Source organism: Aythya marila (assembly GCF_965140915.1).
Source record: "Aythya marila genome assembly, chromosome: 22".
NCBI classification, from domain to species: domain Eukaryota; kingdom Metazoa; phylum Chordata; class Aves; order Anseriformes; family Anatidae; genus Aythya; species Aythya marila.
In genome coordinates, this window is record NC_139063.1 from 4,595,086 (window position 1) to 4,705,953 (window position 110,868).

At 49.4% G+C, this 110,868-nt stretch overlaps 4 protein-coding genes across 7 annotated transcripts in view; all 4 read right to left on the minus strand.

Moving 5' to 3' along the window:
* TMEM200B (transmembrane protein 200B) overlaps nt 1-6,008 on the minus strand; it is an 8,191-nt gene extending 2,183 nt beyond the window's left edge. The window contains exon 1 of the mRNA XM_082777384.1: nt 5,852-6,008. The gene's annotated coding sequence lies outside the window, so the exon portion shown is untranslated. The remainder of the gene's footprint in view (nt 1-5,851) is intronic.
* Nucleotides 6,009-22,095: 16,087 nt separating this feature from the next.
* Nucleotides 22,096-72,100, minus strand: LOC309886433 (lethal(3)malignant brain tumor-like protein 4). 2 transcript variants are annotated; one of them, XM_082777294.1, is made up of 21 exons: nt 71,966-72,041; nt 58,703-58,856; nt 55,778-55,886; nt 55,064-55,235; nt 53,590-53,647; nt 52,355-52,443; nt 50,989-51,093; nt 50,198-50,333; nt 49,613-49,704; nt 48,502-48,653; nt 46,852-46,928; nt 45,306-45,391; nt 41,162-41,272; nt 39,857-39,971; nt 39,642-39,741; nt 38,666-38,845; nt 37,155-37,286; nt 36,692-36,753; nt 33,906-34,072; nt 29,442-29,504; nt 22,096-26,075 (listed from the first exon to the last, which is right to left on the minus strand). In XM_082777294.1, the coding sequence occupies exons 2-21, from the start codon at nt 58,833-58,835 to the stop codon at nt 25,947-25,949; spliced, it is 2,268 nt and encodes a 755-aa protein (XP_082633420.1). In that variant the 5' UTR covers nt 58,836-58,856; nt 71,966-72,041; the 3' UTR covers nt 22,096-25,946. The 2 variants fall into 2 exon arrangements, with proteins under 2 accessions (XP_082633420.1, XP_082633421.1); XM_082777295.1 differs by lacking the exon at nt 58,703-58,856 and having other exon boundaries at nt 71,966-72,100.
* Nucleotides 72,101-77,755: 5,655 nt separating this feature from the next.
* On the minus strand, nt 77,756-91,231 carry SRSF4 (serine and arginine rich splicing factor 4). 3 transcript variants are annotated; one of them, XM_082777488.1, is made up of 6 exons: nt 91,072-91,231; nt 83,712-83,854; nt 82,724-82,836; nt 80,763-80,977; nt 79,352-79,435; nt 77,756-79,194 (listed from the first exon to the last, which is right to left on the minus strand). In XM_082777488.1, exons 1-6 carry the CDS (start codon nt 91,176-91,178, stop codon nt 78,399-78,401), a joined length of 1,458 nt encoding a protein of 485 aa, XP_082633614.1. In that variant the 5' UTR covers nt 91,179-91,231; the 3' UTR covers nt 77,756-78,398. The 3 variants fall into 3 exon arrangements, with proteins under 3 accessions (XP_082633614.1, XP_082633615.1, XP_082633616.1); XM_082777489.1 differs by lacking the exon at nt 91,072-91,231 and adding an exon at nt 84,168-85,190; XM_082777490.1 differs by lacking the exons at nt 83,712-83,854; nt 91,072-91,231 and adding an exon at nt 83,158-83,313.
* Nucleotides 91,232-93,634: 2,403 nt separating this feature from the next.
* MECR (mitochondrial trans-2-enoyl-CoA reductase) lies at nt 93,635-101,738 on the minus strand. Its single transcript, XM_082777275.1, has 10 exons — nt 101,446-101,738; nt 98,572-98,669; nt 98,367-98,498; nt 96,742-96,885; nt 96,551-96,653; nt 96,091-96,193; nt 95,607-95,680; nt 95,085-95,145; nt 94,521-94,593; nt 93,635-94,407 (listed from the first exon to the last, which is right to left on the minus strand). The coding sequence occupies exons 1-10, from the start codon at nt 101,574-101,576 to the stop codon at nt 94,244-94,246; spliced, it is 1,083 nt and encodes a 360-aa protein (XP_082633401.1). The 5' UTR covers nt 101,577-101,738; the 3' UTR covers nt 93,635-94,243.
* Nucleotides 101,739-110,868: the final 9,130 nt, after the last annotated feature.

Below are 110,868 nucleotides of genomic sequence, written 5' to 3' on the forward strand. Positions count from 1 at the left end.
GCTTGCTGCCAAAGTGACCCCAAAACAACAAGGGGACACAAACGTGCCCTGGCCATGCAGGTGCCCCGGCCCCACAGCGAGCACCCCGGCCCCGCAGACCCCACACCCCAGATTTGTGCTCGGCCAGAGCCTTGTGGCACGCAGCCGGTGCGATTTGGGGGCTGCAACAGGAGCCAAGCACCGCATAGGGCTGGGGGCAACCCAGCCTAATTAAACCCAACCTAATTAAATCTCGGAGAGGTTCACCTGCCTCTTCTGGGGGCTGCCAGGAGAGCTCCTGGGCAGGATTTACGCTGCAAGGGTTCGGGCTCTTTGCTGGGATGGGAAGGCTGGGTGCTGGGGGGAGCCAAGGGACGCTGCGGGACAGGGGTCACCGCGCCTCTGAATCAGCCGCAGCAGCACAGGGAGGCTCCGGGCACCGCAGCAGCTCCAGCACAACCATGAAAGCAGCCCGACGGCACCGCGAGGGAAAGCCAGAAAGTAAAACTGATTGGGAACGCAAGGGCAGGGGGTCAGGGAGGGGAGGTGACCAGGCTCATTTACTTCCCGAGATGAATGAAGAGGCGAGAGCCAGCAAACAGCATCACCGGCAGGAGGAAAATAAAATACTGAGGTTTTTTTCCCAGTCTTAATCATCTTAAGGTGTTATTAGCATCCCATGGAAGGGAATTAAAGATATGAGTTTCAGGATGACAGCGTGTTCCTGGCACAAGGCTGTCAAGCTGTGACAATTCAAATGAGGGAGATTTAAAAAAAAAAAACACACAGCCCCAAACAAAAAGAGCCCAAACCCCAGCTCACTGCTGTGAGATTTTAAATGTTTCTCTGACACAAGCTGATAATCCTGCATCGCAAGGCAGAAAAGACAATAAACACTGCTACACCAATACAGTGGTCACCCCAAATGGTAAAATGAGGTTTTAAATGTTTTATTCCCAGGGGAAACAAGCAGGCACTCAAACACCTCCAAAGGTGTTCGTCCACCTCGAGCACCCTGGCTTAGGGTCCCCAGCTTTCTCCAAGTCCCATCCTAAATTCGACCTCTCAAATGTTACATGTCAAATGCTAAATGCCTTGCTGGTAACTTAGGGCTCAAAAAAATGAAAAAACAAAACAAAACAAACAAAACCCTAAAATTCCAGAGCTGTGCAAAGGTTCTGGGGAGGAAGGATAAAGGCACAACCCCCCCGGGTGCCCGGCCCCTGCCCTGGACCTGCCACGAGCACGCAGCCAGCTCCTATTTCTGGCAGCGAGCCCCGGCCGTGCCTCTTTACACCAAATTCCTTCGTTATCTCCTGCACCCCTCCCGAGCCCCATCCCTGGGGGTGACCCCCCCATGGGAAGCCCCCTGCAGCCCGCTGGAGCCCTCTGCCCCCTCCCCAGGTGCCGGAGGTGTTGCTGGCCCCGCCGCTGCCCCCTTATCTCCCCGCTGCCCGATAGCTGCCTGCTTGCAGACGTTGCAGCATTTAATTGCTCGTTGCTGGAGATGGTTGTTCCCAGAGTTCAAAACCATTATTTTTATTAATAGAATCCCCAAGGTTATATAAGCTCTTTAGGGGGGAAAAAAAAAATATAATAAAAAAAAAAAAATCCAGCGTTGGCATCAAATTCAGAAGCTCGCAGACACCGACACTCCCACCCCGGGGTTAATTTGCTGTGGCACCGCACGGGGCTGGGGCTGGGGGCAGTGACGAGGGTCCTGGTGGCACTGCCAGGGTGGGGGGACAGCCCCGTCCCTCCGTGGGGACAGCTGGTGGCCTCGCTCCCTGCCGGCCTCCTCCCTCCTTAAGGCCTGAGCTGAGCCGTGGTTTGGGAAGGGTTCCCACCCCGGGGGAGCAGCGGTACAGAAATGTAAATGTCATTAGTGTTATGGGGCGAGCTGACGGCTCGGCTGCCGTGCTGCCAGGTTCGGGGCTAAGCTCCCAATCCCCGCAATAAGCCCGGCATTAAAATAAACGCAAATATTTCTCTAATCCCCCCCACCATGAAGGCACATTGCTGGCTCCACCCTCCTCCCCCCAATCCCTCCTTCGCAGGCAGACGTCCCGAAAATGTGATGCTAAATCCCAAAGTGTCTGAGGGCAAACCTGGGGTACTGTCCCTCCGGCTGGGGTGCCTGGGATGCTCTGCCCTATGAGCATGTGTTGGCTGTGCTAATTTGCAGCATGCTGCGGTCCATAAAAAGGCAGATTTGGCCTCAAAACCTCCCTCTGGACAAAGGATGAGGGCCTGGTGCCATGCAGAACCAGCCCGGGGCTGTGCCAAAGGGGACGGCAGCCCCGTAGAGATGCAGCAGGATGAGGGCTGCACAAGCCTTTCTCCACACGTGGCTCGCAAAGCTTCTCCAAAACATCCCCCCCAGCTCCTCGAAACGCACCGGGGAGCCAGGCCGATGAGGAAGGCAGGATCCGTGCCTTCGTGGAGAGCTCTGCTGCTGTCTGTTGTAGGCTGGGAGACCGAAGGGTCTGCGTGCTCCGGCTGAGCAGCAGCTTCCAGCAGCGCTGACACAGCCCCAGTGTCCCCCGCGGGCACGGAGAGGGAAGGAAGCAGCCCAGGCTGGAGCAAAAGCTTGGGAAATCACTGACAAACAGCAAACACCTCCTTTTTCCATTTCTTTTTTTGGAAATATTGTGACTTTAAAGCTGCTCGCTCAATTTTTGGAAGGAGGCGAGGTTGCAATCCATCACCCAAGTGCCCAGAAAAGCGCCAGCGTGTTTAAAGCCGCGGTGATGGGTGAGACCCAAGAGCCCCGGCGGCACGGCTCAGCCTCTCCGCATGGCCACGTGCTAAAATAAAACCAGGTTCAGATCGCTTCCAGCTCCTGAGATCCCGATGCCCCTCGAAGCTGAGCTCCCCCCCGTGCCGCACAGGGGGCCCCGGGCCGCTGAGACCCGTGGGTGCGAGGACGCGCCGAGCTGCGCCAGCCCGCCCCGGCTTCCCCACCCACGGCGAAGGTGAGAGCGTGGTAATTACAGTCTGCACCGAGCTGCGCCGGTTAAAAATAACTCCGTAACCTCCAACGCCGCCCCAGCACGGGGCTCTCGCGGAGCAGCGCCCCGACACCAGCTCCCCTCTCCCATCCTTGCCTCCCCTCGTGGCAGGAGGCAGGATGGGGCCCGCGGTGCCACGGAGCTGCCTCAGTCCCTGGATGCGTGCACGGCTCGTGAGCACCGCGTGCAGCCTTCACCCCAGTGCTGTGCTCTCCTCAAGCAATGCTTGGTGGTGCCCAGGAGTTTGCAGGATCCGGCCCAGAGCTCTGCTGGCTTCTCACTTGCAGCTGACTTCTCCCCAGCAAGGGGACCCCCAGCTCGCTGCCTCCAAATTTCCAGCCGGCTTTTTCCCCTCTTTGGCCCAGCAATCTCAGCGTGAAGAACTCGCCCCCAGCCTGGCTGCAGCCTGCAGTCCCGTCCCTCCTCCTTTCCTCTGTTCTCAGTCCACTTCAAATTCCCCCTTTGGCTACACATTAAAGGTGTCCAGACAGAAGGAAAAAAAAGATGAAGAGCAGCAAAAAAAAGATGACGAGGGTGTCTCAGCGGAGGAAAGCCCTGTTTAACATCCCAGCCCTCACTGGCAGCTCTCAGCCCAATGGGGCAAAGCCTCCTCCAGGCTTGGTCCCTGCAGGTAAATCCCCGCATCGAGCCCGCAGCACAGGCGCGCTCCCAGCACAGGGACAAAAAGCAGCTCTCCAGCTCCAGCTTTTGTTGGGGACACCCGTTAATCAATCGTAATTAATTAAGCTCCCTCGCAGAAGCTTTCAGGCAGGCACAGTAACTCTGAGATTATCACGGCTCGGGAGGGATCATCACAGCTCCAGTCCCGGGCTGGGGGTCTCGTGCCGGCTTTTAACCAAGTTTTGGAAACGTTTCCACCGCAGCCTTTGCTGCAGAGCAGCAGACCCCGGGTGTGACCTGTCCATGGCCCCAAGGTGACAACGGCTCACCAGACTGAAACATCCCCGTTTTCCTTCTGCACCCCTGTCTCCCCAGGCTAAAGGACGGGGTGCACAGGGTGCACCGAGCGCTCGCAGGCGGAGATGTCCCCAACACGCCTGGCTGGGCAGGACACTTGCTGGCGTCCTCACCAGGAGGTGACCGATGTCACTCAGAAATGAGATGCAGGGCATTGGGCTGGGGGTGCTGCAGAGTTTTGGGGACACAGCTCGGCCCCTTTGCTCCCTGCCCCATGCTCAATAATCCCCAACCAAAGGGGTCCCCAAGGGCGCGTGGCCCCGTTCCCCTTGGCTTCTCCCAAGGCCCCCCTGCTCCCGAAACGGGGCCATCCGCTAAATTCCTCCCTGCCCCTCAGGCAAAGAAAGTGTGTGGAAACATCCAACTGATTGCTAATTACGAGAGCTTGCCTTACCCAGATTTGCTCTGCTAATTAGACTAATCTCCACGGCTGGGAGACGAGCTGCAGTCACCCGTGGCGAGGAGATCACGCAACTTGGACGGCCACTTAACTCGTACCAGGCCCCTGGAAGGGGGCTGCAGTTCCCGGCCCTTTCTGACGGGCCATTGTTTAATGAGACAATAGAAACGCAGGCGAGTTTTGTGTCTCTCCTCCAAGCCCATTCTGAAATCAGGACATCTGCATTGCTCAACTTTTTGATATGAACCAGATGCAAATAATTAATAAATCCAAATTCAAGATAATGCAGGCATCTAAATTTAAACTGAGAACGGATTTCTAATGTCAGCTTTTTGCTTCCTTGAAGGGGGAGGAGGCGTGGGGAGCTCAGAGGGATTTCCTGGGAGAATTCCTGCCTCGGGAAGCCGAGCAGGGTGGCAGAGCACGGGAAGAAGGCTGCAGCCAAGCACCTTGCAAAAATCATCACAGCCGAGAGAGAAGGAAGGAGGGAAAAACCCCCTCGGCTGGGATTTCCAGGGAATTGGAACCAAACTCTTTCTGAATTTGGCACCTTCCCTTCTGCGCCTCTGAAAATCCCTGCCAGGGTGGAGGAAGGGAAGGGACGGGGGGCTGCCAAGTGCTCCACGCTCGCAGGCACAGACCCAGCTCCCCAGCGGCTCCAGGCAGGCGCGCTCCATCTCCCCCCCGACCCAGGGACCCCGCTCCTCGCTGCGTGCAAGCAGGGCTGGCGGAGAGAAGTTCCCCGAAGCGTTCCCAGCTGGGATCCTCTTGTCTCCAGCAGTCTAAACCTCACGCCTCCCCTGCTCTGTGCCCTGCTTTACCTTGCTTTGCCCTGCAGCCCCATCCCCAAATTCACGAGCAGGAATCAAAACCCACCTGGGAGCGACACAGGACAGACGCGGGTCCCCCCTCCGAGCGGGCTCAGCCACCGGTGCCAAAAGGCCCTCCCGATCCCCAGCTCGGGGAGCTACTGGGATAATTTCCACCCACTTCTCTCTAGAGTGTCTAAATCAAATCCTGCGCGGGGATTAGCTCCGTGACCAGCCCTCACGTAAACCCTCTGCGAGGAGACTCGGGGAACTGCAAAAAAAAGTGCTGGGGTTTGGGTCCTACAGCCGGCACTCCTGCCTGGCTCCTGGGTGTGCAAGGGTGCGTGGCCGGGTGCGTGCTTGCACGTGAGCGTGAGCATGTGTGTGAGCATGTGAGTGTGTGTGTGTGTGTGTGTGTGTGTGCGTGTGCTTGCTCTTGCTCCAAGCACCCTGGTCCCCTCGTGTCAGCGTTCCCACGCGTGTCCGTGCCCACCCGTGGGTGCCGGTGCCCGGGGAGGGGGACGCGTGTCCGTCTGTCCGCCCCCTGTCCGTGCGTCCGTGCGCCCCGCGCCCCCTCCGTGTCCGTACCCCCGGCTCCCCCCGTTCCCCCCCGTTCCCCCTCGGCTCCCCCCGACCCCCGGCCCCGCTCCCCGCCGCCCCCAGCCCGCACTCACCCGCGGCCGCCGAGCCCTGCGCCTGCCGCCGGGACCGGGACCGGGACCGGGACCAGGACCGGGACCGGGACCGGGGCCGGGGCCGGGGCCGGTCCCCCGGGGGCGGCGGGCGCTGGGGGCCGCCGCCGCGGCCGGGGCCATGGAGGGGCGGCGGAGCGGCTCGGCTCGGCTCGGCTCGGAGCGGGGCGGCGGCGGGACCCGCCCGGCCCCGGGTCCCCTCCCCGCCCTCCGCCCGCCCCGGCCCCGGCCCCGGCCCCGCGGGGAGGCGGAGCGCGGGGCCCGGAGCATCGCCGGGGAGGGACGGAGGAAGGGATGGAGGGATGGAGGTTACGGGGAGGGGGTTGTTTGGGGGCAGCATCCTTAGCCCCCGGCCGCCCGGCCACCGAGAAGTTGGCCCCGCTCCGTGGAGCGCTGCTGCGGCACCCGGGGGGCTCCTGCCCAGCCCCTGCTCGGGGAGCGCACGGCGGTCCCCTGGGGGTCTCCCACCCGCCCCCCTCCTGCATCCCCCCTCCCGCAGCGGGGACCCTCGGCCCGGCAGCCCCGTGCGCGGGATGGGACCCGCTGAGACCCGAGCGAGGCGCTGGGAGCCTGGCCGTGGGCGAGCCCTGGGGAAGGAGATGGAGACCCTGCTCCTGCCCCTAACCCCTGACCCTGCTCCTGCCCCTGCCCCTGCTCCTGTCCGCAGGGCAGGGATGTGCCCTCATCCCATTGTGCCCAGCCAGGCCAGGGCAGCTGCACTGGGAGCGGGTCTGCAGCAGCAGGAGCCTTTACTTCACCCTTTACTTGCTCCCTCCCAGTCGTACAGCTCCAGGCGAGTGTATCAGCTGGAATAAAAGCATTATCCTAAGTTCACTTTTCAGCCACGCTGCTTGAAGGCAGCCCCCGCAGATGCTGTTTAAGCAGGTTCCTGAGTGCTCTCCCCTCTTGGGCAGGCACAAAGAGGAGAGGCTCTGAAAGCAGCCAGGTTTCAGCATCCCACTTTGATTCTCTTCCCCTGAATGTGCCAGGGACGTGCTCAGCCCCTCTGTCAGTCCCAAGGACTGTGGCACTGCATGAGCTGCATCGTAGTGGCATCCCACTGCCCCCAGCAGCCAGCAGCACGTTGTGATGCCCAAAAAAACCAGCCCAGCCTTACTCCATGTGCTCACACACCAGCACACATGGTGTGTCCATCGGTGGACATTCGGCCTCATTAAAGCCCTCTGCCACGCATCTTTTGCAGACAGGCTCGTTATCAGGCTTTAATTAAAAATGTGCCAGGCTTTTCCTCATCACAGTTGTGGCAAATCTAAGAGCATCAAACCAGACCCCTGCTTTCCCCAGACAGCCACAAAACACAGCTCCACTGTTCCCATCGTGATGGGAGCCACAGCATCCCATGGCCTGTAAGCAAATGCAGATTGCAGGCACCTGGCTTTATTGCAGGGACCATTGCTGGGGAAGGTTTTTAGGGCCAAAGCTCAGGTGTGGGGCTCAGGCTGTTCCTCACCCATCTCCGGCAGGGAAGCATCACCCCGTGGCCTGGCCATGAGCCCAAATCCCCACTGCTGGGTTTTGTAGCGGAGATGCTGCACCAGGACGTCTTCCCCAGCCCCCCCTGCGAGGCTCAATTAAAGCAGCGCTGCGGAAACTTTGCAGCTTCTGGAGCTGGGAAGGGACTGGGGCTGCAGGTTTGTGGGGGCAGCCATCCCACTGAGCTGCACAGACACCTCACTCATCCACTGTCCCGCTATCCCAGCTTCCCGGTGAGGAATTATGGCCTGATGTTGGATTTGCTCACTGCTCAGTGACATTCATCTCCCTTTGCCACCACTGGAAACCATCTGGGCTCTCCCCAGCCCAGGAGAAATTAATGCTTTTGAGCAACGTTTGATCTCTGTTCCTGGGCTGTGCCTGTGCCAGGCGGAGCCAGGGATAGGAGCGGTGTGAGCTCAGAAGCAGTTTCCCAGTTCCAGGCCACCCAGCGACACCCCAAGTGTCGGTAACGCCACCAGCACCAGCGAAGGTGCTGGAGGCGGGCGCAGGGGATGTGGGGAGGTGGGTGCTGCCGTTGTCCTGTCGCCTCCCACTTCTTCTTGCAGAAAGTGGGAAAACACCCGGAGGAGCAGAGAGAAGAGGAGAAAATAGCCCAATGGGGGCAAGGAGGCACCAGGAATAGAGAGGGGTGGCCTCGGGGGGGTGGTTCTGGAGCAGAGCTCTCTGTAGGACAGGAGATGTGCGGGACCCAGGGCTTGGAGCGCTGCTCCTGATGCTCTGGGAGAAGGCAGGCAGCGCTCGCCCTGCTGCAGGCACTGGATGGGGAGGAACCACAGAAGGCAATATAAAAAAGAATCTACATCACTGCCTCTTTTCTGAGAGAGGGAAAAAAAAAAGAAAAAAAAAAAAAAAGATCTCATGGTAATTGAGCACCTCCCTCCTGATTTGGGGGAAGGAGGAGAATCAGAATGTGCCTTTTTTCAGGCTCTGCTGGTTGCTGCTCCTGGCAGAGCCTCCCCCGCTCCCTGCTGCCTCGTTTGGGGACCGGGTCCGGGCACAGGAACCATGTGGACGGGGGAAGGAGAAGGAGACAGCGACTGATCACAGCCAGGATCTTAGATCAGAGAGAAGGAATGTTGTTGTGGAGAGGCTGAGCGCTGGGTGGGATGACTCATGCTGGAGAACATACAGCTGTTGGAGCGGGACTTGGCACCGCGCGCTGAGGCTGCGGAGCCTTCCCCGACAGAGAGGAGGGGAGGAGAGGAGCCCCCGCCCCGCATCCCTCTCTGACCCTCTGCTGGAGGTGAAGGGGAGGCCACCGCTGCCTGCCAGAATTGGGCCACAGCCCGGCTCTGCCCAGCCCCAGCACCGGTCTCAAGGCAGAGCCCGGGGCTGGAGCCATGAGGACACACCAGGCATGAAGGAGGCATCCCTCCCCCTTCCCTGTCAGTGGGGAAACTGAGGCACAGAGCAGGGACCTGATGGATTCCCCGCAGGCCAGCTGAAGAGGTTATAAAGGCTCGTGGTGGCTGTTGCTCGCTGCTGTACCCCTGGGCTGTGTCTGCGCCCGCCTCGCTCCAGGAAGAGGAAGAAAGTTTCGTGGCTGGGAGCAGTCTCTGGAGGAGAAGCCGGACAGCCCTCTGCTCCTGGGCCAGGAGATGGCATCTGTGGGGTGCAAGAATCTCAATCTGCCTGGTGCCCAGGAACCTGCAGAGCTCCCGGTGGTGATGCTGACAGCGGCTTCCCAGACGGGCACGGGGTTGCTGCAGGGGAATTGGGGAAGCAATTCTCTCCGCATCCACCAAAGTCCATGGACGCACATTACCGTGGAGGAGATTTGGGGAAGGCATCAGGAGAACCACCAAGGCAGGGGGATGAGCCAGTGTCTCCCCAAAGTCCCTCCCAGACATATTTTTGGCACACGCCTGGAAATAACCCGTGCGCCACATCCCCAGTGCACAGGGACAAAAAACTTCAGAGTCAGCTTCAGAGGTGGCCCCATTTTGGCAGGGAGGGAAGTGGCTGTAAACACAAACAGGCCGTGATTAATCGTGCTCTGCTCCCGGTAGATGTGGAGTCATTACCTTCACGTCCCTGGAAAAGTAATTATCTCCAGTTTGTCAATGAGAACTTGGAGAAACCTGAAGCTCTGGGAATGCCGTCCGGTTCCACATACAAGATAACCTGCATATTTTTGTAGGTTAATAAAAGGTAACCAAATTTACAAAATGAGTAGATTTAATACATTGCCAAAGCTTTAAGGGTAAACGACTTATCTTCCTGGGGATTTATAATCCTGTTTTGCAGACTTTGCCTTATGCTGTATTTTATTCTCACGTCCAGCGGTACTAGCGCAGGAGACAAGGTGGAGAGCACGACATTCCTGCTCTGATTTATGGGCTCCCTCCTCCACTGCCATGTAAAGCAATCCTTCCCCACAAGACCAAGCCCACGGGTCGCAGAGCTCCATCCTGCTCACAATTTCGGGAATTATTCCTTCCTCCAGATAACCAAACAGAAACCTCTTCCAGTCGAGGGGAACATCGGGGCAGTAACTTGGGGCCAAAAGGCGAAGTTTTGTGCAACAAGAGGGCCACAAAAACACAGCCATGCGAGCACGCCTGGCAGAAAATATTTCTGAAGGAGAACATTTACATTCCTGGAGTCCCAGCGTGGGGGGACCAGGGGGCTCAGAAGCACCTCAACATTTCGCTCCCAGCTCCGGCACTGCAGCGTCAGCACGAGCTAGGGAAGGAAATCTGCACCGGGGCTGTTCCTAATTGCACCCGGTGCCTGCGGAAGGCAGGACTCGCACTGCACATCATCCCCCTGCAGAAGGAAGCAGGAAAAGGAGAGTGCCAGCACTCACTCCTGGTGTGAACGTGCCCGGGGGGGTCAGCACCCTGGTTTGGAGCAGCCAGCGATGCTCAGGAGAGGGGGCTTTGCTCCGGAGGCACGCATCCGCCTGTCGCTTCGGATGCTTGCTCACACCAGGGATCAAGAGACAGCTCGTGATGGAGGAGAAATTATCTAGAAAGAATTATCCCAAAACGCACCAAGTGCCTTCCCATCCCAAAGGGCTCGGCAGAGCGGCTGGAGGTTTCTCAGAAATGCCGTCAAACTTCTCAGCACGAACTCGTCAGTGTTTTTGGTTTGGCATTTAGGTTCTGCTCTAAATTGCCCAGCATTAGTGCTTGCTAATGTTGAAGTAACAAAAATAAAAGCCGAAGTGAAGTGCTTCAGCTAAAGCTGGGATGGAATATTTCACAGAAACGCAATATTTGGAGATTGCCTTTTCATTTCGAAATGAGCCATAACAGTTCCAGCTCCACACGGCCCTTGTGGGAAGACAAATCTCATTTCCATCCACCTCTTCCTCCTTCCTCAGGCACCGCGGGGGCCAGCCTCGATCCCTGCTTCGTGGGCAGCTGCTGGAGGTGGAGGACGTGGCAATGCCTTGGGCGATGCTGCTGCAGGAGCCCTGGACGTGACAGCACTTGGCCTGGGCAGAGCATGTTAGTGAAGGATGCTGCCCTGAGTCCCGGCCATCCCACAGACCCGTCCTGGCTGGGACGTGCCCAGGAGACCCCCAAATGATCCAGTGCAATGGCCACAGCCTTCTCTATGTTTTGGCTAGTTATTGTGGGTAGGTTGGAGTAGGAGGCCCCAAGCTGTATCCCAGCACTAACAATACCTTTATCTCGCCCCAGCAGCCACATCTCAGCATCTTCCAAGCACCACTACATCTACCCACCCCCCTGCCTCAAGTAACAGCCCAGGGCACAGGCAGGGAGCTGAGGCCCCAGGAAGGAGCAGGACTTGGGTAACTTCACATGGAAAAGGAGCTGAGCTGACCCCGAGCCTCAGACACGAAGCTGTCGTGATTTGGGATATCTGGATTCAGGCTCATCCTCAGCAGACCGCACCCCACAGCCCCGTCCCTGTGCTGAGTGAGAAGACCGAGAGGAAGAGGAGAGGGGACGTTTGCTGGCATCCTTCCCTGCTGCAAAGGTCGGGCGGTGAGGATGGAAATCCGGCACTCCAGCTGCTTCCAGGACATTATTTGGGCTCCAGCATCTCACTGAGCTTGACCTCGGCAGAAGAAGCCGGGCAGGGACAGGAGCAGAGCAACCCGAGCTATTAAAGCTAATGGGTGGGAAGTGGCCATGAATAAATCAGCAGCAACTTAGCAGCTATCAAAGCCTGAAATCCTCCAGGACAGAGGGTGAAGCAGCGGCGATTTCAAGATGTTATACGCTTGGTTTTGGATAGGGGCTTTCGAAGCTGTTACCTACAAACCCAGAAACCTTGCCCATGCGTACCCTGGGGCACCGTGGTTGGGGCAGGAATTTGGGGGCAGGATCCACGCAGGGGTTTGGTGCTCACCACATCCTTCCAGCATCGCATTTGCCAACTACAGCAGCTTCCAAGCATGGAGCAGGGAGAGAAGACGCAGGGAGGAAAACCTCCCATTAAACCGAGACGTCCTTCTACCTCAAACCACCCAGACTGGCCTCGGTAATCCCAAATCCTGGGTATTAGGCATTTAATCTTGCATTTCATCGTGTCCCCTCGTGCCAGGGGTCTGAAATTAAAAGGGAAGCGGGGAAGGGCTGAGCTTCTGCCGGCTTAATCGGTTCTTGCTCGTGGATGACAAGGAAGGAGGGAGGAGAAGGCGGCGGTTCCCTTTTCCCTGGCGTTCCCAGCTGCGAGAGCTGGCGCAGGAGAGGGGGACGAGCGGCAGCATCAGGGGAGGGAAGGGAAAAACCACCCTAGGGCAAGGAGGAAGCGGAGCTGTGGCTCAGCGAGCGGCTGTGTGGAGCTGTGCCAGCGGCCCCGGCCGGAGGCCGAGCTTTTGTTTCCATGATGCAAGCTGGGGAGAGGGGCCGAGGCAGGACCAGGAATCATTCGGGGCTTTGGTGTCTTTGCTGCCTCTGCCTGCCCTGCAGGAAAGCTGGGGCAGCTCTGCTGCATGGATCCTGAGCACTGGAAGTGGCTGTAGGAGGAACTGGGGACAGAGACAGAGTGGGGGAAGCATCTGAGCCCCTCCCCAGGCCAGGCAGCCCCTGGTTCCTGTCCCCGCTGCTGAAAACCCCGTGCCCTTGCCTTTCCCCTGTGCCACTGCAGTGCTGTGCGATGTCCCATGTACAGCCTGATGTGAGGGGATCCCCTGTGGCTTGAGAGCAGGGGGACCCCCCCACCTGGCCCCAGGAAGAGAAAATCACAGCTTGGGGCAGCCCCGCAGTGTAGGGCAGGGGGTGCTGAGTGCTGGGGCAGCACCCAATGCTGGGTGACAGCAGCACCGTGCCCAGTGCAGGTCCCAGCCCCACTCTGCTGCTGCCCCACAGGACCCACATATTGCCCCTGGGATGAAAACCCCTCGATTCTCCCCTCCTCCCAGCCTGCTGCCCTGGCTCTGCACCCCTCGGTTTTGCTCCAGCACTGACGTGCAGATCCAGCCCCTCTTGCTACTCAGCCCTGGGTTCTCGTGATGCCCATCACAGACAGAGCTGCTCTGACTAATAAATGCACTTGTTTAATTATTGTTGGCAGAATGAAGAGCTTTTAATTGCACTCTCCCACCACAGGGTGTAACGAGGGGCTGTGCTTTGACCTCAGCTGAAATATCTGTTAGTAACAGGTACGTGCCCTCGATACACTGATTTCTAAATAAAACCAGGCAGATCCACAGCTGAAGGGACACAAGGCAAAGCCTGAGTCTAGAAACTGCAATCAAGTTTTTTCCTCCTATTAAACTTCACCTTCACCCATATTTACCAAGAAAAGGCACAACACAGGAGCCTCAGCGTGTGCAGCTGCTGGGGAAGGTCCCCGGGATGCTGCAGGACCTCAGCACTGCCAGCCCGCGGGAGCTCGCTCTGCTGCGTGTCATTACAGAGAAGATGGATTTTGGAAGAGCTGCACGCACTTAAAGAATAATGCAACCTGCCAGGCACTTAACGCAGCCCAGATAAATGGAAGCAACAGCGAGAGCTTACCCAGGTAAAACTGCCAGAGCAAGGGGGCTCTGGGGACAGGAGGGGGTTTGCAGAGAGGAGCTGGAAGAGGCTCCTGGCTCTCGGCAGCCCAGGTGTGCCAGGAGATGCCCATTTATCTTGCACGCTGGAGAAATGATGGAAACAGTGGAAATTCAGAATTTAGCAAGGCCACAGGCTAGGTACAGACATGTAACAGACACACAAGAAGCGAAGACGTCCCGCTGCTCCCTGCCCCATGCTGAGCACTGGAAGATGGGGCAAAAAAAAGGAGTCAAGAAAGTTTTGTGGAATGGCATCAGCTACACACACACTGCACAAATCTCCCCAGCCAGCAGCTCTGCAGCGTCCCAGGGAGAAGGTGCCCCCACACAGGAACAACGAACGCTTTGCAGCTTAAACCTATTGTGAGAACGAAGCTCTGCCTGCCCCCTGCGAGCCAAGCCAAGGCTCGCTGCTCCACATGGCAATCATTACTGCGTGCTGCAACGGCACAGCGTGCACCGTGCACACACAGAAAACACACACACAATGCACACACAACACACACACACTCAGCCATGCATGCAGGACAAAGCAGCTCACAACTTTCCTGCAGTGTCTGCACAGAGCTCTCCCAGCCCAACGCAAGCGTGGCCTCACTGCAGCCCATAATAAAGTGCAGGAACAACCAAAATTTCCAGAATTGTGGCACTTTCCCAGCTCCCTGTCCCTCCTGAGCTCCTGGAGATGCACTGGGCCTCATCCTGCCGCCCCATGCAGAGCAGCATCTCTGCTCGCCCTGGGTGCAGCGGTGGTGCTGCCAGGCAGTGCGTGCCGGCGGGGTTTGTCCTACCAGCGCGGCCAGGAGCGCTGTTTGCAATTAAGGCAGCCCCGCCGTTCCCATCGTGAGGCCTCGCTCTCATCGCTGGACCTCAGCGAGCTTCAAAGCCCTCGGCTGAGATTTCTGGTGCCAGGCGAGTTTTCCCCTTTGTGGGAAAATGCAGCAGCGGCGAGGGGCTGGATGCGTGCACAGACGTTTGGGAGGTGGAATAGCACCAGTTACTGCATTTCGCCAAGTTTTACCCCAAAACCACTGAGCCTCGTGTGATCCACGCGTGCACACACGCACGGACAGCTCTAACCTGGCACACTCGGAGTCCTGAGGTGGCGGCAGCCAAACGGCCTTCAGCATAAAGGCACTGACAAGCGTGACAAATGCTGGCAGTAATCCCTCTGGAGAGGATTACACCACGTGGATCTCGGGAATGGAGATGTTTTATGGCCACCTGAACACCGGGCAGGGGGCAGGCCCCAGTGGGGCCCAGGACGGGCCAAGAAACCCATTGGGAACAAACCAGAAACTCAGGGGGTTCATGGGAGCAAAAGGGATAACTTTAACCTCAGCAACCTGACACTGCTTCCCCCAAGCAAGTTTTCAATTAAGAACTGGCTAACAGAAAATCCTGTGATAATTATGTCAGCGTTGTGGTGGTACGGAAAGCCCTGTAATGAGATTAGGTACGCGCCAGGATGCTCCGCAGCAGCACGGCCTTGAGCACGGCTCACCGGGCCCCTCTGCACCCCTGGGAAGTATTTTGGGGCCCAGGAGCCCTCCCAAATGCCCTCGTGGGGTGGGTGAGCATGAAGATTTTTCCCCACCTTAAGCCAGGGCTGGAGGGAATTAAACGCAGGTCTCTGGCCGCAGCCCCCCGAGGAGGCTCTCTCCAGACCTCCGATCGTTTTCAGCTTCGTGATCTCCATCGGTGATTTTTCCTGGAGATATTTATGGCTCTTTCTGTGTTGATTTCCATGTCCCACTGAATATTGCATGTGCTATCGCTCCCCAAGGACCGATAGTCTGAAGAAAGCAGCTTCTTCGCAGGCTTTTCTGGAGCTGCTAAATGGCACCTCTTCCTTTCCCCAGCATGATTATATCTGCGCACTTACCACTGATTATATTTGCAGGCACGTTGGAGTGTGATTATTAGCTGAAACCTGTCAAGGAGTCAATCGGAGTGGTAAGAGCATCTCTGGGGGCTGCAGTGGAAAAACAAAAGCAGCATCCTCCTGCTGATGGGGGCACGTGCCTGGGGCTCAAGCCCTTTGTCCCCATCCTCCATGAGCAGGAGAGATCTTGACCAGACACAAGCAGCTGGAAGCAAGGATGAGAAGCTAAAAAGAGGGCAAAAAAGTCAAGAAATGGGGAGCAGAGGAGATATGTGGGCCCAAAGGGAAGGTGGGGAATCAGTGAGAGCAATTCCTGGGAAGAGATGCTCCAGTACCAAGAGAGAAATCCACCTCTAAGAGCTGCTTTCCTCAAAGTGCTGCTTCATCTTACCAAGTGATATGAAATTTGGGATGATTTTCTGCTGAAGAAATAAATGAATAGGCTCATGAACGCTGGATTTCTCCCAGGGCAGCAGTGCAAGCTCTTCTGGCATCTAAACGCTGCAAAATGGGCTCCCTCCCACCCCTGAGTGGTCCAGGGGGAACGGCCCTTCTGATTAGCAAAGATTTCTGACACCACATTAAGCTGAAAACTTGGATCAGGTCTCTCAGTGGCTGTGCCGAGATGAAAAACAAGGGGAAAAAAAAAAAGGAGGTGCCATGCGGGACAGGAACTCACTCACCCTGCTAACAGGCGCTGGAGCAATTACACACCCGGCTCTAATAGGCATGAAAATAATTAACACTCTGCCGAAGGCTCAAGTAGTGATTTTATGAGTCCTGCTGAACCTGAGCTCCCAGCGGGGTATTAGCGTAGGGTTTTGTTTTATTTTTTTTTCATCCTTTTGGGGCTGTTTTATGACCTCACATGCAGCTGTTGGTTTTTTGCCTCTCTCCACGTAGGCTGAGCAGCAGCGGGTGAGACGGCGAGGAAACAGCTCTGGGACGGCCCCGGCCCCTCCAGCTGCTGAATTTCCCATCCGATGGTTTCCTAAATTCAGCCAGCACCTGCTCAACACTGCGCGGAGCCTTTCTGGGTTAATTACACTCTGAGGTCCTGCACAGCCAGGCCTAAGGAAGGAGGAGATGGGAGAAAAACGCTGCGGTGTTATTACGGTGACACATGCGGTGCAGCTGGAAGCATCCCATGTACCTTGCCGGGGGGGATTCACCACATCGGAAGGGCAGGCAGAGATCCTCTGGGACCCCCGAGAGTTACGGGGAAAGTCAGTGCTTCCACAGGTCTGACCCCAAGATGGCTGTGTAAGAGAAGGGGGCATCACCCCTTCCCACTGATGCTGTTTTTTTCTCCCCTGTGGCTGGCACAGGAGCTGAGATGCCCAAGACAAAAAGGTCCTCCTGACATTGCCCTGTGCCTCTATGGGTCACTCTGGATCACATAAACCCACCCTGTTTGTTTCCTTCTGTCTTTTGTGACCCAGGGAGACGGGATGGAGGCAGGCAGGCTCAGGCTGTTGCTCTCGTCCTTTGCCTGGAGCAGAGCAGCCGATGCCCCCCTTGCAGTGTCTCACCTGCACCCATCCGGGGGATGCTCAGCACCCCTGCGGAGCCTCCCACGAGGTGAGAGTCCTGCTCGAGGGTGGCCAGCAGCCATCTGTGGGGTGTTTTTCCATTTACACCCCTGCTCCTCTTTTTTGCTCCATTTACACCTCTTGAAGCTGGGCAGGAGCACTTCAGGATGGCCCAAAGCGTTTTGGCTGCTGCCCGGGAGAAGGACAGCACAGAGGGGGTAACGGGAGGTAAAACCGTCCATTATCCGCCGAGCATCTCCGCCACAGCAGGCCTTACCCCGCGGGATCAACAGAAGGCTTTGTTTTCCTTACCCCTTCCAGTAATTCATCAATTTTACTGCTCAACAAAGCCACCTCTTTGAAGGGAGGTCTCCTACTCTAAACCCTGGTTCGGCGGAAGCAGTGGATGATCCTAACCAGACGTGTCTGCTTAAAGGGCTGCAGATGCTACCGCGCTGGCTCTGGAAGATGAAAGGAGAAATCCCTGTGCTGCATCGCGCTCCCTGCAAACACCGGTGACCGCCTCCCACCAGCCAGAAGGACTTGAACACCTTCCCCCAGCTCTTTTAATCCCTGAGGCTTGTGCAGAAACATCGTGTCCACCTCACCTGGGTGCTGGAGAGCTCCAAGGGGGGGGCGGCAGCGCCTGCAGAAGCCCCAGCTTCTCACCGCAGGCTCTGCGATAACCACGGCACCCCCAGCTGGGTGAGATGGGCTTTGTAGCACACGGACAGATTTCAAGATACCAGCACACTACGCTCCTCCTGGTTATCGCTCCAAGCCCTTCTCAGATGCACGTGGTCCTTTCCTTACAGCTTTGGGGCCAAACCCCCCATTTTTCTCCCACCGCAAAGCCGACTCCGTGGCTCCGCGGCCAGCAGCTCTGCATTCGAATTTATGAAGATTTTCCATTTGTGGTGGATGTGGAGCTGCGCTGCCAGCTGGAAGCACGATGGCAAGGCGAAATGGTGCTATCTGCTGCATCACTCTGGATGTTTAATGTAATTTGATTGTAAGTAGATGTAAACAAGCACTGGCTTTAGGGCAGGAGGAAAGCTTCAGCTGCTCCGCTGCAGAGATAACTCCGTGCAAGATTGAAAAAAAGGGTCTGCTTCCTGCCCTGCTTGCATAAAGCCTTCATGCACATTTTATAAGAGAAGCTGCCTGGATATTAAAAAAAATAAAAATAAATAGGAAAAAAAAAATGAAAAGAAAAAAGATTTACTCAGAAACTGGTAACACTGAACGTAACTACATTTGGAACCGAAGCCAAGAGGCTTTATTTACTTGCCGTGTGAATTATTCCTTCACCCACCTCCAGGTTCAGGAGGAGTTCAGGGCAGGTTCCTTCCAAGCGGGTCACCCGGCCCCGAGCTCAGTGCGGTCCCAGGGGAGCGGTGTGGGAGGCTGCGAGGGGCTCGGGGTCAGCTTATGGGGAGGAGGAGGGGGGAGCAGCTTCCTCGGGACGTCCTTCGCAGGGCCACCAACGCCGGGGACCTTCCGTGATGCTGTTGCAGTGAGATGAGCAGCGGCAGCAGCACTCTCCCACTTGCTCCAAGCACATCACCGCTCGTTATTTATCCTCCCAGCCCAGCCCGCAGCCTCTAATTAGCGTTAGGTGAGGCTTACGGGAGCACAAAGACCCCAGCAGGCATGGGTGGAAGAGAATCAAGTGTGGGCGAGGGGCAGAATTAACCGAGCACAGGATGAATTGACTGGCAGGGGAAAGAGGGTCCCAGGGCAGCTGAGCTGAGCGGGCAGGGAAAACCAGATGGAAAAGGGAAGAAAAACAACCCAGGAAGAAAGCAAAGCACGTGAAGAAGGGTCACTCACAGCCCTGCTGAACACCCCAGCCCTCTGCCCCAGTCCCATCGGGAGCCCAGCCTCGTGCTGCTGAGCTCCAACAACTCATTAGGTGAATTCTTCCTGCATGTGGTGCCCTGGCACGCTGCAAGCCAGAGGAAAAAGAAATCTGTTCAATGGGGAAAAAAAAAAAAAAAAAAAAAAAAAACAAACGAGTTTCAGCTGCTGTGCTGCTTCTGAAATGAAGATGCTTGGAAGGTTTTTTCACTGAAACTTGAGAGCAAGACCTTCCCCAGTCTGGGAAGAGGGGAATTTACACGCAAGCCTCTTCTCTGGCCATTTCCAATTCCACCCCTAAGAGAGATGAGTTCAAGACGGCACAAGATGCATCCGGAGAGGCTCATTGAAGAGCTGTGTGGTCCCGCTCAGTAGCGCAGAGACATACCACAGCTTCCTGCTTTCCTGCCAGGGATAACAAAACCCAGAGCCGCATGCCCTGGGTACCTGAGCCCAGAGCGGAAAAGCTCAATTCAAGCTTTTTGGTAGTGCAGGAACATTTGGCATCGTGCAGGTGGGGCAACTCCAAAAATAAGCGTTGCTGCAAAAGCCGTTTTCTGGCCCCAAAGAGCTCAGCACCGATGATGCCCAGGAACATCTGACTGACCCTGGTGCTGGTGCTGGTTTGGGAGACAAACCATGCTCCAAATCCCTCGTGTGATCACATTTTCGGGCAGGAGCTGCTCAGATTTGCCAGGGGCTGGTTTGTCGGGAGGTGTCGGAGCCCCCCATCAGCTCCCGGCTGTGGTGCTGGTTCCCTCTTTGCCCGAGTCCTCAGTGCCTTTCTCTGAGAAACAGCTGGAAAGCCTCCAGCAGCAAATGTGGCCGTCTCCAAAAGGGAAAAAATATCTTGCTTACATTAACAGTGTCTGGGTGGTGAATAATGCACAGAGCCCAAAGCGTCACGGGGCAATTCATTAGCCGAGGCTGTGCGTGGTAGCGAGGCTGGCAGAAAATATTAGGGGAAGTGCCAGGCAAGGCCAATAAATAGTGGAGCAAATGTGTTACTTGGGGAAGGAGCGGCAGCACAGCCCCAGGCCCCTCCAGCCCCCAGGTTTGTCCTTTGCACCTTTTTCTTTTCCTCCCAAAGGCAGGATTTGTCCAGCAGCTCGCACGTGAGCACGGAGAGGGCACAATTCCCCCTTCTCGCTGGGCTGGCAGCCTGGGGGCCCTGGAGGAGCAGGATCCATCCTGCACAATGAGGATGTGAGAGCTGGTGCCCAGCACACGCCTCCTTTTACACCGCCGGGTTCTAGCAGGTTAATTGAGCACCGCTAAAATGCTGATTAACACCTCAACCCCGCTGCGAAAGCACAATGAAAACTGGTGTTTAAAAGCACTTAGGAGGTGAAGGGGCTCGGCTTCTTCTTCACCTAACCCCGGCTGTTCCCCGCCCTGCTGAGCATCGGGGGGACGTGGGCACCTCCTTCACCAGAGCGACCCCACTGCAGCCCCCAGGTTCCCCCAGAGCAGATCTGGGCACGTTTCCTGTGCAGGGCAAGCAGCACCTCAAAGCAACAGGGCTGGCCGCTCCAGCACAAGTTTTCCCTTTGGAATTAATGTCATTTACACCCAAAAGCAACAGCCCCTAGCCTCAATCCGCTGCTGCCATCGCTCTGAAGTTGCCCGCTCTGCATCTCCCCACCCCGACGGGAGCAGAGCCCAGCCCAGCAGGGATGGGTGCTCAGCCTCCAAAATGTGCAGCCAAGGCAAACAGCCCCCGGCAGCCGCTGCAACGCAGCCCCGGGAGATGTTACGGGAGGGAAGGAGGAGGGGAAGCCACCGGCGTTCTCCGAAGGCTGCGGTGTCAGACAAGGACACCGCTCAGGGCACGAATCCTCTAGGAAAAGAGGCCGAGGGGAGGACCAGGGGCCGCTTGCTGCACGGGGTTGAGGTCAGGATGCTCCTTTTCCCCGGTGCTGGCTCCATCCCCTCAGCCAGATTTTGCCCCTTTGGAAGTTTTCACAGCAGCACGACAAGAAACGAGCTGCTCAGAGGGGTCTCCACAGTGATGTGCAAGCACTAAGATCACACAACCCCCGTGCAGGTGGCAGAGCACACCTTCCCTGCAGGGAAAACAGCACACGTCCAGCAAAGACAGGCGACATGGGACGGATTCAGCACGTACCCCACCACGCAGAGCTGTCCTCCCTGGGGCAGAGCTGCAGGAGAAGGGGAGAGCTTGTGCGGGGGCTCAACCCCCCTGGGCAGCGTGCAGGAGCCCCAGCACGAGCAAAAACCCAAGGAGCGTGGTGAGGGCTGGCCGCAGACGCTGGCATCCAGAAGGCAAAAAAATAAATGACAGGTTTGGCCTGCCCGAGGAGAAATGTGGCTGAGAACAAAAAATTCCCTGACTGCTTGAGCAGAATAATCTGCAAATGTAATCAGCCATTTGGGTGATTAATGCACCCTGCTCTGTTAAGACTTCTCTATCAAAATCTCGGTTAAAAAAAAAATCCTTTCGGCTTCCACAGAGAAACTCAGATATCAAAAGTGCAACGACAGAGAGGAGCACACATCCCAGCAGGACCCCAAGGGAACAAATGGAGCAAGCAGACGCAAAATTCAATGTTATCGAGCATGCAACAAGCATCCAGGCTCACCAGGCTGGGAATCTGATCACGGTAACAAAAGCAAACAAGCCGGGGTTTAAATAGAAGCAAAAACCTTGGAAGGGAAAACCAGCGAGAGCAAATGTTTACCCTGATGATGGGATAGTTTAGAAATTATGGCTGGAGGCCAGCTCGCCAATATTTTTAGTTTTGAGAGGTCTGCTAATCTCAGCCTGCTAACAAGCGAGCCCATACCCTCGCCCCCTTTGCTCCCGGCTCAGCTCAGCACCGCAGGAACCGCTCCCACGTTTCGGCTGGATGAAGGCTTCCACCTCAAAACAGAAACAAATGCCCAGGTGAGTTCACTAAAATCCTTCTGAGATGCCCAGACAGCAAGGAAGACGCCCAACAGGGCCTCAAGAAAGGTGAAACAGGCACAAAGAACCCAAAACGCCGAGGTTTAACGTTGATTCGTGGTGATAGCAAGTTCTTGCTAATTTTAGTTAAGCGCCCCGATTTGGAAGCTGCTTTAGGCCAGCATAGTCCTGGGGGAAGTTTGCAATAGAAAAGCACGAGGGATTAAAATATTGTCAGCAGCACAGGAAGGAATTTGGGGGATTAGGCACAGCCTCGGCTGCGATACTGGCCGAAGTCGATGCTGTCCTGTGTACAAATCAAGGAGAGTACAAACACAGGGCTTTGCTCTGAATGATTAAAGAGATGATAGATGCAAACTCTCCCTGCATTTTGATTCTCAGGTTTATGGGGAGGAAAACAAGGGCTAAAAGCAGGGCCCCTGAAATGCCCAACCCACCCTGGGGCCAGCCCAGCAGGGCAGCGAGCTGGGGTCGGCCCCGCGCTTGGAAAGAACCAGCCAGGTCTGAATTTATATTAATTTTATTCACATTTCCAGAAGAAAAGCATTGGTGGAGTGCAACATCATGGCTAGTGTCAAAAAGCTCAAGTATTTGTTTGGTTTAAAACAGGCAAACATTTCAGAGGTTGAACAGAGACAACGTGCACCCTCCCTTCCCCTGTGCATGTTTCCAGTTCAAGTAATAGGAATTTCAGAAATAAGCTGGCTCATCACATGGCGGGGAGAATGTCAGAAACTTTAAAGCTTTCTGTGGTATAAATCCCTAAGCAGGGCATGAAAGTAGCAGGCAGGAAATCTTCTACAGCTGAACTAGCTTATCCCCTGGGCTGAGTTTTTTCTCTTTTTTTTTTTTTTTTTTTTTCCTTTGGTTGTAGAATTTTGCTCTCAGTGTTGCCGAACGCTTCTGTCCGACGTTAATGCGATTCATTACCCAGAGCGGAAATTTGCTGCTCCTGGATTACAAGGACGATCACTTGCGGTGGCACAGAAAAACTTCAACAGTAGAGTTAACGGTAGAGGAGAAAAGAGAAAAGGAGAACCGTTCGATCACTTTGGATTTCCAAAACACGTACAGGAGTAAGAGCCACCCTAGCCGAGAAGGGAGCCTTCGCAGCTGTGCTGCTGGTCCCCACGAAGCTGTCCCAGCTCCTTGTGGCTTTCAAGTCATTTATTTCTGGGCCAACAGCCGGTTTCTGTTGATGCTCAGTAGACTATGAAAGCCTCCTAAACCAGGTGGCACTAACCAGTTGCAGCTTTTGTTCGACACAGAGCCCCTACTTTTGGTTTTCTGCTTCAAAGTGCATGTTTCAAATTAGACAACAAGGCATTAGGACAATCAAAGGCATCTGCAGAGCCCTCGCCTAGACACAGGCCGTGACCAGGACTGGGAAAAGGCAGAGCTGAGGCTGCAAAAGCAGAGCCTGGCTGCAGGACCAAGCCCTCAAGCTGCCCACGAAAGCACGGCTCCCTGCTGCAGGCAAGGTGGCATCAGCCAGCAGTGAATTCCTAAGTCAAGGAGCAAAGCTGAGGCTAAAAGATGAGTTGTTTTCACTTAGTCTTGTAAATATTAGGGAATTTTAAACGCGTCCAGCGAGGACAGGAAATCTTTTTGCCCTTGCAGTACCGTGAAGATGTCTGATTTTATTAGAATATAGCTATATTTGGAAAAAGAATCAGTAATAGATGTGTGCACATTCTTGCTTGCTCTGCAAAGACAATTACTGGATTACAAAAAAAGGCACAAGAAGCACATTCCTCCTTCTTCTATCCCTAAAAGGGTTCCTCCTTCCTCCCTGCTGAAAGCACTACTTCTGCTGTCACTGAATAATCTCCAAGCACACATTTCCATCTGATCCAGCTGGCTTGGAAGCCCCTAGGATTAAAGATCTCTCTTCTGTTTGAGTAATTTCAGCGATGAGAATCTTATTGCTTGTTGCACCAATTCTCTTCATCCTCTATCTATATATAGCAAGAGATGAAATAATATCACATTTTGTTTTATTGCTGGAGGCAGTCTGCCGTCCCCCAGGGCAGTTTCCCAAAGGAAGGAGGTAAAACAGAAGATTTGGCAGGACCTGCTTCCTGAGACAAGAACAAGGTAGCGCTGTGCTCACCCCACCTGGCTGGCTGTCACGGCAGGGAAACTGGAGCAAAGAAGGGCTCAGGGTTATTGAGCAAGGGGTGGAGAGCCAGGAACAAAGCAGTCCAGCCACTGACCCTCTGCTCCAGTTGTCATGAACCGATTTTGCTGTGCCTGGAAGGTGAGCTGTGTCACAGCCCAGGACGTGCCGATCCCAAGTGAAGCCTTTACACAGACTTGGGTGCACGGAGTGGGAAAAAGGAACGTGACTCTTTGGTGAAAATCCTGGTTGTCATACCATAGATTCATTTTAATAAATTAAGTTTGTATCTCTGGTCCCTACTACTGCATTAAATCACTATACTCTCCTGCAGTTGCCTGGCTGTTATTCAAGGTTTCAGCGATTAAATATCCCCCCACCCCTATGTCTTCTCTGTGGAAGGCTTAAAATCCTTAACACCTTACACAAAAATAGAAAGCAATGAGACCAAGAGCTCTACACATTAACCCAGGACTGAATGGATTCTGCTCTATTGATAAATGTAAGAAAAGTCACCAGGACCTTCGCAGAAGCTTCAAGGCTGGACAAAGGACACAGAGTGATTAAAGACAGAAAACCAAGTGTGTTCCTTGTGCCATCACACAGTCACAAAGGGTGTGCCCTGAGAAATTCGTGCAGCCCTGGGCTGTGATGGCGTGCCTGCCTTCGGCAGCACGGTGCAAGCACTCTTCCAGTGCTCGGGAGGATTTGCTCACTCACTCACAGCCTGGTGGCTTCGAATGAAGAGGTGGAAAGTTTTACCTAGCTGTGATGGTTCTTGTTGAACTCCAGAAGAGACAGAGGAAGTCAGAAGCCAGCATGCTGCCAGCTGCAACAGGAAATGCTGAGCAGGGCCCCGGCAGGGCTCCCCGCTTCCCACTGGAAGAAAATGGCTTTGGAAGTAATGGCATGGAAATCCCCCATCCAAGGCATTGCAGTTCCTGCTGCATGTTCCTAAAGCTGTGCTTTGGCTTCCAGCAGAGCAAGGAACACCAGTGCTCTTCTGGCAGGAAAGCACACAGGCTGCCACCTGCACACACAGGAACAGAGCCACAAGCTTTGCTGATCTGTGCCAGCGAGGAAGCAATCTCTTTTGAGAAGTAATTCCTACCTTGCTTTGCTGTCTGTTCAAACCCTGATCCCCCTTCAGTGAAACCTGCCCACGTGTTCTTCCACTAAAGATGCAGAGGAGCGAGTGCCCTGCTACTACAGCACACAGCTCACCGGCACAACAGATCAATGTCCACCTGGAGGCCGAAAATGCTAAAGCACTAAGTGTTCGTGGGGTTTGGATTGTTTGAAAATAAAAGCAAATTGCTTCTAGGAAACTTGCTTGCATCTGTACACGTAACACTGCCCACTGGTGGGTTTTTAGTTCCTAGCATTTGGCTGATAGTGAAGAGGGCTTGGATGAACCCATCAAATTCCCGAGCGCTCCTGATGGCATCATTTTGCCGTAAGATGTTCATGGTCCAGATAGCAGTTGCACAAAAGCACTGATGGGAGAAATAGAGCTAGAATATTTACCTTTGTCTCCTGTGGGAGATATCTGTATGAGAGAGCTTTGCCTACGCAAAGCCTATCCAAACAGGGCTTGCCTGGAACTGCCTGGTGGCATGAATGAGAAAGGTTTGCTTGTTAACAGAAATGACGTAAGCGACCACTGATGGAAGCTCTTTGCCCATGGTATGCTTCTGTTGTGGTGTGAGCAGCCCAGGAGGCAAGGGTATTAGAAAACAGTATCAGCAGGAGAAACTGGAGTTTAAATCAGTCATGAAAAGGTCAGCTTTGGACTCATAGCACTGCTCTGAAGGACACCTTTTTCCTATTTTCTTACTCTCAGAGTTTTTGTACATATATATACATATTAAACATGCTGGTGATAACTCAGTCTCTCTTTCAGGCACTATCATCGGACACAGAATTCATTTCACTTGTAACTTTCCTCTTACTATTGCAGCTCCACCAATGTTACCCTGGATTCCCCTTATAACCGGAGGTGTCTTCTAGATCTCAAAAGAGATTGATATATCAAAACCAAACTCAATTACAAAATATAATAATATCCTCTTCTTGGAAGTGAAGCTGCCCCATATTCCAGATTGCGGCAGGATTTTTATGTCCTCAAAATATTTTTTAATAAGTTCTACTTAAAATATATCCGAGTCCAAGTTCGCCTCTTGGGCACGTTGTAATGCTCAGTGGAAGATCTGTTCCCTGTCAATTCCTCTTGGGCTCTGCCGAAGGGCTCTTCTCACTCTTCTTCTGCAGACTTGAGCATGAGAATGGCATTGTAGATCTTCAGGGCAGGACCCAGTTTGATACCGAGTATTTTAACTATGTCGGTCTGGTTCAGGAGCAGAAAGGCTTCACCATCTATCTGCTAGAGGTGCAAAACACAACATCAGATAAAAATTACCATGAAGATACAGGCAGGATTCTCACTTCTGCTTGTTCAGTTAAACGATGTGCTTAGAACTGAGGAACGAAAGCACAAGCACAGCCCTGAAGACTGAGACCTCATATTTCTCCCTAGTGTTGGCACCCACCCAGTCTGAAGTTCCCAGGCACGCTGCCCTTCCCAGGGGTCTCAGGACTCAACCAAGAAGCCCGTCTTCTAGAAACAGAGAAGCCAAAGTGTGGGCAAAAATTACAAAGAGATCACGAGGAGGAGGCTCGTTCATTAGACTTTCTGTTCACTGTAAGGATACTTCTCTAAAAAGCCAACAACTGTCAAAAATCCTACTGCCTATTCATAATATGTGGCCAGAAATTAGATCAGGAAATGCAAGTCTTCAGGAGGCAGCTATCCAAGAATTAATCTATTACACTGATCTGCAATGATTAGAAGTATAAAATCACCATTTCCTAGTGCATTCATTACATACTGTCATTGTACAGCTTCTTGGATTCCTGCTGAGCTGTTCAGGGTAAAGTTTGAAGCTGATTTTTTTGGTGAGCTTTGCTAGAAACCTTACAGATGAGAAAAAACCCTTAGATGTGCACACCTGGCTGCTCTAAGAGCCAGTCCTTTGCCCACAACCAACCAGTCTCCATTTAAAGGAGTAAAACAGGAGGCTGTTATGAAATAACTTTCAATGGCACTAAATGCGCTTGTTCAGCACAAGGTAAAAGAAATGTGCTATATAAAACACGGCACAGTAAAGACCTGGAATCTGTCTGGATTTATACACACACTCTCCTAATCTATCAGCAAGGAGACATTCAATTAGATTCAAAGCAAGCGATCCAAAAACACACTACCTTGTGGAAGTAAGGGATGCTCTAGGTACCAGTGAGTAAAAACATATTAAGAAAAGGTTAAAAATGTACTTGGGTTCATAAGGACATCCAGAGAGACAACAAAGATATAATTAACATAAACCCCAAATGCTGCAGGGAGGAAGCCAAAGATTAATGGACACAGACAAACAATGCATGTGTCTCTAAGTTATTCCATTAAAGTCCATTTACAGAGACCGACAGCCATCTCCTCCTCTCGCTTGATGTTCACCAGTCCAGCAGACACCACCAGACTCTCAGCTGATCCAGAATAACAATCCTTCTGTCCCTGCAGTCTTCCTAACTAGAATTCTTTTGAATGTCAACAACTGGCGGAAGAGGATACATTCAATAAACTTGGACAAACATACAATTAAAGCAAAGAGCTGGGACATGGGAGATTTGGTTTCCTCCTCTCTGGCCACACAAGAGACTGTTAGCAAGTTACTTTTACCTCCCAGTATGTACACTGGAAATGACAGCAGGGCTCCCAGTCCACAGACAGCCACACAACCTCACTGAATATTATTTATAAGCTGCCTGGAGTCTACACTGCTGCAATGCCCATGTTAAAAATAGCTTGAAATGGATGGACTGCTGCTTAAATTAAATAAAAAGAGTCAAGAGCAGGAGAAAGCTGCTGGAAAAACAGTCCTGTGTTTCAAAATGTTTTTGAGTTCAGTATTATTATTACTGTGTTTCACTTTCACTGCATCACCTTGAAGATGCTTATTTTAACCAGACCTTCCCTGAACCGGTCCTAGAAACAAGCGCCGTTATCACTGCCTGTGGTTTACTATTCATTTCTTTGTTCCATCTTATTTGGATGGTTTTTAAAATTCTGGGCACAATTTGTTCTCTTCATTCATAACGTAAGCAGCAACTTATCCCTCTCCCCCCAGCCAAGAGAAGCCTGCAAGGGATTTATTTATCCTAAACTGAGAGCACTCAGAGGCCTGATTACAGCTAATGGACAACCCTGGTGGAGGCCAGCAGTCCTGTCACTCACACCTGAATTCTGGCCAAAGCCAAACTGCTAAAAGGGTTTTAATTTCAAACTGATAGTTCAGTTTGAGCAGAAACCTGAAAAACAGTCCAAGCCCCTCTCGTTTGGCATAGCGAATCATACTTGGAGGTTGCAGAAAATCAGGTACTAAAATAGAACACGGCCAGGCTGCTCTCTGAACTAGAAAACAGCCACCTTGCTCAGGGCCCATTTATATTATTGCTAGAAGAAATGAAATAAATTGTGAATGGTTGGATTCATTATAAGACTTACATCTCACTTACCAAGCCCTCATTTCTGAGCACAACTTCACTAGAAATCAGGCTGCATCTTTTACACTCAGCTACACCGAAGGACTGGTTCAGTAGGATAAATTTCATTATTCCCACTATATTCAATTAAACAGCATTCCACTAGAATGTCACACTGCGAACGGTGCTTCTCGCAAGCCTCAATTTATTTTGCTTTTTATTTGGTGTGTGTGTGTGTTTTAAAATAAGGGAAAACAAAATACAGAGACATAAATCCCATAAAATGCACTACGGCCTGATTCATCCTGAAAGGAAGCCAGCTCTGGGGAGCAGTCATCTATTAAAAACCTGCCCTTTACAGTCACTACAGCGTGCAGCGCGTCTCCTCGGTACAGAGGGTGTGCTCAGTGCCTCGCAGAATACAGAGAAGGCACAACCCCTTCTCTCAAGCTCTTCCCATCAAAGCAGGAGAGCTGTGGTGACAGAAGGGAGGCACGGCTGTGCATATTAATCAGGGGCTCGCACAGAACCTCCAAGTTGTACCTGCATCGTAACTGGAAGCCAAAGCAATCAGCAGAGCCTGGGCATCGTACCATCAGTGACAGGATGTGCTAAGGAACAGGACAGCCGTATCCTGCACTAGCTGCAGTTTCTGAGAAGCCACGGTGAAGGCACCACAAACAGGGAGCAGAGCCCAGAGCCCAGCCTGGCACGAGGCAGCAGTGACAGGACACACCGCATGCAGGTGATGCTGACTTCCCAGCAGCTGCTTTTCAAGGCGAGGACCTTCTCCTGCTCCCACCTCAGTCCTCAGGAGAAGCTCCTAAGACACCCTACAACTGCCAGCCTCACCAAGAGGAGCAGGCATATGTTCTCGTTAGAGGGAGCAGATGAGATCTTCGCTGCACCATTCCAACAGGACATCTTTATAACGATGCCAGAAACACTATGCCATAGTCCAAGACAGGATGTTAAGCATAAGCTAAGTGATTGGAACTGGAGGGGAAATTTAAAGCAGCAGAATGCAATTAACCATGCTGGAATCGAGCTTGATGCCGAAGCTGCCTCCTAAATGCCACGGGCTCCTTAATGACAAGGCTGAGCATGTCTGTGCAGTCAGCCCCGTAACTCTGGAGCAGCAGGGGTACGGAGCAGACCCAGCAGTGTCACAGCACTGCACTTGGGAGTGCACATGGCAGGCTTGGCTTACCTCTTCCCTGAACACGGACGCTTGTTCTTTGCAACCAGGTAGACGCTGGATAAAGCTCACCACCTGTAATTAGATGTAGAAGAAGAGAAACGTGAATAATTGAAATGGACATCAAGTAGAAAGGCCTCATTTCTGTATGTGAGTTCTGTATGCAAGAATTTGTCAAACTTGAATACTTACAACTCTCCCATTGATGAAGGACATATATGAAAATATTACTGAGTTGTTGCTGCGCACAAATACTTTCCATACTGCCATTTGACCACTCCTCTTCCTTTAAGAGAGCAGTTTCTCCAATGCTCTAAGTGGTTCTTATAAAACACCATTATTACTTTTACAGATTAAGAAGTGTATATGGTTATGCACTAGTTTAAACCCATCCCCAACTTTACTTCCTCTATGGTATTATCAGAAAATACAATTACAAAGAGAAGGATATAGAGAATTTCCCACGATGAAAATCCTTTAAGAGAGAAGATAAACCAACCAAATGAGTACTCCTGGTTTACCAACACACAGGAGGCAGAAGAGCTATGAAAGAAAAGTGGGTTTTATTTAATCTGTGGTGGATGCAGGGGATCCATGGAACCAACAGCATTAAATAAGTTAATTTTACATTCCATATTAGAGAAAACCTTTCTAAGCAGGAAATGTGCTAACATTTGGAATAACCTCCTCTGAGACATGCAAGCAAGCCTTGGATTACATTATATAACACTAACTAGTGCAAGAAGCAATCCTGAATGCAGTGGAGGATGACTTAATAAGCATTGTCTTCTCCATCTGTAGCTTCACTGGTTCACAGAAGATTTGTATATTGAGGCATAATCAGATCAAACATCGCATGCTAATTGGATGCTCCCTTGCAGGAACAGCTCTGTTTCACGAGGCATATTCATTTGAGTTATTACAGATGTGACATTTCTTCCATAAACACAAACAGACAAACAGTTAGGAGGGTTTGCTGTCAAAGATGAGCTTCCCTTTAACTCACGATTGTCAGACTCTCTCCTAAATCACGTCCTTGCATCTCCAGCTGATCCCACCACTCATGCTCATTCCCTTCCCCCAGTTCTGTCCGCAGGGAGCTATCAGCCTGCCCTCGGGCTCCCCTCCACCCTGGCAGAGCTGATTTTTGGTGAGCAGCTCTGACTCCACTGCTTCTGTTACGCAATCTGCCAGCAGAGCCTTCCTCTCCTCTCACGTTTCACCATTACATGGTGCTAGGAGGGAAGGCTCCATTTTAAAGAGAACCTCTAAAATCCACAGCTCTAGCACACAGTGACTCCCAAATCTTCTTCTGTAGAAGTGCAAACAAGTAACAAAATACAACTCTATTTCCTTTTGAACTCCTCCCCAACTTATAATGAAAAGAAACAAATAAAAATGCCTCTGCAGGGCAGCATCTTCCAGAATTTAAATGACAGTAGGACCCCTGGGGACAAAACCCTTAGGGTCTGCTGCATGGAGAGGTTGGCAGAGATTTCAGGGGACTGCTCTGAGCTCACTTTGCTCTTCCGTCTCTTCTGTCCTTCCCTGGAGAATTGCTGCAGGCCTCTGTCATGGTCAGTGTGATGGGGCTTTGATCTGTCCCAAAGTCACTTGTATGTACACAGCAAGCACCCTGCTCCAGAGAGGCCTTTTAAACAAATAACAGTCCTGGGGGTCACCAGAAATGGAGAAAAGGAGGAAGGAGGAGGATGCAAGAGAAGAATACTGGAGGGATCATTGTCGGGGTGTTAGCCTGACCCTGGGTCCTGCAGAGCCGGGTGGCCTGCCTGGCCCGTGCCACTGCCAGAGAGGACAGTCCCCAAACTAAGGCACTGGGGAGAAAAGGGAGCAGCAGAAGGCCAGGACAGCAGCACCTCAGGCTGCAACAAACTTGTTTGAACCCCGACACAGCTGCACAATCACTGCAGGGCACACAATTACCCAGGGAAAGGCGAGGATGGGGAGGGCAGGAGATGTGTTGGATAGGTCCGGAGCACAGCGGGATCAGGCAGATCAGGGCCTTTCCTTTGAGGAGGTGAACTCCTGCCTGCCTTTCCTGCTGGTAATAACCTCACGTCATAACCTCAGAGCTATCTGGTGGAAGTGTCTCACATTATGACTGCGTATCAGTGATGGTGGTGGGGAATTGTGCTGTGTAACTCTGAGAGCATTTAAATCTCCATGCAATGGGTGATAATGAGATCCCAGACATGATACATCACACTTGGCACAGTACTGGAATATCGTTTAGGATATTTTGGGATAGGAGCTGGGCTTAACTCAGATGCAGTAACCCACAAGCAATTAGCACAGGGACAGTCCCTTCACAAGGTACCAGCATCTGATGAGGGATTAACTAATGAACAATTCAGCTCCGGCACATATTAATGTTCTCCTGTGATTCCATATCCTACACTAACTGTGCTTTGAAAACATGATAGGAAGCTTTCAATACATAACAAAGCTGCATTAAAGTAACTAATCTGGTTGAACTGTTCAGTGTTACCAAGGGTTTCTTAGCTTGAGGGTCCCTAAATACTGCTGCTGCTCTGTCATTTCAGCTGTTCTCAACCAACAGAGAATTAAAGCAAGATTTTTTTTTCCCTTAATGTGGGTTTTATAAAATAAAAACAGTTCTTGGGTCTGAAACCAAAGGAGAATTTTGCACTCCCATTGCTCTTGTTTCACATCAGCAGAATAGGCTCCTTTGTGCAGCAGAGTTCAAAGCACAACTCATAGGCGACTGTTTGCCCTGCAGGAAGATGTTAGAAGCCCAAACACCGACAGATCAAATCTACTTTGGACTCACTAAAACACAGAGAAGTCCTACTGCTTTCATCTTCCAGACCTTGCGGCTACATTGCCCTGCACATGCCGATCCTGCAAGTGCTCACACAAGGGCTAAATTAATTCCTACGGGAATCTGGGAGGAACATGAGATTTGCAAAACCCCGATCCACTTTACTGAAATTCAAAACAAAACCTGTAAGGACTTTAGCCGGTCTGTTGTGGTGCTGCAGCTGATCTTTTTAATGTGCCATTCACACTCCTACTGGTAGTCAGCGCATCGCTGGTAGTTTCAGGCAGTTCACTGTGTTCTGGATTGTGAATCACTGCACCACTATGCCCTGCATCGATGCCCTGCGGTCCCTACTTATATTCATCTGCTATCAAACTAATATCCCAGTTAAATTTACCCAGCAGTTGCTTTAAAGGTCAACTGTAAAGGACAAATTTTATTTGGCTTGTATCCTGTCTCTGTTCCTCCATGAAACAACCTCCATGTTTTGTCCAAAAGAAAGAGATTTTGATTGTTTTCATGTCAGAGGATTAGCTGCTCCTGCCTGTATTGATTTACTAAAAGACCTTTTGGAAAAAAAATAAAAAATCAGTGGAAGCTTTCTTAGAAGGATACAAATAGAAAATCTTTCAGAGAGATTTTTTTTTTCCTCCTTGCTATGAATTCAATTCTAACTCATCTTCATTAAAACTTAAAAGAAAAAAAGAAGAAAAAAATGGACAGTTTTTAAAGCAGCCACACTAATTGCTCTATTGCCTTCACATTTGCTGTGGTTCCCATCCCTTGTGATTCTGCAATCCCACCAGACTCCAACCAGTCCTCCAGCATGAAGAACAAAGTAAAGATTGGATTTATCTGACGTAAGAGGCACTTAGGGAAAATGCACTTTTTAAAAGTCTCTGAAGATCCTCTATGCATCATGAAGAATGGCACCTTTTCCTGCTTTGCAGATTACTCCTTCCTTGCAAGCGCAACATTACAGCACATTTCTCTTCAATTAAATGGCCTGTGATTAAGCGCCAGGATCCAAATTGTCACCGCTTCCCGAGTGGAGATACAAATATTATTTATGCCCAAGGCATCAAGGCAAAAACCAACTACTCAGCACACAAAAGATACCAGCGTTTTCACATGCCTCCTAATTACAGGAGACATCTCAAGAGCTGGGACTGCAGAGACATATCCCCAGCTGCACAGCTACCTCTGTCAGAAATCAGGTCAGGCTGTGGGCAGTTTTGTTGCAGGGGAAGCAGGCAGGGAGACGTGGGAGGAGTGGGTATGCACAGTGCAGTTTGGAATTATCTGCAATGTAAAAGTGAATAAGCAGGAAAGTCACAGGAGAGGGGGAGGGAGACCAGAGAGAAACAGAATCTGCTGTCAGAATCGTGTTTCAGGCCTGAGCACTGAAAGATCAAGGGGTAAATAAACAAAGAGAGTCTCATTCACTGAAATAACCCATGGGCACCAGAGAGTTAATAGGGATCTTTCCCCTCCATTTATAAAGGACTCAGGTACAACTTCTAGCTGAGTCAGCTCTGGCATATGCAAGGCAAATGGCAAAGCATTACCTAGGGACGCACAGAAAATAAAGATGTTTTCTAATCAGCACTCCATAAAAAGGGGGGCTCTGGCATTCCCGCAGCCGAGAGCAGAGCAGGTAGCAGGTAACTCACCTCTTCCACAGTCCATTTGGCCACGTGCTTGGCTGTGAGGCCTGAGACCTCTGGCAAGAGCTTGCAGTGCTGCTCCCAGCAGAGATGGAGGCGGTGGGTCGGGTTAGAGGTCAGGGAAGGCATGAAGATGGACTGGTGGAGGGCCTGCTGGAGATCGAAATCAGGGTCTGGAAAAGGAAACGAGACAAGTCAGAGCGAGTCTTCAAGTAGGAGCAATTACAACAAAAGAGGAAGGGTCAGAGTCTGGAGGAAAAAGCAAGGCAGGACAAGCAGGCAGCCAGGCACTGCTATTGCAGGGCACACAGCTCTCAGGGCGTTCTCCCCCACCCTCCCAAGAAAAAGAAACCAAAAAAAGATAAGATAAGATAAGATTGCCAGGCTGGAGGCTTTATCGTTAGCTCGTTAGCTTCTTCCCAGGAAAATGATGTCACGCTGCTAACACAGAAGATGTTTGCAGCATTTTATTGACAAGGTGGAGGAGTTCTGGTAACAGCATCTTCAGCTGGAAACTAATGGCATCGTTCCAGCTCACAGCTGTAGCCAGCCTGCAAGGAGCACGCCAGCTGATGGCCTGGGCTCGCCGCCTCCCCAGGAGGCTCCCAGGCCAGGAGTGCTGCATGTTACCTCCAGACATCAGTTCCCTCCTCATGTGTCAAGTGATGGAGGCTTTAAAAAAAAAAAAAATCAAGGAGGGAGGGAAAAAAAAAAAAAAAGGGAGACAGAAGAAATCACCCCTCCCTAATGAGATCATTTGAGTAGTGCAGAGTCATGGTCCTACAGGGATTTGCCCGGTTATACAACAGGAAGTGAAGCAGAGGATGGAAACAGCATGGAAAGCGTTCCTCTGCTTTACAAGGGGTACCGTGCCCCGTCCCCTCGCCCCCCGGCAGGCACGGTGCAGGCTGCCAGGCGCCATCCCGTGGCAGCAGTACCCACGTCCCGTTTTGCTGCTGTTTTCATAAACCTTCCCCAGCCACAGCACCGACAGGGCTGCTGCCTGCCTCGGATTTACTCAGTGTTATCGTGAGCAGCGTTTGCAGGACAGTGTGTGAGGACCTGTGGGGTGTGCCAGGCGCTGCTTGTAAAGCACAATGAAAGCAGTGCTACAGGGAACGTTTTGACAGGTTGCCTGCTCCTCACCAGCTGAGGTGAAAGAAGTGTTAGAGGCAAAGGTTATTCCTCTGTCCCCTGCTGGATCACCTTCCTTCATCGCCACCTCACTAAGGGATGCAGGACAGCATCAGATACAGGTCTCTACTTCTAATAACGAGACCAGAGTGGGGGAATTAAAACTTAAATAAATAAAGCCCACGAAAGAACTGCTCCTTAGAAGCTGATGCTGCTGGTGATGACACAGCATGAGGCATTGCTCCTGGGAGGCTGTCACCTGCTCCTCACCTTGTCTCTCCCCGTGTCCCCAGGGGCTGGCAGCAGCTGGCCTCACCCCCCTCCCCGTGCCAGGAGGTCCCATTCGTGCCAGGATCTTATGTGCTGCCACATCCCTGCTGCGTGGGCACGGCCTCGATCACAGGCTGTTCCCTATTCATTTTATTCCCTCCTCATCCTTACAGCTTGGCTTTTCTTCATTTCACCCCCTTCTCCGCCCTGAATGTCACCAGTAAGCCTTTAAACCTTTAGTCACATTGATAACATGGCAGCTCACGGCGAACAAAAAGCCTGCCTGCTGCAAAGCGTGCACAGGAACAGTGACAGGCACCTGGAGGGAGAGGGAGCCTCACAGCAACACGAACTGGAAGGCCTTTTCCTTCCCTGAGCCCAGATCCTCGGGGAAAGCGTCCAAACCACGATCTACAGAAATTATTGTCCATTCAGAAGGAAGCGGTGTCCTAATAGTTTAAATATAGATGGGATGAAAGCTCTGGGCAATCACGAAATTACAGGTCAGTGGATTATTGCAGAATTTCCCTCTACTGATTTCCATCACTCTGCTTAAGGTAAATGCGACAGGAAAGCAGACAGCTTTCCCTGCCAACTGCAACTGCAGCTCAGAGCTGGCAGACTTCTCTAGCTCTGACTGCAGAAGTCAGCACAAGGTAAAAATGAATAAAAAAAAAAAAAAGCTAGGCACCTGCCCCAGTTTGTGCCTGCTTAGCTATTTTTGATTGGAGACTTATTACCATGTTAAATCCTCCTAAAAGCCTGGTCAGCTCGGTTCTCTGAAATGGCTTTTTATAGTAAATCTGAAAGTTAAGCATATGGTTTGCCAAAGTGATACCAGAAAGCTTCTCTTAAAACTTAACCTGTCAAGTACCAGAATAAAAAATACATTGTTTTTTCACTTGATTTTCTTTTTCCTCCTTAGGAGAACCTTCAAAAAGTTACCCTAAATGATTCTAATCGTGTTTCTGAATACCCAGGGGGAATCTACTGCAAGAAGTTAACTGAACTTAGCAACTATCTGCCAGGTTTTGTCTGTCTCCCATGACACCTCTGCTCACTCTACCAGCAGCCGAGGGAACAACTTCCCCTTGCCATTTCAGGAGAGTATGCAGTGGTACTACAGATGATGAAGGCTCGTCTTTCTCAGTTAATAAATACAAAACTGCGCTCTAAAAAGTATAAAACCCTCTACCTCTAAGCAATTTTACTCTTCTTCTTCATTTTAAAGGAAAAAAGACTACCATTATCGTAATCTCCAGGGTATGTTCTCTCTTGACCGTGGAATCAACAACAAAAAAAGCTGTAGAGTTTTAAATTGTCCTTGGGGGTCTTGTATATTGCACATGCAAACACACACACACAAATAAATAAATAAATCAACCAACCTTTCCCATTGTTTTCCTGTTTCACCAGCTGGAACTTTATATAGGCACGTGAGCACCCAAGCCTGAAATTATCAAGTACAAAACATTTCAAATGATAACACAAACTGATAACACAACCTCCTCTACAGAAAGAGATTAACAGTGCATTTAGCAACCACAATTATCTCCCTCTTACCATTAGCGATAAAACTACTTGTCCCTGGCCTCTCTACGCTAAGGACTGTGATATTCAGTTCATAGCTACAACTCAGATTTGAGTTCACAGTGGGAAATAAAGCCCCCGAAATAGTGGGAGGAAAGGAGGAGACTTAACAACACGTCATTCTAAAACTCTGTGCTGCAAACCTCTGATCAAACTGAGCCGTTCTAAGCTCCTGATTTACATCTGTATTTCCTATGTAGCAGCATCATCAAGAGGCAAAATTGCTAATCCATGAAAATACCTCACAAAAATCTTATTTACTTTTTCGGTTTGGCTTTGATGTCTGCAGACGATTCCTCTTCTATCCAGTCTTTCTCTTGATTGTTTTCAGACTGTTCCGACAGACTGTGAACACTGCTTTGACATGACTTTTCACTTTCTTGTGCAGATTTTCTGGAGAGACAGATAAATGATAGCAGCTAAGCTGACATCCTCTGTTCCCTTTTCCCAGAGGAGAGGCAAAGCCGGCAGCTTCTTGCAAACGAGAGTAACAACTACCACCTAGTGGTGGAAGCCTTCCTCTCCCCCACCATCGCTACTGGCACAGTACAAAGTGCTTTTTTACTCTAGCATGGATTGAAAGAGATTATCTGAAATAATCAGCCCCTGTGGACCAAGACTCTGATCCCAGCAGCTACAGGAAACCCACTGAAGCATGTACTGCGGTGAAATCAAGAGATTTAAGATTTTGGAACTCTGATTCCTCCGGATAACATTTAAGACAGTTTCCACAGCTAAGTTTGCTGCATAAATAGAGCTACACAGTTAACCATGATAGGACAAACAGCAGAAGTTAAAGGATATGCACACTGAATTTGAACCTCCTACTATCAGGAAATTAACTAGTTAGAAAAACATAAGTATACTGCAATTTTAGATTGCCATTTATTCTAGGAGAATCCCAAAACTCCTGATAAAATTTTCAAGTAACAGTGCCATTGAAATGCAATCAATTCCGTTGTCAAGAGTAGCACAAGGAGATCCCAGCACATTACTGGGATAAGAAGAAGCAAACTTTGGCCTGGCTATGCACACTTTAGGGGAGAGGTATTCCTTTTGTCTGACCAAACATATCTCAATAACGTTATAAATCTAAGCAAAGCAAAGAAACCTTAAAATGCATACAGGCCTTAAAATACAGAAAAGACCTAAGATATCACCAGAGACTGCCTTAGTGAGACTGAATTCCTACAGATTGTAAGTGACAATAGTGAAAGAATTCCTGCCCAGGTTTGTCCCAATGACAGACTGACTGCCTCCTGCAGCCAGTGAACTAATACACTGTTTACCTCAATGATACTCAATTCCAAGATCTTCACGTAAGAAAATAAAATATCTGAAGGAACTCCACTTGTTTGCCAAGTGATACATACGGAGCCATTACACCTAGCAGTGTAATGCAACAGGCTCTGGGGTAGATCGCAGTTACAGTTTAATAGTGCAAAATAATCTTGCTTGACAGTTTTAGGACAGGAAATGAAGAAAAAGAATATATTTTAAATTGAAACAGCAAAGAAAAATTTATGGAGTCAGAATGCAATTTCCTTTGTTGGAATGTGACCAGAGCAGCAGGATTAAGGAATCAAGAAACCTATTAAGGCATATGAGGGTATAAAATGCACTGCTCTGTGTTAAGAGTGTCTGGGGCATGGGTCAATATTACAGACAGATGAACTCAATGCTCTACTGCTTCTCTGCCAATTCCTGTGTTTGTCAGCCTTGTAAAATGGTTTTGTTCCCTAGTACCTGCCTAGGAAATGTGTTCAGCTCACCTGGAGTGTGGAGAGTCCTCCTGAGAAGACTCTCCTGTTCCCAGCAGGACTGGGGCAGGGGTCTCTATCCTCTTGGCTTTCTGAAGGCTATTGGCAGGGGAAGGTCTTTCCCCACTCAGGCGGTCCTGTAACGAGTTTTCTCTGCTGAGGTTCACATCAGAATATGGGCAGCCAACTAACCTGAGTTAAAGAAGAAAAAAAAAAAAAAGAGATCATGATGCATGTTTCTAAAAAAAAGCAAGGCCAAAACATGTCTGGAAGGGAGACATCATTACCCAATCTAAGGTGTGGGAAAGCACAGGACCAAATAGCAGGTTTAGAAATCAAAGTAGCGTTTTTAGAGTCATCTTAGAGAATAACAACAGCTTTTCCTGTGCAGCCTGCTTGTCTGAGCAGTATTTCATGAAACAAAACAGTCCTGCAACTACCACTTTCAACAATGCAAAGTCATTTACCACATTATCATTTACCACATTATATATTCCTGGACCTTCAGACCTCCCATTTGAGATTGTTTTCTTGCTCTGTAAAATAGTTTAATCAAGAAAAACCTTTCTTTTCCAAGAACACATAAGAAATCAAAGGCAAACCACAAAACAAGAGTGCTTTCTCCTTTCTCCTTATGGTATAATAATCTACCAACACTCTCCCTCTTAGTTGTCTTCTTGCATCCTGTTCTTGGGTATGTTATTTTATAAAAGAAATTCCCTCAGTAATACTGGAAGATAGAAATTGGAGAGAATTCATCTATGCTAGATTGTATTGCAGTTGTAATGATTATACTGGTATGAACTGAATTTATGGTGGAACAGTGCATTTAGACACAAGAGGGAGCTGCAATTTCACTAATAACTATCTCCAGAACAAACACCCTGTGATAATTTCAGTGCAGTGCAGGTGCTTGTTGCTGCATTACTCTTACAGACAGCATCAGACAGCTCACAAACAGAACCCTTATAAGATCTCATATACATACGTATAATGTGTTCCATATCGTGGGCCCCTGACATGACCAATACCGTGACAGCCTGGAGTAGGACACGCTTGTCCCACTGTTCCCACAGGATCAACAGCACCTGGCAATAAGAATTAAAAAAAGGTTAACGGATTTGTAAAAAGTTTCATACACCTCAAGAGCAGATCACATTTAGGGAAAATTATTTAATACAACAACGAGGTCATCTACATTACCTAGAGGGACTTGCAAAGCATGTCCAGTTTTTGCACACCAGCCTACTGGATGAACATCAGGGCTGTCTGCATCGACCCAAAAATCATAATTATGGTCCCAGCCATCAAAATGTATCTAAAAGAAGCACAGAGTCTCAGTGAGAGATACAGTTAAGGATATGACTCAGCTTTTATTTTAACTTCCCCCTTTTGTTTCACCTTGCTCAAGTTGGAGCTGATTCATTCAATCTTTCAGTCAAGCACAATCATTCTTTGTGCTCATTTTGTTTTCCTGACCCCTATGTCTATCTTTTAGGGAACAACCAGATTCTGGTGACATAGTCAAATAACAGGGCCTGCAAGAAAGCACAGACCGTTGGGTACTCCAGCACACTCCAGGCTAAATATATGCAAACAGAATTGCTTATTTAATTGTTTTGTTTTCTATGAATCCCTGAACACCATAAAAGCCAATGAGTTTGGCAAGTTTTGCAGTAAACAAGCTAGAATTTTCCACTGGACGAAGGGACTAGTAATGGTTGTTCAGATCCAGCTCAGGCAAACAGAAACTAAGGATTGCTGCTGTTTAAAGGTTAATGGGTTGCTCATATGGCAAAGCTGCAAAAAAAAAGGTATGAACTGCGTGTCATGCCACTATACACTGGCAAAACTTGACTTTAGCTGGCAGTCACAGTGATGAGACTGAGAATCAAATGGCCAAGGGGGAGCAAACTTCACTCCTGACCACATAATCATCCTTCAGGAAGGAGACCTGTGGCCAAGAAGCCCCCATCAGTGCAGGATCCACTTTAGCCAACTGATAACTAATTTCTCAGAAGCCAGTGCACAACGGACATTTCTGGTAGTATATTAACATGAAAATAATTAGCTAAAATGCATCTGTGTAATGAATTTTTATTGGTTGGCGAATGAAGCTGCTTCCCACATGTACCAGGGCTTAACTTGCTTTTGATTTTCTTTTAAGTGTGTTAGAAAAAAATTGTCAGGTAGCTTCCCACCAGCAGAACATTAATGCTGCCTTCACTCGTACAGATCACACAAAAACCACTAAGAGATGGAAAATCATTCTGTCAAATCTTATTTCAAAATAGTTACATTAAAACAGTAACTAACAATACCAGGCAATTCCATCAGATTTCAATAGGCCAAAACAACAGAAATCATTTCCAGTTGGGCAGGCCTGTAGGCTCGATCATCTGTAAGGTGTGTGTTTGCTGCTTCTCATATCAAACGGGTATTTTTTTTGTACTGCCAATCACTGCATTCCTCAGCAGAAAGGCTCTGCGCTTCAAAGCAAGGTCATACCTTAATACGATGGTCATCTTTGTCAATTATCGTTGCTACTCTTATCAAGATGGGATTTCTTTTGTCTACAGCCTCTAACTTCATATTAACTTGGAATCCGTGAGCAGGACGCTGTAAAACAAGATCGTAAGCAGAATGCTAAAAAGTCAGGGCATTCACAACTAGCTGCCTTCTCTGAATAAAATGCACTGAATTTTTCATATACCAGTCAAATGTTTTTGCAGCTTTGGCCCCTGACCTCATATGGCAGACTATTTCAGAGATTAAAGTAAGAGTTTTCTAAAGGAGTAGGCTATCCATTTGTCAGAAGTCCAAAATTACTCAAGGGGAAGCCTGAGCTTCCCCACGGCAGAGGAACATCTCAGTCAGTGCAAGAGGCTCTTCCTTGACAGAAGAGAAAAGACCAAATACGACCACAAGCTCCACTAATACACAGACTGAACAGTCTTGACAGCAAAACTGCTCAACACGGCAGAGATTACCTCACATTTGACAAGGATGCTGGCCAGCTTGCTTCTGTCTCACATCAGAATGCCTGAAATGCTGCTGTGGGACACCTCCCTTCACTACATTACAGAGCATCATTCTGAGCATCAGATGCAGCCACCTCTGCTTCTGGACACTAACAGAGTTATCTTCATTTGGTGCTTGGGCTGGGAAACAAGTGGCTTCACTTCAGTGCACTGCCAAATTCTTCCTCTGACAAACACATTTTGCCTTAACTGTAACCTGGCAATTCCAGACACTCCTCTTCCTTCCCAGAGTAAAGAGGTACAAAAATCCCCACTTCCAAGACAACCGGAGGTATTTCAGATCTTTGCTTTGAGCCTGGGCTTAAGCCTCTCTCATGCAACAATGGTGCAGGACCAGGAGCCCATGGGTCAGAAGTGTAATTGCCATCTGCTTCTCACAATAACCGCACCTGCTTGTTATCAGTTGTTGAAAACTGTGGCACTGGGGAACAGCGCTGGGACATGAGAGCAGTTCCCGCCACAGGAGTCTCATGCCCACAGTTGCTCATTTACCATTTGCCTCAAACCCTGGTGGTTGAAGTACTTTGTAAAGATTCCAGGATGCCCTTTGACGTGACGTGTGCCCTCTGCAGCAGCTGTGGATGTAAACCTCTATGTAACAGACAGTGTTTACCAATTTGTTTTCCATTTATTTTTGAAGGACTGTGAATTCCTCCTCTGAACTCCTCATCTGGGGGTTACGGAGCACTGGGTACTCATTGAAAACACACCCCTCTTCACTTCTGCACACAAAGGTCAGGGGAGATGACAGTTCTAAATCATGTCTTTGAACAAGATCAGGTTAACAAAAAGATTAATATCATCACTCTTTCCTCGCAATCTTCCTTACCCTTTTCACTGTCAGCAGCTGGGTACAGGGAGGGAGGTCACTTCTGAGATGAGGGGATTACAGACTCCAAACCTCGAGTTTCCCTTCAGTCTTTTCACCTGGATACAAGCTTTTATCCGCAGGCTTCCAGCCACGTGGTACATCACAAGCCAAGCAATCTAAACTGCATTTAGTTTTAAGAGTGTCTTATTGAGCCAGCCAACATTGCCTGACTTTCTTGGGGAAAGAGTGAGTGCTAGAGAACAAAACGCTGCCCAGAAGAGGAGTCTATTTGAGTCTTGTTGAAGGGTTGCTGCCTTTCTGGAATAGCTTCTGAATGTTTTTGACATCCCAAGACAATGGGTTGAAATAGTGCTGCTGACAATGAAGCTGTCTCCTCCTATGTTTCTGGGTGGAGGAAAAGGCAGAAATCCAGATACAAGATCTACCATTTGCGCTGATGATCAGTGTCTCCAGACTACATACATTAGCTCTTGAAAACTGTTAAAAAATAATTCAGTGAGAAATGCCAGTTCTGGCTCTCAACCCGTATTTTTATGTACTGATTTCCTGTAATTGCTAGCTGGAAAAATAATAATAATAATACAAAAATCAATAACTGTGCCATGTATTTGCACTTCAGACCAACCATGCCAGAAAAATAACAAGGTTTGATCCTGGAAGAGTTCTATTAACCGTTGTTATATCAAATGCAATTTTTTTCTGCCTCATTTTCATAGAAGAGTCTTGGATGCTGATTTAGACTCCAAAGTTTCATGAGAGCCAGAATTGGCCCTTCAACCATTCTCTCAAAGCCAGATATCTGGACGAACAAAGCAATGGCTGCAGAAATTGATGAAAAACAGGAAGAGAGTCAGACAAGGCACTTACATTCCCCCTTGGGAAGATGCTTCATTTTGGAAGAATCCAAAAGAGGGAGTATCCACATTAAAAAGGCTCTCTGTACTGAGCAAAGCCCTATTATCTTCAGGTGACATTTCTCAACACATTTTATATTCTGAAAATCTGAGGAAGCAATGCTATAATGATAGATTACTGAGGACTGGAGAGTGGCAGTTTTAAGTAGGCTGCACTCCACTGTTTTTTTTGTCATGGAGAGTTTTATCGCCTTTCCAAAATATTTGTCTCTACAGCACCAGTTCTGTTGTTCCTCTATCGTGCAGAAGACCAGTTGCTGCATTCCTTCTCTCCTGTATTCTGAAATTCCCCATTTTCCAGCACTGTTGGGATTTTGCAAATGCAGCTCAGAAAAAGGCTGAGCCTACGCTGGGGGTAACAAACGCGTCCTACTGACAAGCCTCACTCATTATCCAGCACACTGCCTCCGAGGTGCTTCGCATGCTGCGCTTCGTGATCGAAGATGCTGCCTGCCCAGCTCTGGAAAACCTTAATCCAAGGGATGCTTTGGAGTTCACTGTGCTGCAGATAGCTCCAGCTGTGGCCTCACAGCTCTCTAAAGAGGCAAACCCAGCCTCCTCCTATTACGTGACACCCGCCTTGACAACCTACAACAATTTCAAATGGACACCTGCTGAAATCTAGCAATTATCAGCCTTGCTTGGCTGGATTTTTACCTCCCTTATCTGAGGCCTCCTTGATTGCTTTTCCTCCTCAGGCCCAAAGACCTTACCCACAAAATGTAAGGGAGGGCAGCAGGTATTAACCTGCAAGTCTAACTTTATCAAAAGGATTCAAGGCAAATATCATGATGCCACAGGAAAGTTTTTAAACGCACCGCAAAGTTTAGCAATGTGAAACAGCACCATGGAAGACACTGCTAAGAAATAAAAAAAGCAACTTCAGAATTTATTTATGAAGTTATTTTAAAGGCTTTTGTTGCATTTCTGCTCACAGTGAGCTTCCAGATAAATGCACTGAACTCCACTGTAAAAAAATGAAGCTCAGGCTCCCATGGTTGAGAGAATCTGAGAATCTTCAGATGGTCTTACTCCATTCTAGGAGTCTGGCAGAGATGCTCCATCACCTGGCAGTACGCTTATTCCTGCAGAGGGCACAGCTGGCTCCCCCGGAGAAGAACCACAATTGGTATCAGAACACGCTAGTTCTCAACAGGAACTTTTCACTCTACCTTCATTTTATCCTCATCAACCAGGGGAAAAGGGGATTTACACAACTTCAAGGGGAAAATATTTCAGAGGAGTTTTTAAAATTTAATGTAGGGGAGACCAACCAATGAGAGGAATTCCAGACATCACCTTCCCTTCAAACACATACACACATACCACTGCTTCTCCTCCCTTCCTCACCAAACATCCCCAGTTGCAGACCAGTGATACCCAGTTCTGATCCCAGCAAAGGGAGTGTCTGGAGTCTCCTCAGCCAGCACCAGTCCTGCCCATGTCTCCTGGGAGAACCCATCTTGCCCACCCAGTCAGACCTTGACCAAAATGCCAGCTCCTTCTCCTCCCAGTGCCCTCTCTGAAGCAAGGTACTGTCCTTCACACATACCTCTGAAAACTACAGTTATCTGAATGCTCTTCCCTTAACACTGCTAATGAAGAAGCTGAAGAGAAATTGAAGACATTTAGTGAAAAATCCTTTCACTAAAGAGAGCTTTCCATGACTTTTTTTTTTTTTTTTTAGCCACGTAGACTGTTGTGTGTTTTGTCCCTGATTTCAAACTCAAAGTAAAAAACATGCCTTCACTTTCTTAGCACAGACATGGTGAACCACCACCAAATACAACATCTAGAAAGAAAGGGTAGATAACAGAAGTTTCCCCTACTCTTCTGACCTAAGAAAATCAAAGAGATTCACCAACCAGTTTGAATGCTCTTGCTGGAGCTGCCTGGGAATTAGTTTCTTCCAAGTATTTCTCCCATGAGAAGGCTTTAGGATCCTTGTATCCTGAAAAACATGGAGAATTAATATTTAAGTAAGAAAAAAACAGATATTGTTATAAATAACAGAAAAGCAGCTATGTAGCACATGGTTATTATGTTAACTTAGCACTTTTAAAGGATGGCACTGGGAAGTGTTGTTCATACACATCACTTACAGCACACACAACAGCACTGCAGGTTTCCTGAGCTTCTACACAGGCCTTTAACCCTGACCTGAAAAACCTGAAGAGTTTGTTTCTGTACAGCTTAATCAATTCTTACTCTCTAGAGAAAGCTGCCAATTAAGAGCTAGTCAGAGGATTCTGTGATGTGCAATGGCATCACTAAATTAATTTCCTATTTTATTAACCATCCTATGTGTGAGTGCCTGCCAGATTGCAGGAACTTCTCATCTCCTCCTACCTACTCACCCATAGCTGAATAAAATTAGCAGTCTTGAAGCAAGAGGCTCTGTCACCATTACCTACCTACCCAGACACCTACATGGCTGTGCTACTCTAACGACAACAGGATGCATCTCTCTGGCAAAAACTCCTAAGCTACGTTTAAGAAACTGCTCTACCTTCTTTTCCTCCCTATTTCAGTATTTTTTTTAGCCTCAATATTGTTCCCTTTTGGCAGGAGGACCCGATCACTAATTGCATAGGACAGTCTGCAAATTGCTGCACATAAATCTTTCAGCAGAGAAATGAGAATTGACTGCAGATTCTCTTAGGGGCACAGGCAATCACAATGTGAGTAGGGGAGCTGCACGCCACAGCCTTGTTGTACTTTCCAGAAGCAGGAACAGAGGTGGTGCTGCTGAAGAATAAGGGTCTACAACCCCTTTAGCATCTACAGTAAAAGGCACTACGGCTAATTCTTCCACTGCAGAGGCAGCTTGTAGTGCTACCCACTCTACTAAACTTGATATGCAGTAATTACAGAATTTCTCACTCCAGGGCTGTCAATCTAGCAAACAGCAGACATTATTTTTTTATTATTTTTAAGGTGAATAAGCACTTGCATTGCCTGAAAACAACACTCGTTTTCCTGTAGGTTCTGTCCTTTTTCATTTGCCCAACATTCTCCTCATTTACTGAATTCCAGTGCAGCAGAAGGCGATGTGGCTTCAGTTATTCCTTCATTTTCAGAAATTCCATCCCATTATCTATAAAATCCTGATACTGATTCCTCTTTCTTCCAACTCACCTTAGAGGAAATTCTGAAAATACTTCAAATTTCTTTCCCTTCTGAAATCAAATTCAATTGCAAATTACCAAACCTTGTTCCTTTGCTTGAAAGAGCTGTAAAACAAAATAAACTGCAGTGCAAAAAGTATGAACAATAACATTGTTCAGTCGGTAAAGAATACTGAATGGAATCTGTAAATTCCTGTAAATCTTGCAAATACGTAATTATGTGGAAGATAAAGCCTGCAGGTTTTTTGACTGAGGCAGGAAATAAGTCTCACTTTCAACATACCAGGTGGTGTTGTCAGCGGGGTTCCAGTTTCTTGGCAATAGCCAACAGGACGAATATATGGGCTGCTAGCTTCACACCTGAATCAAAGAGAAGTTGGCATCAGTCAGTTTTAAAGCAAAAAGAAAAAAAAGAATTTCAGATGCTGTCTGATACGCTTTTGCTAGGGTAGCAGATGCTTTCAGTGGGTGTGATCACGGTGTAAAAGACAAGCATTACCTCGTCAGAATTTATAAAGCCAAGTTTTCAAGGCATTCAAGCTGCCCCAAAAGATGTCTGTTGCTTTAAAAAACAACAACCAAAAAGCTCCCCCCATGGGCCATACAAACCACACATCACCCTGGACCATCCAAGCTGAAATATAAAGGAAGCAAACAAACGAAAACCAAACTTTTGTCCCTAACTGAAACCCAAACTTTGGAAGAAGGGGCAATGACTTTCAATATCTCACCAAGAACTACATGTTACCCATTAACTCCAGCTGAAACCTACTGGTAGTTTGCCTGGTTCCCAATTTTATTGCATATATACACCTCTTGAGCTCCCAGAGGAGGGGATGTGTCCATTTGAGACAGCCCCTTTTGTCACATCTGCTCTAAGGAAGGGACCAAAGCAGCCTTTCAGACTGAGGAAAAAAACTGTATTTTCAGCCAAATGCTGCTCTGAAGCTTTGTTTGCTTGTGTTTCCAGTTAACATTTCCAAATTCCAAACAAAACATGGCATGGAAACAAAGCTTCATGGGCTACAGCGGCAAAGGAACTAGATCTGAAGACCTGCTAATCGAAACACCAGTGTTACAAAGCTCTGGATGATATATTTATGGCAAAGAAAGAAAAGACTCTCTTGGCACCAGAGAGGTACCTATGCTGAAAAAAAAAAAAATCATACAAAAGGAGGTGAGGGAGAAAACACAGAACACTGATTGAATCAGTGCTATGTAGATAAGCATGTGCCTCGTGTTGCTTTCACAGGCAAATTCAAAGAAAGTTTCTCCATTCATGTGGGCTGGGAAACCTGGGCCAAAGAGGAAAAATGGTTTTTAAACTAATACTTCACCTGGCCCCAGCATGAGGGGTGGGGATCAAGATGCAGATGCAGAACAATTGTAGTTCAGGTCAGGACTTCAAAGCCTAAATGTTGGCAATCCCTTCTATTTTTGAAGTGCCTTATCTAAACTCTGCTGAAGCAAATGGGAAGATTTTTACTGACTTCAGTACTACCTACTTCCAAACGTAAGTCTGCAGGGAAACATGCCAACAGCCATTACTAGCTCTAGAGGAGAGGATGTTACTAATTAGAGGTGTTTGTCACCAGTGGAGCTTACTGTTTTTTATTTCAGTTCTGCCAGAGGATAACATGAACAGTTCCTAACCTGGCCCCCAGTCACCAGCTGCGTTTCCTCAAAGGCTGCTCTAGCAGTTCAGGTTAATCCCACTGACTTTGCACGGAGCCAGCTGAAGAGTACACAAACAGCAGGGGAAACTACTGGGCAGTGTCACTTAGTAAAAAACCCCAAACAATTACTTGGATATTTGAAAGCTAATTTAAGATCCCAACTTTAATGACTACACTTAAAATATGAGATGTTAGTGACAGAGTGCAATAAACCACGGTCTACTTGCAGATATATATTAGGAATAGATTTTCTTTACCAGTAGTCATAATTCTCATCCCAGTTATCAAAATGAATTAGCAGGCGATTTTCCACCATGTCAGTGATGGTTGCAACACACATCAGTGACGGATTCTTCTTGTCCACTGCCTCTAGCTTCATTCCCAGACGAAAACCAGATGGTGTGACAGGCTGAGGAACAGGACATCAGGAAAGGGAAATCAGCCACATTCTAGCCCACGCCATTTAAATCACTGTTATAAACTCATTAGTTGCAGGTTGTAACCCTGAAACCCACAGACCAAAACACAAGCCACCAGCAAGAGGGCTACAGACGAGATTTTCATGTTTTCTGGCAATAAACGTTACTATTTCTGAAAAAGAGCTGGTGCAGCCTGAGTAACTGAATCTCCAGGTATACAACAATACAGATCTCAAACCAAACCATTCTGTGATTCTATGCACAGTTTTGTGCTGCTAAGTACTGGCTGAGGATAAGCATGAGCACTGATGGTTCTCTCTTATTAGTGGAAAAGTTGGAGAGTATCCAGACAAAAATCTACTTGGTTGGGCCCTGATCCCTCTGCAGACAGTGCTCTGTCCACTGGCAGCACCAAATCCACCAGGCTGTGGACTTTGTGTCATTTCAGTGACACAGAATGGGAAGCAGCGTTATAAACAAACTGAAGCTAACAAAGGAAAACAACAGTGGGTGAAGGATGAAAAATACTCAAGATCCATGGCCTCATAATAAATCCCATGGCGCACATGAGCATGCTGCTGGAAACCAGAAATTATTTTGGAAATGATTAAATTAGAGGAAAGTGACACAAATATCTTGACTGCAGGGACACAGCAAAACAGACTGTTGTAATATATTTAACAAATGGTAGAGTAAATCTTTTCCTCCAGTATTAAGGAAGAAGGGAAATACAAATTCTCTGCCTGGAAAGCCAGTGACTGGGGGAGGGAAAAAAAATGTACTAGCTTCCATCTTACAAATAAATCACAGCAGGAAATAGCTTGCATCTGATTGTACCGTGGCTGTACCTCTGACATGAGCATATTAAAAACATGTAAATATTCTGGTCAAAACTTGCTTAGCATCAGACCTGATTTGAAAACATCTTGTATTCAATATCACCACTTACAGTGCTGAGGGTCTTAAAAAGGCTTTTTGGAGCTGCTTGAGCTTTGCAATTCTTCAAATAGGAAGCCCAATTAAATTCTCCCTCCTTGAAACCTAGAATGAGAGATAAAAAGATTGTTTTACACAAACCCATTACATTCAGATTGGTTTTTCAGAAATGGAAATTACCTGGGAAGAATATGAACTTTGCATGATAACTGCCCTTCTACAATCTTCAGGGGTTATGCATTTCAGCTAAAACATCTCTCTCTTTTTCAGTATAATGTCCAGTCATTAATCTCAACCTTCAAACATTTCTAGGAAATTGAATACCAGGAAGAATAAAGTTCTGAACTCCAAAGAAACTCCTTTGCTCACCCAATAAAGAGTTTCTAATTTGACTAACAACGTCAATCTTTGGGAACATCAAAAGGAAGTTGTTATGTTCTTTTTGTGATTCACTATGTTAATTACACCTCTTCCCTTTAAGCCACTCAGATCGAGTTCGATAATGAAATCATACTAAAAATGAAACATGCACAGCCAGGACAACTAGCTCTTAGTAGAATTTATGGCATCTTGCACACCATTTTATTTTTGTCCATACCTTTAGGAGGGAGCAGCTTATGGCTTGTTTTTTCACACCAGCCGACAGGATGGATGTCTGAGGAATCAGCATTAACCCAGAAGTCATAGCACTCCGGATAACCGTCAAAATGTAATCGCATTCTATACCCTTGTACCTATAAGCAGGGATTGTACAACATCGTCATACAGAGCCTTAAGAAAAATACTAACACAATGTTTTTCCTGTATTTTGATTTATAGATAAAAGTGTAAGACCTGGTCTATTTCTCAAAAGCCTACTTTTATTTTTCCTGATTTACATCTCCCAGTTTCCATGGTCTTCTTTCCTCACTTCAAAGAGCTGACAACAGAACCAGTCAGTGTAACTTCAGTGGACTTGTTTTTATTCCATACCCCACATATTCCTGTGCTGCAACATCCAGAGTGCAAATGCAGCAGGAGAACACTTATATCTACGTCAGCTCGACACAGATTTCACAGAATTGAAGAAACATAGCGTTTCCACTTGCTGATATATACTAAGTCTCGGGGCCTAATAGCATTGTTCTTTTCACATTCATTCATTGCATGGAATTAAAAGGTTTATTATTATTATGAAATACAGTTGCAAAAGTCTGAGCACAAAATCCTACAAAAGTGGGATTTCATGGATTCTTAACCACATAACCATATTCCTCCAGTGTCACTTTGAAATCCTCCTAATCATTAATTAATTAAAATACAACTATTCCTATGTTCCTAGTTTTTATTGAAAAAGTATCCTAAATATAAACGGGATTTTTTGGAATCAAAGATAGGAATAGCAACTACCTCAGCCACTGTAAGAACACAGAATCGAGATGGGTGCTCAGGGTCCAGCCCTTCCAATTTCATTCCAACTTTAAATCCATTTCGGCCTTGTGGGAATGATTGATACTGTGTGGGAGAGGAAAAAAAGACAGAAATTTGTTTTTAATTTCTAAAGAGAAAATCTATTGCAGAGCATTCATCAGATATGCTTTGAATTTTCAACTCAGAGCAGAAAATTCTATCACTAAATGATTGCTGCTTTAATAGACAGGCTCAGGTACAGAGATCAATAACAGCATGATCACCATATTTCAGGTTTACTTGTTATTCTAATTAATCTCTGAAAAACACTGAACCATGAGTCTGTTGCAATTAACTGTGAACAAATCTTTCAGCAGATGCAGAAATGAGCTCTATTCAAACACAAAAGAATCCCCTTCACAGCCCAGTGTAGGAGGGCTGGCAGAAACAAACAGCCAGGAAAGCTAAAATCATTCTGCCTGTGTCAGCACGAGGTCAGCAGTCCAGACTTCCCCAAAAGGTAACTTCTCATCTTCAAATAGTGGAAGGGAGAAAGAATGTTTAATCTGGAGCCCATTTACACAGCCATTCCAGAAAGCATTTGTGTTATTAATTTATTTGCAATCTGAATCCAAATTAAGCATCTGAAGTATAGCAAAGGCTTAAGCAGAAATTTTAACTGCAATTGCAAATAGCTTATTGCATCTGCTGTAGTTAACTGCCTCTCCTTCTCATCTCACCCTGGACGGTGCAAACAGCTCTCTCCTTTGAAGAATTCACTGTGAGTTGAACTTTTAATTTGGGCTGCCGAACCAGAATGTAGAAGCAGCTTCCCCGCATCTAAATTCATCTTCTCCTAACTTCAGTGCACCAGACTGTGGATGACCACAGCTTCCCTTCTAACGATTACTTCTCACTGAGGTAATCTCTGACACTCTCAGAGCTAGCTGACTTACAGTTTTCTACATAGGAAGGCTGGAAGGGGCGTAGTACAGACACAGATGAAACACAGGACATATGAAAGACATTAAACTGTTCCTCTATGATGTTGCTTAGAGATTGCCTAACAGCCAATTTATTCTGAGCTACCCAAAGCAGACCGACACAGTCATTGTTTATTTGTGAGTGGGATTCAATCCGTGGTTTTTACAGCGCTGGTTTTGGATGAGACTCACAGGGTAGATGTTTGTTTCCACAGTGCTTCAGGGCTGGAAACAAACATGAGGTTTTCACTGCCTGCTTGCAGTAAATAGCTAATAAATGTAACTGCTGGTTTGAGGATAGTCTCACATTCTACTTGCATTGAGTTAGTAATTCTGGGAGGCTTCCTGAGAAAAACAATGAAAGAGCTGAAAAAGCTGCCAACCTCTCTGAACAGTTTTAGGGGAGCAGCTGGCATCCGTTCCTCTTCTAAGTAGGAAACCCAGTTCCATACCTTCTTCTTTGCAGGAACAACTAATCAAAAACAAAAACAAAAATGAGTGTTTCTCCCAGACATCTCCCATTTTTCCCTCTCTCCTCTTTCTCCTCCCATTTCTGCAAATCATTTTTACAGCACCCGGAGCAGCTCCAGGCAGCGGCGCTGCTTTCCGATCAGGTGCAGAGTTACTTTTACAGCAAGTAAGGAGGCAGCTCTGAGCTCAGCTCCGCCAATGCTGTTTTGCTGCAGTACCCCAGAGGAGGCAGTGTTACCCAACTTTTGAGGAAAGGTATGAATTCCAACAGTAGGACAACCGTGCTCATTCCTTATTAGCAAAAATTTATCGCATCGCAGGTCAAATGAATTGTGGCACCCAAATTGCTGGAAGCTACCCATGGAAAGCTGCCACGGTAAAGTTTCGACAAGATATAATAACTTAAAATAGTGGAAAATGATTCCTTCTGATAATTCACAGAGAAATAAGGGGTTAGATATGAACTAAATGACAGCACAGAGGCATATAACTGCAGCTGAAATAAACCTAAAACAAAACAATGAAAAAACAAGTGAATTTTCATTCAATTCACAAGATTTTTTGTATGTACAGATATATGGACTTACATATTTATAACCTGCTAATACCACAGTGCATCTACTACAGAGGCAGCTACCAGTACATACATGATGAAGACAACTTGGCAGGTGCTTGGATTCGTTTTAGCAGAACCATGGTCATACACACAATAAATTACATTTTAAATGCATATTAAAAATCCCCCCTGGTTATGCTAACTCCTTTAAGGTATGCAACCAATTTAACCCAAAAGTTTGCCATCAATCTCATGTTGCTTACAATTTATGTTCTATTTGTCATTTGTGGCTATGAAGCTCTCCAAAGTCAATGGAAACAAAGATTCTTATCGGCTTCAGCGAGCTTTGGATCAGGCTGTCTCCTTCCAGATCCTCTACGCTGTGCCCAACACGCAGGCAAATCTAGCATATTCTTGCTAATACATTTCAGAAGACTGACTGTGGTAAGAGGGTTATGTACCTAATAAGCTATTCTGAATGTGAAATGAGCTCTACTGTTCTTTCTTCTTCTGTTTACTATTATTCACTTTATAATAGCTAGTAAAATAATCTATAAACATTAAAGAAAAGAGACTATGAGCTTAGCTCACCTTGTTTTATTGGTTTAGTGTTTCTGCGGCTTTTCATATTATTTGATTTATTCTTCTCCTAGACACAGATACGTTAAAAAAAAGTTTAGCAATATTGTTGTTTCCTCCCTCTGATCATCTCACAATGCAGGTACAATAAGGATGTAACATGTAACTAACAGGACTATTAGCTAGCATTATTTCCCTTTGAATAACCCTGCAAGAGCATTAGTAGGGTACGTTACATAAATAACTTTGATCCTGCAGTATCCCAAAATACTTTACAAATTAATTAATATGCTACTGAAGTTCATTTAAACATGGCCATTGAAGAGCAGTACGAGCCCTAAACCTCCATTACAATACACAGGATTTGCCTTCTGCAGTGCTGGATTTACTGCTCACATAAGCAACCTCACTGTAATGCTCCATTTTCCTTTCAGGGGTTCTTATGTCCATCTATGCCAGGGAATGGATACAGGAAAAAAAAATCACTTATGAAGCCCTGAAAGAAGCAGATGCTTCAAGGAACTATTGCCATAGATGAACACCCCAGAAAATATCTCCCTGTGTCACATTCCAAGCCAGATTGCCATTCAAAGTTCTATGTCAAGCTCATTAATTCACCCACGGTTGTCATTTCTTGAAGTAGAACAAAAAGGGCAAAATGTGAAATGCAAAGCTGCCTGCCAAAGCACGCCCTAGAAGAGAGAGTGGGGCAGTTTCAAATGAGGAAGAGGAGAAAGGGAAGAGATGGAGGGCAAGGACTTCTGCAAACATATATACTGAAATCTCTCTCATATGCATCACAGAGAAAAACTGAGCAATAAAATGAATTAATCATCAGAAATTTCATGACATCAGAAATTTCAGCTTGCATTACCACCAAGCACCTACCCCAGTGGCTCTCCATTAGAAAAACAAGTGCAATTCATGAACATAAATGTAACGGTTCAGGTGTGAGACTGTGCACATGGCAGCAGAGTGCAGACTTGCACAAAGGAGTAGGATGCTTAATGAATATTAAGAAAAGCTGAGATCAGGACTGAGGTACTTCTATGCGTACACCATTAATACATGTTTCTAGTGGTGTAGAGAATGTACATACAAGCACATTATAAAAAGCAATCAAACTCTGCTGTTTGACACTAATCTTCAGCCTCACGTATTTCTTGACTGTAGTTAGGTGTAATATTTGGGAGGGCATGTATTCTTATTGGGAAATAAGCTCAGTGCACAGGGCTATAGCTACGTCTATATTACATTACTGCCTGAAATCTTGACTGTGACTTCACACGAGCTATTCACCAATACGACTCCTCAGATTTCAGAACAGATATTCTCATTCCTGAGGTAAAATCAGAATCAGACCCAGACCATTCTCATGGGTACAGAACAACCTCCCTTGGCTCAGTTTTCCTTGCACAGTGAAGCCACAGACTTCTACATGCTCTTTACAGTTCTTGCTAAAGAAAATACATATGGCCTTATTTACCTCATCCTCATCTGCATTTTCCTCATCATCCTCAGACTCCAGAAGCAGTCTTCTCTTCCTTCGGAGACGTTTGGCAGGTCTGTCAACCTCATTCACCTGACAGCCAATGCTGACATTAGGATTTCTGCTATTTCCCCTGTTTCTGCAATCATCTGGAATGTCTTTGGTATCACTATATATTCAAAATTGAAAACAAAAACAAATTAAAAGACCAGTAATATTTCTGCAGGATTCCCAATGTCTCTGTACCTGTTTGGCAGAATGAGGTTGCTGCGAACCTAAAGAAATGAAACATGTTTGCATGATTTGCCGTATATTTATCTCTTAAAATACTTGAAAGTACCTGAATAGCTATCGCTACCAAAGCAGCTCCAGAGGGTTTTTAATACTGCCTTTTTACAGCTCTGTGGAAAACAGGACATCATCCTTATCTACAGGAGAGGGAACTGAGGCACCAAGCACAAAATGAGAACTTATGCAGGTTGAGAAATTAGGATTGATATCCAGAAAAAAGCTCTCCTCAGTTTGGCTTGAGAGCCTCAAGGGTAACAGGAAGGTCACCAGCAGAGCTTTGCAGGCAGCCCTGCTTCTGCCATGCCATGTTAACACTTGCTCTGAGGACTTCATTACCTTCACAGCAATGCTTCTCTCTAGCACAAAGTTATCCCTAAGCAGTTTTAAACACAGAAGAAGAAGAATCTGGGGTTTATTTACCTGTCCCTGTGCTGCTGAGAGCCTGTCTGAGTACAAAACTTTCCATTCGCAAAGCAATCCATTTGACCACGGGTTTGGAAAACAGAATAGGGCAAGTTGTCTTTGGACACTGCAGAAGCAAAGAAAAAGAAAACTATTAAAGTAAAATGTTAGAACTTTGTACTTCTTAAACACCTTTCATGCAAGGAATTCTGTCAAAGTCCTTTACAAACTTTCAGTGAGCCTCAGTACCCCATTGTGAGGGAAGTAATTATTATCGGTACACTGGCATACAGAAAGAGTGTACCACCTCATTAAAGAAAAACCACTTTTATCTGTAGTATTTTAATTTCAGAGACACTCTGCCCTCTGTGAAAGTATTAAAGAAGATATAATCTCAAGGCTATAGCCAGGACACAATTACAGATCTTTTTATATTTCTTTATTCCTAGTAACCCTCTAACTTGAAAAGCAAATGTCAGATGAGCCCACTTTGTTTGGATACTTTAAATACAGTTGGTTAAGTTTTAAAACTTCAGTCTTTATCTACACTTTGTACATAGGAAAAAATCTTTCATAGGCAGTCTTTAAAAATAGCATTATTGATGGGAAAATAGAAACAATTATTTCTGAATCTAGCAAGGAGTATATATCCATCTTGCTTCTGAATGAAAGCATGAAAATACAAGGAGTATCTCCAGTATACTGTTTACTTTCTACTAATGTTTGGCTTTTTCCTAATGCAATTTAATTTATGTTGAATATTTTAACAAAACACGGTTGCAGTAATCCCCATTACCAGGCATCTGTGCTATCCCAATGCATACTTCACTCAAGTTCTCTGACGTGCAAATTGTGCACAGGGCTCTTATGCAAACGTCATTCATATTCTGCACTTTGGGGCACCGTTTGTGTGCACTGGTTTGATCAATTCATTCCTGTACGCGCCATTTAAGAGAGAAAAAAAAAAAGCAAACAAGGCACCAGGCAATCGAAAACACTGAGATACGAGTCACTTTGCTTCTTGTTTAAAAGCATTTTCATAGTCTCCTTACCAGTACTTGCACTCATTCTGTTGAGATGACTGAAATTTTTCATTTATATCTGATTGCTCCCTGCGGACTGATAGGGGATGTTGGATGGTCCTGGCTGGAATTTGGCAGACAGACTGCCTACACAGAGCGAACACAAGCCTGCTCGTGTTGCTACTTAAAGCTTCTCCCGGTGCCACTGGGGACCAATGATTCCAGGCAAGGAGAAGGCAAAAGAGGGAAAACGTGTAAGAGCAACAGAGCTTGAAGAGCTTTGCTCAAATAGAAGTCACGCTGATAGATGGAATACACTTGGATTAAAAGGGTGTGAAAAATTCTTAGTGCTGAGGTGACCATGTAAGCACTGGTTCTTTGTCTGATGAATTGACGTTTCCGCAGCTCTCACAGGCAAGAACTACCCGTAATCAGCAGGAATGTAAGCGAATGCCTGTAAGCAAAGTGGATCTGCAGAGTTTACAATGAATTCTGAGATGAAAAGAGCCAACAGGGAAGACAGGTACGAAGGCTTCCTACCAGAAAACAAGGTATGAAGCCTACCTACCAGAAAACAGAAATAGTTCCATCAAGATCCCGGGGAAGAGCCAACTGGCAGATGCTTGTCCAGGCAAGCAACAAGAGGAGAGATTGTTCTCTTCCCAAAAAAGAAATTCCCTCCATGGGTGTGTACGATTTCAGGGACGCAGCCCTGCCTTGACCAGCGATCCAGCACTGGATCACTTGGGCACTTTCACAAAGAGCTCTACTGAAACCCTTGATTAAAGGAAACAAATGATGTACCAAGTAAGTGAGGCTGCCCAGCTGAACCAAGTGGGCTGGAATGAAAAGGCTCAGAGGCTAAGAGAAGTAAATCTGCTTTCAAATACTGGTTTCTGGAGAAACAGGGTAAGAAGAGGTCTGCAAAGAACCATCTGAGATATTTTTTGTCCGTTATATTGATGTGTATGTCTAGTAACATGCTTACGTTACCCTGTTAAAACAATTACCCCTAATTTGGATTGCAGCAGCCTTGGAAATGACGAAGTCCTTGTGGCTAACAACGCACCTATCGGCATGAGCCAGGTTACAGGCAACTCTCAAGGGTGTTCTCGCCAAACCGGGGATTCATTCTGGGCCACCAACGCCAGGCTGGCACAGCGCTGTGCCACCCGCTCATGCTCTGCATGCACACAGAAGAATCTCACTGGAAAATCCCCTCACGCACAACAGCACTCAACTAAGGCACATCTGTGTTAGCACATCAGCCAGAGCACCTCAGCTATACCCATCTTTAGCACAGCCCTGGGCACTTCTGGCCTGAGGCACCCAGCAATGTCCCGGGCAATTCCCAAGCGTGGTTCAGGACTCAGCACGGAGCTGGAAGTCCTCCCAGGGGGTGCAACCCCTCGATTTTGGAGGCCGAGTGTTTAGTAAGGTCTGTAACACCAGACCATTCTGATCCCAAAGCCCTAAAATAGGCACTGTTCAGTTTAATACAGATGCAGAGCTAATCACTGTCATGACAAGTGCATCACCCCTGTTAAGGATGTCACTGCTGATCCACTACCCCGGAAAGAAGGGGCTCCGACATCCCAGTATCACCAGTTAAGGAGACCCCGGTGTTTAAGTTGAAACTCCGTGTGAGCGAGATGTTTGAGTACAGTGGCAAACCCAGCCCAGATGGTTTATATAACCACACTTACCTTCCACAAAGGAGCGCACAACGCATGAGCCGGGCTCTGTTATGACTCTGCAGTAATTACATTCACTCTAAATACCTCTACAACATTCAAAACTGGCAGTGACTCACTTCACACGCTGCGTCAGGGAGCACGGCGCTGCTGAAACACACCCTTCAGTCCTGTTTCTAGAAGCTTTTCCAGAAACCACATATTCTGTCCCACAGCAAAAGGCTCACCTTCCAAATCAGCGCTAGAGGCAGCGGAACCGTTGACAGCAGCAGGAGCAAAGCTGGTTGGGCTGGCATTTATTGCTGAGGCTGAAAGAGCTTTTATGGCTTCTGCTTCTACTTCAGTAATGATTTCTAGCATTCCAAACTCATTTAAACGGAACTGCAGGTAACAGAAGAAAGCAGGCAAATAAGCAGCAGTAAATGGGCTAGAAAAGGGGGCAGGAAGGAATAGGATTCCCTGAGAAGCAACTAGGTATGGGACAAAAAGAAATGGCTGTATGTACATAGAAAAGCAATAAAAATAGCTAACGATAAAAATACGAAACACAAAACTCTTCCTCAAAATGCCAGCAGCGGGCCCCCAGAACCCCAATGGTGCATTTCACCATCAGAGGAGGAAAGCAGCGTTATTCTACCTGCTTTGATCTGTTCCCCTTATAAATCCCAAACCTCTGACAAACGCACCAGAATAAATTCCTGCAGAAAACCAGTTCAACCCCAAACCTTTGTTCTGATGGGTCAAGTTCATCCAGCAAAGCACAATTACGTTCACTGCAGTTATCAGATACTGTAACCTCCCTAAAATCCCGGTGCAAGCAGGAATCACCCAGCTGTTTAAGGAGAGGTCACACTGCAGCGGAGAATGATGCAGTGTGTGCTCCCAGCTGCTGCTGGCCGAGCTTCACAGACCTCGGAGCACGGCTGGGACTGCACAAACGCAGTACTCATCTGAACAAACCACCCCTGAACAGCCCAGAAACACACCTAACGCCCTGCACACGCGCCGTCTGCCCTACTGCCCGCCAAGAGGAAACTGAGATGCAGAAGAAGAAAACCCCTGCAGACACGCAGGGAAGTGATCAACCCATAGGGTAGCCTGGAAAAAAAAATGGTATGTGTCTGACTTCAGAGACTATCGTTTAAGCTTAAAAAATGTCTTGGGCTAGGAACACACTTCATGGATCCAGATAAAATTAGCAGCGTGCCAAATAGCGTCAATGCGCATCTTTTATTAGTCCCCATCTGCAAAGGCAATCAAACACGCACACAAAAAGACTAATCTGAAGATTAGTCACTCCTTGATCTTCTCTACTGTCTGCACTACAGAGCTGCTGAACTCCAGAACGAGAGGCAAATACCGGGTGGGTTGCATTTGCAAGCTCTGCTCCAAAGCTTTTATTCACAGCAGTTTATTAGCTTGAGATCTTTTCTCAGCCACCCGTTCTTCACTCAAACCTGGCAAACCCAGATTAAAAGCGAGTGCTTCACCTCTGAAGCAGGGCCCTCGTTGCATTGAGAAGTGCTGTTCTTCCTCTACTGCTGCACGCTTCCTGGTCTCCAAATCCTGCCTCCAGCCCCCTATCAAAGCCTCATCCCAAAAGTTCCTCCCCCTCCTTCCTCTTTTTGATCAGAAGCCTGTATTTGTTAAGGATTCAAAGATGCTGGACTTGCTTCTAAGAGCTCACTTCTTCCTCTGCAGCCCCTAAGACGCGGAGCACCTTTTATATTTCAGCAAGATGAGAAACAGCCCATTGCAAAGAAAGAATTTACGTGGGCCTCTGCGTTTCCTGGAGCCTGGCTGTTGTAAGAGAAGCAACCTCTCGCTTTCCCCCAACGCCAGAGGAGCAGTAGCCTAAGGGTGCAGGATCTCAGCAGTTCCTTGCCATCGCTGCCGAGGACAGCTCAGCACCATGAGCACAAGGTCAGGGGAAGGAGCACCTCCCGAGCTCCACGTGCCATTAAGCAGCAGAGCGAATGAAGGCGAGCTCACAGCTGGAGGTGGGGAAGGGTGCCAACGTCGCTGGGTGTTAGCAGATGAGTCTCTGGGGTGGACACTGCTGCATACAAATCACGGGCTCTGCTTCAGCCCAAGCCAGTGAAGACAAGGCTTCCTTTTATTATTTGGTGCCATATGAACTGGGAAGCCCAGCCCAGGACCCCAGAAGCAAAAGTTTGCTAGAAAAATGACCAGCATCGTTATTACGAGCTCCCGAGCTGTGCTGAGGACTGGCTGACCTATGGAACCCATCTCTGGTTTCATTCCCCGATTCCTCAAGGCAATATCCTTCATCCTGAAGGTCTGGAAATGTGTAACTGTTTCTATCAGGACTGCTGCTTCTTTTACATATAGAAAGCAGTTCAACATAGCACATTTGCTAACGTGAAATTCACACAAACTCTCCAAAAATAATCTGTCCTTGCTGAGAACTTTTGAAAAGGGAATTCAGGGAAAATGTATTTAATTGTGCATGCAAGAACTGGAATACAGCAGGAAGAGAAGACGGGAGGGGAAAAAAAAAAAAGATTATACTGCAAAAGAAAAAAAAAAAAAAAAAAAAGAAAAAGCTGTTTGGCTTTTTTTTCAGGAAAAAGAGTGTTTGGCATCTTGAGAATGAAGCAGGTTCCTGTGGAGCCAGTTAGCATGCTCCACACTGCTACCACGCTCAGCAGCCACGGTATCAGTGCTCTTATAGTTTGTTGTCTAACATAAAATAATACAGTATCATTTGTTTTCTTCCAGTAAGTGTGGTGGTGCTTTGCTGGTTCTCTGCTATTGCAAGGAACCAAAAGAGGTGAAGCTGTTTCTGCAAATGAATGTTACTGCTGGTTAAGAGAAAACCCGTGGCAATACGCTGCTCAGCTCTTTTAAGCAGCAGAAGTATAATGACTGAATAAACACAGCAGAAAAGTTAGGCCACTGCAAAATGATCATGAGCCTCCTAGAGTCAGTGGACCCAACTCCATGCCTGTTTGGTGCGAGAGCCAAGCACTGATCTCAAAATACTCCAAGAACACAGGTTCACCCATGTTCTCTGGACATTTGCAGGCAGAAGCATTTTCCTCGCAGACTACGCGAGGTCGGGCAGCCCATGGAGAGGACTTTTCTGCACAGCTGGGAGAGGAGAGGAAGGGGGAGACTGTCAGCATTTTTAGGAGGTGGAGGCCCTGATTCTGAATGCCTGATGTGATACCAACAATAGGATTTTTTGTGAGCTCTCAAGTCCCTTCAGCTCCAATTTATTTCACTCGAGATTGATTTTTTTCCCAGATTCAGAACTCGCCGCCTCGAGGCCAATTTTATGTATTCATTCCCAACCATCAGAAGTGCAATCAAACTGAAATAACAGCTGCAGGTAATTTGGGAAACAGTCAACTGACACTCCCCTCCTCCCCCCTCTACCACAGCACACCTCGTTTGTGACCATCAGATCTTGGGTCTGATTTACATGAGAACCGTACTGGAGACATTACCATGAGTATGTCAGCTACAGGCAGCTGTCAAAGCTGCAAAAAATAACCACTGGTGTGAAAAGAACCTAAAGGCCCAACCCCACAGGTATTCACTCATGACGAAGTGTCTCTCATGCTGGGCTGAGCTTAACGGGATTTCTTGCCCGAGTATGTTGCATGGACGTGACTGAGAATTAGGAAGATCAGGCCCATAATTTCCAACAGCAGAAAACAATTCTTTAAAACACTTCCTACCTTTAGAAATCAATCGAGCAAGAAATTAGAAGGGGGAAGGAAGTATCAGCAGGCTTTCAGAAACATCCCTGAACCTTCAGCACCTGCTTGGTAATGCCAACCCATCTGCTTAAAGCAAAGTGTTTCCTCTGCACAACTCTTATTTGCAAACTAGAGAATATATTGTAAACTTGTGTGCGGTGCCAAAGGCATGGTGGCTGCTCATTTATTGTGTTCCTTGGTTTCTTACTTGTATGTTGCTACCAGGCAAGGTACCAATGCCGTCTTTCCAGTCTAAGGCACTCAGTACATCGTAGTCTGCTGGCGGGATGGTGACGATTCTCTCCGAGACATTCTGTTCCATCTCTCTGCTTAGCCTTTGGGATCTTTATTTAATTTTAAGAAAGAAAACTAGGGCTTGAAAACAAAACAAAAAAAAAAAAGAGGCAGATAATAAATCCTGGGTTCTCTGGATTCAGTGGGAGTTTTGGTCTGGATATTAGCAGTACCAGGATTTAAATTGACAGAATCACAAATACACAGGAGCATGCACAAACTCATATCCCACATCCACTGTGACCAATCTGTACAACTCGGGGAGTAGCAGCATCTGTCATGGGGTTCCTCTGTACTGCTGCAATGCTTAGGCTCTAGGCTAGAAATCCTAAAGAGCTCTCAAAATGCTTTTGGTGCTTGTGCTGCCCTCGTCTCCCAGGAAATGACCTAACGGGCTCCGTTAGAAGAGCTGATTAAAAGCCATACAACTATCTGGGCCCCCAGTTCCCAAATATTCAACGATTGTTGTGGTTGACTCTAAAACACTGACCATAAATTAACTGTTACTGCCCTTTGAATGTAACCTGAATATTTTCAAGCTGTGAACATCACTGCTTGCCTACAAAGAACAGATCCACAACCTTGAACTGGCAGCGCTGCTGCATTTTAGGGGTGTGAGCTCCTGGATATCAGCAGTGTGAGCTCCTGGATATCAGCAGTGTGAGCAAAACCCGCTGTTCAGTTCCCCAGAGCAGAGCCCAAGCGCCAGGTCTAACCGCATTCTTGCTGAAATGGGCCAGAACTGCCTGAGTGGGAAATCTCTGCTCTGACTTTTGAATTCCCGAGGTCGACAAGGCTGCTCTGAGCTCTTAACCCAGCACTAAAAGCAGGCATCACCCAAGAACAATTTGCTCCATCTGCCTTTGGCAGACTGTTTCTCCCCGTGAGTACTGAAAGGAGCTTTACAGTGACATGGCTGGGGCAGGTTTTAACCACCGGGTGCTTAACTTTGGGCAGCCCAGCTCCACTCCTGACCTGAAGTCCTCCGTGTGCTACACCATCTATCTGCAGGCTGGGAGTGCAGGTTTATTCCAGCCAAAGGCAAAGCCACAGACCTGGTGCAGGGTAACTGACGATGCCTGCGCATTCCTGCGGCTGCAATTCAAGCACAGCAGCTCTCTGTGATGATCTTATTGAGGTTAAAAGCAGGAGAGATGTGCGTGGACTGCACTACCAGGTATCTCAGGGGTATCACAGCCGAATCCGTGCAGGATTTACTTTTTTTTTTTTTTTTTTTTTTTTCCACCCCCGGGTGTAAAAACCCAGCTACTTACAGTCCTGCCGAGGTGTGAAGCTCAGCAGCACGTAGCCAAGCGGGATGGGGCCAGGAGGCTGCAAGTGGGAAGCGGCAAAGCCGTGGGTGCCTGCTCAGCTCCCAGCGGTCCTCAACCGACCTGCGGAACCTGGCGGTGCCCCGCGGCGCCCCCGGCTACGTACACAAAACCCAACCGCCCCCAGCCCCGTGGAGATTCACCCCTCTAGTTAAATTTTCTGCTCCAGTCCCCTGGTATCGAGCGACCACAGCCAAGGGTTTGCTGTACGTTAATATTTGATGTAGTCTTGTGCGTCTGTAAACACTCATTTGTAGCCCACGCTTTGATGCCAGTTCCAACAAGGACAAAACCAACACTTTTTAGATGTTACTCTTCGCATTCAGGCTCTGAAAATAAAGAAGCTGCAACACCAAGACTATTTAGGGAGCTCCCTCGGGGATGAGGGGTTTGGAAAGTAATCGGACAGAACCTGAGCAGAGGTAATTAAGCTGCAGGATTTATTTAAAATGGGACGAGGAAAACTGTCAGGAAGTATAACATACCAAACTATCTTGTACTACCCGGAGAAGACCCGATATGATAATAGGCCTTTTCCATCTCTTGTGTTTTATAAATCTATTAAAAGCCCTAGAAAAATGTAATGAAGAAATTACTGTTCTTATAATGCTCCCTACCAGTACGATCTACAGTAAAACCAAGATAGCCCAATAAAAGGAAGCAAACTGTGCAATTACAGACAGCACAATCCAACTTGAAACATTTTGAAGAGCCATGAAGAGCACAAATGCTTCCCATTTGTCCCTATTTGCGTGATTGCTTTCATCCTCAATGCTAGGCGACTCAGAAACAATGCAAAGGAAGATGCAGAAAAGCTACGATGAGTCAGCCAGTCCCAAGGTGGAGATTCAGATTTATTAAATGATAAACGACCAGCGTGCTGGCAGAGATAATAGTTCATAATTAATATGCTACCACCCAGACCTCTGTGCTTTATCTTTAGATAGGGAACCCATAGGAAGAAGTCAGAAATACTCAATTCTGCCACTGAGCCACACTGCAGCCTTGGGAAGCCGCTCCATCATTCCTGCAGAGAACCAGTTTTGGCTTTTAACATCCATCTTGCCTTAGCATGGAAAAAAAAAAGAAAACGAAAAAAGAAAAAAGGCACAAGTTCATACAAACAAATAAAAGCGTGAGGGCTAAATGGGTGGACTGGGGTTCATTATCCTTCCCTGTGCACCATCAGACCTAACGGGAAGAGGAACGTTTCAGCAGAAATTCCAATTCACACGCTGCCAGCTTGACTGCCAACAACACGAGGATTTCAGGGTCTTTATATAAGGGTAAAATGTGAGAAACACAGCGGGGTAATACATCCAGAGGCTGTAAATCAAGTAACAACAATATTAAGTTCACAGCCCTTCTGGCTGAGCCTTGGTATACCAGCAGGCAAAACTCCATTCGAGAAGCAGCTGGCATCAAGGAAACCATTTGATACTGTGCTGTTCTGGGAATAATCCACTTACAAATCACCCTTCTTTCCCAAAACAGAACAGGAAACCCAGGAAAGCTGGGCATTTCAGTCAGTGCAATGGATGTGCATTCAAGCAAGCTGGGATTCGGAGCTCTGTGTATCCCCAGTTTCCTGTAAGATTTGGTAGAGTTATCTCACACCCAATATATTACAGCTGCCATTCATTCTTATGACGTTAGTGAAATTTAAACAGGGGGGAGAAAAAATTTAATGACTTCTCGCAGGGCACAACTAATCCAGTCTCAGGAGCTGCTTTGAGAACTTACCAGTTCAGACAAAAATTGTTTGCCTGTCCTCTGCTATGCCGATGACTGATGATCTTTTACTTACCCATCAAAAAATATTACTCACCTCAGGCAAGTAATATTTTGCAAGGCTGAACTAATACTATTACCAAAAGCCCAGCCTCACCTCCAGGAACCTCATCAGCCCAGCCAGGGATTGAAATGAACTTTCCGAGCCTGCAATGGAACCACACGACCACATTTCAAAAGGAAGTGTTTGTAGCCACCAGCAAGCATTTAATGGCACGAGTAAGACATAGCTGCTTTCGCTATCTGCTGTGTCAATGAAGGGAAAAAAATGGGCTTGCAGCACAGGTATGAATTGGGGAGACACAAGCAGGTCGTGTTTTAGCTCTGCCACAGGACCACTAAGACAAACTCGTTTGGTTTTAGGGAGTTTGCGGTGTTCATTTGTGCCATACAGACACTGCAAGGTCACTGCAAACACACAATGTATGGATCGTGCCTACCTGTTATTGTGCTGGGAGCCTAACAGACAGGCAGCGGGGCCATGTGGCGTTAATCAATGTGTAAGATCAGTCAGCAATATTGTGAGCTCCCTCTACACCTAGCAGCTGAGCCTGGTGTTAAGCCCAGATCAGCATCGCAGCTCGTAAGCTGCTATCTCTTGTTTCTTGACACAGCCGTGCCAAATTGAAACAACAAACAGAAGAAAGCAATGCACGCACACACTCAGCCCAGCTGACACAAGAAAGCAGCTGCACAGGCTGCTGGCGGCACGAACACCAGTTCTGCAAGGAACCTCTCCTGAGCACAAACCCACCCCACTGTGAGAGTGCTGGGAAGTGAGCAGGCAGCACGGCACGGCGCTTCGCTGCCCCAGCTCACACGTTCCCAAAGCCATCCTTGGATCATGTGCAGTTGCACTCCCTTTGCTACCTTTCTCTTTACATTCGTGTGGCATCTCGAAGTCAGCAACACGTCTTCCTCCTGCCCTTCTTCTTGCAGAAGGTGAAGGAGGCATTCGGCGCCAGGCTGCAGAGCCTCCTGCCGAGAGAAGGGAGGGCGCACGGAAGGTACAAAACCTCCTTCCACGTCCGCAGTTAATGCTTGCTGTCAGCGGCACGAGCACGCCTTAATTTCATTTTGATAGCTTTCATTAAATCCATTACTGTCAAGCTTCTTCTCCCCAGCTCCTCATGCTCGTGAAGAACTGCGGGGTCTGGGGAGGGAACCGGGCACCAAGGAAGCACAAAAACACCTTCATCACCGTGCTCCACGGGGAGGCCGAGAGAAGGCTGTGCCACCACTGCTCCCGGCCTCTCTACCAAAGAGAGCCACTTGTAACCCCCCAATACACACACCCAGTAAGGAACTGCAGTGCCGCACAGAAAACAGACCCCACAACTACTGCCACGTTCACGACCCCTGGAACTGTGCCCTAAAATGTTCCCAATAAGATACTGCACGTTTTGCCATTTCTAAATCTGCACCCATTTCTCCAACACCAGCTGTAAGATCCGAATACCGTCCATTGCTCTTGATCAGAATTATTTTCCCTCGGCATGTAACGACCTGTAAGGAAGTTGTAAGATTTGCGACTCCAGAGGAAGTCAATTTTGTGGCAACATAAAAATTGTAGTGCTGAGGAAAAAAAAAGTGGTTCTTCTAATGGAAAACTGAAAGTTCAGCCACCGCTGAAATGTTTAACTAAGACACAAAGAATTAATTTCGCAATAAAACATGTTCTTAATTGGGATGTAGTTAATGAAACAAGAGGAGCATGCCATTACCCGTAGCATCTTGTTGTCCTCCAACATGTTGGTACCTACAGTTGCGTGTTGGCTGTAGGCTTCCAAATAGGAATTTTAAAGGGATGTCAAAGCTCTGCACTAATTGTTTGATTTGCTTCTGTTCTGAAGCTATATTACATTGTGCTTTATCGAATATTCATCTTATGCTTTTTGGGGGAAAAATTAAGGTTGATTATCTCAACCCCAAACGGCTGGCATTAGGGCAGCTAGTATTAACCGCCAATACTACCCGTACCTACAGCAAAACAGTTTTTAATGTGTCATACTGACATCAACAACAATTGTTCCCTGTTGAGTAATGCATGCTTAGGTCAAGTATTTCAAAAGGAAAAAAAAATAGCGTACAGAACTGACAAAGCAAGCTTCAGAGTACAAAATACGCGTGGGCTTGCTGTTCAGACCCATTTGATGCAGAAGTCAATAGGCACAACGAGCCAGAGTGCCCATATTCCCCGTACATAATTGTGCAACAAAAACTGCAAAGCAGATTTTTTTTTCTCCAGTATTTGTTTTCGAAATAGCTTGGTATAGTATGCAGTCAAAGCGTTATTTTTAGACTTAACATTACTAGAGAATGAAGGAAGTAAAGTACAATCTGGCAGCGATGGCCATACAAAAATATCCAAACTTCTTTCAGGGAGCTGTATATACAGGGGAAAAAAAGAATCAGAAAAACAGTTCAGCATCACATGCCTTCTTTGTGTTGAACACAATGCAGAACCGCAAAAATATTGTTGTCCCTGCTGGAGCAAAGGTTAAGTCAAAAAGGAACCTTCTTGGAAGACCATCTGAATCTGAAAAATGAAATGTTTAGTCAAGGAACTAATTAAACAAAAACCTAACAAAGTATTTTTTCAGATACAAAGAAAACAAACAAACAAAAACTTGCAAACGTGTATCTTCCATCCCTCCTTTCCCATCAGAAGTTTCAGAAGGAATGAATGGGTGGCTATCACAGCCACAAAGGGCGATCAGAGGGAAGAAAGCTCGCAAATTTCATCAGCAATATTTGCTGTATTTTATGTGCATTGTTGGCTAAATAACACCTCAAATGCAAGTGAATGACAACCAGAAGAACAGGCAAGGGCCTCTGCCTTTTTTTTTGAAGGCAAAAAAAGGGAAAGCAAATCCACCACCTTCACTGAACTGGCCTATTTCCTATGCATCTCATTTGTTGATATGAAAACTTCTTGGCTGTTCCAGTCCTGTACTACCTCATTTGCAAAGCTGCGTTGTGCCGACCTTAAATACATCCTCCGCAGGAGGGGACGTATTTCCAGAGCCAAGAGGGAAAGGGGAGCTGAGGCTCCTGCCCACTGCTGTCCCACTGGCCCCAGTGATGGGGTGCAGAGGAGCTCCTTCGGCACAGCAAGGGAATTCAGCACAGCCAGGGAGGAGGAGGCTGAAACACCCACAGCTCACCCCCTAAATTCACAGCAGGAAAAAAGAAAGGGACACACAAAGACCCGGAGCAGCAGGACCACAAGAGGGGCTCACGTACCATGAGAACCCACCCTGATGCTGGCTGGAAGGCAGACGCAGCCCTGCGAGCCTCCCAAACTGCCGGCTGCAAGCAGCACCCACCGGCAGCGCCCGGCCTGTGCCATGGGGATCTCGGCTGCCTCCTGCCACACACACATGAGCTCTGCTGTCACTTACGTGCAGGTTTCTTGCTTAAATCAAGCATTTTGTTTAGTTTCAAAGCTACAGCTATCAAAACAGGCCCTGTGTGCTTCATGAACAAGCTCTAATCTGACCTGTTCGCTCAGATTTGCCATGCCTTTATCCCGTCATTTAGCTTGATTCAATCAGAAAATTAAACAAACAAACAAACAACAACAAAAAAACCCTCACACAAGATAAGCCAAAAGCTGCTAAACTTAAAATTAAATGTCCTTTCTAAGGAGGGAAAGTATTTTCCCTATACATTGAGCCATCCTCCAGGAAGCACTCTGCCACATTTATAAGTTAAAGTGCAGAAGAGAAGGAATTAAACTTTAAGGACAAATCCAACCATCATGACAGAAGCTCAGCTGCCACCTCTGCAGTGACGGACACGTGGCTCTAACCCCAGCTGGGCCATGGCAGATCTCTAACCGGGATGTTCTGCTCAAAACCACGCCAACATTGGAGCGTACCAGTCTGCCCATCAAGGCATTTCCAGCACCTTTCTGTATCACAAGAGTACATCTGCACGCACCCTTTACCTGCTGAGCACAGTCTACTACTAATTAGGGAGGATGGGGTCTGCTGGGATCCCTGGTCGCTGCGGCTGCTAATTGATTCCAAGCGCTGAGCTGCCAGCGTTCATTCCCAAGCAGTTGGGCATTTTTCCTCCCGGTCTCTGATCTAATTCCTCTACCCACTGTGCCACCCTCTTCCCTTTCCCCTGCCTTGGGTGGCACGTGGCACTGAGACACGCTGCTGGAGGCTTGAGAAAGATAGGAATGGATAAAATACCATAAACTAGGGGAGAGGGAGCAGGGTATGTGCAGGGCAGAACTGACACCGCAATTCAGGAATGTCCTCGTTATCCTACAGGAGATTATAAAGGTGCACAGCAGCTGCTGCTGCATTTCAGTCTGGTTTTGGCCCAGTCTATGTTCTCCTGAAGTTCAACCCACTTGCATCGGCTCCCAGCATCAGGCCTGCTGCACCTCTCACCTCTCAAAACATACCATGGCTCATATGGAAGAGGACAAGGGGTTACTCTGAGGCTGTACCCTCAAATTTATACCCCTACAATACAACATCATCATCATCCCTTGAAGCGTTCAGACTAAAAGCTTTGCAGGATGAAAGAAGGGAGGTAAGGGAGAGCTAGACCTCCTACAGATGAAACAAAATTTCAAGTCAACCATTACAAACCGAAATTGCAGATGCTTTTTAAAATAAATTCCAGGTGCTACTTTACATACAGTCCAAAGACGAATGGTCCCACCACTTCCTTAAAGTTCCAGCAAATAAAGAAGGGGTGGAAAAATGTACAGGCAATCAGTGCCCAGCACACGGCATGCTTGAGGCGAACAAAACACGCCCTCAGGCCAGGAGAAGTCAGCTGCTCAGGAACTGTCTGCACAGTACACGTGTTCGTAACCACTCCTCATGCCGCAGCTTACCTGTCACGGCAATAAAAACAACGAAGGCAAGACAAATTCACTCCAGCCAGGAGAAGTGGAACTGATGCTATGCAACCTGCCTGTCGGTTGTGCTGAGCTGAACTGGGCAGGAAACATCCAGGCTCTGGTTCCATCTCCATGCTCATGGTAAGTTACAATTTATTTGACACACGTTCAGCCTTTGTGGCATTACTCGCAGAGTTAAGGTGCCATCAATTTCAGGCCAAAACTAAAGCACAGAGGACAAAAACGTCCCCCGTTATAATTGCACCAGTAATTACTTTATAAGCCTCCGATCCAGCAAATCACCCTGGGGGCTCGTACTAATTATTATCCCGTATCTTACAACACCAGGTAGAAACTTTCGATGAGGAAAAGACTGTCCCGACCCCAAAAACGTGCAGTCCAGCTAGATGGGACAGGGAAGAGCAGGGAAGCGCAGCTCTGGAGGCACCGCTCTCCTCTCCGCTGTGTTTCTGTCTTACCAGACAATAAGACCAAACATCAGCTCTTTATCCCTTAATCCCAACTACAAACGTGTGTAAGGTTGTGTTATTTTTTATTATGATTATTTTTTTTAAACTCATCTAGGCAGTATTTGAATGAATTACTAGAAGTGTTTTCATATTAAAAATCTAATCCAATTCCTCGCAGGGCTGAGTGTCAATAAAACTGTCCTAATCCCATTCTTCTGCACATCAAGCATCATTAAGACCGTCCCATGCTAATCTTTATGCGGAACACTGATCAATATTTTTGAAGTCTTAAATTTATCCCCGTGTTTATCTGGCACCAGCCTTCCCTCTGTTCGTAAAAACTTCGTATTATTCGCTCTGGCCTTTTCTTCTGGAGAATTTGCTTTCGGAAAGCTTGACGGCATTACTTCCTCGTGTTAAATCTCAATCTCCAAACTGAAATCTTGGCTCAGGCAGCAAAAACCTCTCCGTTATTCCCTTGTCTTGGACCGTTTGGGGGTTCGCTCACGCCAACCCCAGCCCCTCTCCCCTCAGCCCCTCCGCAGGACACGAAAACCCCAGGAGATGAATTATTTCAGAAAACTTCTCCCCACGGCCACCACACCGCTGGCACCGGGCACTGGCGGCAGCGGCCCCGCGACGCCCCCTCAGCGTTTTGGGGTCTCGCTGAGGTACCGGGGGGCACCAACCGCCCCCCCCAGCCCCGCGCTGCTCAAACCCCCCTCAGGGGGCGGCTCCAGGTCCGGACACGACCCCCGGACCCTCACCGGGACCCCCTCAGCCCTCGGGAGGCGTCGAGCAGCCGAGGGGCCGAGCGCTGCCGTTCCCCCCCCCCCCCCCCCCCCCCCAGCGCCTCAGGAGCCCGTCCCGGCCGCCCCCCGCCGCCGGAGGCGCCATTTCCCTCAGCCCCTCATCCTCAGCCCGCCCCCCACAGCCCTCCCCGAGCCCCCTCAGCCCCGCCGCAAGATGGCGGCGCCGCCTCCCCCAGCCCTCCACCGCCACTCACCGGCGGCCCGGCACGGCCCGGCCCGGCCCGGCCTCCCCCGGCCCTCCCCGCGCTTCTCTTTGCGCCTCAACTCCGGCAACAAGCGGCTCCCGCGGCCCGCTGCGCGCATGCGCCCAAACACCCGGCCCCGGCCACAGCCCCGGCCCCGGGCACGGCTCCGCTCAGGGCAGGGAGGGGCCGGGGCGGCGGCGGGGGCGGGACGGGGCTGAGGGGACTGGGGATACTGGGGGGACTGGGGGCACTGGGGACGCTCGGGGCACTGGGAGGACAGGGTGCGCTGTGAGATAGGAGGAGGACTCGGGGGACTGGGAGCACTGAGGCAGTGAGGAGCTTTGGAGCGCTGATACTGGGGGCAGTGGGGATACTGGGAGCACTGGGGACACTGGGAGATATGAGGAGGACTGGGGGGACTGGCGGATACTGGGAGCAATGGGGACACTAGGAGCGCGGGGAGGACTGGGGGACAGTGGGAGAGACAGGACACGGCACTGGGTGGACTGGGGGACGCTGGGAGATACTGGGGGCACTGGGGACACTAGGGCACTGGGAGGACTGGGAGGGACACTGGGAGATACCAGGAGCACAGGGGACTCTAGAAGCACTGGGACACTGGGAGCACTGTGGGACACTGGGAGCAATCAGGACACTAGGGGCACTGGGAGCACTGGGACATACTAGGAGCACAGGGGAAATTGGGGACACAGGGAGCACTGGGGACACAGCACTGGAGGACAGTAGGGGCTGTTGGGACACTGGAGGCACTAGGGGACACTAGGGGCACCGGGGACACTAGAGGATACTAGGGGCATGGGGGGTTATAGAGGTGCTGAGAGCACTCTGTGCACTGGGGACACTGGGAGCACTGGGGGTTATCGGGGTGCTGGGGATACTGGGACAGGGGGACACGGTGGTACTGGGCACACTGGGGACTCTGGGGCCTGTCACAGAGCTGAACAGCTCCAGCTCACTGAGGGTTTTGCAGCACACGGCTGCCCAAAATGGCAGTGGGGAAGCGGAGACCTCCACATCCAGCCAGCGGTGGCCGAGGCACTGCCCTCTGTCACCAGTTCCCCCATCAGTTATTAATAGAAACTACTTCACCCTCCCGTCTCATTTTTCTTTTCATCTGGGAACGTTGGTTTTGTTTGGATTTGAATTTTGAAACAATAAAAGAAGCGGTGGTATTTTTTTAATGGCACTTTTTTTTTTTTTTTTCTTTTTTCCTCTAGTAAGATGGGAAAAAGTATGAGCAGGCCCCAAGCTGTGACAACTTAAATGCAATGGGATCTCAGGAAAATAATAAATGAGACTTGCAATGGCTCGTTTGAAACACACATCATAATATTCCTCATCCCTAGAGTGAGGCACATAAAACAGCCGTCTTTAAAATTAACTCAGAGAACAAATATTTCTCCCCTCATCTGCATCAGCAAGTTATATCTAAAACACGGGGCCCTGCAGGCTCCGGGCACTCACTTGGTGTTGCTGAGAGCTCCCTTTCAGGGCTCCTCACCCTTCTCACACCAGTTTGAGACTTTCCATCCTCGGAGCTCTCCTACACTTTGCATTTCCCCTGTAGGATCTGTCTCCCCCCACTAATCCAGATTTTGGGGCTTTTTCTCAGAGTATCAGTGCAGGTATCGCCATCCTCCAGCTGGCACCTCCCATTTTTTGCATTGCTTTTCATTCTTCGAAGTGAAATGTTGGGATGTTCTGCTGAATTTCGGATGTTCTGCTGGTTCTTCTTCTCCAACCATGCATGCACCATCAATATTATTATTATTTTTGTTGCTGTTTCTATTGTTGTGCTCCTTGTGACTGCACCAGGCTGCCATGCAGCGCTGGGCTAGCAGCAGGGGAAGCTGCAGCCTGGAAACTGCGAAGTGCACTTGGCCAAAGCTTTTGATGCAAGAATTACTCTTCCATTCAAAATTAGCAGGGAAGACTCACTCAGTGATGTTCAGAACCGAACATTAAGTTCACCCCTGCAACAGAACCAAATGTTAAATTCACTGCAGGCACCCAAAACGAGCAGCAACACGGCTCCTCTCACCTCAGCAGTGTTCTGCAGCGTTGTCCAAGCCATAGGCATAAGGAAAAAAAAAAAAAAAAAAGCCTTTTATTTTCAGCTCTGTTGTTTTGCCTTTTTAAAATGCTGCAGGCACATTACAGGAGGTTTAGTGGGCTCACGTTCTCCCAGGGCAAATTTTGGGTGATGCCCAAAGCCAGCACCTTGAAATCCGCTCCCTGAGCACCTCCGCTGGCTCCTTGAGCTGTCTGGCACGTGCCACAATTCGATGGGATTTCTTACCATGACAGACAGCATTTAGGTACTTGATAGATCATTACAGGAGGCACAGCAGCTGCTGCTGCTTTTTCTTCTCCCACTGCTTTTCAGAACAGCTCTGAGCAGGGCTGTTGGGAAGGCCTCAGTCTTGGAAAGAAGCAGTGAGCCTGGGGTCCTGCAGAGCCCACCAGCAATGACCATCATCATCTCAGCCCCTGGGCTGCAATGGGGCCATGACTCTGTCCTTGGACAACACAATCCCACACAACCAGGCCAGGGCATAGGGGATGAGGATGCTTCTGGAGTCACCACCCCGCAGGCAGGAGGTGGAAGAAATAAGGCTTTATTTTTTCTGTTTTTATACAAACTTTTGCAGCTTTTGTAAGCAGAGGAAGCAACCCCTTTTATGTGCTAAATCGTGCTTTAAAGATTGGTTTGCTCAAACCTGCTTTGTGGTGGAAGAAAGCCCCAGCTGAGGCTAGGAGCAGGGTAAGGGGGTTAGAGCTTGCTTTGTTCAATGGCTCAGCACAGCTATGGCCTGCCCAGGGCATCACTGGGCCCCTCCAGAGCACCAGACAGCCCCAAACAAGCATTGTGCTGGTCCTGCTGCCAGTGCTGGGACTCTTCTCTGGGAAGGCACTGGGGTATTTGATACCCAAGGAAGAGCCACAGCCGAGAACCAGGGCAGCAGCCTCATTGCACAGCTTTCTGATGGTTGAAGCTGATGAAATCTCCTCCTTGCTGCACTTCTGCCTCTGTTCCTTCCCCCACGTCCCTTCTGGGCTGCCACCAGCCCCGCAGCACAAGCAGCAGCCACGCCACATGCCCAGGGCAGCATGGAGCACTCCCAGGCTTGTTTGGCGCTTGGTGGGCACAGCCCGGATTGTGGCAAGCTGCAGGCAGCCCGAGGAGGACCCACGAGGCTGAGAGCAGCTTGCCCTGGTGATGGGGATGCTGCTGCTGCCAGGCTTGCTCAGTTCCTTCCCTCCCAGCTGGATGCATCTAGGGGTGAACCAAAGCACAGAACCAGGCAGATCCTCAGAGTAGCAAGTGCTTAAGCACACGCTTGGTGCCAAGCAGAAGGAGAGCCCCAGGCAGTCGCTGGGATTACCTGTGTGTAAAAGGAAGCCTTAGAGCGAGGTTTGTTAAGGCAGCAGGAGCCTGAGTGGCAGTTCAGTAACTCCGGGCTCTGTCCAAGACCTGTCTCCAGCTGTGCTTCCAGCAGGTGCCCCAGGTGCATCTTCAGATACTCAGGTGAGTTTGCCACAGAGCTCAGGCTGCCCAACTCTCAAACACCTTTTTTGATTAAATACCGCATCTTCTACCCCTTGCTAATTTGCTGGCAACCATCAATCATCTGCTTTGAAAATGGCAGGATCAAAAGCAGGGAACTCACAACAATGTATTATGTCCAAAAACTGCACGAATTCCTTACTGCTTGTACAGAAACTTCCCTGCAGGGCAGGCGCCAGCTCCTTCTGCATGGCCCAAGGTGCTTGTTTGTGCAGCCTCAGAGGAGTTTTTGTCTTTCTTGGTGCAGAGAACATCTCTTACCGGGCACAACAAGAGTTTACATCTTGGCTAAAGGTTTTCCACGTTCCTCCATCTTCAAACACCCATCCTTGGGTATTTGGAGGAAAACACTTCTCCCAAAGGGCCAACAAGCAGTCCCCTAAAAACAAGCACACTTCACTGGGAGCAGTCTTGGCTGCCAGACAGCAAAATCCAGAGGCACTTCTTAAAATGTTTGCCTAGACAATCATTTACAGATTTGGTTAAAGATAATTTTTAAGCTAATTATCCCCTATTAGCAATCATCTTGCCTCGTTTGGTTTGTTTTAAACAGCAGAAGGAATTGCAAATATTGTGAGTGCCTAAGATGTTAAAGCACTAAATATGTAACTGAAAGTCTCAGATTCCTGAAGAAATTAAATATCATTTCCACAGAGCTTTCTCACGCTGCTGTAATATGACATTTGATAAAGCCTGAGCCACTCACCAAGCCCTGACCCCTCTTAAACTCTACAGAAATATTTTGTGTTGAAAGCTACTCTTGTGATCTATCACCCTTTCATCTTTTTAATATGGCAGTACAAGTTTCAAATGATCAAATTAGACAAAATTACTTGCTCCTATGAAGTTAACAACTAGCTGCAAAACAACTGCTGTCAGAAGTAAGGTTAGCAGTTTGAAATTAGCTACCAAGAAGTTTTCGATAAAGCTGTAGCTAACCTTGCTTGCAGACTAAGGAACAACTAAAATTGTGCTTTGCCTGTTGTTTGGGGGGGGGGGGGGGGGCACTGCTGGCTCTAGAAGGCAGAGCAGGGTGCTGGGGATATCAGTTCTTCATTCAAAGCCGACACAGGAGCTTGTAGAAAGTTCAGTTTTAGTAATTTGCTAATGGTACAGCCATAATACTGGGATATTATTCAGGACCACTTACAGTACTCATGCTAAAAGCTGCTCTCCTTTTTCCCCCAAGTCTCGAGGGATGCTGGGGCCACACCAGGAGAGCAGCACACCCATCACATCCTCACTGCTTTCAAGTCCAGAGCTCCTTAGAAGGATTTCCTGCACATTTTTCTTTTGTAGAGGTTTCCCCCACAGCAGAGGTGCTTTGTTAGGAAGAAAAACTCCTGGAAAATATGTTGACAAGAAACGAGCTGAGGCTCTACCCTCAACTCCAAATGGCCCTGTGTGTAACTAGAGATGGATTCACAGCTGCGCAGTGCCCAGAACAAAGGCTTGTTGGTGCTATCTGCGCTCGTCCCACCTGGCTCACACTAACACCTCCTCATTTATAAAGTCACGGTTTGTGACTGAAATCCCAAACTCGCGATCAGGGATCGTGAAATCAAAGAACCACCAGAAGTAAACAGCTGGAGCAGCTTTGTGTCCTCCTGCTGAGTGCGCCAGACTGGAAAAACAACTCTAAAAGCATCCTGCTTCTTCCCCCTTCATTTCTCAGAGGTGCCGTAAGAAAGGCCAACTGCACAAAAGAGGAAACAATTGAACTGATGTTTGACAAAATAAAGCAAGAAGCAGAAAAGCACGTCCTCCATGCCAGCCAGGCTTACCTCCAGCGTCAGCTGTATGAAGAGTGAAATGTTTTGGGACAAACAATGATTTGAGTTGACTCAAGTCTAGCAAGTTAAGTGGTTGAAAAATTTTCTTCCTTGTATTATGGAAGCTGAAGCACACTTCATTTTGTTTATACAGACAATGGAAAACAGGCTTGTCACCTTCATTATTGTTTCTGGTTCATTTTCATGTATTCTTCTTATTGCAACGTTACAGCTCTAAACAACGCAGCAAGTGTTGCTGGAGAAACAAGTTATTTTAACTGGATTGTATTCAAGTGCCATGACTACACGATATTAAGTGGCTTTTTAAGAGAAGAACCCGTTCTTTAAGTAACTGTTCTGCAAATTCAAGCTTACACCAATCAATATAAAGCAGCAACAATCACAACACAACTTCATGTAACCACCCTCAAATGTCATCAAGCAAAAATAGTCTTTATTCAAATTTCATGGAAACAGGGATCACTGTACTTTGCAAGACGGGGAAAAATAAAATAAAAAAATTTAATATAAAACAAGGATATTGTCACAATACCAGAATATGGAACTCTACTTTTCCCTACAGATTACTGCAAGTACCTTTTTTTTCCCCCTTTTGACTGTGCTATTCACAACTTTAAGTCCAAAAATATGAAACAAAAGTAGTATGAAACTTAGGACTAGCACTTCCACTAAATGGCATACATCAAAGGGCATCAATTGAAGGGCAAAGATTGTTGAAGCCATCGTACCTACCTATCAGTCATCACTGCAATCTCATAAACCCACCAAGGTGCACTGCTCATTCTCTGTAAGGCTCTTCCTGGAAAACAGGGCAATTTTGGTGCTCTAGGAAGAATTATATTTAAAGAGAACCTTTCTACAGGAGAGTACGTGAGCTGAACAGCCTTGCACCAGGGAGCATTACAGGGAGGGAGCAGTGCAGTTACCAGTGACAGACACACGGTCAGGGTAGTTAAAAATATACAGCATTGACATGTTTTCTACTTCAATCACTTGTGCTACAACTACCAAACATGTACAAAAGACTTCTCAGACCGTTCCAAGCATGGGTGCAGCAAGGTTAGGATCTGGAGCGAGACCTTGACCGTGATCGGGAGTGTGACCTAGAGGCAGACCTAGACCTAGACTTGGACCGGGACCTAGGTTTTGAAACAGATTTTGACCTGGAACGAGAATCTGATTTGACATTTGGTTTGGACTTGGAAATTGACCTAGACCTGGAGCGAGACACCTGATGGGCTGCTGCATCCTCACCCTCCCCTTTTGCCTCCTTTTTGTCAGACTCTGATTTTACATGCTCTTTTTCTTTGGAGACTGACCTGGACCGCTCATGGCTGTCCTTCCTTTTCTTCTTGCTACTTGGTTTGCTGTCTCGCTTGCTGCGCCTCTTGCTTTTCTCGCTCTTGCTGTGGCTGCGGCTCCTGCTTCTACTTCTGCTGTCATCCCTGCTTCTCTTCCTACTTTTCCTTTTGTCCTTACTGTGGCTCCTGCTCCTACTCTCGTCTCTACTCTTGCTCCTGCTTCTAGCCTTGCTAATGCTCTTCTCCCTGTCTTTGCTTCTACTCTTCTCCTTGCTCCGACTCCTCAAGCTCCCCCTTGTCTCTCCTCTGTCCTTGCTTCCACTCCTGCTCCTGCTCTTACTCTTCTCCTTGCTGCGGCTCCTGCTCTTTGCTTTCTCGTCACTGTTATGGACAGTGCCCTCAGATTTATCTTTGCTTTTGTTCCGTGATTTCTCTGCACTCCTGCTGCGGCTCCTACTTTTATCCTCTTTACTTGGAGTCCTGCTTTTCTCTTTTTGGCCTCTGCTACGGCTCTTGCTTCGACTACGGCTCTTGCTTCTGGAACGGGACACAGACCTGGAAGTACAAAGGCAACACTTTAGTGCAGCTTGGATTTGACTAGCACTCAAATACCGTGCATTAGGGAAAAGAAAAACAGCTTTCCCACTGCAAATTTAGGATGATGCTTCTCATTAAAGTGGGTAAACCGATTTGCTCCACCACAAAGACATACCTGGATCTTGATCTACTCTTGGAGCGACTGCTACTGGCACTGCGGCTCCTGCTCTTATGAGAATGTCTGCTTCGAGAGCGAGACCTGGAACAGAATCAGTCAGCTCAATGTTAACACATGACCATGGAGGGCTTATGGTCTCACGGACCCACGTGGGTAAAAGCCCATAGTATTAGAGCACCTTTTGAGCAGCAGAAAGAGGAGTGTATAACACAACAAAGTTACAAATGTAGAGTACCCTTCTCCCTGGGGCTCATCCCCTGCTGCCATGTCTGCAAGCATGCAACACTGCAAATCTCAAAGAACTATTGAAGTGAGAAACCCTTTCCCAGTCAAGTCAGAGGTTTGACTACAGCGACACATTAGGATAAAGCTCTCTGCTCTTCCAGTATGGAATGCTGTTGGGCAGCACCCTCAGATGGTTTCCACTTTCCATCCTTTAAAAGCACAACCTGTTTGCCTGCAGCCTTCCATGAAACTTTAAAACTTACTTGTAAACTAAGAGTCACTATTTTCTCACCCAGCTTTAAGTGGGACAGATAAAATTGGTCTGCCAATGGCATGAAATCCTCCTACCCCTTTAGCTTTTGAGTACGTAGGCTATTTTCAATGACATTTGGCAAAGATCTTTTGAACTTCTGAGAAACCCTGGAACCCTTAGGCAGAGACACAACACGCCAACATTTCCTTTGCTAAAGGCAGAAATAGGTACACTTCTCTTTGCAGCTCACTGCTATGAGGCAGCTACAGAGCTGCTAGCTGCTGACCTGCACACACTGCTCACGAGTGCAGAGGACATGAGAAGAGCGGGAATCACAACTGACTGCAAGAGGAAAACCCACACAAACACAGGCTTTAATTCTGTAAGCAAATTGTTCCAAGAACAGTAGAAGCTGGCCTAAATTTTACTACAGCAAAGTTTTATCCCAAAATGGAATACGGCACTGTGCTGAAGCACTTCTCTCAGTCATCCAAAGAAAGCAGTACATCTCTAGAAACAGGGAAGAGGTGGGGGTTTCCAAACCGAGGAAGAACTGTTAGTCCTGGTGCTTGGAGCAGAACTCCGTGTTCAGAGCTGAAGTGTTAAAAGTACCTTCTGTTTCCCTCAGCAGGCACAGCTCCACCTGCCATGCCGTGCTCCTCTGCAAGACAGCAAGGACTAGATGCTGCAGTTGGGAGCAGCAGCAGCACACGGTGTTTAGCTGTACCTGTGTTTAGCTAGCGGTACCCACATTCACCAAAGAAAACACCTCTGAGGTTTCATTTCCCTTTGTTACTTCCTGGTAACTAATAAATTCTCAAAACCAGGTTTACTGAGAACTCTGAGCATTTCCAAGGTATTTTGGAACCTGCTGCACATTCATGCAGTTGCAGTAAGATTCAGCCCGAAGTACATTATTAGGAGACATACCTTGAATGGCTTCGGCTTCTGGAGTAAGAGCGGCGCCGTCTTGATCCAGGTCTGTCTTCCACTAATCTAATCTTTCTGCCATTTACTTCTGTCCCGTCCAGCTTTTCAAGGGCTCTTTTCATGTCAGAATAGGATTTGAACTCAATCACACCTTCATTTTTCCTTCCTTTGTGTGCATCTGCATATGTCACTTCCCCTGCCTGACGCATATAATCCTGGAGGAAGAGGACAGAATAACCATTGCCTCAAATCCAGAGTCAGGCTTCCAGGCTCTCTTCATCTCTGCACTGATGCCTGCATAGCCTTGCATAGCCTCTTCTGGTCACACTGACATCAGCAGGGTTTTAACCAAACAGCATTTGCAGAACTAAAGCCAAAATTTCTGAGCAAGCCAAGTAGTGCACCATGATTTCACACAGTTTGTGTGATTAGAACTAAGGCAGCGTTGGTATTCTGAGACAAATAATCTAACGTCTCCCAGTATCTAATATCAATATGGCCAGGACTACGATAAATTTCAAATTACAGAAGTGATTCAAGAAATAAAACGCTCTCTAAATCATGTTTTTGAATGTAACTTGGGAGAAGTAATGTATTTAAAGGTTAAATATGAAAAAACGCCTCACACAGGCAAGAAGGCTATCAGCAAGCAGACTTCCCTTTTCAATTACCTAGGGCGTTCATCTCATTCTGCTGGAAGAAAACCCCACACAAATAAGAGCTGAATTAACTTCCCTACTTCATGCTACCTGACTTCAGCTACTACACACATCCGCCCTGCTCACAGCAAGCTGCCACGGGGCCACCTCAGCCCCCGGGGACTCGGGCTGCAATGGGAACAGCTCACACAACTTGGTTCCCTTTGGGTTTGACCCAGCTACTCCCCTCTGAGGTACACTGAAACGAAAGCTGGTCAGAAAAGCAATGCATCCAGGAGAGGATTAATCATGCCATGCTCTACTTACAATTTTTAATACCCGAAGCAAAGACAAGCTATCAATGGTGTGAAGCGTTAACAAAAGACATCGGAGTGATCTCAGTACGTACCTGAACTAGTGTTACAGTCACCTACAGACCACTTTGTACTACGTCAAAGTTTGTTTAGAACAAATTTTACACATCCTTAAAAGAGAACCATAAAGAAAGCGTTCCTGTAAGAACAAGTGTTTTTAACCATTGCTGCTAGGTTTGATAAGGAAGCCCTGCCCTTCTGCACCTGCTGCTGGAGTTCTGCTCCCTGTCCTGCTCCCCCACTGCACGATGCAGATAATCCTAAATCAACACTTCAGCGCCAGGGCACTCAGAGGTCCTGCTGTCTACACAGTGTTACCCAACACTTCCACTGCTGAGAATCACTTTCCATTCCTTCAGACTTGGAGAAAATATTAACTTTCGGCAGAGATTTTGGACAACTGCTCATTCTGGAAGCATCCTTTCCCTAAAGCTGCCTTCAGACAGCTTTTCACGGGGTGGAAATTCTCAGCATAGGTTGTGTAAGAACGATGCTATCTTTCCCAAACAGCTCCTGCACCTTAGAAGCTGATGGGTAAAAGCCCAATTAACAAGGACAAACTCCTTTGTCTCTAGTGAATCCTACCACTGGCCTGACTGAAGTCTGTTTTGACAGGGCTTAAAGAGAAGATAAAAATCACCTGTACGTGATGTTGATTTATTAGGGAAAAATGTTTCTCTCCCATCAGCCAATGACACCAAGCCTGCAAGTGCAAATCCCAGTGCTGCACGCAACATTAACGACTCCGTATATGCAAATAGCACACCTTAAGTCAATACTGATGTCCTTACTTCAAGTCTACTTGTATGCACATGAGCACACAGACTTGCTAACAAGTTGGAGTTGAGAAAAGACAGGTGTAAATGAGTTTTCTTCAATGAAACAGAAGCTAACCTTTTTACCCTTTGTGCTCTTTAATAGAGTAAGGGTAAAGAAAGGGGCCCCATACCTTAAGATCTTGCCAACTGCAGCGGCTTGACAAATTTTCCACAATCAATCTGTATTCTGTACGGGTAGGAGGACCGTACTTATCTCTTCCGCTTCTTCTATAACCATATCCACCTTTAGGAGGTGACAAGCAGACAGCAGTACTTCAACTAGGGAAATGGAGCTCTCACTCTACACCCCCAGACAAAAACGTTCTGCCCCATATGGTTGCAAATCCATTAAAAACTCACCCGCCCGCTAGTCTAAATTCAACCCCCCTTGTATAAAACGTTACGAAGATAAAAAGCATTAAAAGGAACTATTGCAAGCACATAGTTAAAACAAAGCAGAGTTACAATTATGATAAGATTAACATGCAATTAAGTTTAAGTTATCTTTTTTAAAAAAAGTTTGAAAGAAGAAACCAAATTAAGCCAGTTGACTAATGTTACTTACATTGCTTACAGCTTTTCTGAATATTTGACATGAATAAAGATTTTCAGGCACCTATTTCAGATTAATCTCATCTGTCTCTAACCCTTGGGATCCTCACCACCCAGGTCTAATGGAAAAAGGTTGCGGTCGTCACATGGCTTCCTTTTTTGGTCAGCCAAGGGCCACAAGTTCAAAGAGCCACTCATGGAAAGGTAACCCAAGGTCAGCAAATGGAACAGGCAGTCATCTTAGCCTCAAAGGACTCTTTTAATTAAAACATTGAGGTCTTTGTTAAATCTATGTTAAACATCACATTGCAAATAAACCATTAAAATAGTTAAACGAAATGATAATAATAATAAAAATAGCACAAGAAAAAGTGTTTATTCATTTATCAGTTAAAATACTTTAATACAACAAACAAGTTAAATGTTCAGGTCAACAGTTACATTTACAGTTACAAAACACTATGCACAACTTCATAGATAAAAGTATTTTTTAAATTACTTTTAAAAAACAAGCAAAAATATTTTATTTAAAACAAGTCACGGATACAAATGCATTTTAGTGCTTACTGCGTCCAGAACCGTAACTGCTGTCACGCCGTGGGCCTCTGGCATGCTCAACGATCACTCTCTCCCCACAAAGATCTTTACCATTTAGCTCATAAACTGCATCATCTGCGTCTCGCAGATCATCAAACTCAACAAAGCCATACCTAGAGAGAGGGGAGGTGGGAAAGAGAATCGCTCAGAAGTGACCGGGAGGTGTCTGTACTGCAAACAGCTCATCCCAGGGCAGCAGAACCCCACGGGGTACGTCTCTCGTGCCATCCTGCAGATAACACCAGCTGCAGCCTGCGGGTCACAGCCACCAGCACTACACCCACAATGGACGGTGCTCTGCTGCTATAGGCAATACGTCTGCTCAACAGCAGTAAGGCTGAAATTGTGTATAACAGGTATTGAATATATAAAATCCACAGATTAAACAGGTACCGCAGTTTATAAAATCCACAGATTAAGATTTACCCTGGTTTTTGAAGAGCCTCTTGGTCCATTCCTGGTTCTGTTGGGCAGCTATCATCACTCCTGCTCTTTAAATGGAAAAACTCAACCACCTCTGTAAATACACTTTGTCTGCACAACCTCTATGGAAGGTCCAGCAAAAAAAAAAAAAAAAAAAGTGAAGACAAGCCAGAAGAAGGGATTTTCTTTTAATTGGACTTATTTTGCTCTTGACAATACTGCTGAGTTGGGTAGGAAAAGCAACATGCTCATACAACAGATCCTCCACCTGTTGAAATACCTGCAGCTTCCCATACACTGCTGAAAAAGCGCTTTATGCCCAGTGAGTTTCTAACATCCTAGTTTTTCAGACAGCATGAGAAGTCCAAACCTTGCTACGGGACTTAAAACCCAGCAACAGTAACCAGGAACGAGTTCCTGGGATGAACCAGGAGTCCAGCTGTGGCCAAGATGCCTCGTAAGGGCAGCACCGGGTGCAGGTCCAGAGGAAAACGGAGAAGGTCTGTGTTTGAGAACATCCAAACTAGCCTTGCTCATGCTTTGAGGTCAGACAGACCAAGTGCAAGAGGAAATATGCAAATTTAAAAAAAAAAAATAACAGAAGTGCTTACTTCCAACATTCACATCAACTTTCTGGCATTTGTTTCCTACTGTCAGAAATGCAAAGATCCCAGGCAAGCAGTGGTCTGCAGGCAAGTTAAAGCCAACATTTTCAGCTTCATCTTCAGAGGTGCCACAGACATCAGTGCGAACGTCAGCCTGCTGCAAGCGCCTAATCCCTGCTGGCTACAGACCTCAGAAGACTGAGCAGAGGTTTCTTAAATAATTTCTTACAGCTGGTGCTCAGGGACAAGCTGGTGACTTGCTTACAGTTGCAGAGCAAATTCACCGGAGCACTGGAGTAGAACTCAATCCCGCCAGTTTCTACACGGGCAGAGTTAAACACCTATTTTAAAAAACAACCTTGTATAAAATGCCCATTGCCCAAATGGGTCTGAGAAAGAGGACAGAAAGCATCACAGCGCCATTTTTCAGAGTTCAGCACCTATCTGCAATTGCAAATCATTTCTCCTTCACTTACCTAAGACCCAAGTCCAGGCTTCAGAGCCTCCCGTGCGATACCTGGTGTTATTGCAGCCCTGGGCAGTACCGGAGCCTCTTTCCAGCTGGCTGAGACCTCTCTGGCTGCTGTGGGCAAACACAGACCCTGAACTCGGGTCTTAGCAAGCCAAGGGGGGAAATATTTGTGAGTGCTGGTGGTTTAAGTCATCCAGAATAACAAATCCACAACACAAAAATGCTGGCCTCCTCTTTTAGGTCACTAAATTTTTAAGCATCGTCACTACCTCCAACAAACGATGAGCTGCCAGCAGCTACAGCTTTTCTAGGTAAGGCTACCCGCATTAACCAGAGAGCTAGGGAAGAATCCAGAGATCGCAGAGAGGTAGCTGCAATCTCACATAAGCTCTATAGCTGCACAAACAAAATGTGTGATTGATTTATAACTGAAACAATCACAGTCATTATAAATCCATTCCAATAGGACCTTCCTTCTCTCTTTGCTTCGATTCCAAAAATAGAGCAAAGAAGCTCTTACGTTTACATGAGAAGTCACCTAAAAGCAATTACTTACAAGGTGAAGTGCCTGGTAGGCACCCGCCGTGCACCTTCGAGACACTAAATTTTCAGACAAAGCAACACAGCTGGCATAGCGGAGGGATGTCTGAGTTTGATCGGAGCATGGCACTGAACTTGCTCCTCTCAAAAACACCCCCAAGAAGCTCCCTGGGAGGCTCACAGTCCCCCACACCACACACTGGACAAAACACAGCCCCAGCAGCAGCACCTCGCAGCCCAACATCCACAGGCTGAGCCCAGGCACTTGGCCTCCCTCCCCTGGGGGCTGCATTTTTGTTGTTGTTCCCCCCAACACTCCCAGGAAGGTCCCACCAAGAGGATTTTGTCTTGGTGGAAGCATTACATTTCTCCTCACTTGTTCCAAAAGGAAATGCTTAACATTTACCCTGCGCTGTTTGTTCTTTTCACCTGGGAGCACATAAAAAGCAAGTAGCCCTAGAATAAGATGTTACTGTAATAGAAAAGGAAAAAAGCAGGATTTACAAGATACAACTTCCAGTTACTGAAAAAAAAAAAAAAACAAAAAACAAATAAACAAAAACCACAGGACAAGCTTACACAAACCTTGAAAGAGATTGCTGGCTATAAAAGAATACGAAAAATCATATCCCACACCACTCATAAATGAAAGTAATACCGATCCACCTGTTAAATATGTATAATATTGCACCATATGATCCAAAACTGCGAATCAAAAACCTTCAGAAGCACGGTTTTATACCACAGAAAGACACGACTGCTGACACAGCCTTAACTACAGCAATCTGAACCCGCTGTTATATGACAGCAGTGCAAGTAAATCTTCTTTTAAATGTCTACTATTACTACTTCATATGCGGCATAAAACTACTTACTAAAAATGTCAATGCAATTTACTCCGGATAATGTGAAGCTACACCATTTTCTGCTCATGGATCAAAAAGAGGAAAAAGCTACAGAAGGCTGTCCTTACAGCAAGCAATTCCAGCAGACTTGGTGTCCTAGCAGTTGTTTTTTTCTTAATAATCCAAAAAGAAGGAAAATGCAGTTTTCTGAAATTGCTTAATACCTGAAATTAGAGGGGAAAAAAAAAAAAAAAACATTTTTGTCCCCTTTCAGCTGCTCCCCACCTAGTGCTGTCAAAGCCCCTCGCATCCTTCCCAGCTGGCTCCGCAGCCTCTCCACGCCAGCCCACCAAGTGCCTGCCCCAAGCCCACCTCTGGCTTTCTACAGGTGCCAAATTTCCCCCACTGCTCACGCGTGGGTAGAGCCCAGAGCCCAAATCTCATGCCAGGAGGACCTGGGAGCTGCTCCACCTGCCCTTGCCTGCTGGAAGTCTGCAGGATTTCCAGGAGTGCCTCCAGTCCAGCCAAGCTCAACCTGTGACTCCTGTGGCTGCTCCTCAGCTGTTCTGCAGATCCCAAGGAGAAGGAAGAGACCTGGCTCAGCTCTTGTCCTGCCCTCGACAGATCAAGCTGGCAGCTTCCTTAGCTTTATACAACAATTGCTTCGTGTGGACAGACACTACAGAAATGAACTTGGCTCGTGGTGCCTCATGATCCCTTTGGATGAGTGAAATCAGGGAAGCATGCATCAACACAAGCAGCCACGGAAGGAGAGGCACGTGCAAAAATCAAGTCTTAGCCTCAGTGTCATCTGGAACAAAGAATGCAGTGCTTCTAGCCCTAAAACATGCTCCTGGAAGTTAATTTGTTGACAGCTTACGGTCTGTCCCCACTCTGTGAGTCCTCCTGCTCAGTCGAGGCTACAACCAGGAGCGTTAGAGTCTGAAGAGATTCTTCCTTGATGACACCCAGACAGCTTGAAACGCAACACTCTTAAATGAGTTGCTGAAGTTAAAAACTCTGAAAATATCTAAATTTCATTACTCAACATTTAAACTATTTAAGCATAATTGAAGATTTGGTAGTGATTCTTGGAAGTTCCTGCACAATGGCAAACATCGCCAACAATCTCTGGGCTTCTAACAAAACCGAACACTGAACACTGTAAAGCAAAAGAAAATGAAAATCTCACCTTAATATCAATAAAGGAAAAAAAAACAACACTGGAATTGGAAGGTCACCCTTCTGTCACCTAGGCGCACTGGGTATTGCCGTGTAGTGACACCAACTCGATTTTTTGAAACTGGCTGCTCTCACTGAAGCTAATGGGTACTAAATATTCTGGTGGGAAAGGCCCAGGGAAATCAGATCACCTCTCTTCAGGCAACACACACAGGTTTTGAGCCTGGCTAGATGAAAGAACTGAAGTTTGAAGCTTTTAGCTTTGATCTCTGTCCCTCAACATGTTGGAGAAGCTGTGTCCCTCCAACTTGCAGGGATTTTACCAGATGAAGCCATGCGTGCTCGACAGCTGCTCGGGGTGAAGCAGGGCAGGTGAGCACACAGGTAGAACTATTTTTTAAAGCTAGGGTAAGATTACAAATTGGTTTTGCCCTCAGTGGAAGCTTTCAGCTCTTAAGTTATTACTGCTAGCTTTCAGCATGTTTTTAGAAGATAAAAAAGCAGGCTGAGAAGTCCAGTGTTCTGGTCACTTAACGCACGTACCGCTGCCATGCACGGCTCCAGTTGTCAGTGCAGTTCTGAGTAAGAAGAAATATGAAAACTATCAGCATACAACTACAAACTGCAAATTGAAATGGAGAATCCTACAAGAACTGGATTTTTAATTTTCCTGTCCTTCCCCTGAGTAAACACTGCTCCCAGGCTTTGAATTGCAAGCTTAAATTACAATTAGCAGCAACCGAGACCCAGCTAAGCTTTTAGGACTCCACCGAATCACATTCCAGTTTCATCTCCTTGCTCAAGCATTTCAGCTTAACTGCTGAAATACTGCAAGGCTAATCTCCTGCAGGCTGAGCACTGAAGATAGCCCACAAGTTTTCAGAAGAAACTGGAAGACTCTTTAAGTTAAACACTGTGAAGTCATTCCTAATCATTTGCTAAGCACTGCTAAAAATAAGCTGAGGAGAAAGGATCAGAGGGCAAACAAAGCCAACGGTAGAGTAACCTGGCAAAAGCACAGCGCGAGACTGACCCAAGCAGAAGGACGTAAAATCTGATAGTTTGAGTAAATGTTGTCAAACTGGAATTTGAATACAAGCCGCTAGTAGTTCTTGCATCCCTCCACCTGCAACTTTTGAACTCTGTCTCCCCCAAGTGAACTTACACGTTGCTCCAGAGCCAAAGTCACTTTGGTATCACATTCAGGATATTTTAGGGCTGTGCCCTCCTTCCCCCTCTCCACCCCAAAGCACCCATTACAACTCACACTCAGGATGCCACAAGTCTGACCTTTCAAGCTTTGGCTGCTGAAGTTCACGCACAAATCAGCTCTGGCCCCCACGCTGCATCCCCCCAGCCTATTTCCAAATATTCAGCTGGGATTTCAGGGCTGGGCCTTGATAGGTATTTCTCAATAAAGCAAGAAGACAAACCCATTAACCGCATCAGACACGTAATCTAGCAGTTCTATGGCTGTTATTAAAGTCTTTTTTCCTCTGACATCTGCCTGAAAAAGAAACATTTCCTTTAAAGGTTTTATACAGCAAGAGGAAAACCAACTCCCCCTGCACCTTCAAGGATGCACAGCAGAACTGAAATATTTGAGCACTTTGTCTTCCAGATTTTACGGCCAATCTACAATACCACCTGAAACTGGGTTGGTCAAAACACTGACACGTGCACACTTGTTTGTTTGAACACTGGCTTTTATTCATCTTGTAAACCTGTTATTATGTCCACCTACCAGTAAAACCAGTACAAAAAGCTTAATGAGCCTTTTTTTGTGCTCCAGGACTAACTTTTACAAGAGATCCCTCTTCTCCACTTTTAAAGCAAAAATAATTGCCTCTCTTGGCTAATAAGAATAAAATCCATATTCCACTCAGTCTTCCTAAACAAGACTTCAAGTTGGGTTTCTTGTAAAGATGCCAGCGCTCATTAGGCCAGCGGCTTTAGATATTGGGAAAACAGGAGAACGGGGAGGGGGAAATGGAAATAATTTGTTTTTCTCTTGAAAATCCATACTTGAATGTCTCAGGCAAGTCCTGGTGGAGCAGGATCCAAGAGCTCTAGATGCAGCCAGGTGTCCTGACTAGAACAGCACACGTTACGAACCGAGCACGATGCCGGGGGAAGGCCGCCCACACCAGTTGCTGCTCCCCGTTTTCCCCCCCCCCATCCCCATGAGCCGGGCACCCATGGGTGCTCAGGAGGAAGCGGCTGTTTGGGTGCAGACCCCGGCAGCTGCACACGGGGGGCTCTGGGCTTTGCCCCCCACCAGGGCTGCAGGTGCTGCCAAGGGGATTTCACAGCTGGGCTCATGCCCTAAGGGGAACCCCTCCTTCAGGGTGCAGGGGAGGGCTGTGGGGACCCACCCCCTAACAACAGGGCCCCCAAACAGCGCACAGGCACCCTGACACCCCCATTGCCCCCATCACACCCCCAATTACCCCACAGGCCACCCATTGCACACAGGCCCAGGCACCCTTCTCCCCCCCCCCAGAGGGGACTGAGGCACCCTGACCCCCCAATTAACATTGAAACCCCAATACCTCCCCCAAAAACCCCCTCCTCAGAGTGGGCCCTGGCACCCTGACACCCCCATTACCACAGCAACCCTGTCACCCCTTCCCCCAAACCCCACACACCCCATGGACACCCTGACCCCCCTATTACCATAGGAACCCACTCACCCCTTCCCCTAACCCCCCAAAAAAACACCACAAAACCCCCAACCCCCCCTAGAGACCTCCTGACCCCCCATTACCATAAAAACCTAACCACCCATCCCCCCCAAAACCCCCAAAACCTCCCCTGAAGCACCCTGACCCCCTCAAATTACCATGGAAACCCAGCCTTCCCCCCAAAAAAAAGAAAACAACCCTCAAATCCCCCCAGAGACCTCCTGACCCCCCCATTACCACAGAATCCGCCACCTTTTCCCCCAAAATCCCCCCAAAAATCCCCCCCACACCCCCCAGAGCCACCCTGACCCCCTATTACCATGGAAACCCACCCCCCTTTCCCCCAAACCCCCCCAATCCCCCACTAAAACCCCTCAACCCCCCTCCTAACACCCCCTTGTTACCATAACAACCCCCCCACCCCTCCCCGTGCCCCTCCCCGACCCCAAAACCCCCCTCAAGGGGCGCTCCCCCCCCCCCTATAACCCCCCACCCTCCACCCCAGGGCAGCGGGGCCCGGCCCCCGCCCTCCCTCCCCTCATGGCCGCGCAGGGGCCGGGCGGGGCCGGCTCCACGCACCCGTTCTTGAGGTCCACCTCCAGGATCTTGCCGTAGCCCTTGAAGAAGCGCTCCACGTCCCGCTCCCGCGCCTGGTAGCTCAGGCGGCCGATGTACACCCGCGGCATCGCGCCCGGGGGGGGGCGGGATGAAGGAGGAGGAGGAGGAGGAGGAGGAGGAGGGGAGGGGGGGAATAGGGGATGAGGGGGGGTGAGGGGCGGGGCGCGGCGTCATGGCGCCGGGAGGGGACGCGGGGGGGACGTCCGTGAGGCCCCGCCCGCGCGTAGGGCTTGGGGCTTAAAGGGGTAATGGCGGGAGGGGGGGGGTTAAGGGGGGTTGTGGGGGAGGTATTTTGAAGGTGGGGGTAGGATGGGGGCATCCTGTGGGGGTCCCTGCGCCGCTTTGAGGTCCTGTGTGGATCCCTGTGTTGTGTCATGTGAAGTCACCACATAAGGTCCCTGATGAGGACCCCTATGAGAACCCCCTATGAAGTCCGTGATGATGTCCGCGATGAGGTCCTATGAGGGCTACTAAGAGGATCCCCTATGAGGTCCTATGAAGACCCTCTATGAGGACCCCCTATGAGGTCCCCTATGAAGACCCCTACAAGGGACCCCTATGAGGACTGCCTATGAAGACCCCTGTGAGAACCCTCTATGAGGTCCGCTATGATGTTCTATGAGGGCCCCTACAAAGATCCCCTACGAGACCCCTTGTGAGGTCTTATGAAGATCCTCTATGAGCACCGCCTATGGGGTCCCCTATAAGGTCCCCCTATGAGGTCCCCTATGAAGATTCCCTATGAGGATCCCCTATAAGGGTCCCCTATGAGGTCGTGTGAAGATCCCCTATGAAGACCCTCTATGAGGTCCCCTATGAGAACCCCCTATGAAGACCCCCTATAAGGACTCCTATGAAGACCCCTGTGAAGTCCTATGAGACCCCCCTCCAATCACAACCATCGATTAATTAAATGCTGAGAACCTCACTGACTCCTTCCCCTTCACCCCCCCCCCAACTGAAAAACGTCAAAAGGCACACTTTTGCCCCCCAAAATGTGAGATGGGCACTGTAACAGTTCTGTGGGATGCTGCTTGGTGTGAGGATCCTGCTCCAAGTGCAGGTGTGACCCCGGCACCCCCTGCATGGGCAGCAGGCCTGGGGTCTCAGCAAGCAGCTGACCCTCCATGCAATGAATTTGGGGAGTTCCCAGCGGGACCCAAATACCTCATTTCACATCTGGGGCCTTTCCCCTCTTTGTTCTCCTGGGTTCTCACCACCACAACCTGCAGCGAAGCTCCCCCAGCTGGACAAGGGCTCCCACATGGATTCTCTGGTGTCTGCTTGGGGCCAAACCCCACTTGTACACAAGCAGCTCCCCGTCCTGAATTGGGGCTCACAGGGCTTTATGGCATGTCTGCGGGGTCAGCTCTTCTGTCAGTGTGGCTGGGACTGGCTCCTCACCTCAATAATGGGGAATACATGTAAAAGTATATTCTGTCACAGGATGTAGATTTGGGTTGACTATGGCTGCTTTCAGGGGTTTTCGGTGCTAACAGGGCAGAGCCATCCTTGTCTCCATACATTGCCCCAAAACGTGATCCTACAGCAGGGTTTAGCAGGGTGTGAATGGCCCCCATGCAGCCAGCCCAGCTTTCCAGGCTGGGAGATGCCTGCGGGCCAGCCTGGTGAGACGAGCAGCACCGAGCCCCCTGTGTGGGGCTGGGGGGAGCAGGCACATTGTGGGATGGATGGGGAACGGAGCAATCCCAGTGACCGACGGGGTGATGGAGGAGCTGCAGCAGGAGGGTGTCCTGGCTTGTGGCAGGAATAGTGCAGCCAGCAGGGCCAGGGAGGTGATTGTCCCCCTGTATCTACTCTGGTGAGGCCACACCTCGAGTGCTGGGTTCAGCTTTGGGCTCCTCACTACAAGGACATCGAGGCCCTGGAGTGTGTCCAGAGAAGGGCTACGAGGCTGGTGAAGGGCCTGGAGCACAAGTCCTGCGGGGGGCAGCTGAGGGAAATGGGGGTGTTTGGGCTGGAGCAGAGGAGGCTCAGGGAGACCTCATTGCTCTCTGCAACTGCCTGGAAGGAAGGGGTGGGGAGCTGGGGTCGGCCTCTGCTCACAGGGAACTGTGCCAGGACCAGAGGGAACGGCCTCGAGTTGTGCCAGGGGAGGTTCAGGCTGGAAATGAGGAGACATTTCTCCTCAGCAAGAGCGCTCAGGTGTTGGGACGGGTTGCCCAGGGAGGTGGGGGAGTCCCCGTCCCTGGGGGTGTTCAGGGAGAGGTTGGAGGTGGTGCTTGCGGACAGGGTCAGTGGGTGGTGGTGGTGGTGGTAGGGGGTGGTTGGACCAGATAATCTTTGGGTCCTTTCCAACCTTAATGATTCTGGGATTCCATGATTCTAAAGAAGAAACCAGCTGCAAAGGCGAGTTTTTCCCTCTCACAGGGTTTGCATTTGTGCAAGCAGCTGGCTCCAGCACAGTCCTCAGTCCCCGCCAGAGCCTGGTGAAAGCACTGGGACAGGCAGGGGCTGCTGGGGCAATGCGGGAAGCAGGCGGGACACGCGATGCTTTGAGCACAGAAAAGTTTATTGGCGGCATCTTGCCAAAATAGACATATATTAGACATTGATTTTTCAAGAGGTTTCTCTGTGCATTGCACGATCAGTAGTGGCACTGGTTCAGTAACAGCAGCAAAACTGAATTCAAGTCCAGGTATTGCAGAAGTCACATTGGAGGCTCCGGCTGGTGAGCTGCGGGGTGAACCCAGGGATGGGGACCCGAATCCTGTCCCTACATTGTCCCCTTGTCCTCCAGCCGGCACGGGCGCTCCCCTAGTCCTGCCAGCACTGCATGTGCTGTGTAGGGAAAAAAATAAAAAAATAAAATATATATTTTTAAAAAGTGGTTTTGCTGTGTAAGTCCATCTGCAAAGAGAGAGACTCCTTTCCCTTGAGATAGGCCTGGAAGAGGCTTTCTGCTGCAACAAAACTAACAACGAGCTAAAGCGAGACCAAAATCTCCTTCCAGAAGCAACCCCAGCCTGCGCTCACGGTGCCACCTGGGTAAACTTCCAGAGGCTTTTAAACCTTGAAGTGGGCACCCAAAAATAAAAAAGGAACAAAAGAAAAAAATCAATGGACGTGGAGCTTTCCCTCTGCAGACACCAACAGGAAGGCCTGCGAGCAGTCAGAGAAGAAGGACCTGCTTGGAGGAGGTGAAGGGCTGCGTGGAGGCCACCAGGGCCTCCTTGAAGTCCTCCAGTGGGACTGTGGTGCAGGCGGGTGCGCCGAGCTGTCCCCTCTGCACCAGCTGGCACAAGGTGTCCATCATGCTGCTCAGGCTCTCCTTGTCTGAAAGGGAAGAAGGGGATTGCTCTTAGCTGGCCACATCCCATGGGATGCTGTCCCCAGCCCTGCTGGCCACCTCTGGTAGCCCGTCGTGGTCCCTGCCCCTCTCAGCTCACCATGTGCGTGGTCCTTCTTCCACTGGGTCATCCAGAAGCCGCGCAGCCTCACGTCCCTGAAGATGAAGGCGCTCTGCGGAAAGCAGGAGGTGAGATCTGCCTCCCCCCGACCTGTTCCCAAGCCCATGTGAGCATGGCAGGAGGCAGCGAGGAGCTTTGCTCAGAGCTCTCCTTTGGGACAAACCCAATTTGGCAGGTTCATGTTAATGCAAGACCTTGCACCACAGTGCTGAGCAGCTCCGAGGGGCTGCGTCTTGTTGGATTAACACCGGGTTTCACGTCAGGGCAGAGCTCAGATGTGGCTCCGACGTGTGAGATAGGTTTGCATCAGGGCATGTTCAACGCTCAGCATCTGTGGGGTTGTTTCCATGCTGGCATTCCAGAGCAGCCCAAACCCTCCATAAGCACAACCATACCGGAATGCAAACCAGCTCGTCCCATTACAGCCCCAATCAGTTAAAAAATAAATAAATTTGGGGGCTCTGAACGTGACATCCAGACAGCAGAGTGCAGCAGAGGATAAGCTGGGCCCCCGTGGGCACCAAGAGCATCCCCAGTACTCACCACTGGAACCGTCACGGGCTGCTTTGCCATGCCCCCGTAGGTGACCATGGTCCCTTTGGGTCTGTGAGAGGAAGGGGGCGTTGGGTTACCCACAGCCCCCAGCACGCAGCTGTGGCCTTGCAACCTCTCCTCCATCGCACCCAAACCCACTGCTGTATGATGAGGCTGGTTTCACACCACAGGCTCCTCCAGAAAGCCCTGAGGATCTGTTTTCTAGAGCTGCCCTCCTGCTCACACGTTGGATTTGCAGCTACGTAAACCAGCCAGCCATTACACGTGGCCAGGACCAGACAGACCTCTGTCTCAGATGTCTCCTGCCTCATGCCACGGGCAGAGTTTGAGACAAGCAAGAGGATGGTGATGCCAGGTTAACTTTAAGTCCTGTTTTCCAGAACAACTTCACTCATCTCCCCTCATCAAGGACTGGCATTTGCTCTTGATGTCCCTGGTGGCCACGTGCCCTGGATCTGGAGCAGGTCCCAAGCCCACGCCACCCCAGCCATGGGGCAGAGCCCAACTTACTGCAGATGCCGCAGCATCTCCGTCGTGCTCTTGCCTCCGACGCAGTTCAGGGCGAGCCGAGGCTTTGGGATGCTCTGCAAGAAAAAGGGGAAGCTCCAGCCTGAAGGGCTCAGTCCTGGTCTGGAGAGCTTGGGTGAAAGCCCTCTGTGGTGGGGAGCACATCTCAGTCTGTCGCTGGTATGGAAATACTTTGTGAAAAGCACTTTGGGGCTAGGAGTTTGGCGAGTTCAGGGCATGTTTGTATAAATGGATGGGTAAATACACGAGGTAAATAGTGAGTGGCTTAGAGAAGTGCAAGAATGCCATTTGTTAGCTTTGTATCTCTTCCTAATGATTTACAGTGTGGCCATCACATCGCCTGCCCAGAGGTTAGGAAAAGCTTGTTTCATGTTTGTCCTTTCTACCATCCTCGCAGCTCTCCTCGAAGCTCTGAACTGCGGGACCGCCCTGGACAGTCTCTCAGGGGGGCTCAACATCGAGGTACCTTAAATATTTCTTTCATTTCTGGCTTTCTCAGCATGTCCTCCGTGATGACGTGGTCTGCACCCAGGGCCTTCAGCCTCTCCACCAGCTTCGGGAGATCAGGTCTGGGGAGAGAAAAAAGACCCCATGAGGCAGCAAGCAGCGTGTCCCCTTCCCCTTCCTCCCACTGGGATGGGTCTGAGGATGAGGCTGGGCAGAGCAGAGGCTGGGAGGCACCTTCACAGGGCCATGGAATGGCTGAGGTGGGAAGGGACCTCTGGGACCCCTGCTTCCACCCCTGCTCCAGCAGAACAACCCCAAGCAGGGTGCCCAGCACCACGTCCAGGCGCTTTTTGGAGATCTCCAAGGAGGAGATGCTTCTCTGGGTAACCTGTGCCAGAGATCTGGCACCCACACAGCACAGACGGGCTTGTGATGTTCAGAGGGAACCTCCCGTGTCCCAGTTTGTGCCCAGTACTCACCTATCCCTGACCACATTGATGGTCCTGATGCCGGTGGCTTTGGCGATCTGGATGACAGCCTGGCCCACGCCGCTGTTGGCTGCATTCTGGATGACGGAGTCACCTGGGGAGCAGAATTTCAGTGCAGCCGTGACCGCTGGAGCTGCAATCCCCTACGAACGCAGAGCCGGAGGCCCGTGAGTGCCACGTACCTGGTGCCAGGCTCTCAAAGTCGGCCAGCATGCGGTACGCCGTGCACGGGTTGACGCTGAGCGTGGCGGCGCACAGCAGCGGGATGTCGCTGGGCACCTGCAGCAGGCTCGCCTCGGGGAACACCGCCTGTGTCCGCCACGTCCCTGGGCATCGCAGCATTTCGTGAGCAGCAGGGAAAGGAAAGGAAAGGGAAGCGTTAGGAGACCCCGACTCGCACCAGAGCTTTAACTCACACTGCTGCAGCATCACCTCGCGACAATTTAAGCATCGGAGAGCCAATTATTAAACCTTTTCCCGTATGGGTATAGCCAAAATATTTAGATAGGTGAAGGAAGAGAAAGCTGGCAGTGCCTGAAACAATTTGCAGGCTGGAGGTAAGGCTGTGCTCCGTTTGCACTGCACTTTTCTTCACAAGTCAGTGAGGAAGAGGCATGAGCACCCCAGGCACTCATTCCCTACATATATTTAAGGGCAGTTTTGCAAATCTCCCATGGCTGAGCCATCAGCATGTTTGCCAAGACCTTGTGCACCAGGGAGCTTAAAGTCAGGACTCTACCCACCACTTTGTGTGACGTGTGCCCAAAACCCCAGGGTAAGAGATTCCCCCCATCCGTACACGTGCTGAAAGACTGCGATGCTGCGTCTTGAGCTTCCAGGGCAAAACGAGCCCTCTCGTGGCACACACTGCCCTGCGCCTCAGCAGGACCCTGGTGGAGGCAGGAGATGCTCCCCTGCTGCCCACAGACAGCGGCTCTGTCACCCAGAGCAGCCCCATCACTTCCCAGACGTGTAATGGGACCGGGCTCCCTGGATGCAGTGTGCAGAGCTAACAGGAGCACTCCACATCCCAGAGATGAGCCCATACATTCAGAGCCAATTCACTTAGATTTAGAGACTATGTATTTATATCTGATTTAACCCCCTATCATCCATTTACTTTTTTTTTTTCATGTTTAAAAATATCACATTTGGATCTTAACTAGATAACTTTGCTTCTCCCATTAAGCGAGAAAGCCTTTTAAGAAGAAATAGGCAAGGAACAAGCTGTTAAGCTAAACCAGAACCGACAATTTTTCTGGCCATTGGCGTGTCAGAGTAGCACGAGAGGCATTTGTTGGAAAATAAATTCCCAAGCTTTCCCATCAGAGCACTATTAGGGAGAAAACCGTAATGAGATATAACGCTGACCTTGCACAGGTTAAATGCTTTATCCCATGTCTTTAAGGAAGCCGTAAGTAGATGTGACAAAACGCAGTTGTTTCCAGAGGAGAACAGATTGCCGCGATGCTCCATAACAGTGCAGAAGGCCCATAAAGGGTCTGCACTATAGAGAAGTAAATTATTCCTAAATTAAAGCTTGGCATATGCAACAGCACTGCCAAAGCTCCCTGGGTGAGCGCTTCCTTGTGATGCTTGGGGACACGGTTTAGTGGGGGATAGTGGTGGTGGGGGGATGGTTGGACCTGATGTTCTTGGAGGGCTTTTCCAACCTTAATGATTTTAGGATTCCTCGTGGCCAAGCTCATCCCATTCACAGGAGCCAGGCTCTGGGGACATGCACGGTCCCGGTCCCGAACCCCCCCGGGAGGCCATGCCAAGCACCCAGCCCCGGGTACAAACTCACCGAGTCCAGCATCAGCCGGGATGACCCAGTCCCCGGGTCTCAGTGCCGTCACGCCGGGGCCGACCTCCAGCACGCGCCCGACGCCTTCGTTCCCCGCCACGGCCGGCAGCGGGGCCAGGATGGCGTAGGTGCCTGCGGGGAGCACGGGGAGATGCAGAGAGGCAGGACAGGGGTTCAAAGGCAGCGCCGGCAGCGGGCAGGTTACCTTGGATCATGTTGATGTCGGCCGGATTGATGGGGGCCGCCAGCATCTTGATGTGGACGTCCGAGTGCCCCAGCCTGGGCACCTCCAGCTCCTTCAGCCTGTGTGGGGTCACGCAAAGGAAGACTCAGTTAAGGCACTGAGGAGAGGTTCCTGTATGACCTACACAACACATCAGACCTAAGATAAGCAGCACCATTTTCCCCGTCTACGTTGCTATAGCCTCATCTCCTCTAGCAGGAAAAAATAAGGACCTAACGTGGCACCTCCACTGCTCCTCAAACCTCCACTCCCAGCACCTCCTTTCATCAATCATAGGAACGAACCCAAAACACATCCCGCACAGAGAAGGGCCCCTCCGAGGAGAAGACACCCCAGCCCCTTTGCTACCAGACTGCTTGAAATCCGAGGAGAATGCCCTTACACCAAGGCTGGCTGACTTGGAAGCACAGACCCACCTAGGCTGGAGCAGACCTTCAAGACCATCAAGTCCTACCCCAACCTGACCTACGGGGTCCCATCACTAAGCCAAGCCCCTCGTCACCAACATCCTCCCACCACTAAACTGTTCAGCTCAGCTCCCTCATGCCGTGCACGGCCACGGGGAAAATTGCACAACATTTTTTGTCCGCCGTGGGTCTTGCACCCTCCTGGCAGTGGGGTCCTCCCAGCAAAGAGGATGCAGAGCAGCGGGGAGGGGTCCCACCACCCAGGGATGGAGCAAGCTCCTCCAGCTTGCACCACCACACACCCCGAGGGGAAGGGGAAGCTGATTGCTGCCTGACCTATCTGCCAGCCGGGGCAAAGCCATCCAGAGGCGCCCATTTGCAAGATGAGGGCAATTTGAACTGCATTTGAACGAGCTGGTGGCTCTGCGAAGGAAGGAGGTGGCGCAGACCCTGCGCAGCCAATTTTAAGAGCAGTTATTTGCCACAATTACATGCTGCTAAGTACGTGTCATTAGGAACAATACACTGAATTTCCTTCACAGCTTGTCCTGTGCTGGCAAAGTGTTTTCCCCTTCTCTCCTTGAAGCTGCCTGGGTGATTTGGAGACTTGGAGTTCTGGATTAAACACCCCTCTGCCCTTGTCAGAAGGCTTTTAGCACGCAGGAATCTGCTTTTTGCTTTGAAACAAACCCCAGACTGCACTGACAGCCTGTGGGAAGCTCCCAGGAGGGTCCAAAAACCTCACTTCAAGCAGTTTGGGATCAGAGACCTGCAGGGTACAGCTCTGCAGCTGCTGGGCATGGCCACGCGTGCTGACCTGTGGCTTTTGCCCAAAACCTTGCGTTTTGGCAAGGGTTGCCTACGAGTGATGGAGCTGCTCGCGTGTTTAACATCTGGGCAAAAAGCCTCCACACAGGACCAGCACCACAGACAGCCCAGCACCAACCTGCTACTTGGGTTTTCACGGAAAAATCAGTTTTATAATTAAAGGAAAAACACAGCAAGATTTTTGACCAAGGCTGCAGAACCCAACAACCCAACGCTCCACAGGAAAGCATCAACATTGCACAAGGAAGCCACTGACTCATTTTGGGCTCATCCCACCCTGCCAGAGCATTAGGGGAAGTCAGACCCACAAGGGCATTTCCAAAAATCTGCAAAAAAAAGACAGAAAGAGAAGTCACCCAGCATGAGCTGGGTCTTGCACAAGCAGCGGGACGAGGACAGCTGTTCCTGTCCCGTGTCCCCACTGCATCCCTGCAAATCTCAGCAGCCACCAGTGCCGATAAGCACCAGTACCCAACTGAGTGGTCCAAAGACAGGGCCCAAAACAGGGGCTTGGGGTCTGGGTGCACCCAGATAACGTATCTGCACCTCCTGTGTGTCTACGTGACTCCAGCCAGTTCCGCTGGGTCAGCGCATCCTCAGCATTTCCTCTCTTGAAAAAAAAAAAGGTATAAAAATTTCCCTTTTCCCAGACTTTTTGGCCGTTTTAGGAGAACCTTGAATAGCCACCGTGCCCTGGATGTCACCCCACAGTGTTATACTTGAGGAAGCAACACTGATTTGGGCCCTGCTTTCATTCCTGACCCTGAACACCCCTAAATTGGGGACAAAGTGGGGTGCAGTGCTGCTGCCTCTCAGCACCTCCCCACTGACCCCAAATTCTGTGAGAGCAGCTCCCCGGGAAGCACTGGAGACCCCCCCACCTTGTGGAAATATGGGTGAAAGGGGTTGGGGCTGCACCCCAAGCTCTGCCTGCATGTTGGGGACCTCTGAGCAACCCCTGGCATGACCCCATGGGCTGGGTCCCCCCCCCAGGGACCTGCACCCATCCCTGCCCACTGCCCTGGGGATGGGCAGCCCAGGACCCCCACACACTGCGCACCCCCAAACAGCCCCACTACAACCCTCTCCATACATACCCCATATGCATGCCCCCTGCTTACTGCCCCCCCACTGCCATACAGCTCCACCTTGCCCCTACATCTACCCCGCCAAGCTCAATGCACCCCCAGCCTGACCCCCCTGATTTGCACCCCTCTATACCCGCACCCCCTTGCAATGCATCCCCACAACTTATCTGCACCCCCTGCAATGCATCCCCATTTGCACTCCCCCATAATCTCACCTCCTGCAATGCACTCCCGATATCTGCACCCCTCCCAAAATGCACCCCCAGTACCTCCACCCCCACTTGCACTCCCCCCCACACCCCATCTCCTGCAATGCACCCCTGATACCTGCACCCTCCCCAAAATGCACCCCCACTTGCACTCCCCCATAACCCCATCTCCTGCAACGCACCCCCGACATCTGCACCCCCCAAAATGCACCCCGACATCTGCACTCCCTGCAACGCACCCCCGATACCTGCACCCCCCCACCTGCACCCCCATTCTCACCTCCCCCCCAGTGCCCCCCTTACTGCAGCACCCCCGCGGGGTCCCCGTGCCGCTCGTAGAGCAGCCCCCGCGGCGGGGGCCCCGTCGAGGCCGAGCGCGCCCGCACGGGGGGGACCCGAGCCCCGCGCAGCGCCCGCGCCGCCGCCCGCTGCATCCCGGCACGGCTCGGCACGGCACCGATCCGGCACTGCTCGGCACGGCTCGGCTCGGATCTGGCACGGCACGGCACGGCTGGGCACGATCCTGGCACGGTGCGGTACAAGCACGGCTCGGCACGGTTCTGGCACGGTTCTGGCACGCTTCTAGCACGGCTCGGCACGGCACGGCACGGCGCGGCCGCCAGCAGCGTCACGGGGGCAGCACCGCCTCTCAGAGGGTCGGCACCGCCTCCGCCTGCTCTTAAGGCGGCCCCGAGCCGTGCCGAGTCGTGCTGAATCGTGCCATGCCGTGCCGTGCTTTTCTTTGCCTTTCCGTGCCATGCTGACCCGTGCCGAGCCGTGCCGTGCCGTGCCTTTCCTTGCTGTGCCGTGCCGTGCCTTGCCTTGATTTTCCGTGTCTTTCCGTGCCGTGCCGTGCCGAGCCACAGCATCCTTTGGAGCCGCCTCCCGGCCGTGCCGGCTCCGTGCATGGTGCTTCGGGTGCTTAAAGCAGCGCGAGGAGAAAGCTCGGAGCAGGGATCGATTTCGGTGTTTTGCGTAATTATCCCGGAGGAGAGGCCTCGTTTATTCCTCTAATTACAGCCGGTCACACCGGGGGGAGGAGGAGGAAGCCGAGGCGCTCTTCCACCGAGGGGCCCCTCGCGGCACAGCGAGCAGCGGTTTTTAAAAATCATTTCTTCTTTCGTGCCTGGATTTGGCTGCTCCAAGGGGGCAGCAGCTCCACGAGTGAGCCCTGTGCAAAGCCGAGCTCCCGCTCTGCTCATCACCCTCCTTGTCCACGTGCAATTAGCACGTCCCTTCGTTAACACCATCACCAGCGCGGGAGCTTGCCCGTGGTCCCACAGCAACAGCGACCAGAGCACCCAGAGTGTGTGGTTTGGTTAAAAACACAACAGCCAAGTGGGAAATGCTCCAAAAAGCAGAAATCCAGGTGGGTGTCAGCCTCGTGGGGAGCCTTGTGCTGGGCACCAGTGCTGCACACCACACCTGTACTGGGCACGGGGCTGCAGCCTGCACCCAAACCAGCAGGCTGTGCTGAAACCTGACCTGAAAGACTGGCATCAACTTGCGTGATGCTTCAAGGTCGTTTTAATAATAATAATAATAAAAATAAAAGCAACCTGGAAAATAAGAGTTGTGTGTGTGTGATTTCACGTGAGCTGAAAGTGCAAGATGAAGAAAAGGACTGGTTTTAGAGAAGACGCCTAGTCGGAGGTGCTGACGAGATTTTTCTGCCTGTTTTGGTGTGAGCTTTGTACAAAAAGCAGCTTCTGGAGGGGAGCGGCAGGGCTCAGCTCCGCCAACCATTGCCGAAGGCTCTGCTAAACAGGCGAGGGGAGCGGAGAGAAAAATAACTTTTTCTCGCCAACTTCTTCCGTTCGGAGCTGGAGGTGTTGTTTGTAACAGCAGCGGGTGTAAACGTGCTCCGACACCCGGGGGATGTGCAAGCGGGTAGCTGCCGGCGAACACCCCCGCAAACACCCCGCACCCACGGAGCTGGTGGCCTCCACGAGCACCAACGGCACTCGTGACGCTGGTTCTGGCCACCAGGCTGGAGGGGCTGCGGGGACACAGCTCGGGCTGGCCCCAGGGGTGGCACAAAGGGGCAGGGGAAGAGCAGGGCTGGCCCCGGGGGGGCATCCAGGAGCCAAAGCCACCATGGGAGCAGCTCAGCCAGATCCTGTCTCATGGCACCGCATCACCCCACAGCCCTGGGTTGCTCCGTCGTGGGAGTTACTGGCTGCATTTTGCATTTTGCAGGGCTGGCCAAGTGCTTGCAAAGGGCACTGGTGGCTTGGGAGTCCCAGGTGAGCCCCCAGTTTTGTATCCCCCCTCTTGCAGGTGACCCCATTCCTGCCTCCAGGAGAGGCCGTGGGAAGTTGCTGCCCTTTCCTTCCCCACCTCATTTTATTTCACGCTTTCGATAGCACTTACTGGAGCCTGGCTGTCCATTTCCCCACCTAAACATTGTCCCCTCCACCTCCCTACACGGCAATTAATTCAATATATTCATTTCTACTGTCCTAAATTCAGCATGGCAATCAGAGAGAGATGGGCAGGAGTGCTGGGCAAGTGAAGTCAGGCACAGCCGCGGGGGTCTCTCGGCCCATTTTCCTGCCCCAGCTGGCAGGACACCCACAGCCCCATCTCCAGTGCCCCTGGTCCCTGCTCCGGCAGAGCCCCAAAGGGCAAAATGGGCTTTTCCCACATCTGGTGGGATCCTGAGCATGGCCGTGTCCTGGAAACGTCCATACCACTGGGATGTGATGGTCCTCGGGCCGGTTGCCCAGCTGTCCCCATCCCCATTGCCCCCTTTAAATCAGCACTTCGATGCACAGCCATAAAACAATGGGGTTTTCACTGCACCAAAAGCTGCACCTTTCTGAGGAGGCTCGTGGCTTTCCCTGGTGGGGCTGTGAGGTCGGTAGGTTTTCCTTTGCCATTGAGAAAATTGGGATTTGGGCCAAAAAACTGTGCCGTGGTGCTCCTATGGCTGCAGTAACCCCGTGGCTTTGGGCACGGTGGCAGTGTGGAGGATGCTGCTGGGTTTAGGATGGAGCAACGTGGACGAGCAGGCGCACTGGGAGGCTCAGGTGCCCAAGCTCTGCACTGCATGGCAAAGGGTTAATAACTAATTACAGCAGCCAAATGAGATGCCTTTCTATAGCGTTAGAAACGTATGCATTGGCAAATCAGGGCTGGCAGACTATTTATGATTATTTTGTTAATGTTTCTCCTGTAACAAGCACAATTTCCTGGTGATTAATGACTGCTTCATCTCCTGAAATTGCAATTTTTTTTTTTAGGAGAAGCACACGGAGATTTGCATGCGAGGGCTTCGGGAGTGGGTGGGGAGAGGGGGAAGCGGGGACGGATCCTGAGGCAGAGGCAGAGGCAGAGAGAGAGCTGAGGCCAGGGGAAGGAGTGATGCTCCCGGCTCCCCTTTGCCTTTTCCTGCCTAAAACCCACTGCTGCCAACTGGCAAAGGTTTGTCACAGCTGATTCGGGCTGGTCACACTGCTCAGGGATGGAAAGCAAAATGCTGCCAGGCAGGGGCTGGGTTTGGTTCTGCACACATGGGGAGCCCCTGGCCAGGAGCCCCAGGGGATGCTCATGAGAGCTGAGTGGCACCTGGGTGATGATTGCTGTGATTTTGCCCCTAAAACCTAAATCCTGTTGAGGATGGGAGGGCTGCAGGGATCCCCTGGTCTCCAAGGGGGAGCCCAGTGGCTTTGCCCCAAGCCTTGGAGCTCAGGAGTGCTGAGATGCCCCCGGCTATCACTGCTCTTCATCACATCCATGTGGGATTATTAATTAAGTACTTACAAGATCGACACAATTTTAACTAAGGAGAATAACAATCTGTTGCCTTTTTGGTGGAGAGATTGAAGGTGGACCTGTATCGCTTGGGAATAACTGGGAAAGTGGAGGCTGAGGGCTGGATTTTGGAGGGTTTTTGTTTGGGGACACACTCGGTGTTGTGCCTTGGTGGCCTTCCTGCGGAGGGTGGGTGCAGCCGAGCCATGCTGGACCTTGGAAACACCAGGACCGCCGTGGGGGTTTGGGCTTGCACGAGAACAGACCTGGGAAATCATCTGCAAAAAAAGCCCCTGCTCTGTGCAGAGGAAGCGATGCTCTGACAAAGAGTCGAGGCTGGTGGATTGTCTGATTGCCTTTTTATTAAACGTGCCTGGATCCTAAAATGCAAAATACATTGTGCTTAAAGAACCACTTTCCATAATCCTTGGCTTATCCCCGAATCCCTCATTTAACACCTCTGATGGCGCTGGACAATCCCATAGCCTCTGTTGAATCCTTTACCTAAAGCCACCCTCGTGCCCCCCGCTCCCGGCTCTGCGCGGCAGCGAGGGAGTTGTGGCTGCCAGCACGCGGATGCCCAGGATTAATTTTTTTAAGCAAGCCGATGGCTGGCTCTTGTGCCTCCAGAACAGCCTCCAAAACTGTATTTCCTTTGAAATGTTTCATTGTCAGATAATAACACAAAAAAAATAAAAAGAAGAAACACAACGCTCGGCGGCTAACGGAGAATTGATGAGTTCTGATCCTCTGCCAATGAGATGAGAAAGGAGGCTCCGTCCCGAGCCATAAATAAGGAGAGGAGCTGACAAAGGATCCAGCCCTGCCTTGTAACTGCAGCGGGACCTCAGAAAGTCACCGCGGTGTCTCCTGAGGGTGGGCAGTGCCTGGCCCTTGGCAGGTGGGGAAACTGAGGCAGGGATGGCCGGGGTCTCACTGAGACAGTGAGATGGGTCCCTGGAAGCCGATGCGCACACGGCGTGCACAGGCATCCCCCTGAACACATGCCCTTGTCCATACTCACAACAATGTGTGATTGAGGAGATCTCAGGGCAAATCCTTTATGGGGGGCAAGCCAGAGAATTGCAGGGCAGGAGCCAACCCTTTTGGTACCGTTTTTGGTACTGAGACCGATTCCATCAGAGCAGTGACCCCTCTGGGCAGGGGAGAGCTCTTGAAATAGCTTGGAAGAAAGCTCGGGTGAAGAGAGGAATCAAATCAGCACCTTTTATGCTTTTTTAATCTGCCTTTAACTTTTCCTTCAAACTTTTTTCCTCCCTTCCCTGCTCCAGCTCCTGACACGTCTCCATTCCGCCCCCTGACCATGCAGGCTCCTATCGATGGCAGACCTGACACTTTTCCAGCCCTGCATTAAACTGTGAGCACGAGCCATGCTACGTGGGACAAGAATCGATTGTTCTCTGGGTTTTGCTGGTTGTTTTAGTTCGCTCCTGTTCAGCTCAGCTGCCTGACGAGCTCTTTTTGTTGCAAACTGCAGAGCGCATCCTTTCTCTGACGGCGTTTGGAAAAGCACCAAAGCGGAGCTGCGAGGAGGACAAACACAGGGGAGGAGAGCCGACACTCCCCGCATACATAAAAGTGAATAAAACAGAATAAAACAAGCTGCAGAAGCAGTATCTCCCCCAGCGTAAGGATAAATAGGAAGTGCTGGACACGGCGATGCTCCCTCCTCTCCTCCAGGTTCGGGGCGGGCAGGAGAGGCAGCGCTCGGGCAGCAGCAGAGCTGATGATGAGAAACCTGAGCGATACCCCAAATCTGGGCTGAAAACAAACATCTCTTGCGATGTGGGATGCGATCAGGGACCCCGAAGCACGCTGGCTGATTCATGTTCCACTCCCCCTTTAAAAAAAAAATGCAACAAAATGGGAAAAGCACTGAGTTTTGGTGCAGATCTGCTGGGTTTTAATGCCTGTATTCTTTTGTACCGAAGTCATTTTATTGCTGAATTTAGGGATGAGCAAATCCTTGCAGCTGGGATTGCAGCTGCTCTGTGGACCTGGGTTAAGTGCTGGCCAGCATCAGCCTGTGATGTCTGGGATATTTTTGAGTTAAATGGTTTGTAAATCCCTGGGAGCTCCCGATGCAGAACGAAGGGATGCTCCTGGGCAGCTCCGGGCTTTGGGCATTGGGAAGGGCCTGGCACTGCCTGTTGTGCCCCTGGTGATGGGATTTTTTAATGCTGGCAGGTGCTGGGCTGAGGAGAGAAGTGCAGGGCTTCACCCCAACCGCCCCATGGGGCTTGCCACGAGTCCAGGAGAAGAGCACAAGTGAGCACGGCCCTAAGAGAAGCATTGGGGTTTTGCATGTGACAGCAGAGCTGCTGCTGGGGGCTGTTCCCTGCAGTCCTGCGGCACTGGCTCCCACCAGAAGTGAGCACCTGGCTTTTTGCTCCATGAAACCCCTTGAAAATGCCACTGGGGGAATTTGTGGGTGCAGCACGGGGACAATCTCAGGTGGCTGGGGCTACCGGCATCCGCTCTGGCTGGGGAGCTGGGACACTGCCATGGGTTCTGCTGGCACTTTGGGGTGTCTGCATGGGAAATGCAGGGCTGGCTTGGGACACCTCCTTTGGAGGTGAGAGCAACGTTTCTCCTTGCACTCAGGAGCTGGGGTGGAAAAAGCAGCGTTTTGCTGCATGCGCCTGCTTCTCAACCTCAGCCACACGCCGGCTTGGTGCCATCGGCTCCAAAACTGCACCGGGGCAGGACTCAGCTCTGGGGCTGGGGATGGATCCTTCCTCTTCCCAATTCCCCAGTGAGAAACCCCAGGGCCCTGGGAGCACAAAGCAGCAGGCGGGCAGGGAGTCGGGTCAGAAATAACCCCGCATAGCTCGGTGTAACACCGCACAGCATCTCCCAGCTGTTTCCTCCAGGAACTCTTGTTCACTTGTTGCCTCGAACAGGAATATGGGCGGCTCTGAGGGTTTATTTGGACGAAGACACAGAAGTTATTTCATCCTTTCAGGCGGTGATAACTCATCTAATAGCCCTATTACATCCGGCCACCGCACCGCGCCGGGCGCCTGACCGCTGGCCGGGCGGGATGAGATAAGCTGTTTTGTCTGTTAAGAAAGAAAAGGATTTTTTGGCATTAGGAAAGGCAGGTGATTTGAGAAAATAGCGGAGACTTATTAGAGATAAAGAACTGGATGGTGGTGTAATAGGCGTAGATATAGAAGAAGAAAGAGGGAGGTGTGTGGAGAAGAGGGAGGGAGGGTGGCACGAAGGGAATGGAGGGGAGAATTAAGCAGGAGGTAAAAGTTTGGGGTGTGAAGCAGGTTAAATCCCCCCGTAACAGTGCAGAGTGCTGATGGACATGTGGCCACATCCTTAGCTCTTGGGTCCTCGTGGGAAAAATAGGAAATTATTCCACTGGCAGCAAAAAGAGGTGTTCTGATTATAGGCTAAAAATGAAAGGTTTTGGCACAGGTGCCACGGTCACACTCCTGCAGCCCACCTGGGTGCTGTGGCCCCGTCCTGTGGGTGCTGGGGAGGGCTCGGGGCAGCCCCACTCCATGGCTCTGCCCTTTTATAAGCAAGTGCAAAAAACCCTCCCCAAAGTGCTGCTGACTCCCAACAGGCCCCAAAGCCCCAAAACCCAGCGTTTTACCCCCAGCCTGGGGGAACCCAGGAGTGCAGACGTGCCCGCTGTGTTCAGGCTGCTGTCACCGAACACCCTGGAGCTGAAAACATTTATCCTCCGAATGGGAGAGAGGGTTTCAGCTGAGACCATTTGCAATCACAGAGAGGCCTGTATTTTTGCTGCAAATGACTGTACTTGAAGAGTGATTACTTCATTTTAGCTCGATTGCTCCTGCAGGCGCTCGGGGCTGATGGCAGTGGGAGATGGGGCGGGGATGGGCAGGGGGCTGCGGGCCCAGGGGCTGATCCTGCGGGGTGCTGAGGGCTCCCTGGTATCGGCCCCCTGGCTCCTGCTGTCAGGAGGAGGTGGGGAGGGATCGGGGTCAGGGTCCTGCTGTGTTCTCCCCTCTTTCAGCCCTGTTACACTGATGGGGTTTCACCTGGATGTGCCGGAGGGGAAACCATCCTCAGCAGGGCCTGATCCTGCCACGCTCGTGGCTGTGGGGCTGCCCTAATGGGTAATTCCTGCTTGTCCCCAAACCTACTGGCAATAAAATACATGCAGGCATCCTCTCCATCCATCCATCCATCCATCCATCCATCCATCCATCCATCCATCCATCCATCCATCCATCCATCCATCCATCCTCCCATCACATCTCCTCTGCGCATCCCATCCCTGCACACTCAGCCCCTCCACCCATGCCCCCACCTCATTAACTCCCCATATGCCCCCATACACCCCTGTATACCCCAATACACCCCCATACACCCCCATACATCCCCTTACACCCCCATACACCCCCCATACATCCTCTTACACCCCCATACACCCCCCATACACCCCCACAACCCCCCTTGCAGCTGCCAGTCGCTGAGACCCCGCAGCAGGGGGCAGCCCCTAACAAGGTACTTTTGTGGCACCCCCGGCTCCGCTCGTGCCAAATTCGGGCTGCATCCCTGCGGCAGCTCCAGGTGTGGGGGCTCCCCAGCACCAGCAATGGGGACGCTGCGATTTCCCCCTCCCCATGACCCCCGGAGTCACCCATGGGTGCAGATTGTGAAATGTTGGGGAGCCTGGATGAGGTTGCGCCACGCCGGCTGCTAAAGGAGATTTTGGGACGGCTGCTCTGGTTCCCCCTTTTCGTTTTGGTTTTGAAACACAACTTTTGGGTTTAAAAATGGGCAGCGTGGCTTCAACGCTCCATGTTCGGGTTGTTTGCCCCCAAATCCTGGCAGCATCCTGCTTCTGCTGGACCCCATCCAAATCCCCCCCATGCTGAGACGCTCGGCTGCTGGAAACAAATCCCAAATCCCCCAAATCCTGCAGAGTGTCCCCAGCTTGTCCCCCGCACAGACACACAGGACTCGTGTCCCTCAGGCAGGGTTTTAGCAGGATTTTAGTGCTGGGAGGGGATTTGTTCACTTTGCTCCTTGCTCGGTGCCATTTGGAGGCTGCTTTGGTTTGGAGAGGGGGAGTGGAGGTGTCCCTGGGCTCTCCTCACCTCCCACCCCAAAATGTCCTCCCTGGGCTGGGGACACACGGGGCAGGACGTGGCCAGGCCCTGTGCCCTACGGCGGCTTCGGTGCAGCCCTGCAAAGTGCCACCACGGCCAGGAGAAAGCGCTCGTCCTGGTGGCAGGGAACTGACCTGGCCCCTGGCACGGTGCTAACTGGGCTGGGGGCTGCTGGGAGCAACTGGGAGCAACTGGGAATGGAGAGAACTTGTTGCACAGCCCTGTGGTGCCATATCCTGGGGCTGGGCATTATCCCTGGGACTGGGCAGTTTCCCCAGGGCTGCCAGCAGAGCCATTTTTGCTATTATTATTTGGGATTATTTGTTTTTTTAGCCCCAATTTTGCTGCAGCGTCCCGGGGAGGCTGCGCTGGGAGGGTGCCGGTGTCCGTACCTGGGCGGATTTCACCCTCTGGGGATAAAACAAACAAACTTGGGGTGCAGCAGCCGCAGGGCAGCCGGGCTGGAGGTGGATTGCAAAACTCCCCCCCCCCCCAGCTGGAGGAAAAACCTTTTCCTGCAGAGCCGGGGCTGGAGGCGAACAAGGGCCCTTTCATCCCCTGGCAGCACCGCGTCCCCACGGGCACCCAGCGCCGCGTCCCGCGCCTGCGCCCGCTGCCCCGTGCACATTTTCCTTTTTTTTGTGCCCCTTTGGATTTGTTTTCCCCCCCCCCCCCCCCCCCCCTCCCTCGCTGCAAGCCACGGCTGTGCCTCCTGCTACCTGCCCCCCCCGCCCGTCCAGGAGGGGTGGTGGCTTTGCCGAGTGTCACCCATGGGTGCTCCTGGCACTGTCCCTACAGCTGGGGACCCCCCCACCCCGGGGACCCCCCCACCCCAAAGCTGGGGCCCTCT

Coding starts and splice junctions, on each gene's coding strand:
- SRSF4 (XM_082777488.1), bottom strand. CDS start 91,178: ATGCCGCGGGTGTACATCGGCCGCCTGAGCTACCAGGCGCGGGAGCGG. Junction 79,436..80,762: donor AGAAGCCGAAGCCATTCAAG/GTATGTCTCCTA, acceptor ATTCTGTTCCAG/GTCTCGCTCTCGAAGCAGAC. Junction 79,195..79,351: donor AAGAGTAGATCAAGATCCAG/GTATGTCTTTGT, acceptor TTGTACTTCCAG/GTCTGTGTCCCGTTCCAGAA.
- LOC309886433 (XM_082777294.1), bottom strand. CDS start 58,835: ATGCTAGAAATCATTACTGAAGTAGAAGCAGAAGCCATAAAAGCTCTT. Junction 45,392..46,851: donor CCCGCTGACAACACCACCTG/GTATGTTGAAAG, acceptor CATGTTTTTCAG/GATACAAGGATCCTAAAGCC. Junction 38,846..39,641: donor CGATATGGAACACATTATAC/GTATGTATATGA, acceptor TCTTTAACTCAG/GTTAGTTGGCTGCCCATATT.
- MECR (XM_082777275.1), bottom strand. CDS start 101,576: ATGCAGCGGGCGGCGGCGCGGGCGCTGCGCGGGGCTCGGGTCCCCCCC. Junction 98,499..98,571: donor CGACATCAACATGATCCAAG/GTAACCTGCCCG, acceptor TGCTCCCCGCAG/GCACCTACGCCATCCTGGCC. Junction 95,681..96,090: donor AAATGAAAGAAATATTTAAG/GTACCTCGATGT, acceptor TTTTTCTTGCAG/AGCATCCCAAAGCCTCGGCT.